Raw genomic sequence first — 143028 nt, forward strand, 5'->3', positions numbered from 1 at the left:
ACACTCAGTGCATTAGAGATTCCTGATCTCAACTCGTTTTGTGTAGAACTTATGATCTGAAACACACTGCCAAGGCTGCAATGGAGTAGCTAAAGAACCAGTACATGGAGTGGCCCAGCCAATCTCCAGACCTAAGTCCTATAGAAATTCTGTGAAGGGAGCTGAAGCTTGGAGTTGCTAAGCAGCAGCTAAGTAACCTAAAGAATTTAGAGAGTTTCTGTAAAGAGGAGCGGACCAAAATCCCTCATGAGATGTGTGCAAACCTGGTAACCAACTACAAGAAAGTGTTGTGCACACCAACAAGAGTTTCTCCCCCGATTACTAAGTGATGTTTTGCTTGGACATCAAATACTTATTTCACTCAATAACATCCAAATAAATGTATAACTTTTATGCAAAGTGTTTTTTAGATTTTTATTTATTTGGGCAAACTTACAAATTCAGCGGGGGGGGGGGGGGGGGGGGGGGGAGAGATCAAAATTATTTCCCTAACTGGATTACAGAAAATAAGCCAGTCAAAAATCACTCATGTTATGAATGTGTATTTATTCCTTCACCTCACCCCAAAAGTTTGAAGAAGACTTTCTCTCTGAGGGAAAGAATAATTTCAAATGCAAAACCGTTGCAACGGCATGAATATTGCCGTAACTTACGAGTGAAACGTAATACAGACTGGAGTTACAACACGAAACGGAAACACTGACATGATAAATAAACTGATTATCCTACTCCAGAGAAGAGAAAATACACAACTGACATTCAAAGTCTTTTAAAAATGTCATTAATTCAAAAAAAGGATACAAAAAAATTAAAACTGGAAAATTTAGTCAGCAAAATACATTTTATACAGCATGTTATGCAATACAGAAAATAAGTAACATAAAAAGCAACATTTAAAACAAATCACATCATATATCCACATTGTACAAACATGTTCAGCAAAGTGTGCTCTGTATATGTAGGGGTGTGTTTATGTTTACTTTGTATTCTGATACATGGCAGTGTATAAGCATATCCTGTTGTGATAAATGATGCTATGGTTGATGATGGGGCTGGGCTCAAGGCTCGTTGATCTGGCCCATGAAGAGGACGGTACCTGGAGACAGACGCAAGGAGAACTCGTCACGGTGCAGTGCTTTACAATCAAACATTTTTCAGCATTTTAAGGTGGAAATGGAAGAAAATCTGTACCTGTCGGGTTATGTCTGATGAGGAACGCAAAAGGTCTGTCAACTGTAACCCAGGGTGGGGAGGAACGGGCCAACAAAATAGCAGCTAAACAAAAGCAAAAAACAAAAAAACAAAAAACCCACAAAACAGAACATTGTTAAAACATGGGAGAAACTTTAAGTTAAAGATGAGGCTTACTGAACAAATGCTCACTAGTGGCTGCTGCTGCTTTTGTTCCATCTTCATTCACGATTATTTTGGCTTTCTGGAGTGCCTTGGATACATACACAGGCTCCGAACCTGAGGAAACGACAATACGCAATCATCTTTGCTTTCTCTGTATGAACCAGACCTTCCACATGCAACATAGATTGCATAAATATAAAAGTATGTTATAGTCCTTTGTAAGCTACACCACATGATGGCAATAGAGCATCCCCATCTGCTGGAAAGCTGATGGGGTACTTTCCTAGGGAAAATCCTACAAACTCTTGGCCAATTACACCACAGGGTGGCACTAGAGCTCTTCATCCCCATCTCTTCTCATTCCAAACTTTCAAGAAGATGATGAATGGCAAGACAAGAGGAGCAGTGATTCAGCATTTCACAGTCAACTACGATTCAAGCTCCTTACTGGCCATCAGTGACTCTCTGTAAACAGCCAACAATCCATTCATACTTCCAGGCTCTGCTCATATCTAAATAGACTGGATAAATACTGTGGTGGTGCAAGAGAACATGCGTCAGCGTCTGGTTTGCAGTGACTCTGCTTTCACTCACTGAGATGTCTGAAGTCAGCTTTGCCCTCACTGAAAATGTTCGTGATTCCCAGAGCTGAAAGTGGATCCTTCAAATCCACCTCTGCATCAGCCGTAAACCTGAGAACACAACGTAACAGACAATGTCACCATGTATCAAATTTGAAGGGACATTATATTTATGTGCGTTTGTGCCTTACTTTGGGATGAGCAGGCGGACTTTCCTCATGTGCATCAGTTTGGTCCAGCTCTGCACTGTGGCTGTGCTGATGTGGGGAATGACACGAGACAGAGGGGTGTCCTCTTCAGACGGGAGAACGATTAGCATGCTGATGGTGTTGCCATGATAAGGAAGCTCAATTACCTTGTATTTGAGCCCCTGGGGTGTGGAGGCTAGGCCTAGCAGAATACAAAAATCTGAAGTTAGAATGCTGCAAAACAGACTTCCATCCCCTCCACATTATCTTTCTACCAACCCTGCACCAGCCATCACCATTTTCGTAATAATGAAGTTTACCATGTACACAATGGTCAAATACAAATAAAATCTAAAAGACAAGTAAACACTAAAAGTACCGAACGCCACACACACATCTGTAATTGCCCTTTTAGCACAGCACACCATGATGACCCTCAAAACTTTCTCCTGGATCAATGAGTTTTAAGTTAAACTATCTGTAAGACAGTCACCATTAATTATTATTATTAACAGAAACATGAATTCTGCTCTCCCACAGAAAATTATAAATGCCAGTCGAAGCTCACCGTTTTATACTGAATGGTCCAGAAGGAAGAAAGTTAAGGTTTTCAAAATATTTTATGGGGGAATTAAGGAAATTAAGATCAACAAAAACATCAACCTATTATTTTACTTAATTACTGTTGCATGTATAACTTTGTATTACCTCACATTATGAGGCCTTCAGTATGGTGCTATAGTACTTGATGTTTATAGTTAAGTACTACAGCATATGTTTGTATGTACTTTGAGCTGCTGCTGTAATTTCCATTGTGGGCTCAATCCAGTACCCATCCATCAGCTTAAGGTTCATTCGAGGCAAAGACATTAATAAAACAGAACACATTCTGAAGTGTTTGATGTGTGACAAAAAAAAAAGAAAAGAAAAAAGAAAAGAAAGAAGGAAAGAAAAAAGAATGACAAAACAGGTTTCATCCCATGGGGATTTTTCTCCAGTTCTTTCTTACTTTATTTTAACAAGCAAATTTGCCAAACTCCAGATTTTGCCAGGACTTTCCACTGAACAACTCTGAATTTGTGTGGGTAAATGTTTTTGTTTAACCACAATGGTAATCAGTGATGGTTATCACTTTCTATTTTGTCTGGAAGCAGAAAATCCCTGGCTTCCTGAGGACAAACATACTCTCCCAGAAAAGACCCATGAAGAACACCAACTGTAAGAATACTGTGTTAAATTAGCTAATAAGGGGGTATAGCATAAGACATATGCATGGTACAGTTTTTGCAGCTTTCAGCATTTCACTCAATTCAAATATGTCATTAACATTGCTTAAAGTTTGAGACAGCACTTTATAGCTTTTAAGTATCACCTTTTTGTGCAAGTAGATACTCTTGAATGATGTACAAGAACAGCAAATGTGGAGCTGAATCAAAGCACATAACATAAGAGCAGTACTACACCAGAGGTATCAAGACTCCCTCCCATTTTCAGGCTGTATATGCTTATTACACCAACCTACCTATTACAAAGTCAGATTGCCAAGTAAGTGTAAATGCCATCATAGCCATAAAACATTACTGTACCAGAACCACTACATTCTAGTGTTCTCTTTAGGACCCACCTGCTAGCTTGAAGACAATAATCCAAGCAACAGACTATCAACACTAAACTCAAAACACTTTAGGACACTGAAGAAAGTTAGATATCTGTAACTTGCAGCTTAACACGGCCTTAGTTCAAGAGCGTCTGTCCACAGCACTCGCGGGCCACCACAACTCTGACAAGTCACCTAAATATAGACCTCTGACTGGTGTATCATTTCATTTCACACAGGACTAAATAATATCCTACAGAAGTGGCATGTCCAAGTCCTTAAAATACAAAACAAAAAAACCCAACTCAACACAAACTCGCATATGAACCATAAACTGGCAGTGACTGCAGCTGCATTATAATAAACCCGAAGTGCAATAATTTGGCAGTAGATGATGGCAGATGAGGTCTATTATCAATGAAGGCTGTACAAGGTAAAGTTCAGAGAAGCATCAGGTACTGAAAGAAAAGTGAACCAACCCAATGTTATGATGAAGTTATGCTTTTCATTATTTTCTGTGACAAATAACTGACTCTGATGCAGTGGTTTTCCTATTAAACAAGGTCAACAAGGTGTAATATAAGTAGGACATAGTATATAAAAATTGGAAAGGCAAACGCTCATGCTGCTCTAAATATGCCATTTCCCAGCTTTTTTTTCCTATTCTTGACTGCATGATGCAAATGCGCCAGATTGGTCACTTAAAATACACCGTGCCGGCTGTGAGCACAGAAGCCCCACTCACCAGTGGGTGAGCTTTCTTCTTCCAATCACAAGAAGGCTTGCTAAAAAGGGCAGTGAGAAGAGGGACACCAGCTCGTTTCCAACAATGGATGAGCTGAGCAGCTGCACCAAGGTCCAGTATATGATAAATAGGAATTATTCTGAACTCTCAAATCATAAAACTACATTAGTAACATAGAACAAATATATGGTGCTGACAAAACTGAACTTCTGTAAACCCCACACCACAGTAATGTAACGGTTGATAAGCCAAGAGAGACTTTGTAGCACAAGCATTCATAGTAGCCAGTTCATTTTTACTAGTCTGTAGCCAATGTTGCAGAAGAGCTTTCTAATTATTGCGAAAATGTATCTAAAGGTTGCTTTGCAGTGGAAAGCAATATAGGCTGATAGTAATGTAGAATAATATGGCCTTTTTTTTAGTATCATGATTTATCTAAAACACTGACTGCTCTTTTAGACGCATTTAAATGCTTAGTCTCACATCACCACTCACCTATGTTAAAGATTGATAGCTGCGACATCATTGGAACTTTAATATCGATTCCATCGCCCCGGGTGAAGGTCCTTATCTTGGTGTTCTCAGGCTGGAAGCGAGACTTCCACAAGCCTTTGAAGTAGATGGAGTTGACAACGACCAGACGGGTCAGAGCAGGATCCAGCATGTCTGCTTTGATCAAGCTGGGGATGTGACCTGGATAAACATAGGAGCATTATTCCATCAGCAAGGTTTGATTTAAAAACCAACACGTCATGTCTTTTGTATTTATTTTGAGACAGAGAAGGTAAAACTGTATCACCATGTAGGGGCAACCAATCAATACAGCAGAAAATTTAGTGCATTAACAAGTCAGACGTTTTAGAACAGTCCTGCAGTATTTTCAATGTGTTCATACAGAAAAGGAAAACGATCTTGTAGGTGACAATAAGCCTTGTAGCCAAGTATACAAAAAGTCCAAAACATGGATGCAGAGGTCTCCCCTTCCTTAGGTAAAACCAGTCCTTCTGCACCCACTTTAGGGAAGGAATGCCTACACTCTGAGACTCAACTGCATTCAAAGATGGAACTTTAGTTTCTGTATACAGCTATAATTGACAGCCACTGTTACCTTTGGTTTTATTGTTGACCCACTCATTAATTTCATCGGCTGCTGCATCGGGGCTGCTGAAGTCCAGGCTCCTGCTCTGACACTGGAAGTTCTCTTTGTTGGAAGTCACAAAAGCCTCCTGCATGGGGAAATCCTTCTGGCTGAACATAGCATTTGCGATCAGCACGATGTCCTGGTTGGCTTTGCCCGTCAAGTTCTTATGCAGCTTCTTCAACATCTTGTAAGGACCTGTGCAAACCAGGTAAACTTGTAACTGTTCCTCAACACCACCCAAGGTTTTTATACGTTAGGCTAAAAACTGTAGGACTCAGAAGACATCTATAGCCTGAAATAGTCCTTACCATTTTTCTTGTAACGGAGAGCATTAAGGATTTGCTTCCTCGTGTCCCCGTGGGCTCCAGATAACAGCATGCCAAGGATTGAAGCCACCCCATGAGGCGAGAGCACCACATTTTCCAGGGGCTTGGCATGAACTACTTGCTGAAACACCTGGATGCCGAGATCAGAGCCCCTTTCACCATAAGATGGTGCTTGGGACAGCACCCCCTTATGGCTGCACAAGGCCACCAATGCACAGAGGCACAATAAGGACATGTGCTTCATTTTGATACTTGCAACACCTACATAAACATTAGGAGAGGCAATTAGGATGACATTTATTTTACTTGAAGAAGTCACCTACCACTGCATGCATTTTTTAAACCACTTCCATAATAGATGGTTGTGACTCATGAATAAACACATATACCTTTACTCCCTCTTAAAGCAGCAAAATCATTCATCCAGTGTTGCAAGGTCTGACTAACTCTTACTCACTGTGTCTAAACATCACAAGCTATCCCTAGCCAGAACACTTGAACTGCACCCTTCGTTCCTTTTAATTTGAGCTCAAAATAAGATTTAGGACCATTTTGGGGAAAATGCTTCAGCCTAAAACTGGCCACAAGAGCCAGACTCAATTCTCGGTGAGGACTTACTGAAGAGGTGCAGTATTTGCAGTGTGAACATAAATTAGGGCAAGTTGTATAGCTGCCACGTTTATTCACCAACTGGGGCGTGCTGTTAATAATAATAATAATATTGCTGAGAAAACACGGAAATGGATTTAACATGCAGTTTTCAAATGATCAACCAGAGTGCTTTTATAAAACATCGTGTTCAGAAGTTTGACGCAGTCAGCCACAATATTCCGCAACTGTATCTGGTGAGGAAATCGCAGGAAGCGTGAACATTAACTTATTAATTTGTGCAATAGAGGTGACCCCCACCCGTCAAACATTTAAACAACTACCAGTCCAGTTTTAAAGTGCTTTAAGAAAAACAACAAAAACAATACAAAACAGGTCACGTGAACACAACTACAATTATGCAGAACGACAATTAACTTCCATTTGGTTCTTTGAAAAAACAAAAACGACAAAATATTTTCCCGCTAGGATGCGGGCATGTTTTCTTATTTTATTTCTTTGAATTAGATGCAATGCTTGAAGTCAATTAAAATAGCTACGTGTGTTGACGCTTAAAAATAAAATTCCGTTAAAAAAACAAAAAACCCCCCCCCACACACACACACACACACACACACACACACACACACACACACACACACACACAAAAAACGCTATTCCTTACCTAACCCGAGGGGCTTCGATTAGACTTGTCCCGCAGGTGAAATTGCAGCTGGTATTAGTCCGCTTTTTCGCTGCCGTTCAAACGACAACTCAAGTAGTTAACCCCCAAAGTCCACGAAGAGAGCTCTTACTCTGTAGAAAGTTACACCTACTAGTGACTCCACCGCAGTTCCAAACAAGAATTTATCCTACTGTGAACCCCGCCTTCCAACCGAGCAGCCGACCATAAAACAGACATCCGTGTCTGTGTCAAACACGGATGTGCGTCCGCTACACCTTCAAAGTAAAGGTCAGAAAAAACCCTAAAGATTGTCGTTTTTAAACTCTCATAATTTAAAATGAGATGTATCCTCATAATTTAGCAAAGTTGTAGCTCACATTTCTCCGATAAGCAAAAGGAGATTAGATAATGATTACCTTCATCAAGCTACTTCCGGTGATGGCTTGGCCATCCAACTTGACACATCAGGAAGTGTGGTAATGTTTAAAAGCAGTATGAAACGTGCAAAAATAGTGATGTTTTGTCATATGAAATGGAGAATTATGGAGAGCCTACACTTTATCCTGATGAATATCAACATCATCAAAAACCGTCAATTACTACATAGACCCTTTCAAAGTGTCCCTAAATATTTCTAAGACTAACTATTGCTTAGTCTTTTCCAGTTATATTTATCCAAACTACATTTCACAGAGAATTTGGAAAATATATGCCCATACGAGAATTTTTTTTTCTTTCTTTCTGATGGGTGTATGCAGCTGGAAAGTGTCTCACACACACTTAAACACACCTGAGAAGAGGCTGAGTTTCAATTACATCCCTGCTACTGCCAAAGTGAGGATTAGGAGTAGGTTACTGAAGGTTTGAATTACAGGGGATTAAGGGGGAGTGTGTGAGTAATTACTGCTAAAGACATCATAAATGTTTACCTCGACACACTGGACAGTGATCTGTCACATAACCTTATAATTCACTTGTATATTTTTTAGGTTGAACCTTGGGTTTAATAAGTTCCTTTCCCAGCCTCGAGTAAATAACTAGATCAAGGCTGTAAAAATACAACATGGGACACCCACAGTGGGGCTGCGTTCTGAGCTACAGCTTTTGCTGAGTGTGTGTTTGGAATGGGGAGGGTCCTCCATGTCCAGATGCAGAGATGGGACTGTTATCATTGTTAGGCAAAGTGGGTCAGTTTGTCTGAGTTGGGAGAAGTCAGTGAACCCACAGCTGTGCACTACAATTGTGTCTTCCTACGTCTCTCCTCTTACTCATTTTTAAGCCAAACCCATCTACTTCAAAGGCAAAAAAAAACAACAAAAAAAAAAAACAACATACCGTAAGAACACTGCCACCCAACCCCATTGTGCAACTTGAAGCCTGAGATGTTTCCAGTGCACCTCTCTCTGGGCCAAACTAGAGATGATAATCACGCTTCTCCTGCTGGGTTTTAAACACACTCTTATCAAACACAACTAAACTTTTGTTGAACAAAACCAGATGTGTGCATGTTTGTGGAACACAAAGACATGAAGTGGAGCCATTTCTCATCAAATTCCCAGTTAAAAAGGTTTTGCAGGTTCATTGCTGCACGTTTAAACAGGACTCTCATTCTTCTGTTGAAGTGAAAGGTCGATAACCTTGGTTTTGAAAGCTTGATTAATGTTTTAAAGGCTTCTGGGGAAGCTGAAGTTTCTCAGTGCCAAAAGCATTTTGTTCAGATTTAGCAAGTGCTGTCTCCAAAAGCAAACAGCTTTTCCACACGAAAATTGATTAACTACAGCAATTATCCAGGCTACCGATGACTAAACCTAATAAATCAATTATATGCCTAACAGAGTTAAACCTGACATTATAAACTCACTAAGAAAAACTGTTCTAATTCTGCAAGATTACATTTTTGAAACAAAGTACCCACAAATACAAGAAATAATTTTTTAAAAAAAAAGAAAAGAAAAAAGAAAACTTTATTTATGAGCTCAAAACCTGAACTTGGACCTAAAGATTCTTGTGCAAAATAGAATTTCAGATCAACCAGAAATTTGGCAGGAAGCTAAGCACTCTTCTCCCACTCTCAGTGACCTGAAAGTATTACGCTTCAGTTGCAAAGCCACTGCTGGCTTATTTAGCTCTCAGTCATTGCTTCAGCCACTGCTGCAGAAGTAAGGAGATGTGGTCACGGGCCAGGGTCAGCTGTGGGGGATCGTCACTCCTGGCTGGGTACATGTTGGCGCAGTGAGAGGTTCCTGGATCGGGGAAAGAAAAAAACAGTGGATAAGGCATGCAAGAGAGACAAAAAAGAAAAAAAATATAGATGGAAACAAGACTTCCAAGCACAATTAACCAGCAAATAAAATTGGAGTTGAACAAGTAAAGCATTGTTCTACTCTGATTTAGCCGTTTGGCTTATGTAATGTACAGCAACCACAAACATAGTTCAGTCTCAGTGTGGACTTGTGTTTAAAAAAAAAAAAAAATATCAGTGCAATCTGATGTACAGTTTGTAAGGTGTTTACTTAAAGGGGAGCTCACTACCAGCTTCACTGTTATATTGTTAAACTCTGTTTCCATGATTCACAGTTTAAAGAAATCTTTATCTTATGTGGGGCCTCCACTTCTACAAGCCTGCTGTTCCTTTGAGCCAAACTCTGACTGGCTGTCCCTCACAAACAGAAGATCTAAACAGCAGGTGGTTGTGGCTTCTGTGTTCACAGCCAGAGATGTATACCTGAGATGACCATATCCAGGACCACCGCTCTCACAGACATCATTTAAACAAAAAAACCCAAAAAAAAACAAAACAAAAAAAAAGGACAATAGGGATGTTTAGAGCAGTGTGCAGCCCGACCTTTTGGTTAACAGGGATTATTTGGACATATGCTGATCTCATGATTTGAAACAGACATTCTCCCCACAAATGTGTATCCAGAGTGTAAAACAAACTTAACATAAAAATTCATTATGCATCATTTTTGTTCACCTTTGATGAAAATCGCAGGTAGGTCAGCTGAGATGTCCTGAGTGACCCCCAAGGCATGCCAGGGGTCAATGGAGCCATTGGGGAACACAATTCTGCTTGAGCGGATGTCATAAGCACCGTAATACTCATTGGTCTGTGTGACAGCCTCCGCCACCTGCTCAGCACTGATGTTGTAAAAGTTTGTACACTGTTTCAGAAAATATCTGGATGGGAAGAAAAAGAAAAAAAAACCCCAATAAGAATGACAACTGAATATGCAATTAAATGTGTGAGCTTTACTGGCCATGTTTGGTGTACTCACACAAGAGGGAAGCCAGCGAACGGCTGGTTGGGTGAATCAGTGCTCTGGTAGAATCCAAATTCAGCACAGGTCTGGTAGACCCACTGTCTCCCTGTCAAGAAATACACAAAAATCTACCCATGAATAGCATGTTCATTTCCTTGTTAGCATTATACACATTATGTTATTAGAGCCAGCATTTCTAATAATTATCTTAAAATCACCTTGATAAAAAAAAAAAAAAGTATTCATTTTCAGTTATTCAGCTATAATAAATACCGAAAACAACTTGACTGGAGCCCCAAGACAAAGAGGTGGGCAGGGAAGTTTATGCAAGCGCATCCCAAAGACTTTTCAAAGAGACCACATCCTGTTCCTGTGACCCTCCACCCCACCCCTCCCACTGATGAAGTCTGAGCTGACAACAGAAACATGCGACCCTGGACAAAAATGCTATTTTTACTACAAAGTTATACATACATATATACACACATACACATATACACATACACACACATATACACACATACATACACACATACATATCCAACATCATGTGTGCATTTCTTCTTCCATATTATGTGCAGTATAAACCACAGGTGTTAAAGGGGATGCAGTGGTGCCAGATTCACTTCCCTGTTTTTAAACACATCTCCAGTGTGTCTTTAGACCGACAAATGGAATAGATTAACTCAATATTTCTTTTCTCTGCACACAGTCTCTGAACGAGCTATTGTGGTTTGCAGCCAGTTGTGATTCAGCACAGGTAAAAGCACCACCTCCAAGTAGAAAAGAACTGAGCTCCTGAATTCAGACCTAGCAGCTCACTTGTGTTCCGTTTGCTTTGGCATATAAACCTACAAAAACAGAAAGCGTGACGGCATACATAGCCACGGCAAAAGGAATGACTCGTATGACACTTTTGGCTGGAACTGGAAAGATATTCTGGGGCACATGTCGGGCTTAATTTAACTTTTTAAAAAGTGGATACAATATAGGAACTTTAAACCCTCGTGAAAACTTCGTTTAGAAAAAGCAGCCTTATTTTGGGATGTTATGCCAGGATTTATTTAGTAGTAAAGTTAAGCAATACTCCTGAATTAGCTTTTTTCCTTTTATTTTGGTTGTTCAAATCCTTCCATCAGCATAGTAACCACATGCCAGAACAAGCCTGTGACTGTTCTATTCCATTTCCTAAGGCTACTGCAGTGCTCCTGAATTATTGTTGGATGACAGTGGAAAGTCACGATGAGACATGACAGTTTCCCTTAAGTGCAACAACAAAAATAAACTACTCTACTAACAAAACAACAAAAGACAGCCTAAAATTGCAAGGTACAGAAATATCTGTTTCATAAGGACCACAAGCTAAAGCTAAATAAAAATGAGCAAACCAAATACCACTTCCAAGGAAGACGCGTCCACACCCACCTGCTATTGGAGCTGGTCCATCCCAGGATGTGTTAGTCATGTCGCTGACGTATTTGCTGAAGCTAGTGTCCAGGCATTTCATAGAGGTGGTCTCCATCATGAGACGGGCCACAGCTGCGTATCTGGCGTAAGGGTCTCCCAGTGAGCTGTCAGTCATCACACTACACAGCACCTTGATGGTGATGTTGGTACCAGTAACACCCTTTAATGACATATCATAGCACACCACAAGGAAAAGAAGATGGTTAGGATGACATAGAAACACTGTTTTCTCAACATTGATGGCAAGATGTGCAGTTATATTATTTAAATTTTTCAGAGCGGCTACTTTGGATTATTATACCCTTGACCAAAGTTTCAAATAAATCAGTGTTTGCACAAATACAGGGAGGGACGGTGGCGCTGTTGTTAGGACTATCACCATACCGCACCACTCAAGGCCACACACCTGACCAGGGTGTACCCCACCGCCTGCTGTGTGACAGCTAAAATAGGCTCCAACCCCTGGATTATTTAAGTGGAAGAAAATAGATATGGCTCAGAGATTATTTCCACAACTTTAGGCTTTAGTTTGTCATATAAAGCCAAGAGTGAGGGTGAAAAAAAACAAAAAACAGAGTCACAGAGAGAGAATACCCTAATATGGTCACAACTAGCTGCAAGACCAGATTTAAGCTCCTACAATACAATACAGAGTGTATAAGTGGATGTGAATAGGAAATCCTTAACCCCCATCCTAAAAGGTGGTCCCAACAGAAAGTGGCAGTTTTTCCAGTGGTTAAGTAGATGAAGTTTGGTCAGCATTTGTCAAACACTAAAACGCATGCTGGTATGGCACAACACTTGAGCGAGAAGTTGTGTTTGGAAAAGCAAACACATTTAACCCCCCTCCCATCCCACACACCCCCAAAAACAAAACACATGATCAAGGTTGAATTAGAAATTATTTTGACTTTGACATTACCAGAAGGTCCAAAACAGCTCTTGAAAGGACCTTGCGGTGTGATGGCCTTTTAAATATTTTGTACAACCTCAAAAAACATAACATGAATATTTATTCATTTCATATGTGGACAAGGGCAGGGTATTTTAGAGTTCCCAGATGGTGACACTGAGATGAGGCCAACTGGCAAGAAATCCATCCTGTGAATCAGTTCCTGTAATACACACTAATCAACAAAGGCTCTTGTTGCTAATGCGCTCCACCTTTAAAAAGGACAAATATTATCTTCACCCAATTGTTGTGATATTGCAATCTTAGACAAAGTAGTGGACCAAAAAAAAATAAAAAAAATTTAATTGTGAGGTGATAGTACAAAGAATACCTAGGCACACAGGCCAGCAGCATGAAGTGAGAAAGAGTTCGCCCCCAGGCATCTTCTAACAACATGCAAGAATGTCTTCACAGAGCACTCTGGGATTTAAGGCGGTGAGAGACTCACTAGCAGCTTGACAAAAGAAGAAAGCTGAAAGTTAACTAAACCTTTCATCTTATGCAAATGAGAGTTAACTCTTGGCAGTTGTGTAGTGTTTCGCATATAAAAATTAAGCCGCAGAATAAGCCAGTAAGTTTATGTTTTACAGTCTGGATACACATCTGTGGAGGAAAATATCTGTGTTGCATTTTCAGTGGCCTGTTCTCTTTGGACAAACACGCATAATATATTCATGTCTTTGTCCTCACAAGTCTAGCCGTGTACAATTAGTGGACATCGTTGATGCAGTTTCTGTCACGTGTGGCGACCTGCTCCATGTATGCCCATTATGATCAGCACAAACACTGTGGCTTTTGAGTGGTTGCTGTCCAGCACTCTGGGTCCACATATACACCCGTCTAAAATTACACTGGCAATTTTGAGTGCCTGAGGGTATTAACATTATCAAGTAAAGCTACATCAAAAGCTCTACCAGAACCTGGATGGTGTCTTTATAGCAGTCAAAAGTCAAATTTGGAATACCCTACAGTTTTTGAACTCAGCAGCTACCATCTTAGCTAAAAAGGAAAAAGGAAGGGCTCAAATGATATTGAGCCAAACGAGGAGAACACATCTTCAGCACTCATGGTAAAGCAAGTATCAGGAGGCAGTCCTGTTCCCCACAGACATGTGCTGATGAGTGTTTAATTCGAGACAGCACTACTCTGGTAAATGGCACATTCAGTGTGTCTCAATGCTTCCATTAGAGCGCTTTTTGACAGAGTGAGGCTGCAGGAGCAAACAGGTGGCAGTGATCAGAGTGGTGCTTACGTGAAAAAATGAACACCTAAGTGACCTGTGATTACCATCCCCTATTCTATGTAAGAAAAAAGAAAAAACAGAAAAGGAAAACAAACTATTTGTACTTGCGCTACAAGCTGTACCGTTACATAAGGTCCTTCTGCATTTTATACAGCACCCTATTGACAACCTTAAGCATAAAACCACTGCTGTGACTCTACTGCTTGAGTTACACCTCACCCCGAGTTCTTACCCAAATTCCTCAGCGGTACCCAAAACCTGCTAGTTTTCTCTGCCCTTTGTGTCAGAGAAGGCAGCTGTGGGCTGTGCCTGTCTGCTAGCACTGTGGACTATGTGGCCCGATGCTCCCTTCAGTTCTTTTATAAGCGTCTCTTTAGCTTGGGGCGACAGGAAACCAGAGAGACCAAAGGCTCTTTTGTTACTTTTTCACATCAGCTTATTGGTAACCGGACTCACGTCTCCTCCAGGCACCAGGGGGACAGAGAGGGGATGGGGAGTCACTTTTTTTTTTTTTTTTTTTTTTTTTTTTTAAAGAAAAGTGAGGAAAAGGTGAAAAGTACAGTAACCAAAGTAACTGACAAAAATCATGCACAATGGGACTTATACTAAAAGGCTGTACATGTTTACTGCTGTACCACAACAGAATGCTGATCACACACACTTGCATGGATTTGTATCCTGTTCCTGAAATCTTACAGAAAAGACAAGAAGTTGCTGAGGAAAGTTCAGACCGTGCTGAAGAATAAAAGTGCCAAAAAGCACCAAATATTGACTTTGAAGCTGATTAGCACTGGGAAAACTGTGTTTTATATACTGTATTTTTGCACATTGGACCCATTTCCCTAGCAAAATATAAAGATACAGGGGTGGCTTAAGATTCTTGCGCATTACTGTGCATTTATCGTGACCATGGGCTTCATCTTATGCTAGAAATATTTCCACTAAAAAACAAGCAAATCTCAGATAAAAAGCACCAGCACCAAACACCACCGTACTGGCTTCTTTCATTTAAAAACAAGTCAAACCCTCCCACCATCCACTGTTATCTACTCTGTTGGCCTCCACTTTGCAGAGCAACAAGCCAGGCCCCACTTCTTATATAAACACACAGACACAGTAAGCAAGCAACAGGTCCCCGACGCAACCTTGGAAAAATTCTTCCGAGGCAACATCTCTGGGCCTCTCGCTGTTAGACAATGCAGGGTTTATCATGTTTCAGCACACTGCCCGGTTCCCTGTTACACCCCTGACTCATAGTGGTCTTGCATTCAACTCAGGCCCTGATAGCTATAAAGCCTGTTCAGTGCTTAGTCAGTACACATAAATCATGTCTTAATTAAAAAATTCTTTCCATATCAGATGTCTTTTCACATCAAACGGTATCAAAAATACGTGGTTGGGCACATTTTGTAGAGCAGCTACACCCAAACACTACGCAAGCCGTTTGTACTTACTGAACAACAGCTACAGATATGCATCTGTGCCTGTCCTGCAGAGTCAACTGCAGGTATGTTGGTGTAAATCTTTATGCATGTGTTCTGTCGATCATTTACCGACCTCATCCTTAAAGGGAGAGCCTCCTCTTAACTGGACCTATGTGGATCTATGACAATGAGAAAGCTCAGAGAAAATGGGCAGTAGGGGATAAATGCTGTGCCCTCTGCAAAATAATATCAAATTTTCCTGTAAACAAGTGTTTTCGTTCTGTACAACTTCTAACATATTAGATGGTTATCATTTTTGGACTGAGGATATCAAGAAGCACTCCAGAAGCCACATGTCTGGCTCTTTCCCCCAATACAGTTTGGCTTTCCCCTCACCTCAAACCCCCTGTTGTCTTCATTGTACTGGACCACATTCATGAAGTTGCCAGCCAGCGTTTCCAGGAAATAGGCAGAGTCCATGTCTGTCTGGATCTGTAGTTTGGAGCACAAACTGGAGGAGAAGAAACATGGGAATAGGGAAGGATATGAAGAAATTAGAAAAACCAGAGGAAAAAAAGAAATAAAGGGAGGACAATAGTAAAGTGCTAGCCAACAGCATGTGTTTGGGTGTTACTTTCTATAATATGCAGCTAGAAGTAAATCCAAAGAACTGACTTCCCTTTTAATCAAGTATTCATGTATTCAAAGTCAATCCATGCAAATGATTAGGGCCGTCTGTCAAGCTGACAGTAATCACGGCAGTGATTGTACCTTACTGAGGTGCGTTTGTGGATGTACGTAGTTAAGTGTTCACTTTTCATTTTATTGGACTCAACTCCCTTGTGTGTGCAGTGAACCAAAACTTCCTCCATGCTCAAGCTGTGACGCAAGCGCTGCTTTGCCTGATATTTTGCGGTTTTAAAGCTGGAAGCCTCCAAACCACCCCTGTGACCTCTGCCTGCAATGAGGACATGTCTGCATGAAGCAGAAATAAAAAGATGGGCAGGTTCGCAAGTCCCCATGACAGCACAAGTTCTGCAAAACTGCCCACGCCATTGAAGACGCCATTCAACACTGCTTATTTATCATGCTGACAGTCACTATAAAAACCTCAAATACAGGCTATAAAATAACATCAGAGGCTGCACACATGGCACGGGTAAGAATGACTTCATGTTTGTAACTGAGAATAATGGAAGTGAATGAAAAGAAAATAATGTAATAAGAGGGCTGAGAAAATAACCCAATAAAAGTAAATGCCGAGGCGTTTTTGTTTACTTACTCTTTTTAAGTAATGTTAAGCCTTGAAATCTTAGACAGCCACAGTAATAACAATAAACCCAATGATAAAGTGATGTAAGGAAATACAGTGAGACATTTCTGTGCGTAACCACACAGAAACCCTCCAGCGGCCCAGCTTCATCCAGAAAACTGAGGCAATACTTCTGGAGCTGTTGACTCTGACCCAAGATGACCCTTGTTGCGCACGCACGCACGCACGCACGCACGCACGCACGCACGCACACACTTTGGAAGAATCATCTGGTTCTCAATGTGAATAAGATCAGACTAGAGAAGTAAGGGGATGTCAGCTTTGCTGTGGTCTGCCAGACTGATCAGGAAGGCTTACTCTGTAATTGGCTGCAAACTGGACACTCCGTTTATATAACATGCCTCAAGTTAAGGGCTCCTCTGGTCACGGCAAATAACAAAACAGAAGGATGGTAAATGGTAAATGGCCTGTATTTATATAGCGCCTTACTAGTCCCCAAGGACCCCAAAGCGCTTTACATATCCAGTCATCCACCCATTCACACACACATTCACACACTGGTGATGGCAAGCTACATTGTAGCCACAGCCACCCTGGGGCGCACTGACAGAGGCGAGGCTGCCGGACACTGGCGCCACCGGGCCCTCTGACCACCACCAGTAGGCAACGGGTGAAGTGTCTTGCCCAAGGACACAACGACCGAGACTGTCCAAGCCAGGGCTCGAACCGGCAACCTTCCGATTACAAGACGAACTCCCAACTCTTGAGCCACGATCACTTCCAGAGAGCAAATGTAACCTACTTGAAGTCTTTGGTGATGTTTTCATAGGTTCTGGGGTCTTTCAGGCGTTCGACGAGGTCATCCGAAGCCTTTTTCACTAGCAATGGGCACTCTGTGTTCTCTGAGGCCAGCGAACGCCAAACAACCTCCAAGTATTCTGGGGAAAAAAAATAAAAATAAAAAATAAAAAGAGAGAAAAAGAAAAAAAGGCAGAGGGTGCATGGACACTTAAACCTGGGCTGCTATAAAAAGACCACAATAATACACACACACAAAAAAGAAAAAAAGCTCTTGGTTAAACACACAGGACCATTTTAGAGGCACCAATTTATCTTCAAAACAGCGTGTGAACCCAGTTCCATTTAAATGTTTGAGAGTGTTTATTTGGGTTTCAGTGAGGTTGAAAGTGAAATGATGAGTGAATTTCACAGCTTATGAAAAGTCTAAAAGCTCAGAGGAGAAACTCCACATTACACAATCCAGGAATTTTCTCCCCCCCTTTTTAAGTGAAAGCCAACCTCTTACTGGTAGTTTCTAACTTACTGCTGTGCTGTGCTGGAAATGATAACCACGAACTTACTGCAGGACAAAAGAGATGGCTGATGCAAGTACACCATTGGTCCCAGGTGTTTTGTCTCTCACATGTCCCTAAATCCAAAAGGAATGTCTAATGAATGTGTGCGATAGTATCTTAAAGACAGCACATGTGTGGGTGGAAGAGCCTAAATCCATGTTCAAAAGCTCCTCTGACCTCGATTCCAGCCTGCAGCCTTGCGGAGAAAAACAAAGGAGACGGCCAAATACAACACAGACACAGATAGAGAATGAGCTCTCATCTCTGATGTGTCTGAGCCTTTTAGTTCCGAGACACTGACCGAAGCTAGAAAATTTGTCGAGTGGTTCGATTTGATGCTTCGTGTGTTTGGTGAGGGTGTTGATACTGCAGTGTGTTTTTAGTGTGTCATACATTATATGAAACTGAATGTAATACTGAGAAGCACAACAAACAACACTTTAGCGTATCCTTAATGTGGTAATCCCACTTTGTTTCCTGAATGCATATACATGTTCAAATCCTAGATTGTTTTAAATGGAGTTCGGCACATTCTAAAATCAGGACTAGACAACATTATTTAGGGCTTTGTTACACTGTTTGGGCTTTTTACATCATGTCTCTTCTTACCTGGAAAATTGACTGTGGCATAAACAGGTGCACTGGTGGCCACAGAGGCATGGACCAGGTGGGGGTATTTGAGCCTGAACCAAGCAGCCAGAGAGCCTGGGTAGGACCCACCGAACGCCACCCACTTCCTGTCAGTCAGCCCTCGGGCCTCGGCAATCATGGTGCGAAAGTGTGCTAGGTCAGCCAGCGCCTGACGACTGCTGAGGAAACGCAGGTTGTCTGTGCTGAGGTCCCTAAAAGAAAAGAGTAAGCATTCAGTATCAAACCACATTGTTCTATCTAGCGACTGGGCTACGGGCACACTGCAGTGCTGCCATCTAGTGGTGCTGATAAAACCAGCTGAGAAAATTCAGCTGGTGGTTTCAATGTAAATTTGTTCTGATCCTACAGTGTGCACAACCAGAGTTGGGGAAAACCTGCAAAGAGCTGTGCAAAGTGATTTAGCCATACTTAAGAGCACCTTGCTCTGGCAGAAACTTCCTGTGTAAAGATTCAAACTGAAGTTAACCACTTGAAAGGCACACAGCTCACTGGTGCATAAACAAAGGAAGCCTGACATTTTTAATACCAGTTTTTGCACCCACAACATTATTTTTTTATTTTGGTATAACATATTTGGTGTGCAGTACTGCTTCACTTCTGCATTTGATCATTTTTGTTCATGCTGAGCTGAAATTTAAGGAAGTCAGTTATTTTACTCAGCTACAGTTCACACATGTCCCTTAACCTTATCACATGCGGGTAATCGTGGAGTTCCTGTTCTAAAAATAGGCCGGCTTTAACTCACACTAAACATGGGATTTGAGAGCCACTCATTTCTACTACATGATTGAGTTGTTAGAGTCATTTGTCACAGGAAAACTAAAAAAAGATGATATAGTGAAAATGATCAAAATATTCTGTGTGTACGGCCATCTTTGTGAATTTTGAACCACGAGTCACAGCCCTTCTGTCTGAGGGTTAAGACTTGGTTTTAGCGTTCAAGTTAGAATTAGGTTTCGGTTATGGTAAGGGTTTGCAGACGGTTAAACTTGAGAGCAAGAATATCAGGAATGCATTCATGGCAATAAATGTTTTCATAGCTTTGTTAAACCTGCTGAACCTGAAGCAGTGCAAACGTGTGTGTTACCCTCTGCACAGGGTGAAGCTGAGGGTTGGATACTGAGTTGTCAAGACAGATGACCACACAGACATAGAGATTTCTCTCATAAACAGGACATAAAGAGAGGGATAAACATACACTGTAGGGTGACTCTTTCCATAGAAGCGATGCTCCAGCATCAAGCAAAGTGCTCCCAGTTTCTCAGCGTAGGTGAGCCAAGTGCCATCCTTCATCCATGCTGGATTTGCTGGGCCCTCTCCCCCTATCATCAGAAACACCGGCCCACCAGGCCTGTAGAAGGCTTCATTTATAAAGTACCTCTGAGAGGGAACAACAAAGTGAGAGACATTCAGAAAGTAAAAAAAATAAACACATCAGTGGGGTTGCAGTAAAATGAGCCAAAAAGGCTTTATCTTTCGTGACAGATGCATGCATTATGACACATTTGTCCAACTGCACAAGATTAGACCACACAGTTAAATCAAACAAACGTCCATATAAACCAACATGTAGACCTGCCTGCTTCCACACTCTTGTGTCAGCGCCGTTGAAGTGATCCAATTTCTGTGGGAACCATTGCTCCTCAAACGGAGATCCCTGCTTGGTGTCCTGTGCTTCTTTAAACCTCCTGAAAATGGAGTAGCGACCCTCTCCAACAACACAGAGAGACAGAAACACGGCTACCTGACAAAGGAGCACCACGAACGTGGGAAAAGCCATAGTGCTAATAAAGAAGGAAATAGTGAAGGGCATGTGATATAGTGCAGAGAAGTCATATGACAAGTTGTGCTACTTTAGAAAACTCCCAGAAAATAGGAAATACCAGCATTCATCTTAAAATCGCACACAGCGCCTGTGTATTTACAAACTTCGCATATAATTGAAAACCTTATTTATTTAAGCCTTAAATATATTTTTAAATTGTTTGGGTTTTGTTTTCATATGTTTTGCTACCTATAATGCACAGAACGGTGTGTAAAGGACACAAACTCTGTCAAATTTTTGGTCACTGTAACACTGTGAAATTGACGTCAATAATTATGCGTCTACAGTGTGGCGCATGCTTATAGCTATCAATAAATAGTGAAATAGCGCAGTTTCTCGTGTCTTTGACCATGAAATTTCGCGTATCTGTTTCCTGTTTTACGGGACCTGAAGTAGTCACAAACGACCACGACAGCCCGCCGCCAGTAGAGGCGGTAACGTGAAACCAGGACAGATTTTCTGTAGCGAAGAAGGTGCTCTCCTGCTTTCTGAACATTTCCGTTTGCTAACCAACAGTTCACAGAGCCACCACCATGGAGGAGGCAAAAAACAAAGAGAATAAGCAGCTCGAAAAGACTGATGAGAAGGACAAGGACAAGGAGAAGGCCCAGCAACCCTCGGGGAAGGATAAAGAGAAGAAAGAGGAGCAAGAATTGGTACATTTTGGCCTTTTGCTCATTCATTGAAATGTAATCGAGCCAGACGTGTTAATTTGCCTTAGTCACTGTCGCTTTGACAACATGGTCGAGCAGGCCAAAAGTTAGTGGGATTTAAGATAGTCTACCGAGCTTCAATTTACTGGACTGCAATTAATAAGCATATGAAATGTCACCAGTCTGACTTATTAGTACGTTGTGGGCCTTTAAAATGCTGCTAATAACCTCCGTTAGGTAATTTTAGCCTAGCCTACATCAGCCGGTATGCTAGCGTTAGCTTGCTACTTGTTATGTCCGCTGTCTTTGCTGGCATTAATGTAGCTCTGCTAGCATGTTCGGCTAGTACTGGAAGACGTACTGTATGACACAGCAGCTAACGTGAAGTCACAGAAACTCACGCAGCAAAATCCCATCTATTCTGCAATATCATATCTGAGAACTAATTAGATTGACTTTACATTTTACAGTTAGTGGAAAGCTAAGTGAAATCCAGTGCAAACGTGGACAGGCGAATTCTTATTCCGAATATTCAGCATCTTTATTTAGATAAGTTTGTGCAAACAAACAGAATTTGACTCTACTTAAATTTGCTTTCTTCATAGTTATAATGTACATACTACATGCTATTGGGTTTAACAAAAGTGTACAAATTAAAAATGCTGAAAAAATATATATAACTCGCAATTAAAGTATAGTATTATTAGTAAACCATATGTTACAGTAGCTTTAAAAGGCATACATTCATTGTTAGACAAATTCAGTAGACACATAATCATTATTATAAAGTAGAAAACCACATTCCTGTTCATATTTAAGCAATGCCTGGTGGTATGTAAATAGTAATACATACCTGCGCCACTGATGGGCTTGAATATTTATAAGATTTTATTAAGATTTAACAGAAAGAAATGTCATCTTGAGTTCTGCTTGGAAATCTGAATACAGGACTTTGAATTCAAGTATCTTGAATTCAGTGGAAGAAATCCCAACATTTTGGGATTTCCGAACTGAATGATTGAGCTTGCACCAAAACAAGCGGTTTATATAATACTCACTGACTGGCAACAGTTGACACTTATTAAGCAAATGTATTGTGTTGATATGCAACATCGGCAGTATTGAGAGGTCTTAAGGAGTCATGTTTTTTATTTTTACGGATTTGATTTATGACATTCTTATGTTGTCCTCATATTATTTCAGTCAGAAGAAGACAAGCAATTACAAGAGGATTTGGAGATGATGGTGGAGAGACTGAGTGTGAGTATTCACATTTCTCCAACTTCTTTGTGTGTTGAGGTATGAAACAAATTCCTACAAAGTAAAAATATTTTTGGGTTGTTGTTTTTTTTTCACATTTGCAGGAGGAAAACACAGCACTGTATCGTCCTGCATTAGAAGAACTGCGCAGACAGATTCGTTCCTCAACCACCTCCATGACCTCAGTACCTAAACCCCTGAAATTCCTGCGCCCACACTATGGCAAGCTCAAAGAAATCTATGAGGGCATGGCCCCTGGAGAGAACAAGGTGAGACTCTTGGCCAGAAAATGGACTGAATTTAGTATGAATAGATTCCCAAGAGAGTGTGTGTGTGTGTATGTATTTATACTTTTTTATATATATATATATATATATATATATATATATATATATATGTATATATGTATATATGTGTGATGTGAGAGGAAGAAGGTTGACGCATTGCACGAGACCATTAAGAATTTTTAATGATATGTATGACAGTCCCCAAGGGGCAATTAAGATGCCTCCAATTTTGCAGTTGGTCTAATGTCCGTCACTAGTCACCAGGTCTCTCAATTCCCGTTGCAGTGCCACCTCCAAGATCTTATCCATATTGCATTCAGTAAATACAGTCTGAGTACTCACAGCCCTGCCGATCATGTCCGCCAGCCTTATGGGATTTTGAACAGCTGTAGCCGGTTCTTGTTCTTTGATAAGCCAGGTCCAAGCCAGCTCCAATCACACAGAACTTCCGAATTGGTAGATGTCGTTCAATGTCCTCCATCGAGAGTGTCACCAGACACACGACGCAACGTCCATCGAGTATCCGGCAGTAAATGTCTCCGCAGGACAATCGGGCTCTCCCAAGCCCCGGCTTCTCGGCAAGACTATACAAAAGACATGAGAAGCCAAGCAGGAAAGACAAGGGAGAGAGAGTGAGAAGGAGAAAAAGCAACGGCCTCCGTCAAGAGCCAAGAAAGAAAGGTGGTGGAGTGGTTAGCATGAGGGTTACAAGTTCAGCCTCCGCTGGGGCTTTTTGGATGACCTTTACTTGTTCTCACTGTACCTGTGTGGGTTTCCTCCGTGTTGTCCAGCTTCCTCCCACAGTTCAAAGACATGCATGACGGGTTATTTGGCCATGAATGTGAGGTAGACAAAGTACTTGGAAGTGTATAGAAATTAGGGCTGAACGATTATGGAAAATAATCTAATTGCGATTTTTTGCCCCAATATTGCGATTGCGATGCGATATGCGATTATTTTTTAAGGTCTTTGTCTTCTGTATTATTAAACAAAGACAAGCAATACATCATATAGTATGGCCAATACTATATTACATTAATTTTAAACTGTTCTTTCCTGGAAGACAGACCTCTGTTATGATGACATGAGGTGATGCATGAATTGATGACTGACATTTTTATTTAACTTCTTCAATCACAACAGTATATTTGAACATACACAATAGTTTATTTTTAGCTTACAAACATCTGAGCATAAAGTGCTGACAAGGAACCCTGGTGTAAACATTAAAATGAAAGTCAGTACAATGTGCAGATTGCAGAAATATACATAAAAAAAATCAGTGGCTTTACCACACTCAGTTTTTCGACATCTGTGAACTACTAGACAGTCATTAAATTAAAAAATAATATTAAATAAATAAAACTAATAAATAAAAAATACACACATCTTACTGATCTCTGCAGTCAGTAACATTACACATAAAGTGCAAACATAATAGCAATTGTATAAACACACACACAAACACGCCTTTAAAGTTTAAAGGCGTGAAATTGGACGGTCTAGTTCTGATTAGCGTCACCGCTGTCTCGGTGGAGTTTAATAAACTCGGCCGTCTGCTTCTTGCTATCTAAAATATAACCAGACACTGGTGTAAATTCTCGACTGTCTCATACTTCTGTTTAATAAGTTTTCTGTTTGACGTTTAGTCAGCTGTGTGAAAACCAAGGAGGAACCCACCCGGGGGATTAATAAAGTTTTATTTTGTCTAATCTAATAACTTTAATCTCAGCCAAACCGATTTACTCACGAACAAACAAAACACTGAAAAAAGCCCAACAATAACATTTTTAGGTTGTCTAAGTGACTTATATATTACGTTTAACCCGAGCAGCGAAACTCCGCGGTGATCTGAAAATGATGTGCCGGGAGTTGTGCCGTTCTCGGCCGCATCAGTAACCCTCGAGCTCCCGGCTAGCTGTCGAGCTGGTGGGTAGCAGACGCCTCTGAAAACGTCGAAGCACTTTTGCAAATATGGGATATCTTGATAAACCGAGCAGATATTTGATGTTTACACAACTACTTTCTCGCCTGAAAATATGTTAAAAGTTTATTTTGTGACCCAGAAAGATTAGTATGAGTAATTTTAAAACTTAGTAGCGGCCGCCATTGCTGGAAACTGGAGTTTGGCTGGGCCGCGCTATGAATTCTGGGATATGGTAGTAATTTGGACAGCCTTCGGCGCGTCGCTGTGACGTAATCGGTCTACAAATGCGGCCTCAGGAGGATGCAGCCCATGAATTTGGACATGTCCAGAGTATAATCGCAGCCTTTGCGGTTAGAAAATTGCACTTGATCATGTCGCGATATTATCGCAAATGCGATATATCGTTCAGCCCTAATAGAAATGCTGTATGAATGTGTGATTAAAATGGAACTGTTAGTTAAAAGTGCTCAATTACATTGTGGGTCATTTGAAAAATATCCAACATTAGTATTGGGTTTAAACAGTGTGTGTTCATGTTTGTTGTTGCAGCGCTTCTGTGCTGATGTTGTATCAGTGCTCGCTATGACCATGAGCGGTGAGAGGGAGTGTTTGAAGTACCGCCTAGTGGGCTCCCAGGAAGAGCTGGCTTCCTGGGGACATGAATACGTCAGGTAAGACATGTTACAGTGGAGTGCTGCGAATGCCACAAGTTTTCTGCTGAGTAAAGGGCCCCGCTTTGGAATGATCTAACTGAGGAGTTCAGGTTTACATGTTTAGACATGTTGAAGTTTTCATAAAGGACTCTTAATTGGCTCTCTGTTCACTAAGGTTTTTTGGTTTGCTTACAGTGAGAGGAACAGCTGCTGTCAGCTCTAGAAATATACTTTCAGTTCACCCTGGTGTTCTTCAGCATAGTACTGCCTCTTTGCTGTCCACTATGTGTCAGTCAGAGATGAGCAGCCACAGCTCCACATATCTTTCACAATAATGTGCTTTTACTGTTCAACATTGACATTTTTTAACAGTAGAATTTGCAGCAGCTCTGTAGCTCCACTTTTTCACTGTCTCACTTTCTAGTAATTGAGAATGTTCCATGTAACCATCTGATTGCTAATGAAACTGAAACTTGTCACTTATTTGGAACTTTTTGAAAAGTGCAAAAGTCAGTACTAACCACTTCCCAAATTATTAGTTACTGATTTCTTTGGATTAGTGGTTGAGGTCTAATTAGTTGCATTTTAAGTTTGGTGTCTGCACCAAAAGTCTGATTTGATACTGAAAGGAATTCATACAAAAGCTTGACAGATATTGTGTTTTTCCTTCTGATGAATAAGTGGAAAACATTTTTATTTTCCTTTGCCTCATTTTTTGGTGAGTCTGTTTGGAGTCACTATTCTGTCTGTCTTTCAGACACCTTGCGGGTGAGGTGGCTAAAGAGTGGCAGGAGGTAGAGGAGAATGATAAGACCCAGCAGGAAACGCTTTTGAAACTAGTGAAGGAGATTGTGCCCTACAACATGGCCCACAATGCTGAGCACGAGGCATGTGACCTGCTGATGGAGATTGAGAGGCTGGACATGCTGGAGGACTATATTGATGAAAACGCATACGGCAAAGTCTGCCTCTACCTCACCAGGTGTGTTTGAGCTATTCTACACAAACCTTGTTTAGTTTAGCATGTTGTATAGTATAAATATGAATTAGTGATTTTTCACTGGAATATGAGCATCTCTTAACTTTGTGCTTCACTTCTTCAGCTGTGTGAGTTACGTTCCTGAGCCAGAGAACTCGGCACTGCTGAGATGTGCCTTGAACATCTTCAGGAAGTTCAACTGTTATCCAGAAGCCCTGCGCCTGGCCCTGATGCTCAATGATGTGGAGCTTGTCGAAAACATCTTCACATCCTGCAAAGACATGTAAGAACTTTAAAGTTCTGCCTTTAACTTTAAAGACCCAACATGATCATGTTGGTTCTCACAGGTGCAAAACTTACTGACACAATTTCTGAGTGTGCATATATATTTAACTCTATAAAGGTATATCAAAGTAATTTAGTCAGATATTAGTGGATAACGTGCATTAAACACAAACTCCTTGTAATTTTATTGTTTTATCCAGAGTCATCCAGAAACAGATGGCATTCATGTTGGGTCGTCATGGCATGTTCCTGGAGCTTAATGAGGATGTAGAGGACTATGAAGACCTGACTGAGATCATGTCAAATGTGCAGCTCAACAGCAACTTCTTGGCCCTGGCTAGAGAGGTAGGACAGGAGGTTATAAAGAAATGTATTTTAAGGTTTAAGAAATATATTGAGAATTGTTCAATAAGGGGTGGCATGGTGGTTAGCACTGTTGCCTCACAGGAAGAAGAGCCTGAGTTCAATTCCACCATCAGGCCAGGGTCTTTCTGTGTGGAGTTTGAATGCTCTCCCCGTGTTTGCGTACTCCCTGGGTACTCCAGCTTTACTTATAGTGGGGTTAACTCTGAATTGCCCTAGGTGTGAATGTGAGTGCGAATGGTTGTCTGTCTTTATGTGTTAGTCCTAAAACAGCTGGGATACACTCTGGCTCATAAGGTTGCATATACAGCTGTGGTCAGATGTTTGGAAACTGTGGGGAAAATAATTTTTTGATCACCTGGTGAATTTGTAAGCTTGCTCAGGTAGAAAGAAATGAACAATCTAGTATAGTTATGGTACTTTCATTTTAAAGGAGAGCGACAGCAAAAATGCCATTAAGTGAAATAAGTATTTGATCCCCAAGCAAGACATGACCTGTTGGCATTTACAGTGGCAATTTCTTGTAGTTGGTCTCCAGGTTTGCACATATCTCAGGAGGGAATTTGGCCCACTCCTCTTCAAGTTTCTTGTTTTCTTGACGAGCTTGTTAGTGAGCTTGTGTAGTTTTGGGCTGATCCACCACCTTTCTTCTGGTAAAACTCACCCATGAGGCAAGATCTTACGTGGAGCTCCAGACTGATGGTGATTGACAGTCTTTTTTTTTTTCCATACCTGAATAATCGCTCAAACAGTTGTCACCTTCTTACCAAACTTGTTGCTGATGGTCTAGTAGTCCATTCCAGCCTGTTGCATGTCTACAATCTTGTTCCTGACATCCTTTGACAGCTTTTTGTTCTTGCCAATGGTGGTGGAGAGGCTGGAATGAAAGAAATAGATTCTGTGCTCAAGTGTGCTTTGTAGCAATAAAAGATAGATTGACTGTAATCTGTGTACCACATAGAAACACAGCTGATCTGTGAGACCCAGAATTCTGGTTGGATGGAGAGGATGAAATGCCTATATCACTCAGACATGCAGATCAATTTATAACTTCAATGTAATGTGTTTTTGCTGGATTTTTTTTTTGTTCATATTCAGTCTCTCTCCATTAGAATGAAACTGTCATAAAAATTCGATGAATGAATGAATTTAAAAAAAAATCACCCCAAAAAATAAATTCACCTTGTGAAGCCAGTAATTTTTCTTTAAATCAATAAACATGCATGCTGTCATTCCACCCTGGAGAAACAGTTTGACGCAAAGTTCAAAATTATGAGTGACGTTCATCCTTATTATGAGTGACGGTAACTTCTGATCAAACTGTACAAATAAAACTTAAATGGCAACAAAAAGCTGCAATTTACAAGTCAAACATTGAGTGTTTTGATTGCCCAGTTTTCACATCATGACAGCTTATTTAGATCCATCCTATCATGTAACAACTTGTCGCCTGCGTTGCACAACACTTCAGTTATTAATAACAACTTTGAGGAAATGTTTTTCAAAGGTTTAGAAACAACGGTATGTAATGTGATGATATGGTCAGCAACATCTAAACTTCCAGTATCCAAACCTTTTTGTGCCCAGTTTTTGATATCAAAATTCAGGTACCCAGAAAGGCCCCAATGTACCACCCTCCACATTAAAACTGTTTGTCTATACTATGTGGAATCAGTTATACAAACAGGAAACACAAGGTTTTTTGTAGAAAGGTTGTTGCTGAAGATTTAATTGAGATGAACTGTAGATAAATGTAATGCCAAAATTGTAAAAAGAGGATAAGAGGCAGAATAAATTTCCTCTGGAGTAGGTGACAAATAGATGGTGAAAGCACTGAATGAAAAGCCTAAAATGACTCTCATCACTGGCACTTTATGAATAATGGTCTATGATTCATAAAGGGAGATGGAGGATTATACCCTAAGCACAGCTTCACTCTCTAATGACTCAGTCCTTTTTACTTTTATTAATAACAAACTTGTCTTGTCTTCCCCAGTTGGATATCATGGAGCCCAAAGTACCAGATGACATCTACAAAACACACCTGGAAAACAACAGTGAGTACATGTGAAAAGGTTTACTGTTTCTATTCTGTTAGGTGGCATATCAATTTGAAGACTGATATACTCATTTTCATTCTTTAAAAAGAATGAAAAATAAGAAGGTAACAAATAGGGCTGGGCCATATCATACCGTTCATGGTAATACCGGTATAATGTTGGGCAACAATAAGAAAATGAAATATCGCGATAGAATATGGGTAAAACGCGCATGCGCAGTGCCTTTGTTTTCATACGCACATGGCGGAAAAAGCATGGCGGCGACAGAGAATGAGAAGGACGAAAGCGGATTGTTGAATGAAACGCATGAACCAGAATTGGTTTGTAAAAATGCTGCAACTTCAGTGATGTGGAACTGGTTTAGCTTTCGTCTATCAGATGCACATCAAAGCACTATTTTTGGTAGAGCATGCTAGCGGGCCGCCGTTATTACCTTGTTTTTTGGAAAATACGGCACACTTAAAATCAATCCTTTGATTTTTCTGAAAGCTGACAGTGCCCCTTATAATCCCGTGTGCCTTATGTATGAATTCTGGTTGTGTTTACTGACCTTGAAATGATTTTATGTCGTACACGGCGCTGGAAAATCTGTCAAATGCTTTAGTACGACTTTGCTAAGCTACGAACCCGCACCGCTTGATGGATTGTCAGAGCATTACGGCTATCGTAGGGAGGAGCCTCGCGGAGTGATACGTACTGTGCTTCAACATAATATTACCGTATTGTGTGTGTGTGTATAACCTCTTTTTAAGTTTTGTGGATATTATACATGGTTATGCTGAGGATATGTCGGCCAATTTCCACTGGAAATGCCTTTTGGTTAAACTGTCAGCGAGGAATTTGCATTTGCACTCTTGAATTTTTATATAACTTTATTGTACATAAAAAATAGCTGCTTGTTTAAGTGAAAATACATAAATGTTTGTTTGGTTTTTTTGCACTAATAAAGTTGTGGAGTTGTAAAGTATTTTGTCTAGTGTCAATTATATCGTCAGTTATATCGTTATCGCAAATTTTCAAATGTATATCGTGATAAATATTTTTGGTCATATCGCCCTGCTCTAGTAACAAATCTTCTGACATAAAAACTATATGACCCTTCAGTGATGAACTTCAGAATTTAAGTGGAAGGATCTATACTTGCAGAGTGATGACAGTACAGTAACAGGACCAGCCCATGGCTTTTTGGCGTACAAGACAAGATTAAATTTTAAACCCCTTTTCCCCTAATACTGAGTTGGCAACTCAACTCAGCTTGACTTGACTTAATTCGACTCAGTTTTTAGGGTTTTCCACTGGGTGGTGGTATCTAGTACCAGGTACCTTTTTTTTTTTTTTTTTTTTTTTTAGTAGCTCTTCACCTTGGGTTCCAAGCTGAGTTGAGCCGAAAAAACTCCAATCATGGGAGTGACGTCACTGGATGACTCACAAGAGTGACTACTTCACAAAAATCTCCATCAGAGCTGAAGTGGACCAGACAGAAAGCTGGATCCTCTTCTTTTTGAATGCAAAAGTGCTTCTCTCTCTCTCTCTGTTGCTCTCTTTGTATCTCTATATCTCTCTCTATCTGTCACTCTTGGCTCACTTTAAGAGGCCGGTGTTTGGTTCTTTAAATCCATTCACATCATTAAAGACAAAATGAGGTAGTTTGATACGATCTGTGTTTTGTGATTTACTGTTAAGTTGAGCCACGCTCCATCACCTTTGTGCTGTATGTGGCAGGGTTTGGAGGCAGTGGCTCCCAAGTGGACTCGGCCCGGATGAACTTGGCTTCTTCTTTTGTGAACGGCTTTGTGAATGCAGCCTTTGGACAAGATAAACTCCTCACAGATGATGGCAACAAGTGGCTGTACAAGAACAAGGACCACGGTATGAGAAAACACACGTAGCACACACAGCATATAAAGGTGGAGGGCTTCTGTGGCTATACTGGGTATTTTTCAATCTCACAATCATATATCTGTGAGCATTTCTGGCAGTCTTCAGCACATTTTATTTGCCGCTGTCTTCAGGCATGTTGAGCGCTGCAGCTTCCTTGGGTATGATCCTGCTGTGGGATGTAGATGGTGGTCTGACGCAGATTGACAAATACCTCTACTCTTCTGAAGACTACATCAAGGTATAGTTTGGATATATTTGAGAGGACACGTCAAACTTTTCCTTATATACAGATCAGTGTCCTGTTTTGACATTTGTAATGCATCTGTAGCACTGTTTTTATAGCAAGGCAGTTATATAAAGAACTCACTCTTCACTGACTTGGTTTTAACAATTAACTCTGTGAACAACATAAGTGATCCTCAGGCTTATTGTGAATTGGGAGAGGTATAAAGTGAAACTTTTTGGGGGGTTTTTGTTTGTTTTTTTCCTCATGCATCATCCTTGTCTGTGCAGTCTGGTGCCCTTCTGGCCTGTGGCATTGTAAACTCAGGTGTAAGGAATGAGTGTGATCCAGCTCTTGCCCTGCTGTCTGACTACGTCCTCCACAATAGTAACATCATGAGGATAGGAGCCATCTTTGGGTGAGGAGAATGCTTGTAGAAACCATCCATAGAGATATCTTGTCTTATATTCTTTGAATGTTAAGTAATCACATTATGTCCTGCTCCTTTTCTTCTTTTTTTCAGACTGGGTCTTGCTTATGCTGGCTCCAACAGAGAAGATGTCCTGTCTCTCCTTCTCCCTGTCATGGGAGACTCTAAATCCAGCATGGAGGTATGTCTTCAAATTTTCTATATAGCTCCCTATTCTTAAGGAGGATCAGATTAGTATCATTTCTGTGTGTCTTAAATCCTCAGGTGGTTGGTGTGACGGCGCTGGCATGTGGTATGATCGCAGTAGGAACTTGTAATGGTGATGTGACCTCCACCATTGTCCAGACCATCATGGAGAAGAACGAACAGGAGTTGAAGGACACATATGCTCGCTGGCTGCCTTTGGGCTTGGGACTCAACCACCTGGGTATGCATTTGCGGAGAACACAGGAAAATAAAATGCACAATTTCTCAAAGTTTGGCAACTTTTTCTGAATCATTTTGTGCTGAATAAAATCTTCTTATTGTAGTGGATAATTTCTTTCCTCCTGGTCAGCTGCTCTAACTGCTGTCATTTCATTGGCTTTAGGGAAAGGAGAGGCAATTGAGACGACTCTGGCAGCTCTGCAGGTTGTCCCTGAACCTTTCCGCAGTTTTGCCAATACGCTAGTGGATATTTGTGCATATGCAGGTTAGTCTTTTAGGCTTACCACACACCTACTGCAGACCTATGTACTGTGTTAGTTATATTTCACTGCTATAATTTCCTCCTCTTCTGTCCAGGATCTGGTAATGTGCTAAAGGTGCAACAGCTTCTCCACATCTGCAGTGAGCATTATGAAGCCAAGGAGAAGGAAAAAGAGGAGGACAAAGATAAGAAGGACAAGAAGGACAAAGACAAGAAGGAGACTGCTGCTGACATGGGCTCCCACCAAGTAAGGACAGACTTGTAGTCCTTATAATCATACATCAGTTCTTTTTATTTATCTGTTTTCCTAGATGGGTGGAAGGGGAATAAAACCTTGAATACTTTGTTTACTCCGTCAGGGTGTGGCTGTTCTTGGTATTGCCCTTATTGCCATGGGAGAGGAGATTGGCTCAGAGATGGCACTACGAACATTTGGACACCTGGTCAGTTACACTACTTTACTGGCAGTGAATCTTTTCAGTTTCATTGCTGAATGCTTTGTTACCTTATCTCACCATCTCTGTGAGAAAAATTCATGTTTTCTCAAAAATGAAGTCTGCACTGACTTCTGTTCTGCATTTGATTCTTCTCACTCACATCACTCCTCCTTTTATCCTGATTCTTGTTCTTATTCTTAAAGAGTTCCTTTCTGTCATTTGTATACAAGGGTGCAACAGCCTAAGTAGGCAATTCATATATTTAGAAACACAGTTTTTGTTCCTGTATATTCCTGATTTATGCTGTCATGAACTTTCATTTTCTTTCTTTGCATTTTATCAGCTGCGTTACGGTGAGCCCACCCTGAGGCGAGCGGTGCCCCTGGCCCTTGCGCTCATTTCTGTGTCTAACCCGCGTCTGAACATCTTGGACACCCTCAGCAAGTTTTCCCATGATGCTGACCCCGAGGTCTCCCACAACTCCATCTTTGCCATGGGCATGGTGGGCAGTGGTAAGTTTAGGAACAATATGAAATCATGAAAACTAACAATGGTTGCCATTATACAGTACTGTGCTAAACTATTGAGCCGCCCCTCATTTCTTGATATTTCGCTTCCAAAGAAACTTGTAATATTTTTAAATGATCTTGAGCAATAGTTCTCCAGCTTTCTGAAGAGTTTTCTTTGGCCATTGGCTGCTTTTTCACTCATTTTCTGTTCAGGCCTTGTACCTGACCATTTTCAGAGGAATGTTATTTTAATAACACCAATCCTAAATCTGATCCTAAATATTATCATCCTTAAATAATTTCTGGAAACTGGACAAGTGAAAGATAGTTTAAAAGCCTGCTATTTTTTGTTCTATCTACGGCAAATGAATAGTATCTGAAAATCATGTCCTTAACAAATAAGGGGAAAAAATCAGCAAAGAATTGATAGAGGAGCTGAGAGATACATCTGGCACCTCCACTTACTACGTCATCTGTGTCATTAGAAATGATCTCAGTGGAAGAGTAGCTATCAAAAAGCCTTTCTTAAGGGAAGAGAACAAGGAGAAAAGGCTGAGATATGCCAAATAACACAAGACCTGGACTTAAAAGTGGCAACAGGTCTGATCGAGGGATGAATCTAAATTTGAAGGTTTTGGTTCAAATTGTTAATGTGTACAGAAGAGGGCAGGAGAGAGGTACAGCTGTGAATATCCACAACCACCTATGAAACACAGTGGAGGCTCTGTCATGGTTGCTTCATTTCAGCCAGTGCTGATGGAGATATTGTCAAAATTGATGTAATTATGAACACTGAAAAGTACTGTCAGGTTTTTATCCACCATGCAATACCGACTACAAAGCATTTGATTGGAAACAGCATACATTTTCAGCATGACAATGATGCAAATCACACTGCTGATGCAGTAGCGGCATATCTGGATAGAAAAACACACTGTTAGTCATGGACTGGCCTCCCCAGAGCCTTAAAGAAGCCTGGAGAACATTTCCTGAGGACTACTTAAAGAAATTACAGAAAACTGCCTTGCCCTCAGCCTGCTTTGTTGTGCATTTTATTTTCATTTTACAATGAGACTCCTTTTACAAAATAAGCATCTTTTTGCATTAAGTAAGACTTGAAATTACTGACTGTCAAATTAGTCACCAAAAACCCAGTTTTGAAATGTTTACTGAGATCATAGATCAATTTAGAACTAGGATCTCTTCCTGTGCTGGCTATTTGTAAACAATGCTGCTGTGTCCAAGGGATTTTCCTAGTAGCTAATTTCCTAGTCAATTCAGTTATAAGTAGAATAATAAACTGGTCCAAAATGAACAAAAATACAGAAAGCAGTTAAAATTGAGTGCAGTTGAATTCATGCATTCAATTCATGGGATATCAAATATTTTCTTTTCAAGCCTTTCACCATATTATTCATAACAAACTTGTATTGTAAATCCAGCTAAAACGTGTGGCTCAATCTTTAACTACACTGCTACATCATCATGTAGCAGTTAAAGATGTCCCAGCTTGCATAGAATGGTTCATTATCTTGCTCAGTACTGCAGAACCATGCTAATTGGTTAAGACGCTAATGTGCCAGCTATCCGAAAAACTAACTGGACTAAAGTTTCTCACTAAAATTTTCACAGAATGCTTGAAGGTATATGTTACTTAGTTGGCATTTTCAATGCCTCCTCGACTGAGAGTGCCACCGGTGTCAATGCCCTTTACAAGTTTAACAGCTCTTAATTTTTTCCATTTCCTCAGGCACAAATAATGCCCGACTGGCAGCCATGCTGCGGCAGCTGGCCCAATATCACGCCAAAGATCCCAATAATCTCTTCATGGTCCGACTGGCTCAGGTGTGTGGCAAAACAAAAGGAACCCTGTACAAGACTCAAATTAACTTTTGGAAAAGTGTGTGAGTGCGTGTGTGTTTGTGTGTACGTGCACGCCTTGCGTGTGTGTGTGTTAGAGTAATTATTGACTTTTTGCTGTGTTTGCCTCTGCAGGGTCTGACTCACCTGGGCAAAGGCACACTCACACTCTGTCCCTACCATAGCGACAGGCAGCTGATGAGTCAGGTTGCCGTGGCGGGACTGCTCACTGTGCTCGTCTCCTTCCTCGACGTCAAGAACAGTGAGTTAATTTTCTCCCACTCAGCTGCACACATCCATTATTAGTCAGTAATTTGAAAGTTTTTTTGAACCGAGAGTCTCCTGTGCTAACATCCCCTCGTGTCTTGTGTGCATTACAGTAATCCTGGGAAAATCTCACTACATTCTCTATGGCCTGGTAGCAGCCATGCAGCCACGTATGTTGGTCACATTCGATGAGGAACTCCGACCGCTGCCTGTGTCTGTTAGAGTTGGACAGGTAAAGCCTGGGATAACTTATTTGAGACAATTAAAGTCTGCAGAGCTTATTGACTCTGTCTTTTCTCCCTAACACAAAGCACCACAGATAAAGTTTCAAACTGTGTTCAGAGAAAGATGAGATTACCTATCCTACTAACCCATGTAATTAATTCCCTCCTGAACAGGTTCTGCTGTCTTTTTTTTTCTCTGAGAGTTGCTGAAAGCAAGAAGAACTTTAACAGCTCTTTTCTTCAGAGAAAATTTTTTTTTTTAAGAATAGAAGCGTGGTGGAGAATGGTATGTAATTTAATAGCCAAAAAATGGACATGGTTGTTTAACACAATTTTCTCTGACCTGTCTACAGGCTGTGGATGTTGTGGGCCAGGCAGGTAAGCCTAAGGCCATCACAGGTTTCCAGACTCACACCACGCCAGTGTTGCTGGCTCATGGAGAAAGGGCAGAGCTGGCCACAGAGGAGTACCTACCCGTCACGCCCATACTGGAGGGCTTTGTCATCCTCCGCAAGAACCCTAACTATGAAACCTAGACTGCACCCATCCTCACTGGCCTTTTCTCGTGTTTCTAAGGGTAGCCCTCCATGGCTCTTGGCAGTTGTTATAATTAGTTGTTCATTGCATGGCTGGAAAAGGGCTAGACAGGCCTGGCTTTCTTCATCTGTCGTCTGCAGCCCAGCTCTAGCAATCATTAAAAATGGATGGATAGGGTCTGGTTAATTGGACTGGTATGACACAGGGAGGGCATACTGGGACCTCATCCTCTCTACATAAAGATGGTTTCCTCATTGCTCCAATTTTGATCCATCTCTCCCACATGTACTGAACCAGCTGTTTGACTGACCTGAGGCCAGTTTATAAAGTGGGACCTGTTCAACATCAGCAAATGAATGACTAAAATCCTGCAAAATCCTCATCACATGTGTTTCCCCCGCCAACTGTTAAATTCATTTTAATAAAAGCATTTAAAAGTGTGTATTCAGCATCACGATTTTCTTTTTGGTTTTTGTTACAGTACTGTACAAGGTTGAATCAGTAATAAAAACGTCGACCAGTTTGTGGAAATGCTGTGACTGTGTTTTTTTTCTTTTTCTTTCATTAAGAAGCAAAATGTTTTATTTCTCTTGCTAAACCTATTCAATAATAATAATAATAATAATGGATTGCATTTATATAGCGCTTTTCGAGAACCTCAAAGCGCTGTACAATTCCACTATTCATTCACTCTCACACACTGGTGGAGGCAAGCTACAGTTGTAGCCACAGCTGCCCTGGGGCAGACTGACAGAAGCGAGGCTGCCATATCGCGCCATCGGCCCCTCTGGCCAACACCAGTTCAAGCAGATTATTATTTATAGTATTTATTCCATTTAAATGCCTTTCTTATTGCTATGTGATAATAAAAGAGTAGCCATGATAATAGTTTGAACCAAGTCAGAACGTCAGCCTACTATAGTCACTGAAAAAGCCAATGGATGCCTGTTACTCACAAGAAGAGTAGAGAAAACACTGGTGACTAAAGATTTTGCATTATTGTTCAGAACATGATCACTGGGAAACTTTCACGTGATGGGATTTTGCCGGAATTACTAGGTACCGGCTTCCGGGAAGACTTTCCGTCCGTCCGGCTCCGCGGACTCAAGGAGAGAAAGGTAACGCCACGATCCTCAGCTAAATTCTTTATTGAAACGTTTAATATCTGAGATAAATGTTACGTCTCTGTTCTATGGAGACTCTGGTGGGACGTTCAGACCTACCTTTCACATTTTAGTGGGGTGATTTGGCTGTGTCTTGTGACTTTGTTGAGTGCTTTCTGCTGGATGGTGTTCCTGCTGTGTTTTTAGGGATTAGCTAGCTAGCTGGTCGCTAGCATTCCATGCTAACGCGACGTGGGTGTTCTTTCTTCATTTTAGCTTGTCCGGCTAGCAAGCTAGCATTTCGATAGACAGCCAAGTTGCTTACATGTCCGTTTGATTCGGGGACACACATTATGTTATGTGTACTATATCATATAAGAAAAGTGATAGACAGACTGTCGTGTCACAGTGCTGTTGTTTCGCCGGTAAACGTAAATTCTCCTGCTAGCTATTGAACCGTTTGTAGGTTAGCTACAAAGTAGCCTACATAAGATACGTGAGCAGCGAAACCACTTTTGGCTGGTGAAGGCGTGTTTTGCCGAAGTGCCAAGCTCCCGACTGAAAGTATTAGAACTCCTTTACACCTTTTTGACTGCCCGGCTTTACATAAAGAGATCACTGGAATCATTTAATGTATGTATTATAACATGCATACTGAGAGCTTGATACCTGAAACCATGTGATGGTGATTGGTGCCGGGTTGGGCAAGCATGTAAAGCTGATTTAAAGATCTGGATGTATACATGGAGCAAGAGTCTTTTTCTTCATGAACAAAACAAATGCTACAACTCCAATTCCAGGAATGGAGAGAAATTGGACAGTGTGTTTTGGAGCCTGAGTGGTTGAGTAGATGGATCACTGTGCTTTTAACTTGTCAACTGCAGTGGGAAATAAGCCACACGAGAATCTGGGATTTCCTCTCGGCATCCCCTGTACTGCACCGGTGTAAGCGTAGGTAGGTTGTCAGAACTGAGCGAGATGTTTGGCTGCAAAGTGAAACTGAGGTGTCTGACTCATTCGGGTTAGTTACAGTATCCATCACTGTCACGACACCACTGGCATCACTGCCGCGCAGTTTATCCTCATATAGCTAAAGCTATAGCAGCTATTGAACCAGGAGCCACCTGCTCAGCTCGACCGGGTTAGTATTTCTCCTCCTTAGATCCGACCTGTGTCACGCTTGTCTTCATTGCTGCCTCCTCTGCACGTTGTTGGACGTCTATGCTTTGTGCCGTACGTGAAATAGATGGTTGTCATATGTGCTGTCGGCTGAGGTGTGGCTGGCGTGAAGCCGGCAGCTGGGCTGTGCGTCGCGCCAGTAGCAGGAGAAACCACGTGGTAGATCGAGGTTGGGCCTAGGAAAGTTAGCAGCATGGCTAACTGCATAACATGCAGCAGCGGGTTTGTATTTGCAGATGTTTAGGGCAGCTTCTATTGTGCGTGAATATGCGTTTACTGTAAATAACACGGGAATAGATGAATTTGCCGTGTGTTTGGCGCACGCGTAAACACTTGACACGCCCCTGTGTCAAAGCAAAAGTGTCTCACAGTTTGGACAGACCGTTGTCTTCACAAGCTTGGTGTAAATGTCTCTGCAGTATCTGTGTCATTCATATGTATACATACACACACACACACACATATATATATATGGTGGGGGGCAGTCAAACGCTGGTATTGGTGGTATGTTCACATTTAAACCTTTTGATGATCACTTCGTCTACTGCAGCAAACACGAGGCTGATGTTAAGGACTGCAACCATGTGACCTTATCTGGGAGTGTGGGTCCAAAATGGATGCTGTTTCTTATAGATGGCATACAGTCTATATAGCTAATACAGGCAGGTGTTTATTGTCTGTCTTGTCTCTATCAGTGAACATTCATATTTGATATGCAGTGGTTTCAGACAAGCTTTATTTGGAGGAAATGAATAAAACTCACAGCAGACAAACACATGGAGCCAGCTACTCACAGTTTGCCGAACATAAGGATACTGCCGAGCATCCTGTTGTGAAATTTGAAAGCCTGGAGACTGGGCATGTGTGGGTTTTGGCAGAATGTTACCAGAGGAACATGGGGACAGGACCGAGAAGGGGAGGGAGGAGACAGGCTGTGCTGGCGTGATGCTGTGTCACTGCAGCTACGTTCTAATTGTATGTTCATCATTGTCAGAGTGGGATGCCTGCTTGTCACAGACTGTTGATGCTCAAATGGGATGATTATTGGTCAGTGTCAACAGCGGAGTACAGACTGTAAAGTATTGTTTTGTTTGTTTCATCCATACTGTTTAATTCACTCCACTTCAGAAAAAAAAATGTCAGAGGAATTATTAACCAGGCTGAGAAAACAGTGACTTGAATGGAAATTTATAATGTCTAATAAGATAAACTTGAAAAGTATGAGCAGGGTTAGGGCTTCAACAAAAAAAAGGAAGTGTAATAGTAAAAAGAGTGACGAGTAAGATTGAGGTGGTTTGGACATGTGTGCAGGAGGGATAGTGGATATACTGCACAAAGGATGTAGAATACAGAGCTGCCTGGCAGGAGGAAAAGAGGAAGATCTCAAAGGAGGATGGATGTAGTGGAAGAGGACCTGTTGCTGGTCAGTGTGACGCATAGGGTAAGATGGAGGCAGATGATCTGCTGTGGCGACCCTTGAAAGGAGAAGCAGAAACAAGATGATGGTAAAAAGCTGTGAGCTTTCAATGGGGATTGTATAAATCAAGTTGTATTGAGCAGATTTGTGGAAAATGTGGTAATGCAGCTTTTCCTGTGGCTCCTAATCAAAAACGGTATTTAAAAAAAAAAAACCGGATGCAACTTCCTGGTCTGAAATGAAGCCAGTATGGAAGTGGTCTAAATCCACTTCCATACTTTGTGTGGCCTTTCTAATGGCCAACACAGTGTGACTCCCATGTTTACGAAAGGGTCCATTTGTAGAGAATTGTTTGTGAAAACAGCCCTTTGCTTCCTTGCTCTATGACCTCTTTAAAGGCTTTCCTGTCAGTCACCATTTTATCAAATACAGAATTATGTTAATTTTATAAATTATGATTCTCATTAGAAAAACAGCAGTAGCTTGTAATAAAGCATTAGGCAATGAGTGTGCAGTGTCCTTTGGTTTCCCGGTCAGGGGACCAGCATGGTTGTGGTTTGGTCGTTTGCTGTGGCTGCATCTATCTCAACTCAGTCCTGAGGCTTTTCTAAATATATAAGCCTCTGCTTTGAGTGTTTCTCTTGTAAATGCCCCAACTTTATGTAAGTGCTATTTTAAATCTGTGGACTATCTCTGGGAGAAGCAGCACAGTACAGGAGGAAATCTGACAGAGTTTATTTCCTGTTACCTTTCTGCTTAGGTCAGTGAACTTGAATATTGACCTAATTTCTTCTAAGTGTGTTGGTCCTGTCTATAAATGACAGAACAAAAACACAACTTTGCAAAATAAGCATGTTGTTGTCTTTGCATACTGAATTAAAACTATAGTCGTCGAGCATTAAAGTGATCCAGCGAAGCCTACCACTGCTGGAGCTTTCTGAACTGCGTTATCACAACAGACTACACAGTCACTCACTGTGACAGGTACAAACGTCAGGCCAATAAAATGTGTACAAAAGTTAAGTTACTAAGGTCATGTGCATTTGCAAATAGGCTTTGTGCAAAAGCCTGAGAGACGAGTGGTTTAGTTTATAGTATTTGCAGGCATGAAAAAGTGACTTGCATTCTTGTATCTTTGATTGTTTTTTCCACCGCTGTCTCCCCCAGGCAGGAAAGTTTGTCTAGTTCTAAGTGCAGATGTGGGTTTTTTTCGGGGGGGTGGGGGGGTTGGTTTTTTTTTTTATAGGTTCAGTAAACAGTTGATTTACAGTAATGTCTCTCTGGGTAAATGGAGTCTAAATCATGTGTGTTCAAACACAGACAGTGGTTACGCCCTTTATAGGAGACATGACAGCCAACTTCACTAGCAGCAAACTTTGGTTACCGACAGCAGAAGCTTACGTAACCGTTGAAGGAGCATGTTTCCCTGTCAGTCGTGCTGGCTAAATTTCCACAGTGCTGCATGTCAGAGAAGCTCAAATGACTGGCCTGTGTGTTATAAGGGGATGGGGTGGGGTTCAGTGGCGGTGTGGATGACTTTCCTCTGCCCCCCACCCCCACCCAAAAACAAAAAACCCACATTCCTGCAAGAAAGGTCGACCACTGGGATCTTTGCTTGTACAGTAGGCTATTCCCGGGTTTATTTTTGGTGCTTCAGATTTTAATATGTGAACACTAATTTCAGCAATTCATTACTGGATTATATACAATTTTAAGACATGCTGCTGAGCTCACTTGACTGATGTCAGTGGACAGAAAGTGAGTCTGTTATAAACAGTGCAGTTTGTGTTTGCTGCTTGATTGGATCTTCTAAGTATCTACATATCCTTCCCTCTATCACATAACCCTTATCTGAAAGAAAACAAAGATATGAAGTTAAACTGCCGGTGGTAATTCAACATAATTAAAGAATTACATGTGCTGGTAGCAGCTGCTATGCTGTTAAAATCTGAATTTTATCATGCTACTGTTGCATACCCAGTGTATGAGACTTTCATGTGTTGTAACAGTTTTGAAGCCACGATTCAAACTGCAATATAGACCATATTTCCCCCATGGAGATCTTATTGCCTACTTAAAATAGGATAGTCTGGTAAAAGCTATAATGTTATATTGTTAAGGAAATGGAGGACCAGAAATGCATCCAAATAATGGAATTTATTTTCTTCATGGTCATCTGATAAAGCTTGTTATTCGTTTTTCATGCAAAACGCAGAGGTATGAAGCGAGCTGTAGATTTGGAGAATGGCTATTTTCCTAGTCGTGTAATCTGTGTCTTTGTGCTTGTTGGTATAGACAGATAATGTCTGAACTGCTGTGAAAAATGTTCCTTGGAGTCTTGGAGTTGGATAATGTGGTTTACGACATTATCTGCAGATGCTCTTTCTGACATGGTGCATGCAGTGATAGTATTAGACATGATGTTGGCAGAGTGTGTCAGGAAACGGGGCCGCTTGCTCACTATGATCTTACCAGACTTTTACCTGGACATTCCTCACAACATCACAGTCTGAAATCAAATAGATCTTATACTGGAGAGATTTTGCCCTCTCACTCACACCTTTGTCTGGGGATGTGCTGAAAAGTTGAGGGCTGCTGCACATGTGTGAAAACGGCTTCAGTGTGATGCAAAATGACTGGAGTAGGTAGCTTTTTAGTCTTAGGCTCTCTTTTAGCCCTGAGATTGTTTACTTAGCATTTGGTTCAAGCCAGCCCAGCTAAGCCTAACAGTCTTTCTATGGATGAGCCTGTGAACTGCCACCTATCTCCCTCCTGCATTCTTTCCTCACTTATATTGCTGCCTTCCTTAAAGCTCTGTAGCTCCACTATGGTGTGAATAGTTCAATCAATGTCAGGGATTTCACCTGCCTGTATAGAAATCCTCTTTGTTGAAATTGATTAGATTTTTGTCCCCTTGCATTTATGTATTGTTATAGTCATAGAAACAGTGGTGATAAATAAAATTTGAATTTGAATTTGGATAACAACTATTTCTGTAGCATGATTTCCTCTTTGAAAAAACAAACAAACATCCGGAATCATCATGACTCAGGCTTTTTATTCTGCTGCCTCAGAGTGTGAGTACTTCTGTATGTGTATCAGTAAAAAGAGCGTGTGTGTGTGTCAGCGACAGTGATAGCGATAATGTAGTGTTTGGGCTATGAATACCAGATGCGTTTATTATTAGTAAAGACTATAAGCTAGGGAGAAATCTTACTATGTATCTTACTATGTATGACATACGGAGATGACCATTTAGTCAGCAGGGTGACTGTTTTGTTTGAGTGTATCATCATGTGGTGATCAGACTAAATGGAGAGCACATTTCAGAGACTGAGCAGTTGGAACAATAGACAATGGCAATCTGTTGTTGTACACAGAATTGTTCTGGTAGGTGTGAGCTGATTCATGCTCCCTGAATTTTAAAACAGTTCAACTTTGGTTAGCAGTATTGATCTAATACAGTAGATAGGTGTCAGTGCTGATAGTGATAGTGGCGTCACTAAATGACCACTGTACAAATCTGCAAAAGTGTTTCTTTGTCATTAATATAAACTTATTCATTTGAAGAGTTTCTCCACTTATTTAGGATGCACCCAATCAATAATCCCCCCCCCCCTTTGTTTTTCCTTCACAAATATTCTGCTGCTTTATCAGTATTGGGGATTCAGACAACTCACAAATACGTTTTGGGTTTTGTTTTTTGTTTTTTTTGGCCCACAAAACAAACCTCACAGCTGGAAGCCCAATAGGGCTGTTGGGAGTCCATAGCGACAGGTTAGACGACTGCCGCTGGGGGGCGGGGGTGGGAAATTAGCATATTTTAACAGGGAACAGCACACGCCATTGGTTGAATTCTTCATGCTTACTACGTAAAGACTGCTGTTGTTGATAGCAGACAGTCTGGCAGTTTATTTCTCACTCCTAGCATGTTATCTTAAACATATGTCTAAGGTACTTACTACACGGATGTCCGCGGAACTGTTCAAGGTAAAACTGTAGTGGGTCATTGCATTTACCTGTGTTTTTAATTGTTGTAACTGTCAAGCTTATCATTATATGCGTATTTAATGCTAATACTAAAGAGGAGCTAGCTAAAACGATATATTAGCGTACTTAGCGGTTGTTCAGTGGGGTTAATTTATCTTGCAACACAATGAGGTATAACACTTCAGGTTTAATGTAAACGAGTGCTCAAATTCAATTTATTGGCTATTGTTTTTCAATTATTATTTTTAATTTTACAGTCAAGTTTTACATAGCACTATGATTGAAATGTAACATGTTTCAAGTCAGAAAGCTATTGAACTATTTTCACATTCAGAAAACGTGTGCTATTAAACAGAAAGTGCATGGAGGACAATGTTAGCTGGCTAGCTTTTAAAGTTAAAAACGGCTTCAGTGCTTTGTTAGCTTTATGTTTCTTTGTCTTTATCTTTGAGTATATCAGCCTTTGTACTTAAACCAAAACAAGAGATGTTTCATTGCAAATGTGCTGGTGGTGATAAATACTTTATAATTCAGTGTGGAATTGGATATTGTAGACTTTATATATTTTTCCAGCCTGTTTGTAATGCAGCTGTTTAAAAAGTAGTGGCTGTAAAGTTTAAAATGTGATTCAAGCTGATCATTGTAAACAAGGTTTTTCTTTCTCTTTGACTTTTAGGGGAAAAAAATACCCAGCGTAACGACACTTGGACCTTAAAGGATTTATAAATGTAAGTCTAGTGAAGGCTCTCACTTTTTTATGTAAGACTTCAGGTAAACTGCAACTGCTATCCACTTTAATACACTATGTAATCCACAGTGTTACCATTGTGACCTTTGAAATGGCAGGTAATATAATTACCAAAGACCAGTTTGACCCTTTGGTCATTTCTTTTTTCAGACTTGTACACAGGTCCACATCTGCCTCCCCATGCAGAGCTCCATGAAATGAATAAAGCACCACAGCCTATAACGGGACCCCCATCCACTCCCCACCCTGCCCCTTCCCCCGGCCTTTCACAGGTAAGATGCCACGCTACTTAACTCTGCATATTGGCTCTACAAGGGTGTGGTTTTCTTTCTCACTGTGTATTCTCAAAGAGACAGGGCAGTCGTTCAAGTGCTTTGTGAAGATAATGAAAAGTAGATCACTCAACAATAGAGGTTCTCTGATAGAGGACAGCTGCAGCAGACGCAAGTCTTGTGTTTTTTGACAATACTGTGGAAAGTCCCACAGCAGTTGATGTCCTCCATAGTAATTAACTGGAACGATGTCTATGACTGTCTTTTTCAGATCATGCTAACCTCTAACATGGCTTAAACTTGAATATTATAAATGGGCTCCAGTTGGAGTCGAGCCACAGATTCATAAACACACTATGAGCTTATTATTATTATCTTGCCATCATATTGTCAGGGGCCAGAATAGCCTGCGGCATCTTTGTAACTATCCAGCTAAACACTGTTATTTTTAATTGTGATTTTATTTATTTTGGTGTTTGTGTGTTTTTTACTTTGTCTCAAAAATAGCTGTAAAGTACTTACTTGCCAGTTGTCTACACCCCATAAACATAAATCGGAAAAGATGTCTGTAATATAAACAGTAAAGCCTTTACACGGTTGTGGGACTCTACGGCCTCACCTTTTTGGCTCTCTTAAAGCTCTTTTGCTGTTGTTCTCACTTCCTGTCTTCTGCAGCCCTCATTCCCCCCTGGGCAGCCCCCGTCTGTAGTGTTTGCCACCCAACCTCCACAAATGAACCCAACACCACAACCCCGACAGGTAGGCCTGCTCACTCCTCAGAAACGACTGTTCTATCAAGGAACATATTATCTAGTCAGAAGCATGACAATTTACAAATTGGATTCATTGCTTTCCACACAAGTTCATTTTTGTGGTGCAATGCAAATATTTTTGTTTATTTCTAACTTGCATCTGATCAGTCCAGACAAACCACGCAGGGTAAAAATGCTATTGTGCAGTTTTGCAAAACTTCTATTCTCTGGCACTATCCTAAACGTATAGGGTTCTTAGAATTAGGGCTGAACGATTATGGAAAATAATCTAATTGCGATTTTTTTGCCCCAATATTGCGATTGCGATGCGATATGCGATTATTTTTTAAGGTCTTTGTCTTCTGTATTATTAAACAAAGACAAGCAATACATCATATAGTATGGCCAATACTATATTACATTAATTTTAAACTGTTCTTTCCTGGAAGACAGACCTCTGTTATGATGACATGAGGTGATGCATGAATTGATGACTGACATTTTTATTTAACTTCTTCAATCACAACAGTATATTTGAACATACACAATAGTTTATTTTTAGCTTACAAACATCTGAGCATAAAGTGCTGACAAGGAACCCTGGTGTAAACATTAAAATGAAAGTCAGTACAATGTGCAGATTGCAGAAATATACATAAAAAAATCAGTGGCTTTACCACACTCAGTTTTTCGACATCTGTGAACTACTAGACAGTCATTCAATTAAAAAAATAATATTAAATAAATAAAACTAATAAATAAAAAATACACACATCTTACTGATCTCTGCAGTCAGTAACATTATACATAAAGTGCAAACATAATAGCAATTGTATAAACACACACACAAACACGCCTTTAAAATTTAAAGGCGTGAAATTGGACGGTCTAGCCTTCTGAATCAGAAGGCTAGTTCTGATTAGCGTCACCGCTGTCTCGGTGGAGTTTAATAAACTCGGCCGTCTGCTTCTTGCTATCTAAAATATAACCAGACACTGGCGTAAATTCTCAACTGTCTCATACTTCTGTTTAATAAGTTTTCTGTTTGACGTTTAGTCAGCTGTGTGAAAACCAAGGAGGAACCCACCGGGGGATTAATAAAGTTTTATTTTATCTAATCTAATAACTTTAATCTCAGCCAAACCGATTTACTCACGAACAAACAAAACACTGAAAAAAGCCCAACAATAACATTTTTAGGTTGTCTAAGTGACTTATATATTACGTTTAACCCAAGCAGCGAAACTCCGCGGTGATCTGAAAATGATGTGCCGGGAGTTGTGCCGTTCTCAGCCGCATCAGTAACCCTCGAGCTCCCGGCTAGCTGTCGAGCTGGTGGGTAGCAGACGCCTCTGAAAACGTCGAAGCACTTTTGCAAATATGGGATATCTTGATAAACCGAGCAGATATTTGATGTTTACACAACTACTTTCTCGCCTGAAAATATGTTAAAAGTTTATTTTGTGACCCAGAAAGATTAGTATGAGTAATTTTAAAACTTAGTAGCGGCCGCCATTGTTGGAAACTGGAGTTTGGCTGGGCCGCGCTATGAATTCTGGGATATGGTAGTAATTTGGACAGCCTTCGGCGCGTCGCTGTGACGTAATCGGTCTACAAATGCGGCCTCAGGAGGATGCAGCCCATGAATTTGGACATGTCCAGAGTATAATCGCAGCCTTTGCGGTTAGAAAATTGCACTTGATAATGTCGCGATATTATCGCAAATGCGATATATCGTTCAGCCCTACTTAGAATGCCTGCATGTCTGTTTGCAAACTTTCCTCCAGCTCTGTGAAATGTAAACAGTCACTGTGGTCTTCATTACATGTCTTATGAAGTATTGGAGCTTAATCTACATGATCTAAATTCTTTTGTTTCTTACTGCCCCTGATTGATTTGAGTAAATGCAATCAGCTTAAAGGCAGCTTGATTTATACATTAATATCAGATCTATAATATTTTGTATGTAGCCTTGTAAAAAAAATTAAATAATTAAAAAAATATATAGGGCAAGCTAAGAAAAGCACATGCTATGACAGCCATTTTCATATGATGAGCGCCAGTTGGAAACGTACAGAACTGAAATAACCTGTTAGTGGGGAGTGAAGCATGGAGTTTGAGCTTTTGTCTATAATCTCTGTCCTGTCTGCCTCTCCTCCTCTAGTTTGCCCCCGGGCCCCGGCCTATACATCAACAGGTACTAACAGCACAGCTGACTAACTTGAGGGTGGGAGGGGAATTTCACCCATTTTAATGCATGTGAGAAGGCCAAGATTTCAGGAATAAAATGACCACAAACTGGTGGTTCCTGATTCAGAGACTACATGATAATATTTTTAACATTTTATGTTTATTTTACGTTTATGTAATTAACATTGCCCAATAATGCAAAATTAACTTGATGATAACTGAAGTTAATGTTTTAAGTAAATATTGAATTTACTGTGACAAAAGTTAAATTGCATTTGGGTTATGCTTTATAATAAAATGCATAAATGTTGCACCAACATTTCAGAAATGCAGCTAGGCCTGATTCACTGGGATTCACTGTTGTGCCTTTTATCTGCATGCTGCTTGTTAATTCACTGCTTAGCTAAGATCGGGTGGTTTCTGGGCGCTTTCCTCTAACTGATTTTCGTGCCTTCTTTTTCTCACTCTTTCTCTTGCCACCTTCTTCTTGCTTCTATTGAATGTGTGTCTATGTGTGATCTGTGCTTGTGCTGCTGAAGGGAAGCTTCAGATCGCTACAGGTAACTCAGGTTTTCTCTTTCCTCACAGTTTTTCCCTCCACTTTTCCCTTCTTTCACCCTCTGGAGGAGTGCATATGTGTGAGCCTAATATTTGGCAGTGTTGTGCTTTGTTGGCTTGGTGTCATTTTTCTGGCTACAGCAGTTAGCTCCCAGGCCATCAGCAGAATGTCAATGAGGAGGCTCTGAATGAACCAGCATTAGCTGCTTTATCTCTGCTGGCAGACAGGGCCAATATGTTTCCAGTTGGAGTCGAGCCACAGATTCATAAACACACTGTGAGCTTATTATTAGGCTGAACAAGCTAGTTTCCCTGGGTCCAAGAGATAAAATAATGCAAAGGGCATTTATTCATGTCAGAGGTTTCAGAGAGGTAGCAAATGGTCCTGTTTTGTTTTTCTTTCTTCTCTGTGGTCCATCACACCATATTTCTTCTTGTCTTTTTCACTACCCACACTTGCTTCACCTTTGCTTTTCTACTATCTTCTTAGCCCTACTACCCCAACAGGCCCAACCTGCCTCCCAGCAGTGGGCCAAGAGGTGTCCCACCCAGCAGTGCTCCTCGGTCTGTGACCCCCACCCATGTCTACCAGGCAGGCCCTGGCTCCCAAATGATGATGATCCCCCAGCAACAGTTGCCCTTTCCCAGTTCGCCACAGGGACCTGCCTACATCATACAGTCACAGGTAGGGGGCACAACTTGTGTGTGTGTGTGTGTGTGTGTGTGTGTGTGTGTGTGTGTGTGTGTGTGTGTGTGTGTGTGTGTGTGTGTGTGTGTGTGTGTGTGTGTGTGTGTGTGTGTGTGTGTGTGTGTGTGTATTATTTTTTTGTTTGTGTTTCTGCTAGAGGTTTTCTTTGTATTGTATTGTAGGGTCTATATCTTACAATATAAAGCTCATTGAGGCAACTGTTGTGATTTGGTGGTGCTATAAAAATAAGATTGAATTAAATTGAAAATATAGGTTTGTTAGCTCTATTAAAAATGCATTAATTTTTTTATTAGATACATTTTGTAAACCCTGCATCCACAAAATCAGGCTTAGTGACTCAAACTGCTCAAAGTGGTTAATGGTGCAGAGGCATTTGTAATTTTGTTGCAGAAATGACCAGGATTTCTACTTTGATTACTCAGAAAATGTGGTCTGGTCTTCTTATCCAAATGTGTGAAAATGTGCTGGTGTCTGGAGATACCCATTTGCAGCTACTTGGGTTGTAGAGGTGCTTCTCATTTATAAATAAAGACAGTTTGGTTTCTGTCTGTTTGCACATCTTAAGGACAAAAAAATGTCATTATTCAATTATATTCAGACACAAGAACACTTCTGAGGCGAACTGTCTCCTGCCGTACTACATTTCAAAGATGGCAGCCTTGAATAATGCACTAACCTCTTTTGAGTACCAATATGTCAAAGTCCTGAGAAAAGCACCTGAGTGTATTGATTTCACCTTATTTCATAGCCAGTATGTATGTAGTATTTTCTCCTCAACATACCACCAGAGTTTTGAAGCTGTGTGTCACATAGTTTAATCCAGCCACATAGTAACACACATACTTCCAAAATGCGAACGGTGTCCCATTTCACAAAAATAGAAAGCAAGTGCACAAATGCAAAAAATAGAAAGAAAAAGGAACAGGAAAATGTAGCAACATTACAGCGGTAATGGATTGCTTATTTGGAGAAGTAACAAAAAAGCAGATTACTTTTTTCATTACATTAGTTTTGCAATTCAGATCCCTCCCAACTGTAAAGCATCATGGAGGGATCCTTATGGTTTGAGGCTGCTTGTAGTCACTGAGGGAACAACAAACCAAAGACTGAAGGCAGAATTCTTTATAGTTTTTATAATATTCAAGTTTTAGCCCATGTTAGAGGTTGGCACGAAATCCTTGTAATTCCAAAGTGTTCACATTTTTTTTGCTTCTACAACTTTAATGATCTATATCTGTATCTAATGATGTTTTGTTTTGTTTTTCTCCATTTATCTTCTCTTCTATCTTCCACCCGCTCTCTGGTTTGCCCCCTCAGTACCGGTCACCAACCTACGTTCCCACACCTCAGCAGTTTCCAGTCCCAACGGGCACCCCAGGCTATTACCCAGGCACAAGCCCTGCAGAATATGGTACTTACGGTAAGAGGTTTTACCTGGAGTCTCATCTGTGCCACTCACCTAGTAACAAGCACCATTCTTACACTTGGCAAACTAAATCAGTTGGAGAGAAAAACAATTATGAAGATCGATGGTACACTTTGTAATGAAACGCAAGGACAAGTTGCAACAAAATTTAAATAGGAAGGGTGAGAGGAGAGGAAAATGTTAAGTGAAAAAAACACCACCCAAAATAATAAATTTCATTTATACGTGCCTTTCAACATACTCAAGGAGCCCTTAGAAGCAATTAAACAAAAGTATATCTTAAGTATAGATAAAATAACGGTAGGAAAACACCATATAGTAAAAAGTCAATACGTCTTAAACTAAAATCAAACGGAATAGAGAAGCTTCAAAAGATGTGTTTAAAGACTGACTTTAAAGATGGTAAGACTGTCAGAGTAGTGACTGTGCCGTGGGCAAGACTTCGAAAGACGCGGGGCTACTTGGCTGAAACAAACAGCTGTTATAGTAAGAGCAGCATAGGAGGAGCATCTCAGTATGGGAAGGAGTGGCAATGTGAAGAAGTTGGAGAGAGATGGGAGTGCAAGATTATCAAGAGACTTGAAAGTAAGAAGCAGAATCTTAAAAATTAATGCAACATTTTACAGGAAGCCAGTGAGCTGTGTAACATGTCATTAAATCCTCAGTAGTTGCTCACATCTTGCACAGTGATCAGCCTTTAGCTGAAGTCTTCTTTGTTTTGTTTTTTTGTTTTTTTTTTGAGGAATCCTGACTTGTTACTCTTTCAGTGTTTGTCTTCATGTAAGTGTTTACAAGAAAATAACCGTCTTCCCTTAATAAACTACACGCTTCTGAGATTTCTAATAATTACATTCATCTTGTCCCCTGCCACCCACTCATTATTTATGCATCTCTTTGTGCGAGACACTTCTGGCTAACATGAAATGAGAATGAACAGGAGTGGAGTATAAGGTGTTATAAAAAGCAGTGACAATTTTACAGACCGTGGGAGAGAGAATAATCAGGAAAGATGACCTTCTCTCAGCCAGCATGGACCATATGACCTTAATGAATAGCAGTTACAACTCGCACTGTGTTCCTATTGATGGGTGTGGCTGCATTCCCCAAAAAGTTTAAAGTTGCTGACTATTCGTGTCAAAGTGGTTATGTACAAATGGGCCCACAACAGCATCCTTAGAAATCTGCACTTAGCAATAGAGGTAAAATTTATGTATATCACAGTATAAAAGCCTTCAATGATTATATTTAATACACACAAAAGTGTCTTCATTTTACATTTACTCATAGTCCTTTTGTTCCACATCAACTGAGTATAGCTGCAACGGACACATTTATTGCTGATCATACGTGCTGTGCCTCCATCTAGTGGTAACTGTGTGTCATTGGACCATAAAACCTAGTGATGCCCTGAAACAAACTTGCTGACCTCCTCCTACCAGGCATTTGAACTATGTGTTGTCTTTGTTGAACTGAATGCAGAGGCCTCAATGCAGACCTGTAAAAACACAATCCTTCCTATGAGACTGCTCATAGGAAGGATTCCACTATTTGCTCTTGAATGTGGAGTATGTGTATGTTGGGTTGTGCATAGGACAGTTAAACTGTATAGGGCTGAAGGTCTGGTGGACTTGTGCATTAATTTATGGGAAATTCACATGTTTGGCATATATAAATTTATATTTTCAGATATTTTGCAGTTCCTTTCTGAACAGCAGTCTGTGTGCGTTTGACTGAAGGCATATTTATACCCACCACTGTAACCCTCACAAAACAAACAAACACACTCTGAAAATGGTGTTACAAATGCTATTGCGAGCTGCTCTTTGGTGTCATTTTGGCCAGTCGTGGACCTGTTCACTTTTGTAGCCTGGCACACTGTGTTGGAATGTATAATCATATTGTTTTTTCCCACTGATATCATAACAAGGGCTCAGATCATTCCAAATTACACAGAAGAAGATGTTGTAAAGGCATGAAAAGCAGAGACTTTCTGGAGAAACTTTTGGTAACACACACTCTGCAAGTGTGGCGCACCCTTGGCATTAGGGATGGGTATCGAAACCCGGTTCTTGTTGAGAACCTGTTCCCACTGTTTCAATTCCTTGGAATTGTTTGGCATTTTTGCAAACGATTCCCTTATCGATTCCAGTCGCCCCGAATGACGTCACCACGTTGCGGAGCGTCATTTACCTGGCAGGAAACACGGCGCCTAAGCGGCTCAAACGCTCAAAAGTTTGGTCATACTTTACGAGAACAGATGACAACAGGGCAACTTGCAATACTTGCAAAGTAGATATTTCATTTAAGGGAGGAAACACTACGAATATGCAAAAGCATTTGCTCACAAAACACGTGATAACCTTAAATGAATGTCGTGTTTTTTAATTCCGCTCCGGACTCGTGAATCTCAACCCAGCAGCAGCGGTAACGTTTGCACGTCCTCTCCCGTTAATATGGCAGGTAAATAATCAACTAACAGTGCATATTATGGTAGCGCGATCTGCCTTATTACAAAACCTGCCATTACTGTGCATTTAGGTGACCATGATGAGAGAGACAGACAGAGTCTGGCTGGCTCAGATGCTGGCAGTTCTCACTGCAGTCTACCGGTAGCGTCTCCTTTCAGGCCAGGATAGACGAATGTCACCGAGCAGTGACTAAGTTTGTGGTAAAAGGCTTGCACCCATTTGCCACAGCAGATGCCCCCGATTTTCAGTAAGTGAATGTGTTTAATTGTAGGCAGGGACATTACTGGATATTCTTGTGTAATTGCTACAGAATAATTTATGTTACACTTTGTTATTGCTACAGAAGAATATTTATTTTATAAGATCTCACTGTTGGGTTTGTAAGGCCATGATACTCTAAATTTGTATCTTGTTCAAAGAGAAGATATAAAACAAAGTTCTAAGCTAATCGATCTTAGTGTTCTTTTTTTTTTTTTAAATAAGAATCGATAAAGAATCGAATCGTTAAACAGAATCGAAAATGGAATCAGAATCGTGAAAATCTTATCAATACCCATCCCTACTTGGCATCACTATAAATTATGGCGGGACAGTGGTCTTGTCACATTTGGTGTGTGATACAACCAGTACGGTGACCATAAACAGGCCATTACATTCATGTCTTTGCTTATAAGAGAAGTCAGTGTGGAAAATGTGCCAGTGTTATTTATTCTGTGTGAGTTTTGCTACTGTTAACATGCATTTTCAGGATAAGATCTTTTTAGTATGAGTGGCCTTAAATGGTTAGATTTGTTTTATGGACAGTTTGTACACATTGGCCTAACAAGCAAACAATCCCTTGATCGGTTCTGGTAGTAGGCACACATACCTTTGGGGTATTGTCCCTCTTTTGATTAAAGGAGCAATCCAAAGTAACTTTACTGGTCATGAGAAAAATTTAATCAGGAGAATACACTAATCTCAAACTTCAGATTACAGACAAGAGAATGAATTCTAGTGTCCGTTCAGGATTTGACATGTCGATGTAGTCTTGAATGATATCAGCAAGTTCAAACATATTCTTATAGTTTAACTGTATTCCTACACCTCCCTGTGTCAGTGGTAGCACAGGGTGGTGTAGCAGGTTTTTGTATTGCCTGACAACAAGAAAACGGAGTCAAAACCTCCTGGCCGACCAGAGGCTTTCTGTGTGAGGCTTCCATGTTCTCCAAGATTTCAAGATTCTTTATTTGTCGCGTGCATGGTTATACAGGTATAACATGCAGTGAAATGTGACCTGATACGCTCCTCAACTGTGCAAAAAAAAAAGACAGACAGACCTTTATATACAGTGAATGAGTATATACAAGGTTTACACATGGGTTTTCTTCAGGTTCTCTGGCTTCCTCTTGGCTATTTAGGAATTCTGAAGATACTATAGGTAGGGATGTTAACATGTTAGCATAATTGTGTTTTGTGTTTGCCCTGTGGACTTGTAACCTCTTCAGAACCTCCCTAATCACACACATCAAAGGCCTATACCAGCGGTCCCCAACCCCCGGTACCAAATGACCGGTCCGTGAGTCATTTGGTACCAGGCCGCGAGAGTTGAGGCTCAGGTGTGAAATGTATGGTTTTCAGGGTTTTTATCGGTTTTCAGCGTTATTTTGTTATCGTTTTTATCGTTAACTCTGTTTTCCTGGGTCTTTTCACGTGTGTTATGAATAAATCTTCTTTTTTTCGGTACCGGTACTAGTTTTATTTTGTTGTATTTATCCGCGACACCTTAAAGGCCGGTCCGTGAAAATATTGTTGGGCACAAACCGGTCCGTGGTGCAAAAAAGGTTGGAGACCGCTGGCATATACAGCTTCTATAGCAGCTCTTCTATAGGAGTTTGAACAGGATCATTTTCGTCTGCCCAAACAGTCTGACAATGCTTTACTAGATTGTAAACTTCTGTGGAGTTTTAGTGATGAGTGAATCTTTACAATACTTAAATGTGTGGTCTGAATACTGAACCCTCCCACATCTTGTACAAACCCAGATAGTTTGACCCTAACAGAAACACTTCCCATTCTGTACTGTTGACTGAGATGGCACATAAAAGTGCATTTAAGTGTCAGTCTGCACCACAGCAGGGCTACAGCTCATAGGAATGAGCTGTGTGGCTGTTGAGCCTGCTGATTTCATGTTTATTATGAATTCAGCAGGCATAATTATTTATTATGAATAAATAATCTCCTGCGTGTCTGTTGCATCAGTCATTCTGACAGTCCCTTGGCATGTCGTGAAATCAGATGGCACATGACATAAAATAACTGTCTAGTGACTATAAGACATGGCTCTTTAAACCTGGTTGCTGAGGACCTTGACTTCACTGCTGCTTGCTTCATGAAGATGTCTTGAGCCAAGAAATGGATTCATGTGTGGAAGTAATGCTTTTTTTTTTTTTTTTTTTTTTTTTTATAATTTTTGCCCTCTTAAGCTCTATGCTCATCATAGTTATAATCCCAGAATATCATTTTGCCTCCTTGCAGCCATCTATGTGGTGGAGTGTTTCTTAAAACACACATACATAGAAACAGCCCTACACACACACACACACACACACACACACACACACACACACACCAAATCCGTTTGACTCTTATGTGTTAACCAAAGATCAGCTAACATGCCTGTGGTGGAGAGATAGAGGAGTCTTCAGGGAAGTCAGAGCCACTTGGAATGGCACAGTTTAGTTTGTCTGCCACTATACTCAAGAGGAGGGAGGGAGGTGGGGAGGAATCAGCAAGGTCAGAGGGAGGAGCAAAATGGAGACACGCTGGAAGAGGGAGGGCTGAGGACTAAAAGAAGTCATTCTGAGAGGGCACCTGTAGAGAGGACAGGGAAGAAAGTTAGAGAGGGGGTTTAAAGAGAAAACCCCCTCTAAATTGTATTTCTGTACAGTCTTTACATTCTGCAGCAGTTCAACATGGGCAACCTTGGTTCTCGAGAGCAGGAGGACTCTGAGGGTAGGTGTTGTCTAGACGGTGTCTCTTTGCAGCCCCCCATCCCCCTCTTATGGCAAACTTTTGTGCTTTGAGTCATATCTCAGGTTTCTTATTTACAGTATTGGGATACTGTCCAAGTCTCATTCCGCCTTCTGGCTTTCTGCTTTTATGAACCTTCTCCCTCTCTCTGTCCTTCTCTCGCTCACTTTCTTCCCTCCCTTTCCATGTCGCACGCAGTCTTCCCCCAGCCGGTGTGGGTTTTTGACTATATTTAGGCTGTGCTGCTTCTGGGCAACAATGCAGACTCAGTAATGTGAGTTAGACTGTAATGCATGCAGCAGGGGAGAGAAGCAGAGCAGGAGCTAGCTACTCCCAACCTGAATAAGAGGCCTCTTCAGTTTAGAGTTGGGGGGGGGGTTTCTTCTTGTTTTTTTTAGTCTAAGTCTTGTAAAAGTGGGCTACACCTGATTTTGAACTGTAGCTGAGGCCAGTTACACGGCCAGGTAATGTCACTGAGTGGTTTTGTCTTGTTGACATTATTGACCAGGTATGCGAAAAGCGTTTGCTTGCTCTTTAGGAGGGTGTCACACTGGCAGCAGCTTTCTTGGCAAGTTTGTGAATGTGATAAGTATTTAATTCCTTATGAGATCACCAATGCAGAGCTGACACAGCAGACTGCTGTGTCATGGTCTGAAAATCTACTTGGCGTTCTTCTTGGTACCATGTTTGCTTAACTGTTGCATTTGGTGAAATGCTGATTTTAGGCAGTTGTTTCTATTCCAGCAAATTTCTACTGAAAGAACTTAATTGAATTATTTATTCCCAGGAAAATAAGTAATTAAAATCACCTGATACTTGACGATAATAAAGTCATAAAATAAGGAGCTGCAAGAGTTTAAGACATCTGCCCTTTTTTAAGTGCTGAAATATAATATTTCACCCTAATATTACATTACATGAATAAGTCATTTATCATGTTTTTGAGTTGTTAGAATTTTTAATTTTCCTTAATTCGTTTTATACAAAATCATTTTTCTGCTATTGGGGAAAATGGATTTGTTGAAAATTAGTTGAAAACTGTAATTGTTGTTATGGCATCCTTGCAAAAAATAGGTGTAATTTTGGTCATTTTCCATTACGATCGACTACCACCTAATGTGCATGGCGTTGCTATACCAGTGTAGCTTGTGACATCATTTGTATGCTACACGGATACCACACCAATGGAGACACCGAGGCGATGGTGTTCCTGCTGCTTGGTGTATGTCTTTTTTTGACAGACTCTCAGACCACAGTGGTTTTTTTGTGTAGCCGTTTCCATCATTGCTGGGTTTGAAAAATGATGGTTTTGATTTTTGTGAAGGAGACGTTCTCATCACACATCGTGTGACACCACTAACTAGCTAATCAGTGGCATGCAGTCTGACATCACATTTTTTAGATCACGTCAGATCACTTAGAACCCCGGCCGAGTAGGTACTAAAAAAAGTACCTGGTACCAGGTACTACCACCTAATTGGTGTTTCAGAAATCCCCAAAAAAATCAAGGCAAGGCGACCAAGGAGGTACTAGGGGAAAAGGGCTACAAGTTCAGTTAAATTGGTCAACACAATCAGCCTGAGGAAGCTTTAAAACATTCATGTTTAAACATTCATAGTTAAACTGAAGTGAGCAAACTCACTCTTGACACTAATTGAAATGAATCTGAAATGAAAGCAGAAATTAAAACTCTCTTAAAATATACAAAAAAGTATCTGGTAACCAGAAGCAAGGTATTTATTTAAGTGGTATGTGTTTTAAGTTGATGTGTTTATGTTAAGTCAATATGACTTGGTTTACATTCTTCTGTCTGTGATTCACAGCAGGGGCCTACTACCCTGCACAGCCACAGTTCACCCCCTCGGTCCAGGCAGGACCTGTGATTATGAATCCTGCACCTCAACAACCACAGCCACCCCCTCAGCCTGCCCAGCACATCCCTACCAAACGGGAACGCAAACAGGTACAGTCAGCATTCCTAATTCAAAAATGTGCCACACTTCAAACTCTCTGTGCTGCTTTGAGATGCATGTGATACAGGATATGTGTTTTACCTGCTTATGACTTGTGTGTATCCTCAATTACATTTGCTTTTATGCAAAATCACCACGTCTCTCTAGACAGACTTAACATAATCTTAAATAACCATATGTTATTAGCAAAAAACAATCCTTGGAAGTTATCAAAGAGGAGACACTATATAAAAAAGTGAACACAGCACTCAAACAATCCTAACAAGAAAATTATGAATGATTTCTGAAATGCTGAAGAGGGAGGTGGTCACACCCTGACGATCTTGTTGCAGCTGGTAACATGTTCACAGTATAGACATTCATGACAGTCTGATTTATGTTATCATCATACTAAAAACTACATATTACTTTAAAAAAAAAACAGCCACAACTTTATAGCTGTGCAGTATAATGATTTAGGTTTTGCATATGACATCCAACAAATTTTTTTGGGTATCACATATAAAAATAGATATTAACTGTAGATATTATGCTCAGTTACGGACACGGACGAGTGTCTGCGCAGTCAAAAAAACAAGCAGGTACTTAGACGTCTACTCAGACCCTCACACATGCGATGATATCATTTAAATCACTGGGAACCGAACAGACCTATGTATAATCCCTGCTTTAAAGACATGGGAACTTAACCATGTGCTAAAGTTATTGAAAGCTTCATATTCATCATTACCAATGAAGGTCCTTGATAATGAAGGTGGTGTCTTGCAACTGGATTTGAGATGAGTAAAAAATGTTGTTGCCCTTTTGATTTCATGATATTATATTATTATATTAGAAGTATTGGTCAGCTAAAGTGTATTATTGCAGCTTTTGTACGATTTATAGATGGATAATTTATGGTCACTGGAGACATATTGTAGCATTATGAGCAAGTATGTGTGTCATTGTAATCCAGTTTCAACGCAATGCAATGGGATACAGAAACATCCTTGTTGTTTCTTATGATTAAGGCTTGAATTGGGACACTGAATTCAATTTACTGATTGAAAAAGATATTAATAAACTTGTCTTCAACTTCTTATTTTGCATAGCTGAGATGCTGTACAATGTATTCCCTGATTTAACAGAATGTCTAGTGTTCCCCCTGTGCTCTAATATGGCCCTCGCCTGGTATGTGGTAGGTCTCTGTGAACTCAAGCCCCTCTTGTGTCACCATCCTTTTACATCTGAGACATCTGCAGTAATGCTTACATATGACTGAACAGTGTAACCTGCTGCTTTTCTCAGTCTGAAAAGTGAGTGATCCACTGTACATGATCTATGAGACACACAAAATGTGAAGCTCTGGTTGCAAGATGATAAATGTCATTGGTGATATCACACAAAATATCTGCTTGTAATTACATTACATTGTGCTTTGGCTGTTAATATAAAGAGGTGGGGTTTGTGTGTGTGCGCATGTGCACACTACAAGACTTGCATTCCTTGAGTTTCGGGAGTGATGTGCTTTAAAGGAGCACCAAGAGATTTGGTGTCTTGTACAGGGCACATTGACAGAAATTAGGTTCTACTGTGAATGGATAAAGGCAGCTTCACACAGAGGTAGTGGTGTGTGTGTATGTGTCTGGGTTTGTAGCTTTTTAAAGTGTTTGTTGCTAGTGGTGTCTCCATCCAAAAATCGGATACCAGCTGACTTGCAAGAACTAAATGCCTTTTTTTTTTTCTCTACTCCCCTGTTTGTGTGCTCTCACTATCACCCCACGTCAAAGAGTGTTCAGCGGGGTGGGGGGTGGAGGACATGTCAGCACATAGCTCAGCTCCACGTGGCCACCAGTCTCCTCCCCCGTTTGAGCCGGAAGGGCTAAACAGTCAGCCTTCCTCTGCTGCTGTGGCACCCCACCCCCCCTTCCTGCTCCAATTCTACATTTTCTTTTCTGCTCTCAAAAGTCAGAAAAAAGTCCAACTTGAACAGAGTGTGCAGGATGACTGAACAGCGAGAGAGAGGGATTGAGGAAACGGGGAGTTTCTTATGGTAACCCTTGTTCATTTGACAACTTTTTGTTCCTGGAAACCCTCCCATTCTCCCTGCCATTGCCCCTCCTTCACACTCTGGCCCCTTTAACTGTTTGTTAGTTTCTGTGGGCGGGGGTTTGCACATTCCAAAGCGTTACAAGGCCAGTTGCTTTATCCTTTTTTTCCCTCTTCTGTTTAGCATATGAGAAACGGTCAAGTCGTGAGCCAGCGTACTGAGAGTCAGGCCCAGCCCTGCTCTGTCTTCCGTATAGCTCTTCTGTCTCGTGCTGGATTTCTATTGTGGGAGCTAAGTTGAGAAGGAGCTACTTGTTATCCACCCACTGTCCTGGTTTTTTTTTTTTTTTGGTGGGGGTTTAAAGTCCAGCCCTAAGCTACTCCAGCCCTCGGATGATAGAGGCCCACTGGGGTTTGTAGCACTCTGGGAGAGGAGTTGCAAGCAGGCTGAATCAGGTAAAGGTCAGCATGGTTGAGCTAATACTATCAAAAGTAGGTCAGAGTGCAAAAGTGTTACAAACGGTTTAATCCTTTTCTAGGAATGGCCTGTGTCACTGAAGTTAGCAGCATTTGGACTCCTGAATTCATTGTTACTTTGTGTGACTGAGAAAACACGTGTTTGTAACATATAAGAAGAGTGCAGTGTGTACACAGGAATGCATTCTGTTGTCACATCTGATTGTGTTTTGCCTTCATGTGAGCAGGCTTTTTCAACAACAACGGCTTAAAGCAGCAGTGGAATTTTGTTTCGCTGTTTAGCTTCAAGTTGGCTTAATTTAATTCACGCTCAGTCAGACAGCTTTTCTGGTGACTCAGAGGCTGAAGCACATTCAGTTGGGCAGCAGAGGAATTTGCATGGTGGTTAGAGTTTGGATTTTGTGTGCCTCAGTGAAGAAATGTAGCTTTCATTCAATGAGGCAAGCTAGTGAATAAGAGCTAAAGGGAGGACTGTGAAAAAAGACGAATGTAGGCACTACACCATGGGAAGCAGGTTTTTTTCCCCCTGCCTTTATTCTTCATTTGAAGTTAGTTTCAACTAAAGTGTTGTCTGTGTTATTTACCTGCTGTCCCTTACCCTCATCTTTTGTTCTTTTTACTTACACCAGTAGCTCATCTACTTTCTTTCCCCCACAGATCAGAATAAGAGACCCAAACCAAGGAGGTCGAGACATCACAGAAGAGATTATGTCAGGGGGCCGTAGTGGCTCCACCCCAACCCCACCTCAGGTGAGCCACAGAGCCACATTCTTAACTAACAGTACTCAGGAGAGCGGCCATACAAGCACACTGTTCGCTTTTTATAAAACTCATACACTTGAAAGTGACATTACCTGACAACTACTGCTTTCTGGGGTCCATATTAAAATATAGAAAAAATACTTTCTGCTTTATTTAACTTAAGATTAAATAAAACAGAAAGGACTAGAATTGACTCACATGCTCTGTCCATATGTTACTGCTTGGAAAGAATGCTGATTGCCATTTCCAATGTGATACACTACAATCTGTCAAAATTAAACTGACTGGCACTTTGACACGTGGCTTTTAAAACCAGCTGGGATTTTAGCCTGTTTTTTCTTTTCCTTTTTACCCCCCATAGTCAAATGGGAAAAAAATGTGTTAACCTCAATTGTAAGCTCACCTTTCAGTTTGTGTGTATGTCTCCCACCAGACATCTGGATCAGAAAGTACGTCATTGACCCAGGCCAACGGTGAGAGTGTCCCAGCTGCTACTACACCAGCACTGGTTAGACCAGGTGAGTGGCACATGCAGTCTTGAACACAGTCGATACATATTTTACTTACTACAAATTTTATAACTGTTATTTGTATGCATCCTGCTTAGCCGTTTGTACTTTCATAACCATTCTTTACTTTGAATAGGTCTTAAATTCACCTATAAAATGAAATGATTCCAGTTAATGTTTTCATCTTGTGATTACTTAATTGTTAAGATTGACTTCTACCAGTAAACAGCAATAACTGTTTAAAGAAGCTAGGAGAAAGGAAAGATAGAGCCTGTGCTATGTATGACATAATGTTTCTTTACTTTGACAAGATATCCAAAGTAACTGGGGACCAAACTTGATTCATGAAACAAGCCATCTATGTGGGTATAAGGCATGTTAAATCACAGCCTGTGGGCATAAGCAGTTCTTAGTTGAAACGCATTTCATTTTCACTGTTCAGTTGTTTGTACATATTTTAGTCTGTGTGTGCAGCTACATCGAGGAGCCCTGTGGTGAACAACAAGTATCTTGGTGAATCTTGAGCAGTCAGCATCGCATGTGCTGTTTTTGTTTTTTTTGTCTTTTCTTTAAAACAGAACTTTTTTTTTTTGTAATTTTCCCACCTAAGGTTAAGTAGGGTTATCTGTATGGAAGTGCACACAACTGCTATCAAGCACCACTTTCAAAATAAGAGTGATGAGAATTTTCCTAGTAAATCCATGCTTCTTGGTGCCATTCTCTCTGCTGGATTTAAACATAGTTAAAATAAGTTGTTAACATCCCTGAGTGGCTCGCCCAAGTGTAGGAAAACAGGGAAGCTGGTTTATTTTGGGAAGGGGGTTGAATGAGGTGTAGATATATAACATAAAAACCTTTATTATCCTCACAAAGGTGACCCGTGGCTGTGGATGAATATCGGTTTATAGGTTTTCAGAAACGATGTATTCAGTGTTGATTGTAAAACCATGAATGTGGACTGTATAACTGTGTCATTTTTTTTTCTGACTTTTGACCCTCCAGATGACAGAAGGAAACCTACACCTCCACCTGTGGCAAAGACCCCTGAACTTCACAAAGGCGACTCCATCCCTACAGAGGCTAAAACCTCTGATACGAACACTAAGACCCCGTTACCTGCTCCTCTGTCAGAAGCTGAGAACACGCCTATTAACACTATTTCTGCACTTGCACCGAGCCCTCCTGTTCCAGATGTGATGGATGCGCCTCCATCTCACAAGGAACCTACACCCCCTCCCCAGTCAGCACCTGAGATACCTGCCTATCCTGCACCCCTTCCTGATCCTGTCCCCACCTCTGCTGCACTGAACAAAGTTGACAATAAAGCACCAGAGGCGAAAGAGGAGGTGGCAAAGGAAGAGGAGACTAAAGCAGAAGAGAATGTGACGTCAGTAGACACACCCCAAACTCCTCCTTCCTCCACTAATGGTGTGGCCGAGTTGGAACCTGAAAGGCTGTCGGTCACGTTACCACCAAGTCACCTAGAGGACCCTCTGGAGTCTCCAATTGCACAGCCTGAGGAGCTCCGACTACCCAACGGGCTGCCGCTCCCAGCCCCTCAAGACCCCGAAGCGCCTGCCGTCAACACAGCTGAACGTGACGACAGCCCCATAGCTGAACCAGATGTCAGTCAGCAGCCGATAATACAGACATCTGCAAACGTCGCTCAGGCAGGACTATATCTAGAAGCCATACCTCCACCTGTTAAACATTCAACCCCTGCACCCTGTGCTCAAGAAGCGGAACCACCTCAGGCTGCACCTGCCCAGCCTGAGGTTCCAGAAACTGTTCCTGCAGCCACTCTGGATGTTAAGGAAGACACTCCAGTGCCCCAGTCTAGCACCAAGGAAGAGACTTCTTCTCCTACAGAGACCGTTTCAATAGCTGACAACACCCCAGAAAAGGTGCCCACTCCTCCCCCTCCTACAGCAGAGGAGAGGGAAGACACTCCTCCTCCTCCCCCACAGACGGTCACCTCTGCTCCTGTAGAAACTACTATGCAAGGTTAGTCACTTCCCCAAGTTTGATTTATTTTAGTCATTTGTTTCTGCTTTCTACAAACTGAGAATTGAGTCATCCTTAGATTTTCTGTCAGATGCAGTATTTTTGAGCTCATCTGAGGCTGCCTGTCTTTCTTTCTCTAGCTGCTGTGTCTGTGCCAAAGAAAAAAAGAAAAATGAAGGATCTAAACAAAAAGGAGGCTGTGGGAGACCTCCTGGATGCCTTTAAGGAGGTATCTGATCGATGATGTATTTGTTCATTCATTCTCATACTTTTCTTGCCTGTTGTAACTAATCTGAAATTACTCCATACCCACTGAAGCTGAAAAAGAAACTAGTCATCAACCCTTTCCAGGGACATAAGACGAACTGCAGTTGCTGATTTCTACTGTAATGTCTTAATGAAGCTCATATTTATGAGCTTCCTAAATTCCAAACTGATTTTTCTGACTAAGCAGCAAAAGGTGGTTGCACCAGAGCCTGAGCCAGTCCCAGCACCAGAGCCCCAGCCCCCTGCCACTGCTCCTCCTGCCCAAGAGGAGGCAGACTTAACCTGGGAGGACAAGGAGGACAAGCTGGATGCTGAGAATATTCAGCCGGATCCTCTCAAGCCGACTGCCACTGACAAGAAGTATCAGTACAAAGAGGGTGGGTGTCTGAAACTTGACAGAATTTATTCATTGAGTGGTCTACCTTCCTCCTCTCATATGTTGTGAAATGTCTTTTAACAAGAAGACATCTTCTGTTTTCTGTTTGTTTCAGAACAATGGATGCCAATAAACACAGAAGAGAAGAAGAAATATGACCGTGAGTTTCTTCTGGGATTCCAGTTCATCTCAGCCAGTATGAACAAACCTGAGGGCCTACCAGCCATCAGTGATGTTGTCCTGGACAAGGTGCAAAGACTTACCCTAAAGTCTAGTCTAAGTGAAATAAGACTAAAAAAACATGTCTAGATCACATAGTAGTGGAAATTGTAATTAAGTTCCCATCCTGCTTTCTGTCTTTTCAGGCTAATAAAACACCTCTGCGACAACTCGACCCCAGTCGCCTTCCAGGAATGAACTGCGGCCCTGACTTCACGCCCTCCTTTGCCAACCTTGGCAGGCCCAGCATGGGAGGAGGAAGCAGAGGACCAGTGAGTTCAATTTTTCTTTGTGTAACCGAGCACTTTCCAATTGAATTATTACTTCAATTAAATCATGTTTTGATGTTTCCCTTACAGTCTCCGGGTATGGGCATGGGGATTGGCGGACCACGTCGCTCTCAACAAATGCCGAGGAAAGAACTGAGGAAAATCATCAGCAGCATGCCACTCAGTGATGAGGTGCAGCTGAACAAAGCAGAGAAGGCGTGGAAGTCTTCAGTGAAGAAAAGCCCTCGCAGCCGTGGGGCAGAGGAGGTAGACGAGAGTGAACCAGAGCAGATCAAGACCCAGGAGCTGTTTAAACGGGTGCGCAGCATCCTCAATAAACTGACCCCCCAAAAGTTTCAGCAGCTCATGAAACAAGTAACAGAACTGACCATTGACACAGAAGAGCGGTTGAAAGGAGTCATAGACCTCACCTTTGAAAAGGCCATCTCTGAACCAGACTTCTCTGTGGCCTATGCCAACATGTGCCGCTGCCTTATGGGGGTAAGTGATGACTCACCCAATATAGATGCTTGAATATTTACAATGGAAGTGTTGTTGTTTAGATGTTTAACTTATGCAGCAGAGTAGGGGTGGGCGGTATAAGCGGTATACGGTAGAAACTCTACCGCGAGATTTGTCGATATGTCAAGTCTGACTTTTCTCCTCTAATATCAGCACTTATGTGCCAGTATTGTCTGGGTGATGACACCTAACATTCAAGAGAATACTGCAGCAGTGGCTTCCTGTGCCTTATTGAAATAAATAAAAGTGACTGTGAGACAATGTTTAAGCAGTGAGCGAAGCGACCATTGCTGTGGGTCTTGGGGGTATTGTAGGGCACCATTTTTTTTTTTTTTTTTTTTTTTTTTTAAATTGAACTTCTGAAGTGAGATAACTCTACTGTATATTTGTGTGTGTGTGTGTGTGTGTGTGTGTGTGTGTGTGTGTGTGTGTGTGTGTGTGCGCGCGCGCGCATGTATATATGTTTTTTGTTGTTTTAAATAACATTGTTCGATCTGAAATGTAGTTGTTGGCAATGCAGGAAGCCCGAACTCCACCACAAAAGTGACATCATGGTTTGTAATAGATTGACACTGGGGTTGGCAGATGCAACAATGCTTTTGCAGTGGTGTCAATCCTCGTACTGCTAGTTTACAAATGTCTTTGAGTCTCCAGTGATGAACTCAAATTAGTGATGGGATTGAGGGACTGAGGAGCCACTGCAACACTGAGCTTGCACCCTGTCTTCTTTTGCCATTTACTTAACTTGTGTTTTCTTTCTCTGCTTTTTTCAGCTTAGAGTCGAAATTCCAGATAAACCAGGAGCCACTGTAAATTTTCGTAAGCTGCTGCTAAATCGATGCCAGAAGGAGTTTGAGAAGGATAAGGATGATGATGAGATTTTCGAGAAGAAGCAGAAAGAGCTGGAAGCTGCATCCGTGGTATGTATGCTGCATTATGAAGTATTATTTGCACAAAGGAAGTCATGTGTCAAGTCAATAGTTAAACATCTGAAAGGTTTCAGAGATCCATCTAACTGTACTTGTTTTGAATGCCTTTTTTTGTGTTTGTTTCCCAGGAGGAGGAGAAGCAGCGGCTCCTTGAGGAGTTAGAAGAGTTTAAGGACAAGGCCAGGAGGAGGTCTCTAGGTAATATCAAGTTCATTGGTGAGCTGTTCAAGCTGAAAATGCTCACAGAGGTCATCATGCACGACTGCATTGTCAAGCTGCTCAAAAACCATGACGAGGAGTCTCTGGAGTGCCTGTGCAGACTATTGTCCACCATTGGCAAGGACCTTGACTTTGAGAAGGCCAAGGTACAAAACACACACATGTTGGAGAAAGATGACCGAGATGCATACAAACCAAGATTCTATAATTTTGACTGATAAACACAAAATGCACTTAACCTAACTATTGTGTCCCACTTCAGCCTCGTATGGACCAATACTTCAATCAGATGGAGAAAATAATAAAGGAGAGGAAGACCACCTCCAGGATCCGTTTCATGTTGCAGGATGTGCTGGACCTTCGACGGGTAAATAACAAAGTCGCATATGGACTCAATGAGCTGTTTGCATATATAATTTGGAGCTTAAGCCTTTTCCCCAACTAAATCTCTCTGGTTGTAGAGTCGTTGTTTTAAAAAAATGCTTATTTATAACATTTTATGATTTGAGTAGACCAAAAATAAGATCTAGCTTTTTAAAGCCTGACCCACTATGCAACACTTGAGATTTTACAGGCACTTTTATTAAATCAGATAAAATGATAGAAAATGCGATTTCATATATCATATTTAAATCTGTTGGGTTCCCAATTAGGAGCTGCTGCATGTTTCAGGAAACTAACAGTTCAAAATAAACATTTTTTCCACTCAGTTGTGGGAAATCTGTAGCATGTGGTTGTGATCAGAAAGAAAACTAAAGTCATTCAAATCAGTATTGGTTTGTTTGCACTCTTATACAGAACATTTCAGTAGCTTTACATGCTGTCAGACTGTCTTTGTGATGGGGAAATGAAGATTTTACACTCCACCAGACACTGACAAAAGCAGTAACTTTATCTGGGAAAACCCAGGAGGTGTTTACTTAGTGCTGCCTTCATTGCCTGCTTACTTTGTAATTGTGTGTTGTTGTTTTGTTTGGTTCTTGTTAGCATAAATTCATTAAAATGCAAAATTCACACAAATTTGGCAGCAATTTCTCTTCAGCTTTAAAGAAACCACTTTTAACATTCTGGGGGCTCACTCAATGATCACTTGTGCTGTCACACAAGGACTTTAGACATTAACTTAGTAGTGTGTGTGTGTGTGTGTGTGTGTGTGTGTGTGTGTGTGTGTGTGTGTGTGTGTGTGTGTGTGTGTGTGTGTGTGTGTGTGTGTTGAGGACTATGTTTTCACTAAGGTGATTATATTTCTGTGAATTGTGCAATCGTGTTAATGCGATGAATTTTACGCATAACTCATCCATTATTGTTGCATATGGTCTGTGACCCTGCATGGTGCTGTCCACAGCCCAGAGACACCCACACTGGTCCTTCAGCTCTGGCCAGTGTGAGGCTCATACATGGGCTAAGAAAACAAGTCTTCTTCAGCTCATTAATGCAGGGCAGCTCCTAAACACAGAGCTACTCTGTGCCATTGGCTGAGACAACAAACAGCAGCATGTTCATTCATCCATTCATCTTCTCTCAATTGAAGTAACAGGATTTGAGTGATCCTATGTTATGTCATCATGTGTGCCTCATAATTTTCCTGTCACCCCTTCCCCCCCAATTTATCTCAATTACGTGCAACTTTCTGAAGCCAGTTAAGTCTGGTGGTATTGAAGCTTCTTTCTTTTGAAGGAATGTTGCAGTCCTTTAGTTAGGCTTCCAGTCCCTCCCACAACGTCCTACAAAACCTGCTGTTTTCAGTGTTTTTCAAGCTGGAATCTGCTGCTCTGTGTCAGTGTAGTGGCCCAGTTTAATTGAAGCACATACTGCATGTTTTATTTCCTTTCAAGACAAAAACAGAAACGCGACTGGAATGATTATCTCACTCTCTCTCGCTGTCTTGTTCTGTGAACACTGTAGTTATAAAGAGGACTGATTTAGAGACACTCATCAAAATGACAAGGGTACATAAGCTCTGCTTTGTGTTCATTCATACAATGGTGACATGGACAGAAAAAGAATACATTTTCAAAGTCATCCTCGTTTTTTTGTGTGTGTGTGTGTGTGTGTGTGTGTGTGTGTGTGTGTGTGTGTGTGTGTGTTTGTTGTTGTTTCCCCCGATCATTCTCACAATTCTGTCTTGTACTTGTTCCAGAATAACTGGGTGCCCCGGCGAGGCGATCAGGGTCCCAAGACCATCGACCAGATCCACAAAGATGCTGAGCTGGAGGAACACAGGGAGCAGATGAAGGTGCAGCAAGCCCTCATCTCTAAGAAGGAATCCAGTGGAGGCTCAGGAGGCAGGATGGGTGGAGGCCGTCGGGGCCCTCACTCTCCAGGTCGTCGAGGCCCTCATTCTCCAGGCCGTAGGGGAACCCACTCCCCAGGGCGTGGTGCCTCTCCCCAGGATGACGGCTGGAACACAGTGCCCATCTCTAAAAACAGACCTATTGACACCTCTCGCCTTAGCAAAATCACTAAGGTAAGAGAGGGAGGGGGTTTCTTCTCACACACAATGTGAGCACATTTTGACAATCAATTGAAAATATCAGACTTCTAATGACAGCCTTTTCTTCTCAGACTCCTGTTCTTGACTTCAACAATCAGCTGCTTGCCCCAGGAGGTAAAGGCACATGGGGCAGCTGGGGTAAGGGCAGTAGCGGTGGCACAAGTGCCAAGCCTGCAGATTCTGGTAGGTTTTTTCCACAAATGTGTTTATATATCAAAGAATTATCTATTTGTGGTAATCAGAACTGAAGTTTAATTTGTATCGTGTGCCTGTTTTAATCCCCAGGCTCAGAGACGGGTAGCCGACCAGCCACCAGCACGCTCAACAGGTTCTCAGCCCTGCAGCAGCCTTTGTCCTCAGGCTCTTCAGTAGACACAGATAAGAGAATTCCTCAGAGGTGAGCAAAGGGACACAATTCTCATTACCAGCTCAAACCTTTCAGTATTCATAGTGTGAGTGTGTAGAGATGTATTTTACAATTGTACGACTTCTTTTCTGAACTCTACAGAAACAGCTTGAGTCGAGAACGAAGTGATCGCTTCGACCGCTCAGATCGTGGCAGCGACCGCTTCGAGCGACGAGACGACCGTGATCGAAACCAGCTCCAGGTCACTAAACGCAGTTTCAGTCGGGAGAAGGAGGAGCGGAGTCGGGACAGAGAGCAGCGTGGCCCTGCTGATCCAGTCCGCCGTGTGGCGAGCATGACGGATGACCGAGACAGCAGAGAACGGGCCAGAAGCAGAGAGAATGGTAGCCTGCCTGAGATAACTTAAGCATTATAATATTAAATATTTAAAACTTAAATTAAAAAATATTTCACAATACTAAATAAAGAAATCAGACAGCAGGAGACCAGACTTGAAAAAAATAGTCCTTTTCAGATACCTGGGCTCATCATCACACCATTTTAAACTTCTTTCTGCAAAAGTTAGGGGTCCATGCCCCTAGATTAACTTTTTTTTTTTTATGAATGAAAAAATGACATCCATGATGTAGTTAGTGTTTCTAGAGATGTTGTTTGCAGGACATGTACAGAGTACTCATAGCTCTGGGTATGAGCACAGTGGCCTTCATTTACTAATATGTGCGTGTAAACGTTCTTATTTATGACATGGGCCAATTTTGCTCTTACCGCCAGTGAAGCAGACTCGCTCTAAATTAACCAGAAAAGCATTGTTGCTTCTGCCAACCAAAAACAGTAATCACTTGCACCACTGAGGCAAAAAAGAAGGAGATAGTCAGACTGGAGAAACTTTAAAAAAGCGGTTGGGTCCAAGGAGGGAGCCAGCAAGTGTTTCCATGGGAGTGATAACAGTTTAAAAATAAAGTCTGAAATAATGACGTTTTTCAATATTGTTTCTTCTGAGAAACTCGCTATGGGTCAAGTTTTTAAAAAGTTTGTAATCAAAGTTTATTTCTTTATTTGAGACCACAAGGAAAAGAACAGGTGGAAGATGACGAACAGCACATCTGTCAGCCCAAATGAAAAAAATTGCTGCAAGGGCAGGGGGGAAAAAATCCAGATTTCCCAGCATCTGTGGGACAGTGCCAGTAAATTAAACTGCAATTAATGGTATCCAGCTTGCTTGATGTCTTTTATTATGAAATATGAGATCAGTTAAAAAAGGTCTGTTTCAGAGGACGAGATAGATGATGATGATTTTTTTTTTTTTTTTTTTTTTTGAAATCATACAGAGCTACTGCACTCTAAGAATAACAATCTGCATTTTAAAAGTCGCATAATGACTTCTGCAGCTCTTTTTGTCATCAGTGCACGATTCTCTGAAAGCTTCAAATAATCAGATTTTTTTGTTGTTGTTGTTAGGGGGGGAAAAATCAACTCCACCCCAAACATAAAAATGTTGGCCGGACTGCTGTGCTCCTCATTATTCAGTTGACTTCAGTTTGAAGATTTACAAGAAGATAACTGTGGAAACAATGTTTCTGTTTGTTTTTTTCCCTTCATGTAGCTTAAAATCTGATTTGCTGTTCTTTCTTTTTGTTGTTCTGTGAACAGCGAAGAGGGAGAAAGCTGCCACCCCTCCACCTCCCCAGACCCCCACCAAGCCTGCCTTGACCGAGGAGGAGTTGGAAAAGAAGTCCACAGCCATCATTGAGGAGTACCTCCATATCAACGACATGAAGGTACATACTGATGCTGCTTTTTAAACACACACACACACAGCAAGGACATCTAAAATTAAATACAAAAAACAACAACTACCTTTTACCTTTGCTTATGTGAAATGTATTCACAAAGTGCTTTTGTGGACCAATTAAAGCACTTTATAATTAATGCTGCTCTAATAGTCTTCTTATTCACAGTGAGGGTTTCAGTGTATTTCCATCATCTAAAGTCTGCATTGTTGACACCTGAACATCTATTTATTACACTTAAAGCCATGAGAGGATAAAAGAGGAGCTTATGATTCACTGCTGTCTTTCTGTCCTTGTCTGTCCCCACAGGAGGCTCTGCAGTGCGTGCAGGAGATAAATAGCACTCAGCTGCTGTTTGTGTTTGTACGAAACGGGCTGGAGTCAACACTGGAGCGCAGCACGATCGCCAGGGAGCATATGGGCCTGCTGCTGCACCAGCTCATTAAGACCGGCATCCTACCAAAGGAGCAGTACTACAAAGGGTGAGTACAGAACCCCCAGGGAGGTGCTGGGTTAACCGGTAAAGTTTGGACCAGCAGGACTCCACATTACCAGCGGCCCGCAGGGAAACGTCAGGCTTGTGAATATTTTTCAGCATTTCATGATCTTAAAACCCCCTGCCTGGCCAAAAAGCAGTGAGTTTCCATATGTTGCTACCAGCATGGTGTGATGCTGCTTAATAATTCCATCTACTGAGTCAAGTTGGGCTTGTTCTTGTATTTCTTAACCCTTGAATAATCTTTGATGTCCGTGTACTGTGCTTCTTTTTTCAGGCTTAAGGAAATCCTGGAGGTGGCAGAAGACATGGCGATAGACATCCCCCATATCTGGCTCTACCTGGCTGAGCTAATCACTCCCATGCTTCAAGAGGGAGGCATCCCCATGGGAGAACTTCTCAGGTTTGTTATAGTACTTGCTAAGTCTCTCAACACTTCAGATGAGGAATAAATGGGATATTTCTATTTGTTGATGGTTAATTCATTGGTTGCCTGATGTATCTTCAGGGATGTCTCAAAGCCTTTGATCCCTCTGGGCAAAGCTGGAGTCCTGCTGGTTCACATCCTCACTTTACTCTGCAAAGGAATGGTAAGAGCTGATCATTATTATGTCATATTGTGTTTTTGAAAAGCTAGCATATATACATAAACTTTTGTCCCAGAAAAAAACAAGATTAAGATCTATTCATGTGTACAAACATCTCTTTCCTCCCATCAGAGCCATAAAAAGGCAGGTACAATGTGGAGGGAGGCAGGCCTGCAGTGGAAGGACTTCCTCCCTGAGGATGTAGACGTCAACAAGTTTGTGACAGAAAAGGTGAGGGTTCACTCACTGCCTTCATCATTAACAGCCTTCTGTCTGTGGTTATCCTCGATGTAATTCAACACTGCGAAGGAAAAAAGCAAGAATCTAAAGCTCAGGTCTTAACTGAGGAGTCTGATTACTAAACATCTGGACGTGACTTTGTGTTCACAGTTAAAGAAAACCTCCACAGGGTTATCATGCTTCAATTCTTTTAATCTATCTTGAACTAGTGTTACATAATTCTGTTTTTTTGAGCGTATTAAGGATGTCAGCATTGTCCATCATACAGATCCAAGTGAGAAAAAAAGTATCTTACCACTGTAATGACAGATGCTGAAGAAATGCAGAAATGTTAGGTATCATCATTGTTTATGTGATCTTAAAATACCACACATGGATCTTAAATGAGTTCCATTAATAATAGTAGTATAATAGTCTAATCCTCCAGTCCAATATGCAGTGTTACAATCCTCTCATCACATTTAATGTAATGCAGGATAAAAGGAAGAAATATTCTCATAGCATGTGATGTGACAAACGTCGTGAAAAATGACCATGATGCCCCTCTCTCTCTCTCTCTGTAGAATGTGGAGTTTACACTGGGCGATGAGTCGGAGAAGGACAAGAAGAAGGAGCTCAGCGCTGCAGATCTGACCAGACAGCTGGACAGACTGATCCAGGACAGGGCTGACAACCAGAGGATCTTTGACTGGATTGAGGTTTGTTTCAGATCCACTCATGTGGGTTCTGACTTTTAGAACCTGAAAATGTGTCATCGTTAGTTTCTCAACAAAGCAACTTTCGTAACCGCAGCACTGACAGAGCTGATTCAGACAGGTCGTCGTATTTTGGATGGTGTTTTGCAGTTTTGTGCACACGTAAATAAACGTGATCTTTTTTTTCTTTTTTTTTTTTTTTTTGTAGGCCAACCTGGATGAGCAGCAGACCTCCTCCAACATGTTTGTCAGAGCGCTGATGACCTGCATTTGCCAGTCAGCAATTTGTGAGTCATTCTGCACTCTTCACATTAAACACTATTAACACTAGCCTAAGTAGACTAGTAGACTTCCTGGTCCACTTCAATTCTGATGGGCTTTAAGTCCTCTTACCATATTACTGAACTTTGGGACCTTTTACTGCTGCTACTCAGTGTGTGAAAATATCCCAGGCTAGAGGGTGTAGTCCGAGTGAAATGTGAACATTCTTGAAACTTTTCCTCCACAGGTGAGAATCCCTACAAGGTTGACAGCGAGCAGATCAAACGGAGGGCGAAGCTCCTGCAGAAATACCTGAAGGACGAACAGAAGGAACTACAGGCTCTGTATGCTCTGCAGGCCCTCATGTTGCAGATGGAGCAGCCTGCCAGTAAGTAGCTCATTCAGGCTCAGGTTGTCCTTTGTCACTGCTTTGAAATTCAGATTTCTGCTTCTCTTCATGCTACAACTTAAAAGATTAAGAAAGTGATCAGCATCATTTCCTCATTTCTCACCATTTTCCTCATTTCCTTTCTCTCCTCACTCATCAGATCTGCTGCGAATGTTCTTCGACACACTCTACGATGAAGACGTGATCAAAGAGGAGGCCTTCTACAAGTGGGAGTCCAGCAAAGACCCCGCCGAACAGCAGGGGAAGGGCGTGGCCTTGAAGTCCGTCACTGCCTTCTTCACGTGGCTCCGCGAAGCCGAGGATGAATCCGATAACAGCTAGGGGCTGCTGGGAGAATCGATGAGAGTTCTGGGCAAACCCATGGGGAGAGCGAATGTTCTGTTGATGATTCACAAGAGGCTGAATCAGCAAAATCCTTCTGCATAAACAGAAAAAAAAATAAAGAAAAAAAACTTCTTCAACTGGGAGAGATTGTATTATGGATCGAACATTCGATCCTTTTTTTTTTTCTTGTTTGTTTTCAGTTTCTTGTTTTTCTTCTGTGCAACCGAATGTCTTTTTTGAAACACAAACAGGATTAACTAAAGAGATGAATAGATTTGAGAGAAAGAGAGAGAGAATGCTGAGAAGAGTTGAAAGCTGTAGGAATGCTCTGATGCTGTTTCCTTCAGTATTTTTATTTTTTGGGTTGTTTTCAGAAAGCTTTTTGTGGCCACGGCAAAACTGCTCAAGACATTTTGCTTAAAGACAGAAAATATAACAGAAGACTTTAAAAGGCTGTTCACATCTATATTTTTGATGAATTCACCCTTTATCATGTGGACATGACAGATGTCATGCTACATGTCCGCCGTTTGGATCTACATGACGTGCTTATGTAGAGCTTTTTGTTTCCCTTTTCAAAGTGTTGGATGATTAAGGGTGGTTTGTTTCATTTTTTTTGTTTTTTTTGTTTGTTTTTTTGGTTTGTTTTTTGTAAGAAAAATTGAAAACTACAAAGAAAAGAGCCATCTAAGAGACATTTCAGTCATGAGTGAATGCAACGGTTGTGGACTTTCTGAGGACGTTGTCACTGAGGAGAGGGGCAATGAACATTGACCATTTTGCTGCTTGCAGGGGTGGCAGCGATGCTACCCTTTAAAACCCCAGCCCAACTCAATCCCACCACCCCAACCTCTAATGTGTCTGTTTCACTTGTTTCCTGCGCTTCAAAAACGAACTGTGGACCGAGAGAGGGAGAGCAAGAGCGAGGGATCATGGTTTCACCCTCGTTCAAAGCCGGTTGGTGTTTTTGTTTTTTGGTTGTTTTTTTTTTTTAAACTTTAAAAAGTATACAGACAAAAATCCACTTTAATGACAAAGGACTTTTAAGAAAAGTTTAACAGTACGAATCCTAAGGCCTTTCTTTGCTTCCATGAGTGGAAATGCATTTCAGGAGAGTTCTGTAAATATACGATGAATAGTTTTCTTTTAAAGAAAGTATGCTAATGTAACCCCTATTTCCCCTGCTCCTCTGAAACAATGTGGCAGTCTTTCCCCCCGTATTTATATTTTTCTCTCCTCAGCTGGCAGAAGGTGCTTGTGATATCCAACCCCAGTCATTGATTACAGTTTAATTGAATAATTGTAAATACTTTTCTGCTTTACTTTATTAAAAAAGATATTTAATTAAAGAAAATAATTGCCTCTTTTCACATCCAGAACTGGAAGAGATAATAAAGATGGTTGCAAATAAAAAGGAAAATGCAAATGCTTGTGGTTTTGTGACCGGAGGCGGCAGCAAGGCCGGTGCTGTTTTGCCACTTTGATGAAATGAAATGTAGTGGTTGATGTTTGATTTTTTTTTTTTTTTTTAAATAAGTATCTTTCAGGTTAAAAAATAAATCGGAGGGCTTTATTATAGACACTTATCTCCTGAGTTTGAGCTTCATTATGAGACACGAGTCATGAATCAGAAACATGAGAAAACTAAAAACTTTGGAATGAATAGGTTTTTAGCCGGGGGAGGTGGTGGCATGGCCAGGGCTGCTTTCCCGCTTTGATCCTGTGATTGGAACATTCCTCGGTGACTGCAGATTTGTTGACTGTGAGTGTGAATCACCCCAAAGGTGACTGGTGGCCTTTTGGGTGCACTGAACTTGTTATCATTGTTCAAGAAGTCAGTTTGAGGTTTGTGACATGTCATATTATCCTGCTAGAGGCAGCCATCGTTCTGCTCTTCTGCATACCTTTGTTGCATCCATCCGTCCATTTTCTTCCGCCTATTTGATTCTGGACTGCTGGAGCCTATCTCAGCTGTTATAGGGCGAGAGGCAGGGTACACCCTAGACAAGTCGGCAGTCTGCCAAAGAGCTAACACATAATAGCCCTTCACACATAACCAGTTAACCTAATTCAAGTTAAACCTGATTTTTATTTTCCTATACACAAAAAACCTGAAGATTACAGGACAAATCTCACAGAGCAAACGATAACATCTGCTTGAAGTTGGCAGTGGTGGACACAGGCCTTTCTAAAAATAAAAAATTCACAGCAGAAATATCTCTTCATTAATGTCTCCCACAGCAAATCGCATTGACTACTTCAGTTCAGACAGGTGAGCTGTTACCTGTTTTCTCGAGTGTAATGAGAGTTGATCCACTGACTGACCTTCAGTGTATGACTCCATTTCAATAATGGTTTTCAGGATGTGGCATCTCTAGTAATTAAAGTATCAAAATGAGGCAGTCATGTTACGATACATCAAAGCCATGAGAAACTCATTTCTGAGTGGCCCGTGTCTGACAGGCGGTCTCACTTTAGCAGACCGCCATGTAATCCATGTCTGAGAAGAGCTTTACTTTGATAGTACAGTGAAACGGCACATCAAACAAGTCATTTTTTTCTTTTTTTGTCAAGTAATGAAATTCATTGCTTTATCGTTTTTTTTCCCTCCCTATGTTTTACATTGTTTAATTATTAAGCAGCAGCTGCAGATGTGGCCTGACCCACTAACTGATGGAGCTCATATAAACCTGAAATATGACCTAGAGGTAATCATTTAACAGCTAGCCTCTAAACTCCAGGGATACCTGCTGACATGTATCAGGGGACAGATGTAACGTTACACATTGGTAACTCAGAGACAGAGTGTCACATGCAGTCTGCAGCTCAGAGAAATGCTGCTGTGGTCAGCAGGAGAAGTTATGTAACTAGAGGCCAGGACACAGGTTACAGAAACACCAAGGAGACATCTGTTCTGTCATTCCAGTGGGGGGAGGGGGTTCACACTAAACTGAAAAGAGCTGGACTTCTTGGGGATCTCCGGAAAGTAGGGCTGGCCTGGATTAATTCACCAAGAAACACTAACACATTAAGTATAGAAGCATTAGAGCGGTTTTGAATTAGAATTTGAAATAATCAGCAGGAAACTCCAGGTCTAACAAATCAAGACAAAAAGCAGGTCCTGTGGTGGCCAATAGAGGCTGAAATAAGCAGAAATAAGCATGTTTCCAACCTGGTGCAAAAACATTATTGTTGTTATTGTTTTAAAATTAGGGCCATGGTTGCTGATCAACATGGTTAACTGCTACCTGCTAATCACTGCTAATTAGAATAAAACTGAACCTCTGGACTGTTGGTGCCTTTTGGAGCATTATTGGAAATATTTGAAAAAGAATGCTGCTTTCTACTGCCTAGTCCTTTACTTCGGTGTTTATTTGTATAGCAAAAAACATTACACATTACAAAGTGCTTCACAATTTCAGTTAAAGCCACACATAAAGATATGTATACATGTTACACCTTATTCCTACATGCGCACAAATAGGTGTAAACTATGGCCCCAAATAATGGGGGACAGATTAAAGGAAAGCTAAACCATGAAAAGAGTTTTCAGAAGTTGGTTGAAACAAATGACAGATTCAGACGACCTGACAGGCTGAGGAAGGATGTTTCAAAGTTCAGGCGCTACCACCTCTAAGGTGCGATCACCTCTGGTTTTAAAATCAGAGCATGGAACAATTAAAAGATCTTGATCAGATGATCTGAGCAGTGGCTCTGCAATATAGGCAATATGTTAGTAATAGGATTTTAAAGTGGACTCTGAATTTCAATGAGATCTGGTGAAAGGAAGCAGGAACAGTTGTTGTTTGTGAGCGTCAGCCTTTCTGCTGTGTTCTGCACCAATCAGAGACAGGCTATAGAGGACTGAGAGAGGACTGTGAAAAGTGAGCTACAATAAGTATGTGTCTCTGTGTTGCATTGACTTGCTTACCATGCATGTATGTAATAACATTAGTACTTTATGCTCTCATGCAAATATGTTTACTTTTAGCTCCACAAAACCAACACGGGAGTGGCCAAAATGCACAGGCCAGAAACCACTGTGTGGTGTCATGGTGGCTGTTTCCATCTTTTATATACAGTCTATGTTATTATCTCAAACTGCAGTTGCACTTAGAATAGAGGTGGGCGTACCAAAGATCTGCAGGTAGAAATATTCACATTTGTTCAAATCATATTTCTGTGAGCTAAACATCATCACTAGCTAGACATTTCTTACAGAAGCTGACCCAACATCACATGATGTGGTGTCGAGATAAGCCAAACCTATTTTATTCACTTGTCTGATGGGCATCATTAATAATAATAATAAAATTTAAAAAAAAAATCTTTTTATCACTGATTGCAGTTGCAGTGAAAGCACACACTGTTTGACGATTTGTGACACAAAGTCTGTAGGAGCACTTTTTATTTTTCCCTTTACTTTTACTTTTACACATAACTGTATCAGGGTTGTGTCAAAAACTGTTAGGTACTCTAAACACCCCCCCGCACTTACAGCAAGGGGAAGTTATTATTCAATATCTCACATTCAGAGAACATGTTCACTTTGGATCTGTGATTCAGGTCCAAATACACACAGATCAGATTAGTTCTTCCGGTAAAGAGGAGGAAAAACAACCCCTGTTTTGTTTGCAAGAATCTGCTCTCTGCCTTTTTCATCATGTAATCCACAAGCTGTGACTGTTCCTGTGCTATATCCTGTGGGGTGGTTTTTTTTTTTTTTGTTTGTTTTTGGGGGGGGGGGGGGGGGGGGGTTGTATATCATACTGTGAGAAAGCTGCCAGTTCAGTCTGTAACACTAATATGAGCTGCAGAGTGGAGTGAAGCCTTCTTTCCCCACCTCCCACCATCAGCCTGAAATAGAACGGTATGGTTGTGCTGGACCGCTCCTAAATGCAACTCGGGCCAACAGAGTGTGTAAGCTCAGCAAACTCTGCCTGTACAAATAAAGAAGCAGTGCTGTTCCCACATTCTTCCTCCTTTTTTATATTCATTTATATTCATTTAAGTCAGTGTGGTCTCTGTTCAGCAGCGCTTCTCACAATCGACCTACAGCAGCACCTTTTGTAGGCTGTAAGTCGATCTGTGTGTAACCACAGTGAGGCCTTCATTTTAAACCTGTATCATCTTATAACACGTGTTAGGAGAGCCGCCGTCTCCCTGCTGACACCACACCGCCTCACGTAGGGAGGAGGGGGTCGTACCGCCTTATCTCCAGCCTCAGCTGCGCGATCGCGCTCAGCTGGAACCGGTTTTCACATGACATTTCCACCACTGTTACACCATCATTCCTCACCATGTAATCCTTCCAAAGCATGTTTGTTCTGGGTACTGTGACTAGATAAAGTTGGACCAGAGGGAAAACCCTTAGACAGCATTACAAGGTATTTTTTCCACAGTGGGTCAGCACGTTTGAGGGTGCTGCTGACTGGATGGGACACACAGGCTTGAGTCAGTCATGTGAACCAGAGCTGTCTGCAGTTAAGACTTCCAAACACACGTCAAAGTCAGGGGAAACGTGGGCGGTGACGCTTTGTATGGAGACGAGATCTTAGTCTGACATTCACTTGAGATTTTACATCTGAGTGATGCTGTATCTTAAATCCATCTGCTGTATATTTTCCTGTTTATCTGCAAATGGATTATAAATGAAGGTTTATAGGACACACTTGTATGCACATCTGTTGAATGTTTGAAATCTTACTAAGATTTTATCTTTCTTTTTGATGGAGGCAGGTAAACCCTGAAAAATATGGTTTTGGGGATATGAAGATATGTGGAATCAAGAGTCTAATAAGCAGATCTAAAGTGCTGATTTTCAAATAAACACCTGCAAAAAAGTGACATTAAAGATGATGTTTTTTATGTAAAGGGATTTTGTTACTTTTTTCTGTCTGCCCTTTTAATATCTACACTGAAACACAGCATTCGAATGCACAGGGAACACATTTGGATTTTTCCATGGCCTCATCCTGCTTTGACGTTTCATTTCAGATACTTTGCCATATATAGAAATCATGAGGATGTATTTAAATTGTCTTTTGAATGTTTGGACAAGTAAATATTAAGATAAATATGCAAAAATACAAAATCACTTGGAAAAGTACATTTAAGCCATGATAATTAGAATCAGAGGTTCCAGGGACTGCTAGTTAGAACCTTGCTATTCAAATATCCACCACAGTAAAGTGTGTGGTGTCATCATACAAAGATCTAAAGAGCTCCCTTGGGCCTTTTGTTTGGTGGGGGTGGTAGGGGGTCTGGCAAGGATTTTAAATTTAAAAAAATTACTAATTGCAGTGGAATATATCACTTGATTGCACACCACCATCATCATGGAGGGCAGATTTCCAGCAGCTTTGTTCAGCACAGCCTGCCCTGACAAATTCAGCCCAAGAGCAGAAGTCTCTGTGACCCCGAAACCCAGGCCCAGATGACTCTTGCTGCTGTTGCTGTCAGAGCAGACACATCAACAATCACAACACGGTTCCACAAATTTAAAATACGTGCCAGGAAAGTTCTGCAAAACTTAAACATATGGGGAAAACCAGCCCTTTACAGATAATGCCCTTTAATCAAAGGATTAAGATCTGTGTGGCTCAGACACAAGATGGCATTTCAGGAGAGGAACCATGGGTCACAGCACTGGATACTAAAAATGGCTTGAAAACTGAGGTTGAACCTGAAGTGGACCTTGTAAAAGGATAATGATCCTAAACGCTTTCACCAGAGAACAAATCCACCAGTGATTGGCTCAAAAACAAAAAGTAGAGCACCAAAACCAGATTTGGAATGTCATTGGAATTTATGGAAATTTGAAGTCAGAAATATCACAGCTGAAGGAATTTTGCTGTGAAAAGTGAACATCAGAGAGGCTTAATAACAACACCAAATGCCTTTCATAAATCTTGCTAAAGGGGGCCATACTAGATCCTCATGCTTTTTGTACAATATACAATATTATATCTCATACTCTTCTTGAATAAATGCAAAAATTATTTTTCTTTCACTTGTCAAAATATGTAATAAATAAATTAATTTAAATTGAACTAAATTAAAATCTCTGATTTTAAATTGCCTTAAATTAAATTGCCCTGAAGTCTGGCAGTGAAATGAATTAAAATCTCTGATTTTAATTTAAAGTCTGAAGAGCGAGTTGCATTAAACTTCAGTAATAGTCACTATTGCATACACTAGAGGGCGCCATTACACCGTGTATATTCCCCACATTCACTATATTGAGTGACCATGCCAGCTTTTGCAAATCTCTCAAACACTAAAACTGTCTCCAAGCAGCAGATAACAAACAAACACACGTTTTAAAAATATAATAGAGAGCCAAAATCACTGTTGGATCGGTGCCATCTATACATTACAAATGCATTCATTTTGTTCCACTTATTTTGTTCCTAAATATTTTTTGAGTCTAGCTTTATCCTACAAATTGCTGCCATGACCCGTTTTCCCCCCACAGGTATCATTGGAGTTTAACTCAAACACATACACAACAGTAAACTAATGAGCTGACATCATATCGTCATGAATCATAGCTCCACAGCAGATGGTGGGTGTGTGCAACAGCCTGCTGTCCTGCTCACCGCAGAGACCCACAGCAGTGAGGACACAGTGTGGTCGCATCTCTCCACCACCGTCAGTGACAACATGTCAGCGTCTTGGACTCGCTGCACAGCGCACCGCATCAACCTATTCAGCTGTGACAGTTTGCTTTTCTCACAGAGGTGCTGTCAGTTTTTGCTGTCTCGATGAAGCAGAGGTTGGCCAAGGTCACAAAACAATGTTTTAATAATGTTTTACAAAAGTTACAAATATGAATTTCAGGAGTGTAAGTGGATGATATATATATATATATATATATATATATATATATATATATATATATATATATATATATATATATATATATATATATATATATATATATATATAAAACTGATTCAAGAAGAACAAAATGTGGAACACAAGCATTAAATTGCCCTGAAGTCTGGCAGTGAAATGAATTAAGCTACAATTAATCCAAACATACCAAATAAATGAGCACCTTGAAGCCCCTTATACCTGCATTCTTTTTAATGGCCAGCACCAGGTTTTATTTAAATATTGAATAGCTGAAAATTACCCTTGGCTTGATGGCTCTGTGACACCAGTAAACACCTTCCTGCTGACTAATTTGCTAAATTATGGTCATTTTTAGAATCTGGGAGGCCAAACAGCCAAAGTCTCAATCGCTGTGAGTACACTGACCTCTCAAAGTTCAGGTATTATTCAACTGTTTTACATGCATAGTAAACTACATAGCAGTGTGTGGGTTTAGCTAAAAGGGAAACAGTGAAGATGAGAGAGAAACTTTTTTTATGTAGCATTTAAAATGATTTAAGTTTGAATCCTAATATCATCACTGTTAATGTATTAGACTGATATTAGCATTATTTAGATTTACAGCTTTATGACCATTTAATAAAGCTTTCCTACCACAGCTTCATTTATTTTTGACCAATTAGGCCATAACTGCACAGGCTGGTAAATGTAGCGTTTTTAAAAAATGCATTTTGGCCTTTTGTCCAAACATAAATGGCATTTTAGCTCACTGAAAACAGAGCTTTTTAGAAAACGTCCTCCAGCATCAAGATGTTCAGTTTCTGCGTTTACATGTCAAAGTCACGTGTGGTCAAAGGAGAGCCACTGTATTATTGTTTGTAGGTTTCTGATGGGCTTACATTCCTACAAGGTGTAAAGTTCAGGGTAGTTATGCCTATTGTTCTGGCATGCACTGACATTGTTTCTTTAAAACATTTTTTTTTGTGTGTTTTTTCATGTGGACTGGGATATTTTTCAAAATGACAGTATAAAATCCCCATTAAAAACATCACAGTTTATTCTCCACATTTTCAGATCACTCAATTTAGCATGAACTATGATTTGCATTGACTATTTATTATGTTTAACAACACACGGAAATGAGTAAGAGTAAGCAGAATTACTGTTTATGTGATTCAATTCATAATTCAATAATAGAGAGAAAACAAAGAAAACCTCAACAATCAGATGACCCAGTATGAACAAGCTGTTTGGCAACAGTAGGAAGGAAAAACTCCCTTTTGACAGGAAGAAACCTCCACCATCTCTGTGGTGTTGGAGATGAGGGGAGGAAGACAGGATAGAAGACATCCCGTGGAAGAGAAGTGGAGATTAATAATAACCAACCATTAAATATTTGTAAATGTAAAAAACATTAAATATGTGTTATGTAGAGGCCAATATTAAATAAAAAAATAAACATTAAATATTAAATTGGAATTATTGCATACTGTGCATCGTCAAATAATTTTAGTTATAGAAAAACTAAAAAGTTTTTCCTGATAACCGGATTTGAGGCTTTACGTGCTCATGCTGTTGGTCTCGTGTGTCTTCACTATCATTTCTCATTCTTTTTCTGGCTTCTGACCAGAATCCATCAGTAATGATATTTTAATTAAATATGAAGCCTCACAGACTTTGTTTGCTTTGATGGTGTACCATCTTTTCCTACTTTGATACCTGACTCATACTTTTGGTGCTGAGCTCCCAGTATTTCTGGGACTCACTTTTCAAAACTTTTTCAAATGTTATTTAAAAAAAAAAATCACATTAGTTTTTTCTTTCTTATCGGTCAAGGTCACACAAACTGTATGCCACGCCCCTTTCCACATTTTTTCCTCCATTTGCTCTCATTTACTGAAAAAATGTAAAAAGGAAAGAAGAAAAACTTTATTTCCATTCCTATTAAGGAGATTAAAATTGGTTTGCGTTCTTGGCTTAATGCCTCATTCACACCGGTGAGACTAATCAGTGAACTTGCAGGGAACATTATGTGATTAAATTACCTGTGTGATGCATGGCACCTGTTGAATAAGATGCAAAACACGCTTTCTGCATCGGTTGCCATGTTACCTCTTGTTCTCTCAGAAGGGTGATGTGGAAATTTTGGACAAGCAATCAAATAAAACATGATTGTCGATACTTATATCCCTTCTTGCTAATGTATTCATTGGAAAATAGATGGCTGAGTGCTTCTGACTTTCAGCTCAGTCCCGGCGGACTCTGTCTTTCTCACTTACATAACTGTATTGCTCTGTTGCATTATCTCTCAGATACAGTCCATTTATGGTTAGAAATTACACACACACACACACACACACACACACACACACACACACACACACACACACACACACACACACACACACACACACACACACACACACAAACTTTCAATTGCTGATTGGTATGTTCGCATGCATTTCCTTGATCTTTGTCACAGGGTCATAAATAATGCCCGTGTATACGCTCAATTCAATGGTGTCATTAAAACTACTCTTAATGAGTCCTCTAGTCAAGGACCACAAATATTCATAGGTTCATTATTACAGTAGTTTAAGCTGCAGGTATATTTTTGTTATGTTTTTTTTTGTGTCTTATTTCTCCTCCATGCCAACCACAACACATTTCTTTTCACTCAAAGGGTCATATAAGGCTGCCACAGGTTGATTGGTGTTTATGTATTTATGACATGCTGTTAAATATGACTGACAGCAGGTTAGATTGGAAACGGGTATTATTAGAGTGGAAGAGTTGATTCAAGACTTAGAGGAGCAGACTGCCATCTCGATCGTGGCCATGGCGTCCACAAGAAGGTCGTTCCTGGCTCTCTTTCTGTTGGTGGTGCTTGGATCATCCATTGCCACAGGTAAGGAAAGAAGGAAAACGCACTCTTGTTTTAGTTTTGTTTTGGGTTTTCTTCTGCTTTGATGTTTTCTAAATCAGATATTGAGTCTGTACATGTGACATTGTGTTTGACATGAAACTCCTCTGCAGGTTAGTCCAGGACAAACAGGTTAGTTTGCTGTGTTGTGATGGATTTAAAGTAAAGAACAGTGTGTGATTGGTGATTTGATGGCCAGAGTTGGGTTACATCCAATGTAGCAAAGATAAATTTGAAGTTAGGATGATGATACTGTTTAGCATAAAGACAGCATAAACAGTGTACTGTCAGTGTAGATAATGGAAATCAGCCAGGAGAACTCATGCTCACATGCATCTGCTCACATCCGTTTGTATATTCACAAAGAGCAGCAGTGTCCCAGATCAGCTGATCACAGCCTGTACACAAAGATAAATACTGGAGCACTTAATAGAAATTACTTATGTTATTTTATTATTACATTAATATAGCACAATGTTTAGCTTTGGATAAAAATAGCTGAAGTATCTGTACTTCTACTTAAGTACTGAATGTGTGTACTTTTGCCACATCTGGCTCAAACCTTATCCTATGTCACTTTATTTACCAGTTTCTTACACTTTGCTGACCATTCAGCTCATAAGTCTTTTTGTGTCACAGGGTAGTTTGACTGATTTTCAGCTTTTACATTTAAGCAACTGCTTGCTGTATTGCAACCAGTGTGGGAACACTTCAGCTAGTGAGTATATCGGTTAATCAATATTTGCTTCAGGACTTCCTGTTCTACCCACTGGCCATTGTCTATGCATAGAGACACATTTTAAAAAGTGAATAAAAACCTCAACTCTTGACAGATAACAGCCTCTGCATGTTCTTCATCTAATGCTTCCATTGTTTTACATTTACCGAACCTCAGGGCTCACACATCAAGCCAAACACACACAGTCTTTAAATGTCATTTCAATCGTGTTCGGCATTTACACTACAAATGGCTGTTCAACTGCGTTCACCATGTACAAAATCAACAATAAGCACTATAACCTTCAACTGAAAACCTTTCAGTGCTTCAGTGATATTTCCTGAATTAACTGCTCCACTGCGTTCAGACTTTACACATCAGCTGACATGCCCACTTCATCTGCTTTCATTTAAATGTTTCAGCTGAAGTTCATTTTAATTGTAAGTGAATCAATACCTGCGTTTAATCAAAAACCAGTTCCACTGTTTCCATCTTAAGCTTGCATTTCATTTACGTTTCAAATGTACATTCATTCTGCTGCCTTCAAATGCTGATGAACCAAACAGTACACAGTGTTTTGACCTTTAACACTGTTCAAACCCTTTCAGATTTCAGCTCTTTACCTTTAAACAAAAACCTTGAAAAACCTAACCCAGAACTTCTATTGGTAGCACACAACAAGTAGACCACTTGTCCTTGTATTAGTTTTCCCATTGTCCTTTCTTTCAGTATTGATATTTGAGTGCCACTTCGACCAGAACTTCATTTTTTTTCTTCCAGTGTTACAGCTGCAGAAATTCACCCACAAGCAAAAATGCACCTCTTCATAACACAGGCTTTCCCCCCCCCCCCATTCCTTCACTCTGCAGCTTTTACACAAACTATTAGATTTGCAGGTCTTTTTACGATAACATCAGAGTGACCTGAAAATGTTGAGTTTGATGTATGATTCTCCGTTTTTAACCTAAGAATCAAACTTCTTCTCTATTTAAAAGCTTTAAAACTCCATCATCCACCAATTCTGAGTCCCTTTCTCTTCTCCCTTTGGGCTCTGTCTTTACCCTCTTTTCACTTTCCCTTTTTTCTTCTTAATGATGTCTCACCTTCCACCCTTCCTTTCATGGTCCCCGGTTGTTTTTTGACAGGAGCTTCCAAACTTTGCAAGTCAGCACTTTGAGTGCAGATGGAGTTCCGCAAAACTCCCCGTTATCAGCAATCACTGTGAATTAATGGACTACTGTATCAGAATAACTGTTTAACAGCATACAGAGATGTACTGCAGTAGATAAGAGAGCATTAAAGTGAGGTGTGACAGCTGTTGCTGCGAACAAACACTGCAGTAAACACACATTCAAGTCTCGAAAGAGTTTCTTTCTAACACTGCTCACAGTGATCTCTGCAGGATGCGCCGAACAAGGCTTTGATTGTGATCTGTGGAATTTTAGGCGGAAGTTTTCTCCAAGTTTAAAGTTACACCTGAAGTGAGATACTGATTTCCAGCAGGAACATGTTGCGCTATAAACACTCACAGTAGGAAAGCATCTTAGATAAAACTGTAATTATGCTACAGTTCAAAGGTTTAGAACGTTGCTAGATGGAAAACATATTTCAAGGTCAAACTAAATTAACTTGATCAGAAATTTGTAAATAACTAAGATTGTGGATCTATAATCATTATGTGTTTATTATGTTTTTTTAACTGCATCTGTACTTTGGAGCCCGTTTTTAGAGAGCCTCACTCCTGTTCTAAAGACACATTGTAATACTCAATTAAAAGGCTGATTAAACATTTTAAAAATCCATTCTGTAATTATGATAGTACATATTAAAATTATTCTGCTACTTTTATCTAGCTGAGTACCTGGAGCATTAGCATCAGTAGATTACAAGCCCAGAATGGTCTAAATTCATCAAAGTATTCTTGTTTGATGAAAAGAAGGCCATTTGAAAACCTCAACATTATGTATTAATCACTCCACGGAAGAGCACAAACTGAGTCAAACCAGGAGAAAGTTTCAGCTTGAACCTGATTGTGCTGCTTTGTTAACTGCATCACACACTGTTGTATGAAACATCAGTGTTTTGGCAGTTTCCTACAGTCAATAGGCTTTATTGCTTAATAGCCGGATGAGTCAGAGAATAAAACTCTTATTAAGAAAGGTTTTTAGACTACAGGGTGGGCCATTTATATGGATACACCATAATAACATGGGAATGGTTGGTGATATTAAAGTCCTGTTTGTGGCACATTAGTATATGTGAGGGGGCAAACTCCTCAAGATGGGTGGTGACCATGGTGGCCATTTAGAAGTCGGCCATCTTGGATACAACTTTTGTTTTTTCAATAGGAAGAGGGCCATGTGACACATCAAACTTATTGGTAATGTCACAAGAAAAACAATGGCGTGCTTGGTTTCAACGTAACTTTATTCTTTCATGAGTTATTTACAAGTTTCTGACTACTTATAAAATGTGTTCAATGCGCTACCCATTGTGTTGGATTGTCAATGCAACCCTCTTCTCCCACTCTTCACACACTGATAGCAACACCGCAGGGGAAATGCCAGCACAAGCATCCAGTATCCGTAGTTTCAGGTGCTGCACATCTCGTATCTTCACACCGTAGACAATTGCCTTCAGATGACCCCAAAGATAAAAGTCTAAGGGGGTCAGATCGGGAGAGCTTGGGGGCCATTCAACTGGCCCACGACGACCAATCCACTTTCCAGGAAACCGTTCATCTAGGAATGCTCGGACCTGGCACCCATAATGTGGTGGTGCACCATCTTGCTGGAAAAACTCAGGGAACGTGCCAGCTTCAGTGCATAAAGAGGGAAACACATCATCATGTAGCAATTTCAAATGTCCAGTGGCCTTGAGGTTTCCATTGATGAAGAATGGACCCACTATTGTTGTCCCCATATACCACACCAAACCATCACTTTTGTTGTTCCAACAGTCTTGGAGGGATCCATCCAATGTGGGTTAGTGTCAGACCAATAGCGGTGCTTTTGTTTGTTAACTTCACTATTCACATAAAAGTTTGCCTCATCACTGGACAAACTCTTCTGCGTGAACTGAGGGTCCTGTTCCGATTTTTGTTTTGCCCATTTTGCAAATTCTGTGCGCCGATCTGGGTCATCCTCGTTGAGATGCTGCAGTAGCTGAAGTTTGTAAGGGTGCCATTTGTGAGTAGCTAATATCCGCCGAGGGGATGTTCGACTAATTCCACTCTCCAATGACATGCACTACGCTGTGAGCTCTTGCTGAATGAAGCTAGGACAGCCACTGATGTTTCTTCATTAGTGACAGTTTTCTTGCATCCAGTTTCACGAAACTTAGCAAGCAGTTTGCTAACTGTAGCATGGGAGATGGGTGGTCTCGTAGGGTGTCTTGCATTGAAATCTGCTGCAATGACCCGGTTACTGCGTTCACCAGATATCAACACAATTTCGATCCGCTCCTCACGTGTTAACCTCTTCAACATGTCAATGGCTGTGAACAAAGAGAAACTTGTAAATAACTCATGAAAGAATAAAGTTACGTTGAAACCAAGCACACCATTGTTTTTCTTGTGACATTACCAATAAGTTTGATGTGTCACATGGCCCTCTTCCTATTGAAAAAACAAAAGTTGTATCCAAGATGGCCGACTTCTAAATGGCCACCATGGTCACCACCCATCTTGAGGAGTTTGCCCCCTCACATATACTAATGTGCCACAAACAGGACTTTAATATCACCAACCATTCCCATGTTATTATGGTGTATCCATATAAATGGCCCATCCTGTATAATGAAACAAATATAGGCTCCAAACATTTACTCTCCAGACATAAACTGTCTTTAAGCAGCAGCTTCATCTATAGTTATCAGTTACCCTTTTAATATAATGAATGTGCACTGCTTAAAAGGCCCCTCTATGTGCCCATATATCTCCAATTTAAAGGTAATGAGCGATTACTGAGTAATTATTATGGTATGTACAATTTAGCTTTTTTCTGTTTCCTGCTGTCTGCTCCATCTCTGGTTTATTTTAGTGTACTTACTTCAGTTGTGAGAACACTTTGAATTTCCAGCTACAGTAGGAAATGCTAAGTGTTATATCATAGTTTTGTCTGAAAGCAACCAGCATCAAGATCAGATGAACTCCAATATGTAAGAGAAGCTTCAATAAAAGGTAAGCTGGTGCTTGTGTTGAGTGCATATTTTTGTTTGAACTGATGTTTTAAACACCACTCTGACTCCTGTGTTTGCCTTAAGTTGAGGAAGAGAACTCAGAGTTCTGGAGGTCACAGGCGAGGAAGACACTGCAGGCAGCACTAGACAGGAAGCTGAACACCAACGTTGCCAAGAACATCCTGTTTTTCCTTGGAGATGGTAGGTTACACAACACTGTCAATCCTTTGCACGAATATCATTAGACAGCCTCACTCGGCTGAACAGTTAAAACAAGCAGAATAAGTAAAGAGTGCTTGAATTACTTTTTTATATACATAGATCCATTGTCTGCTCTGTTTGCTCAGCCACCAATTTACAGCATAGAAAACAAATATTTTAAAGGAATACAAGAAGATGCAGGAGGGAGTTATTTGTGTTTATCAAAGCTACAGTGTGTGAACTTGTGTCTGTGGGCCTCAGGTATGGGACTCACAACCCTCACAGCAGCTCGTATTCTCAAGGGACAGCTGGAGAACCAGCCAGGGGAGGAGACAGTGATGACCATGGATACCTTCCCCAATGTGGGGCTGGCCAAGGTACACACACACACACACACACACACACACACACACACACACACACACACACACACACACACACACACACACACACACACACACACACACACACACACACATCGATACATAATTATGATATAAAAAGAGGAACCCATGGTACCATATAGCTGCTGCGTCAGCCACAGTACAACTATGGGTGCTCCCAAAACAAGTGTGACATGTGATGAAGTCATTTAAGTATATGCATCATCCTCTATCTTTAGATCAGTGGTTTCAAACATAAGGCCCGGGGGCCAGAATCAGCCTGACACAGACTCTGGCCCAGCTGCACAGCTTTAGAAAAATAAAGAAAGGAATTTGGGACTTTTGAGTGTATTTTCATTAGTTTTAACGCTTTATCTTTACTGACCTCGCCCATGGGCCATTTATGCCCCAAAGTAATTAGGTAGCAGATTAAGAAAAAGAAGAAAATTAAGAAAAGACAGAACAGAAAAGTTCCTATTTTTTCACTTCTTTCTGTGAGATATCAAAAAAAGAGTTTCTGATTTATAATTACAGAAGATTAAATGAGCTGCCAGAAGTTTTTCTGTAATTTTACTCATTGATTTCTTACAGTTTAAGCCAAAAGAGTTGGGGTGACAGATTTCTTTCATTTACTGCAGCAGCAATGTTTTATTATGTAGAAAAACTGAAATGTCCTGTTGAAATTGCACTTCTTTTTCTTATATTAAGATATCTCAATGATTAATTCTATAATTAAACTTTTTTTTACACTGACAGAAAGAGGAATTTCACTGGTCACAATGGAAATGAGTCTGGCATCCCTATTTTAGATTTTCAGTACTGAATATGAATGCAATCAGCCCTGTAGGCATACAGTTTCTGTGTGAGGGGCCTTATGTCAGACTGGTCTCATAGTAACTAATATATATTATTAAACTAATGTATTTCAGTTGGAACTTGTGTCTACAGCACGTGTTTTGGAAAGCCTTTAGCAGGTGGCTGTAACTCTTCTAACCAGAAATACAAGCCTGTAACTTGTTAGACTTAATGCCTTACCCTAAATAATAACATCAACTAATACAATATTTTATATTAAAAACATATTAAAAATAAAACAACTTAAGCAGAAAACGCTGTCACATGTATTGCTCAAACTGTGGACTTTCACGTGAGTGACAAAAGGGACTTTTCTGCCTCTTAAAAATGGAGGATATTAATTTCAGGGAGATGGATCAAAAATCAGTGACAGGAAAGGTAAGGATAGGAAAATAGTGTGTAGGGACATTAAAAACAAAAAATAGCCTTTGTTGTCAGACAAACATCTATTGTGCCATAGAAAATTAGTGCACCGTAAACTTCTTTAAAAGAAACTAGAGTAGACAATTGTATATTCTTCTGTAATTTTATATACACATACAATGGCAATAAAGGGCTATTCTATAGCAAAACAAGCCACAGTGTATGAATTTTAACTGTTAATTGTAAAGCTAGCTATGAACCATGGCTAGTCTTAGCTACAGCTAAGCCAGCTGTTTTCTGTCTGTAACTGGAAAAATATCCTTGTTAAAGGACCATTTGTTTCTAATTTAAGATGATCACTGTTCACTAAAGCCTCATCAGAAATGCTCTCAGTGGAAGGGTGGAAGAAACCATTCTTGGGGAAGGGAAATGGGAAAAAATAGTTAAGCTATGCCAAATTATACAGGGAGTGCAGAATTATTAGGCAAGTTGTATTTTTGAGGAATAATTTTATTATTGAACAACAACCATGTTCTCAATGAACCCAAAAAACTCATTAATATCAAAGCTGAATGTTTTTGGAAGTAGTTTTTAGTTTTAGCTATTTTAGGGGGATATCTGTGTGTGCAGGTGACTATTACTGTGCATAATTATTAGGCAACTTAACAAAAAACAAATATATACCCATTTCAATTATTTATTTTTACCAGTGAAACCAATATAACATCTCCACATTCACAAATATACATTTCTGACATTCAAAAACAAAACAAAAACAAATCAGCGACCAATATAGCCACCTTTCTTTGCAAGGACACTCAAAAGCCTGCCATCCATGGATTCTGTCAGTGTTTTGATCTGTTCACCATCAACATTGCGTGCAGCAGCAACCACAGCCTCCCAGACACTGTTCAGAGAGGTGTACTGTTTTCCCTCCTTGTAAATCTCACATTTGATGATGGACCACAGGTTCTCAATGGGGTTCAGATCAGGTGAACAAGGTGGCCATGTCATTAGTTTTTCTTCTTTTATACCCTTTCTTGCCAGCCACGCTGTGGAGTACTTGGACGCGTGTGATGGAGCATTGTCCTGCATGAAAATCATGTTTTTCTTGAAGGATGCAGACTTCTTCCTGTACCACTGCTTGAAGAAGGTGTCTTCCAGAAACTGGCAGTAGGACTGGGAGTTGAGCTTGACTCCATCCTCAACCCGAAAAGGCCCCACAAGCTCATCTTTGATGATACCAGCCCAAACCAGTACTCCACCTCCACCTTACTGGCGTCTGAGTCGGACTGGAGCTCTCTGCCCTTTACTAATCCAGCTACGGGCCCATCCATCTGGCCCATCAAGACTCACTCTCATTTCATCAGTCCTTAAAACCTTAGAAAAACCAGTCTTGAGATATTTCTTGGCCCAGTCTTGATGTTTCAGCTTGTGTGTCTTGTTCAGTGGTGGTCGTCTTTCAGCCTTTCTTACCTTGGCCATGTCTCTGAGTATTGCACACCTTGTGCTTTTGGGCACTCCAGTGATGTTGCAGCTCTGAAATATGGCCAAACTGGTGGCAAGTGGCATCTTGGCAGCTGCACGCTTGACTTTTCTCAGTTCATGGGCAGTTATTTTGCGCCTTGGTTTTTCCACACGCTTCTTGCGACCCTGTTGACTATTTTGAATGAAACGCTTGATTGTTCGATGAGCACTCTTCAGAAGCTTTGCAATTTTGAGACTGCTGCATCCCTCTGCAAGATATCTCACTATTTTTGACTTTTCTGAGCCTGTCAAGTCCTTCTTTTGACCCATTTTGCCAAAGGAAAGGACGTTGCCTAATAATTATGCACACCTGATATAGGGTGTTGATGTCATTAGACCACACCCCTTCTCATTACAGAGATGCACATCACCTAATATGCTTAATTGGTAGTAGGCTTTCGAGCCTATACAGCTTGGAGTAAGACAACATGCATGAAGAGGATGATGTGGACAAAATACTCATTTGCCTAATAATTCTGCACTCCCTGTACAAGACCTGGACTGAAAATCAGTGGTAACAGATATGGAGTCCAAATTTGAAACTTTTAATTTAAATTATCTTCAGTATCTACGGTGGTGTATTTTAACAAGGTTAGGAGAGGGTATAACAGCAACTACAGCCATGTGTAAAACACAATGGAGGTTCTTTTATGTTACGGGGCTGGATTTCAACCAGTGGTGTTGGGAGTGTTGTCAAAATTTATCGAATTATTTGCACAAAAGAGTACCATCAGATTGTGATTTACCATAGAATACCATACAATAAAGATTGATTGGTAATGGCTTTACTTTTGAGCATGATAACAATCCCAAACGCATTATCAATGCAGTAAAAACATACCTGGATAGACAAACACACCATGACACAGAGCCCAGAACTCAACATTACAGAAGCAGAGTGGGACAATTGGTAGAAAAAGGAACATAAGCTTGCCCGAGACAGTTCAGGCTGTGTGGAAGAATAAAGGTGGTCATATTAAAAATTGAATTTCAATTTCATCAGTTTTTTTAAAACCATCCATCCATCCATTCGCTTCCGCTTATCCTTTTCAGGGTCGCAGGGGGCACTGGAGCCTATCCCAGCTGTCATAGGGCGAGAGGCGGGGTACACCCTGGACAGGTCGCCAGTCTGTCGCAGGGCCAACACACAGGGACAGACAACCATTCGCACTCACATTCACACAATGGCAATTTGGATTTTCCAATTAACCTATCCCCTCAAGCTGCATGTCTTTGGACGGTGGGGGGAAGCCGGAGTACCCGGAGGGAACCCACGCAAACACGGGGAGAGCATGCAAACTCCACACAGAAAGACCCCGGCCTGATGTTGGAATTGAACTCAGGACCTTCTTGCTGTGCGGCAACAGTGCTAACCACCGTGCCACCGTGCTGCCCGTGCTGCTGCTTGCCTTATTTTAAATGTTTGCACATGTTTTAATAAATATAAAGATGTGAAAAATGGCTCAAGCACAGTAGCACTGAAAACTGAATTTCAAATACTTCAGTGGGGTGCAATGAAACCATGGCTCACAAAAGGAAGAGTTCTACGTGCCTACAGAAGAGGGAAAATTACTTTGAAGCCTTTCATTTTTTAAATATCTCCAGATGCCCAATTACTCTGGCACCACCACACAACCCTAGGAGTAAAGGGAGCTTGATGAGACAATACTGAAAATATTTAAATGGTAAATGTGTCTTTGTGTATGTGTGTGTACTGTGCAGACCTACAGTGTGGACTTCCAGGTTGCAGACAGCGCAGCCACAGCCACAGCCTATCTGTGTGGGGTGAAAACCAACCTGAACATCGTTGGAGTGAATGCGGCGGGTCGCAACGGAGTATGCAGAACTCAGAAGGGCAACGAGGTGACGTCCATCTTGAAGTGGGCCAAAGATGCTGGTGAGCCACTGAAGACAAGAAATGTCATTAACTGAATCTTTAAAAATAATTTTTTCATCTGTAGACTAAAACTCCAAGCAGTAGTAGTGGAGTATTAGTACATCCTTTAATGCCCAAATGTATAAAGATTGTAGCACAAAACCTGAGGGAAAAATGGGCAAATTTAAAATTCACCTATTTATTCTGACCATGTCAACAAACGTGCTAATATTTTGGACTTCTTGCCTTCATCAGAGCATGCGGAACAATAGTCACGTGTATGCAGCAGTTTGGATGCTAACTGGGTCAAAGAGTCAAAAGACGACAGAACTATACTACTTTGTTTTTAATCATTATCATACCAAAAAGCTTACTTTACTGCAGTTAGTTGAATGTGTCAAATGAAAAAAAAGAAACATAAGATGGCGAGCTATTCTGAATGTTTGAAACATAATTGGGGGGGAAAAAAGTTTTATGCTGTGCTTATTTGAATTGGAAAAACTGTTGAGCCAGTCAGAGCTTTGTAGGTGAAATTAAAAAAAGGTTACGCCATATTTTTTATGCCAGAGGCGGAAAAATGGAAACAGAAACATTTGCATAAAAATGACAAAATGTGGGTGATGAGAACCGCAAAGCAGAGCATAAAAACATTTAAATTAGCATTTTTATTCAATTGACATGCTTCAGAAAACACTGCTGCAGCTTTTTTGTTGACGGGAAATTCAGCGGCGGAGACGACATTTAGTGGCAGATGATTGTAAATGTAAGAAAATACCTTTAAATGAGAATTTAACTGATGTTTAAAAACAAGATGCCACAAGATTAAAGCGAAAAAGCCCATAAAATTTCACCATAATGCTTACGTGATGTATAATAATGAGCAAATGATTTATAAAACAGACTAATGGTAATGGTGATATTCAGCAGATGGCAATAGGCTCATGTGAACAAGTGCAACTCATTGCTGCACAGATGACACTCAGAGGATAAGAATTTAAAAGATGCCGTGATTGAAGCAACAAATGGGATTGTGTGACTCTTGTACAAAGAGCAGGCAGATACCTGACATGGCCCTGCGTGTCACATTTAGGTTCTAGCTTCTGTCAAAAGAAAATCCCCCAGGTCTTACACGGCCTCAACAAAACCTGATTTTACAGCTGAGCGCTCTGCTGTGAGCTGCAGTGCCCTGTCAGAGTGGTATTACAGGGGCCACCGGGGAGCAGGGAGCAACAGCAGCTCGCAGCCTCAGGTTCCACCACAGCATAATCTACTACATGGGAAAGCACCTTGACTGTTATCGTGTTCCAGTGTTATCAGCATCCATAAATATCTCATGACACGCACACAGGCAGAGTGTCATGGCCATGACCCCAGCGCTATGCCAAAGACCGATGCTCAGGTGCGAATGTTGCAGAGAACCAGTTTTTTGAAGACGCTTCTATTTAATGTTGTAAAAAACATTTTGGAAACGGTCGTGTCCTTCCACACAGTTTCTAGCAGCAAGGTTCACCTGGAGCCCGGCACCTCTTGAGATACTGTAACTCTGAGGCATCACAGGAGGCTTTTTCTTCACTGATATCTTTGCTTTTTTCTCTTAAGTAATAACCCTGCACAATTAAAATTACATATTAGCTGGAGTTTTATTTTATTCATTCATCAAGTCTAGAAAACTATGTCAAAATTCCCCTCTAAACCCCATGGTGAAGTGTCAAAGTGAGGCTCAGTGCTCACATTTGACAGCCTGCAAGCATATTTCTTTCATTTTTGAAAAATTGCTCTAACAATTAGCTGTCCTAATTGTTTGGATTAATTGCCTGTGGATTGGCTAATTGTTTAATCAACCATTTGCTGCCGCCTACAGTGCGCATTACAGACTGTTATGTCTTTAATGACTTTTGAGTTTCAGGACACTTTTTCCAAGTGAGCATAAAGAACTTTGATCCCTCTGATACATGACAGAGATTTGTAATCTCACATCACCACTTCATGAAGCCATGAGTATCTGTGTCTGATAATTTGCCGTCACATCACTCATCTTGCAGCTATCACACTGAGACTGAGATCTTAAACTTTGAATGTCTGTCAGATGAAGGATAATTAAGTACTAAAAGGACAATAAGTACTGTATCTACTAGACTTCACACCAAGATAACTTTTGCATTCAGAGTTGAGAAAGTTTTTGACTAACGACTAATGACTTTTCTTCCTGCTCATAGAGCATGGAGCAGAGTGCTTTTTGTTAACCTGTGTTAAGCAGGAAGCTACTGTGTTTACGTTGCAGGCAAGTCTGTGGGCATCGTAACAACCACGAGGGTGCAACACGCCACCCCAGCAGGCAGCTACGCCCACAGTGCCAGCAGGACGTGGTACAGTGATGCCGATATGCCTGATTCTGCTAAGACGGACGGCTGCACGGATATCTCATTCCAGCTCATCAACAACACAGACATTGATGTACGCTTCTGTTTTTAACAGTATATATTGAACTTTTCAACGGCTGAATTTGATTTAAATGTTCGCGTGTGTGTGCGTGTGTGTGTGTGTGTGTGTGTGTGTGTGTGTGTGTGTGTGTGTGTGTGTGTGTGTGTGTGCATGTGTTTTCAGGTGATCATTGGCGGCGGTAGAAAGTACATGACCCCTACTGGTACCAAGGACCCTGAATACCCCACAGACTACTTTTCAAACGGTGAAAGAAAGGATGGGCGTGACCTGATCAAAGAGTGGCAGAACTTAAAAACTGGGAAGGTAAAACACCTCTGCTCATAATAACAGGCAGAAGTAAGAAGTATGATGTGGTGTGAAATCAGAAGACCTAAAAACCTGTACATATACAGTCATATTAAAAAGATAGGACACCCTCTTTCAATTTACAGTTTTATGTGTCAGGACATAATATAAATCTTAAAAGCAGATAAATACAACATCTGTTAATCAATAACACATGACATATTATACTGTGTGATTATTGATTGCATAACAACTGAACCCAAGTGCAGAATACTTTGGTATACAGAGGATTTCACTATTAACTCCATGACTGCAAGGTACCCAGGTCTCACTGCTACACAAATCCAAATCATGACCCCTCTACCACCATGCTTGACAGTTGGTGTGAGGTGATGATATGCTGCTTTTGGTTTTATCCAAATGCGGTGCTGCGAAAAATCTCCACTTTGGTCCCATCTGACCAACAGACATTGTTCCAGAAGTCTTGTTTGTACAGATGCAGCTTTACAAACCTGAGCTGGGCTGCTATGTTGTTTTTAGAAAGAAGAGGTTTTCTCCTGGCAAACTTGTTTTGTCATGAACTTTACTATTTTTGGCGAGGGTGTGCTTAGTTTGTCACACACTGTTTTTGGCCTTTTGACTTAAATTTCTGTTGCATAAATAATGAAACGGTACAATATGTCAAGCTTTCATTAAAATTTGTATTTATTATAAGACCTGCTGAGGACTGGATGATTTTTATTTTGACCTGATATGTTTAAAGAGGGTCCAGTTGTGTGACTGATCTTATCAGTGTCTGCATCTGACTGTAATGGAGACCGTTAACATTATAAGGTATCAGGGAGTTTTTGTTTAAACTTTATTCGCCAAAAGATACCAGAGGTGAATGTATTACAAAATGAATATTCTGCTATTTTCCCATAAGAAACGTGATTACTTGCATCATATAAGAACAGAAACCTGGTGCAGGTTTCATAGTTAGAACAGTTAAGTGTCCTTTACTTTGCACACGAAGCGGCTTCCTTCTGTTTGCCGGTGAGTCATGCAGTGACTAATAACAAGTACAACCACTTTTGGTATTCTGCTTCCACTCTCCATGGTTATATGTATTCCTGTGTGTTACAGGTTGCCCACTATGTGTGGAATAAAGCAGATTTTGACGCTGTGGACCCTGAAACCACTGACTACCTCATGGGTATGTTTTTTTCTCTTTTTCCCCTTCCTTTGCTCCCTCGCGCATTCCCCTGTTGCTTCACATGTAACTAGAAACGTGGTTTCTATTAAATGGAGCGGTGGTGGAGTCAGGCATCAACATGGTTGTGTGTCACTGTTAGATTTGTATTGTTGATTGTTATTTATGCTTAGAAATATTTACTTATATATGCTTAGAGTTTTGTAATTAGTTGTAGATTGGTAGAGGTTTTGATCCTTGATAGTCTGCAAACTTTGTGTGTATTACACAGCACTTTGGGAGCATGAGAGGTCGTACCGTGTCTTATTGTTTTATGGTAGGATTAACGTAGTTGCGTCTGTTTTAGTCTAAGTGCTCTTTGTTTAGATGAACTGCTGGACTTCCTCACCGTGTTATCTATCTAGGGTGAGGGGGAGGCTACCCTCTTCCTGACCAAGGATGTTTGACCCTTTGATCAGCAGTCCACACACACACACACACACACACACACACACACACACACACACACACACACACACACACACACACACACAGGCAAGTGTGTGTAGACGTCATATGTTAATGAACTTATGCATATTCATGTAACCTCAATAGGGTCAGACGAGAGAGCGGTGTCTGTCCGGTTTTCTCCCGTGCACGAGTAACATGAAGAACTTTGCCTACTTGTGTCTTGCTTTGCAGTGTAATTATATTGCCTTCAACGTTCCAGCGGATGGGTTCAAGCTACAAACCTATCAGTCACTTATTTTTTGAGTTTGGACGTTTGTTTTTATTTGCGGTTTATGTATCCAAATTATTTGTTTAGGGTCTTTAAAAGGTCTATAATAAAGTAATACCTTAACCTTAGGAGCTTTTCTTTCTGTGTTCCGACTTCATAATTTAGTGACTCAGTTAACTAAGTGTACATAATATTAACCCTCTGGAGTCAACAGTCGCCAGTGCGTCCAAATCACATGATGGATTTAAGAAAACTGACTGACTGTTTCAACTTGGGCCAACTGTGCTCTGCTTTTCTCTCTTGGATTTCCTACTCTTTTCTCAATCAACACTGTTTTTGTTTTGTTTTTTTCATTTTGTTCCATTTGAAAAAAGGATTTTAAAAAATGATTCTCAAATCCAAATATTACTTTACCAAAAAGTCCAGCAAGAACATCCAGGCGACACTGAAAAAACAGCTCAACACTGGGACAACTTTCATTTTTTAACTATTTTTCAGCAAATATTAGACAGTGAGAAAAAATGGTAGACTCTGATTCAGCTGAAATGTTTGCAGGGTTTTAGCTCTGTTTCAGAAAATGCTCCAATATATTTTTTCAGTACCAGGTGCTGTCAATAAACCTTTGGTATTTGAGGGTGTGTAGGAAGTGTAGGGATCCAGTCATTGTGCTTTTTGTGGACTGAGGGCTTGCTTGCTGCTATATTTTGTGTTTTCTCCTGCTGTGTGGTTAATCAGTTCCTGTGTGCTGAAAATAGTGGTAATAGTAGTAGGAGGAAAATAGGACTTTCCTTGCCACTACACCCCCACTGATCACTGATAAATATAGCGCAGTTTTCCTTTCTCCTCCCCAGCTCTGTTCGAACCTGGTGATCTCCGCTACGAGGAGGAGAGGGACCCGAGCACGGATCCGTCCATCATCGAGACCACAGAAAAGGCCATCCGCATCCTACAGAAAAACCCTAAAGGCTTCTTCCTGTTAGTGGAGGGTGAGGACAGCAGCTTCATCTGTTTTCTACACATTCGCATCACTCGATCCAACAAACACTGGATAAAAAATTCCTGTGAGAGGACTAAAAATAGAAGGATCAGTTAAATTGCATAATAATCATACCCAACCAGCCCAAGTGACAGTTATATATAAATAACTAAGTAATTGTTGTTTGCTGAAATATTAATATGCGTACAACATAGGAGCTTGGTTGGGATAAATTGATCTTTGTGCCATAGTGACAACATTGGCTCAGAGCACGGTGTGTACCTGCTGTTGACACTGATTCTGCATACAGCTCAATGAGTTTGCCGCAGTGTGTGCTGATGGTGTGTTTCCGTTCCACGCGGCTGCCTCTCTGGCCTCCTTGTCTATCTCTCTTTTAATCTGAGGCAGCTGCCTGGGGACTCCACGGTGCCACTGAGTGTCTTCACAATGACTTTAAAAATAAGAGGCAAATATATAAATAGAAGTGGACATATGGTGCGCCCAATCACTGACAGCTCGCTGAGATCACAACTTATTAGCCGGGTCTACTTTACTTTCCAATATAGCCGGTGGAGAGGACAGGAGCGGGAGATGTGCTAATGCAGAAAAAAAATCACCCACTCTCTCTTTAGAAAAGGTTCAACTCTGAAATGTACCTGCTGCCAGGGGGAAAATATACAGACTGTATAACTCATTCAAATAATAGTTAACTGTTTCCTTGCAAGGTGTTTGGATGTTTATTAGGACTAAATATAACCTTTCAAAGTTTATTTTAAGTCTTCTGGGCAAGTGCAGCTCAAGTCGTTTGATGCTGATGAGACTTTAATCCAGTGATTTGTGGATTTTGCAAACTGTTCTTGGGAATCAGTGAAACTGTAATCTCCTAATGTCCAGGGTTTCTGCCTTTGCACAACGCACATGTAAAATTTGTGTGAATATTGAGAGCTTAAAAAATAATTTTCAGATTCACCTGTTCATAATGCAGCTATTCACACTGACCGCTGGACAAATTTAGGCATTAGTTTTTTCTGATATTTTGGATCGGAATAAACAGATCTGACCAATCAGATTGGTCAGATCATCAATCTTTTGGCACACACATAGATCATCATTGCTTTATTTTGACTTTGTTTGTTTCCCAGTGCATTTTTGGAAAATACATTTTTTGAAAAAAATGCTTTCGTTGTGTGTATACATCACATATACATTAAATAAAAGTACTACATGAACTGTTTAGGAATTATGGCCACTTTATGTAGGAGATATTTTTAAAATTATGCTGGTTTTTCCAATTATTTTTCTGCTCCTAAAACCAAGACCAGAAGGCAGTACATCACTCTCCGTTATGTTTAACCCCTTCCTTCCTTGTGTTTACAGGTGGGCGTATTGACCAGGCTCACCATGCTGGGCGGGCCTCCATGGCCCTGCATGAGGCGGTTGCTTTTGACCGTGCTATCGCTAAGGGCCTCGAACTCACCGAAGAGCATGAAACTCTCACTGTAGTGATGGCTGACCACTCTCAGCCTCTTACCTTCAATGGCTTCCCCTTTCGTGGGAACAGCATTCTGGGTAATTATTAACAGAACTGCAATTCATTCATCTAAAAAAAAAAAAATCCTGCTGAAAAAAATGCTTAAAAAGAATTTAGGATTTTCTTTAATTGTCAGTGTATCAGTAAGTTAAGCTTTCTCCACAATTCTTTCTGTTTTCCCCCTCAAACCTTTACTCTGTGCCTCCATTCCCCCCTCCAGGTGTGTTTAACCACTCTGACAATAGACACCTGCGGCAGCATTTGTGCCTGTTGTGTGTGTGTGTGTGTGCGCGATGCCTCTTAGTGCCTGTATCCTCACAGCTTCAGTGTGCTTCTGCCACCAGCAGCTTGACATTTCATCTGCTGTCTCTCCCTGCAATTACAGCCAGGGTAAACACACATTACTGGCAGCCTTTCTCCTGCTTGCCTTTCTATTTCAGTCCCCTGCTTTCTCCCTCTTCTGTCTTCCATTTACCATCTACAACACTGATGACACCGTCTCTTCTACCTTTTTTCCTTCTAAGTTCTCAATCACATTCACCAGTTAAGCTCCCTTTAAAGGGCTTTCCTATTGATCTTATGTGCTCCTTACCTCTTCAACTCTCTCTCCTCTTGCTCACTTTTCTGTTTTATTTAAGGTTTTAGACCTGAAAGATGTCCTTTTTTTCATAAAATACAGTTTGACTTACCACAGAATAATTTTTTTTTACAGATGTATATAATAAAGATGAAGAGTAGCTGAGTCCCTTTTAGGTGCATCACTCAAGTGGTAACTATTAAACTGTGTATCTACTCAGTAGATATTTTTTCCAAAAATGTATCAGCTCCAGAAACAAAACATGTGGAAATCATAACCCCTCCACCTGCTGTGTTTGGTTTTCTCCAAATGTGGTGCTGTGCATGTTAGTCAGACATCTCCACTTTGATCTCACCTGTCCAAAGGAGATTGTTCCAGATCTTTAGTTTGTTCTTTAGTTTGTTCAGACACAACTTTACAAAGCTCAGCTGCTGCCATTTTCTTTTTATTAAAAAGAGGTTTTCTGCTGGTAATTCTTCCAATCAGACATACTTATGAAGTCTTTTTCTGGTTGTACTGTCATCAACTTTGAATACTAAGGTCTGAAGAGGTGAGATGTAGTTCTTGAGCTTTCTTCTTATTTTATTTTATTTATTTTTTTATTTCTGTGAGGATTGCTGTCTGAACTCAGGATGAATTTCCTGGGAAAATGGACAACTATCTTGAATGTTTTCCACTTGTGAATAATCTTTCTCACTGTAGAAGATGGACTTCTGTCATGGTGTGCTGTGTGCAGGCAGGAGAACAGGACCCAAACGCTGGACTCACAGTGAACTAAAAGAGGCAGCTTTATTCCACTGTGGCAGAAACTCCAAATATAAACTCACAAAAACAGACCTAAACTGAAAACACAAAGCTAATAACAAACACTAGGAAAACCTAAAGACAAGAGACTGGGAGCACAAAAGAAAAACACACAGCAAGTTGAGGACGCGACGCGACGCTGAACACTGGAGGACACACATACTATAAATACACATGAGGGAACGAGGAACAGGTGGGAACACAGCCGGGAGAAATTAGAGCTAACGAGACAGAGGAAACGAAACTAGAACACTGACATAAGACATAAACCTTCAAAATAAAACAGGAAATCCACAGACTCAACTCAAAGACAACTCAGACAAAGAACGGAGGGAACACAGAGTACAGGGACCAGAGTGACATGAGAAGCAGAGGAATACACAAGCTAAGAAACACAGAACAGAAACACCAGGACTCATAAACCATGAACCAAAAATCAAAACAGACTAATAAACAACAATACAAAATCAAGACACTGGGCCACTGACCCAGGACCGCAACGACTTCAAATAGTTTAGAAATGATTTTGTAACCCAGATTGATGAGCAGAAATGATCTCTCAAAGATCATTGCTGATGTCTATCCTCCATGACGTTGTGGTAACGCACACCTGAATGCTTCAGACCAGCAAATTTCCCAAACTGCTTTCATTTAGGTCGACTGAGGAATGAAATATGCAGCCTGTTGTACTGAAATTGCACACAAAGATTGTGATAAATTTGAGGTCTAGAATCATCCCAACATTGGTGTTGTGTCTACTGTAACTAGTATGCAAGCTGGAGCAAAACCAAGCTGGAGCAAAACTTCTTGGACGGTCTCACATAAGTCAATATGTAGTAAGATGATCCCAAAAGGTACTGATGGCAACACAACACTGAGGAATGGAGTTCAGTGACTCCTCTTTATGAAAGTGAAGTCCAGCAGACAGTGATAAGTTAGGGCAGCCTGTGCCAGACGTCTGTCAGTCAAAACAGCTACGCCTCTGACTGCAGTATTCAGATGGATGAGCTCTGCAAAAACCCACTCTCACTACAATCTGTAATTGGGAAAGGGAAAACCTATCCAGAGGAAAACTGTCCAGAGAGTTGCCAAGAGTAGACAAAGAGTTTCACTGTTCTAACAAAAAAAATGTTTCATCTTCAAGGAGCTGCCGCTGTTTGGAACTTTGTTTCTCAGGCTTGGAGGCTGCTCCTCCTTCTCTCCAGTTGTTACCAGTCATATTAGAATCAGAATCAGAATCAGAATCAGAAACTTTATTGTCATTGTCATGAGAACAACGAAATTAAGAATGGTCCCCGATCATTGCATCATCCCTAGCAATATCAAAATATAAATAAAACAATAAAATTCAATAAATAAAATAGATAGAATACTTAAAATACTAATAAGATATAACAGTAAAACATTCACATACATTCCCACACACATGCTTCAGACCGTGCATAGATTAACACAAGAGTGGCGTGATGGACATTTTTTTGTAGTATTCAGATGTGTTATTGCAGTTGGATAACAGCTGTGTTTGAGTCTATTAGTCCTTGCTCTGATTGCCCTGTACCGTCTGCCTGAGGGCAACAGTTCGAACAGGGAGTGGCCAGGATGTGAGGTGTCTTTTATGATGTTTTGGGCCTTTTTAAAACAGTGGGCATTGTGTAGAACTTCCAGTGTGGGGAGAGGGCAGCCAGTGATCTTTTGGGCGGTGTTAATGATCCCTTGGAGTGCTTTCCTCTGAGCCCCTGTGCAGCTAGTGTACCAGATGCATATGCAGTAAGTTAGAACACTCTCAATGGTGGCTCTGTAGAAGGACACCAGCAGTTTCTGTGTGATGTTATTCCTCCTGAGAATTCTCAGGAAGTACAGTCTCTGTTGGGCCTTTTTCAGCAGCTCGGAGGTGTTCACACTCCAGGAAAGGTTCTCCTCTATATTGACTCCCAGGAAGCGGAAGCTTGCCACCCTTTCTACACAGTCCCCATTTATGAATAGTGGTTGGATCTCTGCCTTTTTCCTTCTGAAGTCTATTATGAGTTCTTTGGTTTTTGAAGTGTTGAGGAGGAGGTTATTGGCCTTACACCATGACGTCAGCTGCTCCACCTCGTCTCTGTACGTAGACTCGTCTCCCTTGGAAATGAGCCCCACCACTGTGGTGTCATCTGCAAATTTCACAAAGATGTTGCTGTGGTGGCGAGGAGTGCAGTCGTGTGTGTAGAGAGAGTAGAGCAGTGGACTGAGCACACAGCCCTGGGGTGAGCCAGTGCTGAGACTCAGGGCTGAGGATGTGTGATGGCCAACTCTGACTCTCTGTCTACGGCCCGAGAGGAAGCTGTTGATCCACATGCAGGTGCTGTATGGAAGCCCCAGGTCTTGTAGCTTGGCCACCAGTTTGTGTGGAAGGATGGTGTTAAAAGCTGAGCAGTAATCCACGAAGAGCATCCGCACATAGCTACCATGCTCTTCCAGGTGAGTTAATGCAGCATGGAGTGCTGTGGCTACAGCGTCTTCCGTGGACCGGTTTGCTCTGTAGGCAAACTGGTGTGGATCCAGGCTGCGGGGCAGGGCTGCTGTGATGTGTCTGCGGACCAGCTTCTCAAAGCATTTCATTACCACTGGGGTGAGTGCCACCGGTCTGTAGTCATTCAGGCCGGTGATGTGGGGCTTCTTAGGCAAGGGGACTATGGTGGAGGACTTCAGGCAGAGTGGGACAGTCGCCTGTGCGAGGGATTTGTTGAAAATCCTGGTGAAGATCCCAGCCAGCTGTCCTGCACAATCCCTCAATATTTGACCTGGCACACCATCAGGACCCGCCGCCTTCCTCGGGTTAACAGCCTGCAGCATGCGCCTCACCTCGTGCTCTTCCAGGGTGAGGGTGGTGCTGCTATGGGTGGCGTGTTGCTGCTGTGGCTCCAATACCTCCGGTACCCTGGTCTCAAAGCGGGCAAAGAAGATATTCAGCTCCTCTGCCAGCTCCAGGTCACCGTCCGCAGCTCCGAGATTGATCTTATAGTTGGTTAGGTGCTGGATGCCTTGCCACACCTGCCGGCTGGTATTACTCTTCAAATGGTCCTCGATCCTCCTCCTATAGTCCCCCTTTGCCTCTCTGATGCCTCTCTTCAGGTTGGATCGGGCTGTGGTGTAGTAATCCCTGTTGCCAGACCTGAACGCAATGTTCCTCTCCTTCAGCAGCTGCCTGACCTCCCGGGTCATCCAGGGCTTTTGGTTGGGATAAGCCCGGATCCGTTTGACTGCTGTAACAGTGTCTATGCAGTGTTTTATATAGCAGAGGACACCGTCTGTGAACATTTCCAAGTCCTGATGTTCAAAGATATCCCAGTTAGTCCTGTCAAAACAGTATATTATCACTGTACTGTATCACTATCAGTCTTCAGAGTCTGTATTGATTGATCTGTGGTCGTGTCATGCTTTTCACACCTTTGCGCTCCCTCTTTCCTTTTCCTTTTCTACCCTCTTCCTCCTCCTCCCAGCGGTGCAGCAGTGCAGCAGTGATTAATGTGACTCTGAAACTCTGAGCTCTTCATCAGCGGGGAGACTCGCCAGGCTAATGGCTCATCTGGAGAGAAACGCTGAGATCGTCAACAAGCTCTAGACCTCCCGCAGCACCCTTGGGATCAAGCAATCCCTCCTCGCACTTGTGTTTGTGTGCGCATGATGTGTGTTTTTGTTTGTTTAGCACTCCGAGGCAGAAAGAAACAGCAGAAAGAAATAGAAAGATAAATCAAAAATAATGTTTGTGTCTTCCAGGTAAATCTCCACTGTGGGCAAGTGACATGTTGCCTTATACCACGCTCATGTACGGCAATGGACCTGGACACAAAATCGTTAATGGCGCACGCCCTGACATCCGCAATGTTGACACCAGTAAGACCCAGTCATTACTTCGTTGTTTCACAGAATTCACTATGTTAGATCTACTACCATGCACCAGTCAGGTGCTGATATCATTCATCAAACCAGTTTTAAGTGTAAATGGGGTCTAATGTTCTTTGAAAGGACTAATCATTTGTACTCTATCCTTATCTTCTCCAGAATCTAAAGACTACATCCAGCAGGCAGCTGTCCCCGTAGATACAACAACCCACAGTGGAGAGGATGTGGCAGTGCTGGCCCGTGGACCCATGGCCCACCTCTTCCAGGGTGTCAACGAGCAGAACTATATTGCCCATGCCATGGGCTACGCTGCCTGCGTGGGTGCTGACCTAAGGCACTGTGAGGGGCAAACTACACCACCTTTGGTTCACATAACCCTTGAATATAACAAGAACGGGGCCAGAGCAGTTAGTGCCTCAGCAGCTTTGCTCGGTAACTTCCTGAGCGTGCTGTTGGCCATCACAGTCCTCATGTAAGATCATTTTCTTTGCTGATCTGATCTGCAGTCAGAGGTCAGCATCATAAAACAGTGCGAATGGGTTCAGTGATTTGCTCAAGGACACTTCAACACGGATGTGCACTAGTGTGGTTTCTTGCACCAGGGTTATCTTGCAGCCTGCAAAGGGTTGTGATCGGACAGAGTGAATCAAGTCACAGAAATCATTAACTGACATGAGGACTGTCACTCCCGCAGTGACTGTAAAGAATTATTATGAAATGTAAGCTCATCAAGCGTCTGCACTGGCAGTCTGTTGAATCCCTGGGCTATACCAATAAAGCAGTCCTTTCCTAGACAGTTGGCTGAGAGTTTATTGATATAAATTATTTAAACATACCAATGATCTCATTTGTTGACATTTTTGGCTTTATCAGAATGACAAATCTTCATTATCTGACCTTGTTTCCACAGTAAAACAAAGAAAAACAATCCCTCTGCCACATTTACATACACACGAGTGAAAGCTTTAAGAACAAAGTGAACAAAGCTGATATTTTTTGCATTATATTTCACATTTTTAAACGTGCTACGGATCATAACAGGCAGCATAATTAAAGAAACAAGTCTACATTTTGGCAAAATGTGCTAAATGGCATCCTTGATAAAGGAGTCAGATGAATTTGTGTAGAGGCTAAAACAAAACAAACAAACAACAAAAACAAACACATTACTGAAACTAGCCTTGCTATCAGCCTTAGTGCTAAGCTAATGAAATCTTCTGCTGACTTTAGCTTCTCTCATCTAATTCTTGGCTGAAAGAGGAAACACGTATATCTATTAAAAATATGAAACTGTTCCTTTCACCTAAGTTCATATTTGTGACAAATGATCCATAGGTGTATTTACTGAAACCTCGAAATAAAATGGTTATTTTGCACTTTGCAAGCACTTTCTGTGAAATAAAAAATGGACCGTGATGTTACTCATTGTTGAGTGAGCTTCTGTCTAACTAACATGAATTTGGGTTTGATGAGCGACAGTGGAGTGGACAGGTGGAGCTATCTAAGAAATCTAGGAACGCTGCATGCTCATATAGTAGCAATTTGCCAGTAGTGATTCTCTTTTTAGCTCTTTCGGCTCCGAACCGGCTCTTCAGGTTGTTTTGTTGCTTTAATGAATTTATTATTAACAATAATATAAAATTATGCACAAAATGAATTACTAATGTAAAAGAAAGTGGTTTTATTTATCTATGTTTATATATAAATATATACAGTGGCCCCTAGAGACAAAACACATACAAACTCCAAAAAGCATGTACAAACTCCAAAGCACATTTCTAGCGTTAACTGAACTTCCAAAACAGAGCTACTTAAATTACACACCAAATCTGGTCATTGGTACTTCCTGGCTTGTGTAGCCACTAGGTAACAAAAGCTCAACACTGCGCCTAGCATCCTGGAGCACTTCTGTTGTGTTTTGTACATGCTTCTGAGTTCATACGTGTTTTGGAGTTTGTAGGTGCTTTGTCTCTAGGGACCACCGTAAATATACTTTTATTTATTCACTCCACATAAAATGTAAAAAATAAATCATATAATACAAAAAGCAACTATTTACATTTCAACTATTAACTATTTAAATTTTCAGCTTTTTCATTTTAAACAAATTTAAAGTGAAACAACACAAAACACTGCAAACCACAACACAATTAAATATAAATTAAAATATGAAAACTAAAAGAAGATGCATATTCTCTGTCATATGGTCCTGCATGAATAAACTTTCTGAATCCTTTATCATCTGCAACTGAAAATAGTTGTGGATGATTATACCTTTCTAATGTGTGTCTCCCCTCTTCCCAATGCAAAGCACAAGGCTCGCGTGCGGAGTGAAGCGGGAAAAAAGTGCGAGAGAGAGGGTGAGAGAAAGAAAAATAAACCCCACGGCTCTCGTCGTTCACTTCAAAGATTCGGCTCTAAGAGCCGTTTTGTGACCGACACATTTGCCAGTAACAAAGTAGGTCTGCCCTTGAACACACTGTGCTTTATCCTCATTTTTGACTCAAACTGGGGCCATAAAATTGCATCATACTGTGTTTAACAAGACTTGAAAATAGAAATTGAGATCATAATCCACCTCTTAAGTATTTACTTACCTCATAGAAAAAAAAAGTAAGGGTATTTTGTCAGATTACTAGAATCCAACTCCTGCTTTTAGCAGGAGTTGGACCTGTTGGTTGTTAAATAGAATGCAGGTTTAAGGTACTTTCACATTGGCTTCACTTTTCAGATCAGGAAGCTACATCAATCTTGGAACTGGTGGAACTGGTGAGGAAAATGTGTCCATTTGTTGAACCTCATATTTAAGAGGAACATTGCGTTTTCCTGAACATGGAAGAGTGATCCAGCTCTTTTTCCTGATGAATGTATTTGAGGGTGCGTGGGATTGTGCGCAACCAGTTTATATGTGTTTTGAGTTGGACAAAGCATTCGACAGTCTATCACGGTATCCCGTGAGGAGTTTGTGATTATGGGGTATTCTCCCTGTTATTATGGGCTATCTGGTCACTGTACGTTAGTGCGAGCTGTTATGAATAGGAAGGCTCCTGAATGCCTTGGGTGTTTCAGACATGTCCAGTTAGAAGGAGCAGACCTAGGAGATAATGTTTCTGGTCTGTTCCTGTTTCTGGCTTTGAACAGCTCAGTATCCCCAATGAATAGCTTTTATTTGCTAACTTCATACAAGTCCTGTTTACTGCACTTTTGAAAACACATTGTTTGATGAAAACACATCAAACTATTTTCATAATGCTTCTCAAGCATCTTGGAGAACTGCATCAGTGTCATCTGTCTTTTCATCTAGTCCCACACCGGCTCTGTGATATTGTGATCCGGTGTTCTGAGAAACCATCCTACTCTGACAAAACGTCCTACCCGTATTATAATTTGACGGTGACTTGCGATTAAACCTAACCCTACACCTAACCATAACCATAACCTTAAGAAGTATTCCGGATGGGTGAGAGAAAAAGTAGTTAATTTGGCCTTGGTGTTGTGCGCATGTGCAGAAACATTGGGTAGGATGTTTTTCCAGGTAGGATGGATTCCCAGAACACCGGGCTTTGTTGTTAAGTGTTTTAAGGTTTCTTGTCCTTCCTGTGGGTGGAGATAGTTTTTTGTATTGCTTGGCTGCTGTAGAGTCACAAAATTATTTGAAGACCACAAAGATGTCTATCTTGGTGGTACTGGATATGAATTTAAACATAAGATAATTACTTAGCGCTGTATATTCTTATATGTCTTCATATTTACCCATTAAGTCACCAAAGAATCCTGTTACTGTATAGGCCTATTATTCCAGTTCATAACTAATTTTATAACCAGTTAGGAGACAAGTCTGAAAATGCCTCCTTCTTCCTTTGATCCTCTCTAACATCCGCAGTGCTAATTGAGGTTTGAGGTGGGTTGGTTTGATGACATTACTACAGCGGTCCATTAATATTGCAAAATATGTAAAGATCACCTATTTTTATCCTTGGGAGACAGATTGCAGTAATTATTTTGGACATCTGTTGGGGTTAGGAGTTTGTGAAACCTGATTTTGACTCTCCCTGTACTCATTTAGACTGGCCTGAGGCCATCATCATTGTTTTAGATGACGGGCCTGCTCTCATCTTTTCCACACGTTCATTAAAGTCATTTGCAGATCATATGGTGGAGAGAAGCTCAACAGCTTGAGAGGCGATGCAAGACGAAGCGTTTTGTCTTTTGTCTGGAAGTGAGGTTTATTAATGAGTAGAAAGGACATGGCAAACAGGGACAATATCTCCTTTTGCAACATACATTCTCTGATATCATATGTAATGATTAATGTGTGCCAATACTCTATATAAACATTAGATGTGATGAAAATTTAGACTTATTTAATGGTTTGGCTCTGATTTGTACCCATTATTCCTTCTGCACACATACACTCACCATTGATTTTGTTAGGTACACCTAACAAATACATTTAGGGGGGTTTGTGGGTTAATTGGTGATTCTAAATTGCCCATAGATGTGAATGTTGTCTCTATGTTTTAGCCCTGTGACAGGCTGGCAGCTTGTCCAGGGTGTACCCTGGCTCTCATCTATGGTAGCAGGGATAGGCTCCAGCAAAAAATTGATTTAAGTGACTCTGAACGTGCTGTGGTTGACCTAAAAACACGAAAGCATGGATCCATTGTGCCTTATAACAAAGGTTCATGCTGTTTCTGATATTTTTGGCTGCAAAGCAGCATGAAGCTACACAGCATCAAACCTAAAATTATAGTTTGGTACCTAATTTAAACTGGTTCTGGTGACCTGTCCAAGATGTACCCTGCTGGTCATCCTGTGACCGCTGGAACAGGCTCCAGCACCAGCACTTTCTGCTGTTCTTTATCCCACTTTCATAGCAGGAAAACCAAGAAAACTTCATCCAGCATTGATATTCAACTGACATATGAGTGTGTCCCTATCTTCAGCATGTACTCACATTGAGATTTGCAGTTTATATCTTAAGAATAAACCCATGTACACAAACATACACAACACAAAACAAACATATAAAGTCTAAGGACAAGGGGCAGACAGAATTTCTTTATGGACAGAATTTCTAGGCGTGACAGATGGATTGGTGTTGCGGGTGCAGTTATGTGGACGCTGCACCGGTCTGCTGTGGTGAAGAGAGAGCTGAGTGCAAAAAAAAAGCTCTCGATTTACCGGTCAGTCTACATCCCTACCCTCACCCATGGTCACGAGCTGACACGGTTCCCTCCTGGGCACCTCCTGGGTGAGATGTTCCGGGTATGTCCCACCAGGAGGAGGCCCCAGGGCAGACCCAGGACAAGTTGGAGAGATAATATCTCTCGGCTGGCCTGGGAAAGCCTTGGTGTTCCCCCAGACAAGCTGGAGGAGGTGGCTGGGGGTCTGGGCTTATCTGCTTAGGCTGCTGCCCCCATGACCTGGATAAGCAAAAGAAGATGGATGGATGGATGGATGGATGGATGGATGGATGGACAGGCAGAGAAACATATAATGCACAAACAATCATTATGATATATTTTCAGAATTAGAAGCTGTGCAAGTGTGATTGCAGAAACATTCAGATAACACTTTATGTAATCAGATTACATAAAGGGATTATGTAATCAGAAGATGGGACTTCATAAGTTTTTGGCTTGTTCAACTGGTAAGCAACACAGAATGTGAAAACCTGTGTTTTTCTAAGACCTATGTTACAGTAAGCTGTGGTCTGACGCTGCACTGTATTTAAATGTAAGCAGAGAACAGAGATAACCTGGCTGTTTGTGGTGGTGACAGCAAAAAGAAAAAGTTGTTATACTGCTGCTCCCTGCTCTTTGTTAAGGAGGACCACTCCACCTTTTCACATTAAGGGACATCACGTGTGATGAAACTGTGCACTGGAATATACAACAAGACGCTTTAAGGTGGTGGCAGAAGAATGCATATGAACAATATCACCATAATCAATAGAACACAACATAATCAAAGATCCTCTGTTTCTCCAGAGCTTAGTGGTTCTCATATAAAGCCCCCAGTAGGGGATGGGACAGCTTGAGACAGCAGCAACAAGAACCTGGGACATAAGAACTGTCTCTTGGTCATTTCTCTGCTTTTCATTTAATCAGCAAGGCAGCTCTACAAAGCTCTACAATGCCGTCTCGTCCTCATTTTACTGCATGAGACTAAATCTGCTGAGCTTTTTTATCAAGATCTCCTTCTTATCTGCAGCCCCAAGAGCCTGAAGCTGGCAGAAAGCTTCTGTTTCATCACTCGCCTTGTGTTCTGCGTGCTGTCGTGGGCTCTCTGAAGAAAAGGACGGCTACATTTTTCTTCAGCTGAGGGGACTGCTCTCTCTAAACAGGCATTCTCTGTCTGATCACAGCACAAACGATCACTTCTTTTAACAGAATGGATATCCTGTTCACGCCCTAGTTTTTTCCCCCTTTTTTAAAGGTGGAATGCGCTTGATCATCCAGATCATTTTGATCAAAGAGGGAAACGTGACGATTGCAATAGCCTACAAAAACACTGTAAAATCTCCAACTTCTTAGTGACATTTTGCCGCTTCTATCACAGATGTCTAAACAACAGGTATTAAAACAACAATAAATGTGATTGGAATGCCTGTTTTTCTTTACTCTGAATCTTCATTTTTATATCTAAAATGTGTCAAGTTGTGTTTTCACATGCTTCAATGAAAAGAGCAGCCTTGTCTGTACAACACTTTGTCCATTTTAATCAGTTTAAACATCTCTAACACATGCTTGCATGTTTCCTAACTGTTTAACTTTTCTGATACTAGTTCTCATACGAAAAGGAGACACGCAAGCTGTTCAGGACTGCTCTGCAGTCACACATACTGTACTGCGCAACAGGCTCTCACCGCACTCCTACAGCTCCCACAGCTGCCTGTGTACCAGCCGTCCTTTCGGTGGCGCTAGAGCACTAGCTACAGTAGGCACAGGGCCCATCACACTGTATGGATTTGCCGCAACTTTTTCGGTGTGTGTTATGAGATGAGGGCTGCACTGCGGGGAGAGTGGGTGCAGAAGATTGCAGTCTTCTGCGGTTCAAACTGTAAAAAATAACACAACACGAGAAGACTGTGCACGTGCAGAAAGAAAGGCAAAAAAGAAAAAGGAAAAAAAGGCCCGTGTGACTAATGGCGGTCCTCCCACGGTTTGACTCTGTGATGAGTAAAGTGACACATGCCGCACATGTTAAGGCATCATGCTTTGATGTTTCTCATTCACTTTCTTTGTGTTTACTGTATAACAAGTTGGTCATTTTTAGCCATGATGTTCTCATGATGACACCGAGCCATTCACTCATGTGTCCGTCGCGCCTTTTTAGGCACACAGCTCATATTGGACATGCTCCCGTGGGATCTGTGTGAAGCATACAGTCAGGCTGTATTCCTGCACAGCTCCAACTGAGTGACAAAGTAAATGTCTCAGCGACTTTTCCTAAAGCTGTCGGAGTTCCACATGTTCCAGACACAGAGAACTAACATTTCCTTCATGCCTGCATATGAGGGGCAGGGTTGCAGGTAAAGCCGGAGCTCGAGGTGTCCAGTGGCTGATCCATAATATGTATCATGTATCCATCATAGATATTTTACTTACATTTTTTTTTGGCAGAATGAGGAGTATTTACACTTGAAATCAGTCTGCATTTTGCTCCATAGTTTAATTGTGTGGTCTGTGACCACCTTATGCTTCCTAATCCATGCTCATGGAGAGATGAGATCCAGCCACCATTGAAATAACCAATAATTAAAATAACTACTTTTATTTTCAACCAGGTCCAAGTTTCTTTGTTTATGTATTTAGTTTTTATTTAGGCATTTATTCCTGATTCAATTTCCTGATTTCCCATGTGCCCCTATTTGACAAAATAACTGGAAAGGAGTGCTGATTTACAGGATACATTTATGTAGTTTATAGATAATAGCCTTTAAGTTACCTTCATGTAAAAAATAAATAAATAAAGGATCCAGTGGATAATATCTCTACATGACGTTCTTCGTGGCGTTTTTTCGGGGGGGATGGATAGAAAACGAATTTCAAAGAGCTCCATGATGGAGCTGTTCCTCCATATGAGGTAACAGGCGCAGCGTGGAGGTAGAGCGGCCTCGTGGGTCAGCAGCTCTGGGTCTATGTTTAGAGTCCTGGTGGGCGTTAAGAGAAAATTGGAAGGGAAGATGCTTGAGCGCCAACCTGCTCGCTTGGAGACAGGTTTGGGTCGCTTACAAATAGGTCACAACATGCCTTTCTCCTGCTCTAGTCACTCTCTCTGCCCATGCACGATTCTATAACGGGTAACTGGGATTGAGGATGCACGAGCACAAATGTCAGGCTTTTTTCTTTCTTTGACATCTTGCCTATATTTGGATGCGTGAAGCTGGAGGTCACAGAGAGCCTGCAGCTGGACCACTGCGCGCTGTGCGTATAGGAAAGTGGGTCTGATGTTCGGAAACGTGCCAGACTGTGCGGGAAAGTTGTCCATTTGCTTGCATGCTTTTTTTTTTTTTTAAATAGCTACTGTTATTGGACGTTTGCATTGCTACACCAACATGCAGTCTGTGGTCATACAGACCCAACGCGACCTTTCCAACCCCACGACTGTCGGTGGAAAAGTGGGTTTTTGTCGCTCTCGTAACATCACAACCTGCGCCAGGCTTCACACTGTGCGCGTTCCCTATTTAGACCTGATGACATATGCAACACGTTCCAGATTTGCCATCGTGCTTCTTCCACAGACGACGAGACATGAAATCCTCATCTGACACCTTCCTCCTCCTGTGTGCGCGCTGCTAACTCCTCCCTCTCTTCCTCCCTCATGTTGGCTGGCATGTAAGGTGACACCAGCCAATCACGTCTCATTCCGCTTCTACTTCGAAGGCGGAAACTCAGATTTGGCCGTATATAAGCGGCCGAGCGTGGGATTTTTCTATCAATGTGTGTGCCTCCCAAGGTTCGTTCTGTGACGCGCGGGAATCTGTTTTGACAGCGTGGCGTGGCAGTGACCGAGCCGAGAGAACTCGACCCTCACAGCTGCCGGGCTGGGACTGAAACGCATGCCGCTGCCCCCAGACAGAGCGCTGTCCGCCCTCTGTGGTGCTGAACCTCAGGACCCGACCCTGCGACAGGTGACGTAGAGCTCGTCTAAGAGACTCAAGTGATAAAGAAGAAGAAGAAGAAGGAAAAGAAGAAAGCAACAGCAAAGCTGCACAAAGACTTTATGTGTGTGGATTTGAAGCAGGTTAAAAACAGAAGAAAGTGAAAGCAGGGAGAGGAAGTGATGGCCGGACTCCCCCCCGCCCTCGGCGTCGCTGCAGCGGTGTGAGCACAGCAGTGCGCTGCCGCCTCGTACCGGAACCCAGCGGAGCCTCCGAAGGAGGAGAGTCAGAGATAAGTGAGGTACGCTCCGCGACTGTTAGGGGGGAACACATGTAATAGCTTGCGGTTCTACATGAAGCTGCAAATATGGGCTGTATCAGCTCCAAAGCGCCAGTTGGTAAGAAAGATTTTGAATTTGCTTTCATTCAAAAAACAAAGAAAGAGAAAAAGAAAGCACGCTGAATGAAGCCTGCTTATTATTTTTATTTGTTTTTTCTTACGCTTATGTTTTTGCTGCAGCCTCTCGCAGGTACAGAGCGAATTTCCGACCGGTGCGGTGCTTGTATACGCACAGCATGCTGTGCCCGAGTCGCGGAGGCATATAATATTGCTGCTGAGTCATATGCACGCCAGTAAAGGAGCTTCAGTGTGGACACAGAGCGCTTTACATGGCTGGAATTTCAACTCTATCAGAGGTTAATGGCGCGTGTGAGCGCAGGACTGCGTTTCTGTGTGTGTGTGTGTGTGTGTGTGTGTGTGTGTGTGTGTGTGTGTGTGTGTGTGTGTGTGTGTGTGCGTGTTTTGGATGGGGGGTGGGGGGCTAGAATCTGCAGCCTAAACATCGCGATGCTACGAGAGTTGCAAGAAGCTTTTGGGTGAGCACGCCAGTCAGAGATAGAGAAGACAAGCAGAGGTGCTCTTGACACCATCGAGGAAGAAACGGCGTTTCTTTTTAATTTAACTTTAATTTCCTCTGATCCAAAGTCTCATCTGGACAAGATGGTTCTGACCGCGCTGAGCCAGTTCAGTTGTAAGGTAGGATGGCTTTTCTTTTCTCTTGAATACATGCGATCGCACACGCCACCTTGAAGAAAAATTCTTGATTTAAAAGGCAGCTTGTTTACTGGAATCAGGGTGATTTTCTTCTTGGTATTAAAGTCAAAATTTCTCCCTAAAGAAAGAAAGGAACTCAGGATCAGTCCATCTTGGGGCACATATGCAGCGGCGGGTCATTTGCTTGTTGCCAAGAAACAAGCTCCCTGTTTCCTCCACATCTATTCTGCTCTCACGCTTGTTTACACCTTTGCCGCTAGTGTCTCCCATCCGCTCGCCTGGCGGCTAAATGCTGCCCAGGGCCCCCCGGTTCTCTGTGCCCCCGACCTCTGATGCCCTCCAGCCCGCCACCACCTTTGTGTATTTATCCAACTGGGTTTCCCACTCTGTAGCCATTAATTTAAATCCGAACCCACCACCTATCCAACCATCGATTCTTGATCGATCTCGATTCTCCACACGTAAACAGACGCGGTGGTTGTTTTTCCTCCTCGTGATTCAGATGTTACAAAAAGCCGTTTAAACCCCGCTTTCTTTCATCTGCTGCACTCAGATGATTAGCAGTGGAAATGGTCACCCCCCCGTCATTTGATGTCCCCTTGTCTACTTGTCGCGGAGTGCGTACTGACATGACATGCCCCCCCCCCGACCCCTCTCCGGTCCCATTACCCCTCACACAGGTCTGCCGCCTACGTGCACACGGTGTTCCCGCACATCCAGCAAAGAGTGCAGCTAAGGCAGCAGCCACCTGTTTGCCTCTCACATCTCACATTCACTCTGTGGATAAACGTGTGTGACATCACACCGGTCTTGACCTAATTGTGTTGATGGGCTCATAAGTCTGTCAGAGAGCCCGAAGACACCAGAGAAGCGAAGAGAAAGAGAGGGAAAGATGCACGGTCGAGGTCTCTCTTTCTACAGTTTCCACGACAACGGAAAGTACGGTGGAAGAGAGGGAGAGAGAGAAGGAGAAGGAAGGAGACCGAGTGCGAGCAGAGACCTAGGAGCACAATTAACAGATAAATACAAATAAAAGCCGAGACTGCAGCGCTCGTTTGCTGTGACGGGGGAGAGGAGACACTGCTTGAGGCTGCCTTTTAGATAGATCACAGTCAAGGGAAGAAGATTAATTAAGATTAAAAAAGAGCAAATTAGGCCCACGCGGAGGAGAACGGTGAGCCCCCCTCATAAGAAATGCGCCACATGTTTTTAGTCTTATTCTTCACCCTAACCTACACCACCTGTGCTCTTTCCTTTCATTCAGACCCCAGTCCCATCCACCTTACCCGCAGTCATGGCCGTGCTCCAAACGTGAGCTTCTAAAGGCCGAAATGCTCTTAATCTTCCAGTGCCCACTTCACGGAAGCACTGAGAGGACTAGTGCTTCCAGTGGTGGAATGTAACGTGGTACAGTCACGTACAGTGTTAATGTGAGTTACATGTATTTATATGTTAGTCTGTTTACATCATTAATTTAAAGCTTTAGTTACTTTATTATCTGTGGTATTTTAAAACTCTAATAGAAATCTACTGATACCTGAGGCTGTATTGTTAGAGAAAAGGCTGTCTCGCAGTATAAATGTAAGGTAAGAAGTGCGCATGGGCTTTAAGTGGTCCAAAAACTTTAGACCGTAAACGTCCTTATCACCAGTGTCTGTGGATCTGTTTTTTCTTCCATGCATTTCTGATCCACAGCCACGACTTAAACCGCAGCCTTGATCTGACACGCGCGACGTGCCCAATGCAAGCTTGAAAGCAAAACGCATTTGTGAGTGTCTGTGCAATGTCGCTCAAACCAACCGTGCGGGTTTAAAGGCCAGCAAAGCTGATCAACAAACATCTCAGCGTGCGGGGCTCGGTTTCAGGCGCCGAGCGGCTTTCCGGTGATTCGTTGCTGTCATGTGTATGTCAAATGCAAAAGAGTGAGGGTGCACAGCTTTCCACGCAGGCTCAAATGACCGTCTGGAACTCAATTGAAAACTACACAGAACACACGCACGTGCGCATCTTCCACTCCTCTGAACAATACTCGCATCGACTAAAGATGGCCTAGATTCAGCGATACAATACACCCCCACCCTCCTCCCCCCGATCGGGCATCCGATCTCATCACACCCAATTAAACAGCGCATATTGAATTCAGCAGGTGGGCAACATGAGCTCGGGGCGCTAAACTGCTGAAGTCCGGTGACTGATATCGGATTCAATATTTGAGATGGGCGCTGGCGACTAATCGAGCGAGTTGTTCTTTTTACGGGCAGTAACTAGAAACGCCTCCCCTGCAGCGAAGGGTCGGAAAGATGAGCTGGGCACTGACATTTAAAGGCCCGCCTCCTAATCGCGTTTGTGCAGAACTGATTTGGAGAGATTGGAGTGGGCTGGGGGCGTGCACGTGGACGCAGACGCTGAGCGATGCAAAGTTGGGGGGAGCTGTCCTGGTGCTGAAATGTTCCGCAGCGCCGCGTGCACACGAGCACCTTTGGTCCTACATGCCCCCCCCCCCCCCCCCCCCCCCCCCATACACACACTCTCTGTCTGTGAGGTCACGGAGAGGGGAAGATGATGGAAAGGTTAAACGCGCCCAATCAAGCGGACAGTCACGTGTCTGCGGGCGGTTCCGTGACGTTTGCAACCAGAAGGTTGCTTGGTGACATTTGCCCTTCACGTAGTCGGAGCCTTGCCTCTGTTTGTTCGTGACGTAGCCGGCTGACGTAAAAAAATATGTTTTAAAAGCGAAACAAAACAAACGAGAAGACACGCTCCTTGGTTCCTGCTTTTTTAGTTTTTAATTTGATCAATTTCATTTTTTATGTTCTCTGCTTCAGTTCATCCGAAAAAGTAGACCCGACTTTATGAAACATCTAACAGGCCCGAGCTGCCGCCAGAACCGTACGTGTGCATGGCATAGCATGGCTTTAAGTGCATGGAAATGTATGCACCGCCCGCCTCTTGTTATCTTACTATAGCCTCAGGATGCGCTGCAATAAAGAAGCCCAACACTTGTATACATTACATAAGGAGGAAAGCACTTACAGTAAATACGCCTTTAAGGCCTCAATTTAAATTTGTACTATTTAACATTCGGGTTTATTGTTATTACTTTTTAAAACTGGTCGTTATTTCAATTTTATTTTATTGTATTTACTGCAGCGTGTTTAGGAATTTGGTAGTTAAAGGGAAATTCGGTGTTTAAATTTTTTTCCGATAAAACAAACAAAAGCAAAGTTAGTGAGACGCGAACACCACATTACCTTATACGGTCATCACCCCTGAGCGCCCGACCTGTGGTCCCTCTGGAGGCATGACGTTGGCATGGTGACTGAAACTTTGAAACACACAAGGTTAGCTTAAGCCTTAAAACTCCAGTGTACTAAGAAGACAAAAAAAGCACGTTACGAATCATTAATTACACTTTATTGCCACGTTACTGTGGCCTTTGTCATAGTGTCACATTTTTGCTTATTATTTATGTCGCTATTCAACGCTTTACGGAGCAAGAATGCGGCGTGGAGTTGTTTTCTGACATGTTCATTTGATATAATCCTCACGTGGCTCTCTTCCTCCTGACAGTGGCGGTTGACGGTTCGTTGCGCGTGGACTGGAGCGCGGCAAGCTCCCTGTCTGACCTAGCGCTCCTGGGGAGCACGCGGACCTCCTTGGCGCGCAGGCTGATACTGACAGCACCTTTGGGCGCACTGGACTTCAGCGAGGTGCCCTTAATTCTCTCTTTATCATAGAAAAAAAAAGTTTTTTGTGACATAACGACCCCGTGCAGTGTCTTCTGTTGGATAGCTCGGCTAGAGTTCACGTTAGACATTTAAACACAGTTCTGAGTGCTTTCTAATGGGCACTAATGGCGATTCAAATGAAGACAATGTCACATTAAATGTAGTAGCAGCAGGGTGCAGCGCCGTTTAAAGAGACCAGGCCTACTCTACAAAATGGACATGTAGCCTATGTGTTTAATTAGATTCAAAAGCTTTTATCGGCACCTTAATTTCTTTTGGAAAGTGGTTCTGCATTGACAATAATAAGATTATTATAGACCATTTTCACAGGTGTAAGAAACAATGGCTCAAGTCTGCCAGTGAATCATAACAGTGAACTAGTGTGCACAGAAGCAGGATCTCACCCTAATTTGTCCAAATATCCACAGTATTGATACCAGTACTGGCATTGGTATCAGACTGATACTAACAAAGTAGGACTGAAATGGAAAAATATACCTCAGACGTGCACTGTATCTTTTTGTGTTTACTGTCATTTCGCCTATATTACATTTAAACAACCCCAAAGGGCTGTAGAGATGGCACATTACTCTCCAGGTCTCCAAAAATCCAGTTTCAAAATACACTGAAAGCTGAAAGTTGTCTTGTTAATTTATTATTATGGAAAGTAATCACAATCACAGTGATTTAGCGGTCGTTAAAATGTGTTCGGAATTTGCAAATTAATGATGATTCATCTCATAAATAATGTCACACTGTTCCCCCTATATATGCTGCTTTCATAAACTAAAGCTATCAGTATCAGTGTTGCTATCAGCAGTACTGGTCCTGTATTTACTTTGGATGTAGTCATGCAAGATGTAGCGGTGGTATATTTGACATTAAGTATTTCAGTAATCTCCTCTCTTCTCGCGCTGATTTGTTATTTCTGTTCTAACAGGCAGTCATGTTATCTGATGCAGATTGTTAACAGGGTGAAAGGGCAGGCTGCTGCAAAAGTTCACGTGTTATTCTTTTATCTTCTGCCTTAAAAGGCTCACCTCTGGCAGCACAATTGTGGCTGAACACGTATGGTCTGGGCCACGTTTTAAGTAAACTGGTGGATTATAACCTGCAGAAGCAACTATCAGATATGGCTGCATCTCCCCACATGAAGCGGAAAATGATTTCCTCAACCTTTCCTGCTCTGATAATTACCTTATTAATCAAGCCACCCAAGTCTGTAATGTGCATTTCAACCTGGGCTTCTTTTCTCCTTTTTAGCTGTTGCTGATACTAACCAGCTGGTTTTCAACTGATTTTACAAGCCATTCAGGGTAATTAGTGGCTACTTCTTTCAAATGAGGAATTTTAAATGAAATCTCAGTGACGTGCAAGGTCCCTCACTCTGCACACGAGAGCTAGTACACTGAGAGCGCTGTTGCTCCGCATATGCCCAACTGGAGCATCTGCCTGGATGTTCATTCGAATTCCCAAGCCAAGATGAACACATTTGCACATTTTAATCTGTATTTCTGATCTGACAATTGAAAATACAGGTGGACTCACGGCTTGACATGCTCTCTCGCAGAACTAAAAAGCCTTGGGGGATGCCCTTGTGTGGCAGGCATATATTTTAAAAAAAGGAGGTAAGTGGAATTTGGGTGAGTCCAGCGGCTCTCTCTGAGAAGTTTTGCAAATATCATCTTGAATGTGAATCTACTAATCTATGTGACCCCGATGCTTTGACCTATTTAAAAGATTCCTATAAGGAACGAAGAAGGGGTTCAGCTACAGCAAGCTACTTAATGCAACAGCAGTGAGAGTTAGCAGGCTCATAATTGGCTGAGAGATGACAAGAGTGATGATGAATCCACCTTGCCCAGTTTTGTCAGTGGATACCATCTGGGTGTGAATAAGATGTGTCGCATAGAGCCAGCCAGGCACTGATTAGCGGCATCTAAGTGATCCATTACGAAATGGAGCCTCTCGCTCTTCATGGGCAGGCCTGATATTGAACATTGGAGACTGTGAGAGACAGCTTGGCTGGACTGCTGAGCTCAACACATCTATATTACAGAGGAAGTGCTCTAATGCTTCACATTTAACAGACCCTGCTTCAGCATCCTACATTTCTATTTAATGCTACAGCGTCTACTGTAAAAAGAAAGCAGGACGCCAAGTGTGAGAGTCTCTAATCTGGCTGTCGGTTGGTGTTCTGAGTGTGACATCATTGGTGAATCACGCACGCAGACACGCCGGGAGGAATTGTTCCACGGTGACTGGTTGCCATAGAAATGTTCCCATTGTGGAAAAGTTAACAGACAGAGAGAGGGTGAGAAAAGAGGAAGACGGTAGAAACGTGGCGTGTCAAAATATTCAGGTTCTTTTCCACAAGTGGAAGCAGAAGCCACAGCGCTCTGTTCCACTAACAGCTCTGAGGGCTTGAATTCTCAACTTTTTTTTGTCATGTATGGGTGGCAGAAGAAGGGGTTGACATTTGGTAAACAAGAACAGGGTAATTGACTCAGTTGGCCAGTACAATGGTACAAGTTAGATTTCTGCTGTGACGTGACCTCAATTAGCCCATAAAACAGAAGCTATGGCTGTAAAATGCTTCTCTGCCAGGCTTATTGGAAAACCTGGGGCATTGTTTTATGTTATTCTGTGGCTGTGTCACTGCAGACCAGTGAAACAGGTAAGCCTAATAATCCACTTTAGGTTCTTAATCACAGGTACAATAGCAAATGCAGCACATTCCAGTGTTTCCCCACAGATTTAGATTCTATTTGTGGTGAATAAACAATACCATTTGTAAGGCTCTCCTCTGCAAAAAATTGAATTCCCAAGTATTTTGTGACAGATAATGGGTTCAATTCCACCATCTTGTACTGCAGCTGTCAGCGGTAGCCCTAGTTCTGCCCTGTGAACCACTTTTAGACCTGCTGCAGGTTCTGGTAAGAGTGGTCCTCCAGCTCTCAGCACAGGCAAAGAAGAACTCCTTTCACAAACTGCAGTCCAAGATGGTGGAGTTGGAATCCCAGATCCTGACGGAGGAGCTGAAAGATATCCAGGGCCACCGCAATAACAAGCCCAGCAGGACAAGAAGAGCTGGTTTAACAGCAACAGAACTTTCAAAATAAGAGCACAGGATTCTCCACTGGTAAATCAGACAATCACAGATGGCACCATTATTTCAAATAGATTGAAAAAAATTGTGTTAGCAAATGTACTTTGGTGGCAGTTATTCGATATATGTATGGCAACGGCTACTTTTTTTTTTAATGGAGTGACAATCTTTGTAAAAAATTTAATAAGAAAAAACTAAATAAAAACAAAGGAATCAAACCTCACAGTATGCTTTTATCTCAGTGTGCAGGCTTTCAGGTGATGCAGTTAAAGAGGCACTGATAATGCAAGTTGCTCTGATGAGTCCGCTGCATTTTTCTCTGTGCTGTCTCCAGGCCACGGCTCACACAGACAGCACTTAACCAATGATTTAAAAGCCAAAGGTGAACCTGAGCAGCCTCTTTGCTGCTGGCAATCAGTAGACCATGAGGTTTTATGGATTCTGATGTGATGTGTGTACGTGCGTATTTGCACTGTTGTTCTTACAGTAGCCAGTACACTGACCTGCAGACATGAAACTTTAAAATGAAGGATTTTGACATTAAAACTCAGTCAGTTGTATTTAAAATATCTGAGGTATATAAATGTGTGCTACGTTGCACTGAATAAAGATTCTGCACAGCAGTCTAGAGCACCCTGTCTGCTCTGAGTACGGTTCATGTCTTCGTGTTCACTCTGCTGTTCAGTGGGGCAGTGGGAGAGCAGGGAGGGAGAGAGTCGGTGGAGGAGCAGAGTCGGCAGTCAGCATGATCATGCTCAAGCAGAGAGCTTGTACCCATGTTTTTCAAAAGCATGTGTTCTTTATCAGAATAAGAAAAAGCGCATCGTGTTGGGGTAGTGATATCCCCCTGAAATCATCATGGAATATTCCACTGAAAAAAAACAAGCTGTGAAATGAAGTTTAGATTCATGAGGCAGGGTTAGACATGAGTTCTTGAGATGGATTTTCTCCAATGATTTATAAAATCCTCCCATGTTAGACTTTCTCAGAGCAGCTGTTTGAAAGCAAATAAGATATTTAGCTGTGGGTCGTTTCTGATTTCCAATTTAAGCCCAACATCATATGTTATTCTAGAGCTCCTTGACGCCATGTATCACGTCTCCTCCGGATTATCCTCCCTCCGATCTGTGAGCAGCTCTGCAACACAGGAGGATTAGCACGTCTTGAGTGTGGGATCCCCTCTGCCGTGACAGCGCCCCTCTGACAGATAGTTTTGTTGTTCATTTATTCAGACTGCTGTTTTGTTGCGGTTAAGTGGACTTGACACGACAAGGTCAGGGTGAAGCTCCTGTGTTGAGCTAACTTCATCACCAGTGTTCGTTGCACATCAGATGCACCCTGCATAGACTGGTGACTCACTGCAACAAGGAAGGGAAATATGGCTTTCATAGTAGGTCAAGTAGTCCAGTGCTGTTCCTTTAGATGATTGAAACTAGAGCATCAGACAGCTCCATTGTGAGTCACAGTGGGATTGGAGACAACCTGTACCTGTTGAGATCCTCTTCAGCCTTTTACAAAAGAAATCATCAAATTGCTCAGTCAGCCAAGTGTGTTGACCCATATCAAGTAACAACGTGGGAGCATTAGCTCAGCATGCAGCCCTTGCTGCTGACGTGCTCCCACGTGAGTACAGGTCGTGCTGTAAAAAGTTAGCAGACAAAGGAACTTGTCAACACCCGATACTCCCTCTGTGGTTTGAGTTTACAGAGCAGACAGATTTGACTGAGGACGGGGTGGAGGGAGGAAGGGGACCATCCTTTTGTCTTCAGTCTGGTTCTCTTAATTCTCTATGGGGAAATTACCTGTCTACACACACACACACACACACACACACACACACACACACACACACACACACACACACACACACACACACACACACATTTAAACAGACAGAATTTTAACTATGTCAAAAAAAATAAAAATCTACCTGACAGAGTTGATGCCACTGGAGGGCTTCACTTGGGTAACAGCTGTTTGGAGATAATCTGTAAATAAATATGAGTGAAACACATAGAAATGCTCCATTTCCTCAACAGTCTCCGTTCTTGCAGCCGCATAGCTAAATCCTCCATTGTAGAAGCATCTTCTCAGTTACCTGAACTATTAGTTTGCTAATTAGCCAGCAGGCAAAACCACTAAAGCTAACGTGAGTGCGACCAAGCATCAAGTATTTTTCTGCAACTTCTGTTTCATCCCTTCAACAAACACTATGCTCATCCAGAGTGCTTAAATAGGACATTTAACTTGCTATTGCGTGCTACATAAGTCGGTTAAACATAAGCACAGTCCAGCTTTGGAGTAACTGCTGTACATTATTGATGGTGTGCAGCGTGCAACTCATTAAAACACAGATTAAAGTGTGTAAAGAGAAAATTCTTCAGTTCACAAAGGCTTGTAGTAGTACTCTGTACTCTGAATCCAGGAGTTCCTTCTCTATCAAAAGGCAGCACTGTGTTTTCTCCTGTGACTCATAGCAGGATGTATTCAGAGCTGGCTCACATTCACGCTGAGCTACTGTATGAGTTTTCACTCACTCTTATTTTTTTTCTTTTCTTTTCTTTTCTGCCGTTTCAGGTGAATGTTGACGACACCATTGAAATGTTACCAAAATCAAGAAGAGCTCTCACTATTCAAGAGATTGCTGCGTTAGCACGATCCTCCCTGCATGGTGAGTGCTGCATGATATCGTACATGGTGAAAACACCTGATCGTTGCGAGGTCATGTTGCAGTCTAATCCTTGATATTTGGCATATAGGTATTTCCCAGGTGGTCAAGGACCATGTGACGAAGCCTACAGCCATGGCACAGGGCAGAGTAGCCCATCTAATAGAGTGGAAAGGGTGGTGCAAGCCTATAGACACTACAGCGGCCCTGGAATCAGACTTCAACTCCTATTCTGACCTCACTGAAGGAGAGCAGGAGGCACGCTTTGCTGCTGGTAAGATTTTGTGTTTCTTATAATGTATTATAAAAAGTTATAGAGAGTGTTTTTTACATAGGCACTGGTAACAAACTGAAACAATGACTTAAGGCAAGAGGGCATATGAAAACGTCATGATGAAGCATTAGTTACACAAGAAACCATAATAAGAGTAAATGTAGGCTAATTTAACAGCAAACTCATGATGACTATATTTACGGCATATCAGTTTTGCATGCTCATGAACTTCAATAAATCACTGCAGGTACAATTTAGCATTAAACAAGACCTGTTCACAGAAACATCAACCCCAATCAGCTGATGGCTGGTTAGTACTCAGATGTCACAGCTATTTAAGCTGCTTCAGCCTACATCCTGTGCAAGCGCTTTTGCAACCCACCTCCACCCCAGCACTTCCATCTAATGCTGTGTCAAACACAACATCGTCACTGTTAGTGTGATCAGGTAAACACGGGGAAAGGCAGGGATAGCTCAGTAGGTAAAGTGGTCGCCCCATGATCGGAAGGTCGGCGGTTCGAATCCACTTAACGGCTACCCTGAGGTACCCCTGAGCAAGGTACCGTCCCTACACACTGCTCCCCGGGCGCCTGCTTAGTGGGCTGCCCACTGCTTCACTGAGTGAATGGGTCAAATGCAGAGAAAAACAAGTAATTTCCCCATGGGGATCAATAAAGTATCCATTATTATTATTATTATTAATCTCTTGCCTGAGTTACGTACGTTAATAATATCATTGCGGCACCAATTGCTGATTGCAACACGTGAAGGAAGAGTGGTTTGTGGCTGGATCTCAAACAGGATTAAATCAGCCACACTGTACAGTGGATGTGAGCGGATTGATCTGAAAAACAATAGTATTGATACCAACACAGGTATTGGTGTCAGATCACGACTAGCACGTTAGTATTAATACTTTGCTTCTGTCCTCCAAGTGCAATTTGTAGTTCACTGAAATTGCGTTAAACTGTCACATCTATTTTATTTTATAGCCTATTGCACATTTAAACAACAGACGTTGACCCAATGTAAACATTCAAGGTCTCCAAAAAAACTAATTTTCAAAATGCGTGATAAAATGACAGGTGTACTTTGTTGTGTACTAATCACAGTAATTGCAGTAAATCACAGTGATTTAGTGGTCATTAAAATGTGTTTAAAATGTGCAAATTAGTGAAGCTTGAGCTCATAAATACTGACACATTGCTCTCCGCTATATAAGCTGCCTTTATAGGTTAAAAGTATCTGTATCTGTATTGGTATTGTCAATGCTGCTCCCATATTTACTTGGTATCAGATGAACAACAAAGAGCTGCAGTACTGCACAGCACTGCTGTATAATGAGACGGGCAATGTGGCGATAAATTCCCTGACTTCCAAAAGTTGAATCAAAACACAAGAGCTTACAGTTTTGTGCACTTTAGCTGTTTGTAATGCAGAGTGAGTTTAGCCCGAGCTGAGATAACTCTAATGACATAACCGCGGTTAAGATGTTATTTTCCTTATGTCGAGTAGGTAAGTAGAGCTTTCCTGGAACAGCCTGATTGTTTTTCCACAGCCAGTCACACCTGCCTTCCTAATTTGAATATTGAGATGTAATCACAAAGCAGGCAAAACTGAGACAACAAGAACACTCATTAATACCAGGTGTAAATACAAGGAGGCTCAAATGTCATTGGTCAGGTAAGATATCCAGACACTGATCACATGTTAGCATTTGTTGTCTTTAACTCTCCTCCTCCTCTCATGTTCCTCTGAGAGAGAGCGCACTCACCACAGCTCATCTGTCTCCTCTTTCTTTCCCTGACTCACTTCATCTTTGCCTACTCTTTCACTCACTCTTGTCCCCTGTATTTATTCTCTTATCCTATTTGCTGTCCGTTCTTTAAATGTTTCTCCCCCTGACCTCTGTTTCTCTTACCTCTTTTCCATCTTTTTCACCCTGCCCCTCCTGCCCACTCTCCCTCTATTCTTTTGCTCGCTCCCTGCAATGCAGACTCTCAAGGTTAATTTGCACAGTAAGGTTTTGCTCCCGGCTAGTGGCACCGTAACAGAGCGGTTTTCTTCTGTGCCTCCTCTGTTCTGCCTTCTTTTTTTCTGTCCTCTTTAACTGTTTACTCATCCGTCTTGTCTTTGTGATCTCATGGTCTTGTGTACGTGTATTGATGAGGTACCTAAAAGCATTATATCCATACATAAGATCAACACACTATCAGGACTAAACCTGTACTCTTTGTATATTGTACTATTTATATAGTTCAAACAGTACTATATTTGTATAGTATTAGTTGATCCTGGCCAGCTAACTGTAATACATACCAGAGAGTGTTTTTTTTGCTTTGTTTTAAACGGTAGATAACAGCATGTAAACATAAAAGCTTCAAATCATTTCATTCATTTCTTTGTTTCTGTATTACAGTTGGAAGCAGTGGGGGTAGTTGTTGGAGAGATATTACTACACATTGTACTCCTCTTCATCTCAGGGAGCCGCCACTTGTGCTGACTCTCTTTATTTGTTTATCAAGTTTCACCTTGTAGTCTGTTATGGTGCTACTGTGGGTGACTGGAGACACTGTGTGAATGTCAGCAAGTGTGTTAATGCATTAAGCAGGCATGTGCGAATGTGTTAAGTGAGCATTTGGTGGGCTTAGTGCGTATTTGAACTAGTTACTCTAGAACACACTGGTGTTTGTGAATATACTTCTGTGTATGTGTGTAGGAGGCGTGCTGAGAATTGAAAGAGCTGCTGGGGTTGTCCTTTCGATAGACTGACTTCTGCCAGCATGCTCAGACACACACACACACACACACACACACACACACACACACACACACACACACACACACACAGTCATGAATTCTTTGCAGGTAATCCTGCAGAGTATCTCCATACTCACACGTGCCTAGAATATGGTAAATGGTAAATGGCCTGTATTTATATAGCGCTTTACTAGTCCCTAAGGACCCCAAAGCGCTTTACATATCCAGTCATCCACCCATTCACACACACATTCACACACTGGTGATGGCAAGCTACATTGTAGCCACAGCCACCCTGGGGCGCACTGACAGAGGCGAGGCTGCCGGACACTGGCGCCACCGGGCCCTCTGACCACCATCAGTAGGCAACGGGTGAAGTGTCTTGCCCAAGGACACAACGACCGAGACTATCCAAGCCGGGGCTCGAACCGGCAACCTTCCGATTACAAGGTGAACTCCCAACTCTTGAGCCACAATCGCCCCATATAATATCATTGAAGAATGTGGCAAACTATGTATGTGTTCATTACAGTGAGTCCAGACCAGTTTCTGTTGCCAGCACTGTAGCTGCATGGCCAGATTTATATTACGCCAACGAGGTGAAGTTACATTATGAAAGGTTATGCTATGTCAGGTTACGCTATACTATACTATGTACGCTATGCTCTATGCTATTATTCTTTGTTATGCTATTTTCCGTTATGTTATGCTTTATCACGCTACACATTGCACGTTATGCTATGCTATGCTACGCTATACTATGTTATTTTACACTATGCTATTGTTCCTTGTTACGTTATGTTACTCTGTGCTACGTTACCCAGTGCTATGCTACGTTGTAAAGTGCTTCACCTATTGTAATGCTACCCTGTGGTACCCTCCATTACACTATTTTGCTACAAATGAATGTAAATTGTAGTTTTTAAACTACATTTAATAATTAATAATTTGTTTTACTTTCCTGTTGTCAATTTACTTTAGCATCTTGAATTATATTCAGATTTTCAAAAGACAAATTATAATTAATTAGATAATTAATAATAAATGTAATTATAACATTTAATAATTCTCATTATGAATAAATAATGAATAATATTTTATATAATTTTGTACTCATTTTCTTTAACTTATTTATAGTTTGTTTTCTTATAGTTCATTTTACTTTATATTTTTGTTTTTAGTTAAACACATATAAGGTATTTTTTACCTTATAGATATTTTGTGAAATACTATTTTTATTGATCTGAACTAAATGTTTACTTTTCTTATTAAAGTTCTTTTATTATTGTAGCTTGTATTTAATGCTTGCTTAAAGGAATTATAAAAAGACTTTGAAAGGACAAGTAAAGAGCAGCCCACACTATTTCTATTGCTGGTACATGTGCCAGTGTTTGTGAGGACGCTCAGGGCCAAGTTACAGTGAAAGATGAATGAGATCATCGATCTTTCTCTGTGGGAGACAACGCACGAATACTGAGCATTGAGCAGGGAGAAAGAGAGTCAGAGAGACATGAGGTGATGGAGACGAAGGAGACAGAAATTCTAATAAGAAGAGAGGGGCAGGTATGCACTATGAAAGACAATTGAACAGTAGTCATGAGCAGGCGAGTGGATAGAGTGTTTTATCAAGAAAGACATTTGTAAGAAAGGTATGATGAGAGTGGGCAGAGACATGATGAGGAAAACAGAGAAAGGGCTTTCTGATTGGTCAGCTTCTGATGATGATAACTGGTGACTGGTCACTTGGTTCTTATAGCTTACTGGTTCTGGCACTTGCTGAGTCACATCAACAACAAACTCAAACACACACACACACACACACACACACATGTACAGCCGTCTGCCATCATGAGTATGCATTAAATGCATCATGACATGCGTGTCATATTTTCTAATTTTATAAAGAAATGATATCATTGTCATTTCAATAAAAATGTCAGTGCTGATCAATAATGGATCTTTCCTGCTATTATGAGAGGCAAACACATTTAGCCAGTGCTAGACTCTCATCTTTGTGCTTCTTCCAACTCACTGTCTCCTCGGCACTGGAAGGAATGCAACCTGCATAACAACACTGTCACACACTCTGTGACATCTGTTTGAAGTACACGAGCTAAATGGCTGCCGAACAGCATTTACTGCAAAAGGAGAACAGTCTGTGTCCCTTCTTATTCTGCGCCGTGTGCTTTGTTGCTCGGTCAGACCTGCCAATTAAAATCAGCTACATGACGTGGAGGCTCACTGCCTTGCTGCTCCTTCTTGTTACTATGCCAATCATGTCATAGCTTGTGTGCATGTGTAGCTCATGCGTGTCCGTGTGTGTTTGCAGGTGTGGCGGAGCAGTTTGCCATTGCAGAGGCTAAGCTGAGGGCCTGGTCCTCCGTGGATGGCGACGAGTCCAATGATGACTCATATGATGAAGACTACCTGCCTGCGAATGAGCCCACCACACAGAGCACAGGTAAGCACCCACACAGACACTAAATCACTAAATCACATTTACTTCCTTCATATTGTGCCCTTCCTCCCTAATACCCTGTTACACACCCTCTTCCTCACTCCCCCCCTTCATTGTCTCTGTGTCTTTCATTGTCCCAGTGCCCTAGTTTTCATCCTCTCCAGACATTTTTTTTGGTTCCTTGGTGCAATTTGATATCCCTCCTGCATGTTTAATATCATTTCCTTTGCAGCAGAGACAGTGTCTGTGTGAGGATGGTGTGTGAGCAGGTTATAAATACACAGAGTGCATCTGACCAAGGCAGTGTGTACGTGCATGCTCGTGTTCACCACAGCTTTCATCTTGATTACACGGAACCACCAATAACCCGTACTGCAGCTAATAAGGTTCACCTCATTCTTGCATCTATGTCTTCATATGATCATCAATGTTTTCTTACCCCGGGGCAAAGACCATTCAGTGAAGACAGCTCCACATGTGCAAACCTGTTTGTGATATTAATCAGCTCTACATGAAATGTGATCTGAGTTTGTGACACTGTGAAACCGACTTCTTCATTTTACTGTTGCATAGATCCCGACCTCCGCTGCTTCCACAGTGATTCCACTCAAATCACATTTTGTCATCCTTATAATGCCATGTTAGTATTTCTACTAAAAATATTTGCAGGACATTGCATGGCTTTATTTAAAGAGTAACTTTTTAACATTTTTAAACTCTGTGCATTGAGTAGCTTCTAACATGAGAATGCTGGTGTTTTAACTTCCTGTGTCTTTTTAGCAGTAAACTCTGAAACATGAGTTTGTTTAAAAGGCACTCTATGGAGATAAATACATGTTCAGTAAAATGCATGTGTGTTTCGTAACACTTTATAAAAAAAACAATAATTAATAGAGAGTAAATTCATAGTTAATTAAACTTCATTTCATTATTTTTCTACTCTGAGATTATAGTAAAGCTTACTGTGATTGTCATTGAAAAGTTGCAGTGCTTAAATGTATCAAATTATAAACTGTTTTTTGGTTGTCTAATACAAAACTGTAACTTGTGTTTTTGAAAGTACTTAAGTTGGCAGGGAGCGTGGCATTTAGAATAAATGACAAGAAAATAAACCTCGGGGCAGCAGTTTATATCCCATTATACCCAGTGCTTAGTTTTAACATTTTAATTTTATTTATGCATTTATTTGTTACTTTTGTTGCAGTTTATTTAGTTGAAGTGGGCGGATTGAGCCAAATATTGATAGTATCGTTACTAAAGCTGCTACTGGTATTGGATCGATATTAGCACAAACAGATCAATACTTTACTTCTATCCTCTAGTTTCAGTATATAATATAATATAATATAATATAATATAATCATATTATTTATTACATACCCTGAGGACGTAACACCACCGTTATTGCCATTTTAGTGTGTACTCTCAATCTAGAGTTAATGGTATGTCATCATGATATTTTAAAACAAAGAAACACAAAAAATTAAGACACAAATAAAAATTAATGACAAAATGACAAAACTACAATAGCTCCAGAGTGCCTCTAGTGGTAAACGTCTCCATAGGGTTCCTTTAAATGAGGAAAAAAATTGATTTGATTCTGCAGTCAGTCACAAAAACCAACTGAAAATGTTATCTTATCGCTGTTCTTCTTCCTTCAGGACTTCATGCTTACAGTCTGTGTCATTCCCTCTAGATGTGCCATCTTATCCTCCCTACTTGAAGGACCTGATCCACAGTCAGCTTTGCCAACACCTCGGCTTCCGAAGCCCCTGTTGCGAGAGTCGAGGTGGAGGTGTAGAGGGAGGTGGCAGTGGAGAGCCCTCCCCTACGGCAGGCTCTCCTGACACCCTGTGCTCCAGCCTCTGCAGCCTGGATGAGCAGCACCCGCTGCTGCGCGACCTGGGAGGCCACCGCGGCACCCACTCCCACAGCAACGCCGCAGAGCTTGCTGCAAAGATCCTGTCAGCGCTGCATGGACGGGAGGAGCTGCTCCTTGCCCGACTTCAGAGGGTGGGGCAGAGCGGGCCTGGCGGGGGAGACTGTGGCTTCCAAAGCCTGGGAGTGGTAGGGCGGGGCATCAGGCCCTGTGGGGGTCAGGACTCGCCTTGCTACTCAGTGTCTTATTCTGACACGTACCTGTCACCAGGTGAGGATGATGACACCCCCTGCAAGGACTATGACAGCACCGTGTGCCAGGTGGAGGCGGAGCGCAACAGGGTGGAATACCCGCCCGACTACGACCCTCGCAGGAGGGTGTCCGACGTGGCCTCCTCTGGTGTCGTTTCTCTGGATGAGGAGGACGAAGAGGAGGAGGAGGAAGAAGAGAGGGCAGGAGAGCCAAACAACCAGTGACTCCTCTCTTCTCGCCTCAGTGTTGAATCCCTCCACACCCTCCGAAAGACTCCCTCGCCCCCTTCATGGCATCTGAAAAATGTCACCCTCTGAGCATGTTGGGTTTTTTTCTGTCCTTGGACCGATTAAATCATCCGTCTTTGCCTTACTTGCAGCATTTCCTCATAACTGCTTTGTCCTCATCCCACGTCTCCCGTCAGTTTTCCTTTGAAGGCGTCCAAACAATCCTTTTTCTTATCAATGTGAAAGCGGCGAGTGTGCTGGACTTGCTGAAGCAGCCCAGCGACCGACTCGTGGGTATGACGCTCACAGTTTTCGGCTCTGTTCTGTACCTGTGAAGCAAACAGACGCCGCTCCGAGGCACACAGAATGACTGAGAGTCCAAAACTCTGACTTACTATTTGCATGTTTTTTGCAAGTGCTGAAATCATTGGGCTGACCCGGTCTTGAGCACGATTTGTAATCTCAGCTGTTCTGTATAACCCCCCTCCCTCCCTGCCCATCTCCCCCCTCCCACCTCAGCGTCTCCCACAGGAGGGCAGGTTGACATTGCATCCTGGGACCTGCCCTTCCTCCCTCCCCCCAAACCCCCCTCCTTTGCAAGAGACTAAATAGCATCCTTTTTGGGCATGGCTTGCTGAGTATGCCAAACTATTTATCCCTGTCACTACCAATTATGAGCAAATGCTGGGAATGTCTTCAAAGTGACAGGACATAGTATGTATTTTAAAATAACAAAGTTAAAAAAAACTAACAAACAAACAAACAAATTTGTCACAGATGATATGACAGAAATGATATGTTTTTATTGTACTAGTTTTCTATCACCCAGACAGTCGTTGTTCATATTATTCCAAACGTCATTATGATGGGCATCCGCCATAATGATCAGCTTTGGCTTCTGGATATTTTGAGTGATTCTGTGGATTCCTGCAGGGAAAACACAAGAATTTTGGCAGTCCTGAAGTGGCTGTGGGTGTTCAGCAGGAAGCCACGCAGTCTTAAACAGACAGATATGTTTTTTTGTTTTTTCCTCTGTGAAGCGATAAGTTGCATTGGAGATTTTTCTATATTTTTGTATGCGTTGTCTTGCTTTGATCTCTTCGCCTATGCGGCGTGCCAGTGTATGTGGTTTTTGCACGAAGCTAACGTGGCTGTAGATTTCTCCTTTTCTTTGTTATCACTGTGTGATATAGTCTACTGGGAAACAAACAAACAAAAAAAACATTCAAATGTGAACAAAAAAAAATTATTTCAAAAGAGGATACTGTGATACAGTTTGTTATCGCCATTTGTCATGATCCTCGTGAAGAGCTTGTTTTTTTTCCCTCCCTTCCTCCTTTTTTTCTTTCCAAAAACGCTCTTCGCTCTCTTCTCTCATGCTGACTCTCGGAAAGCTTTGCCTTTTATTCTCGACTTTCTCTTCTTTTTCTACGATGCTTGGCAAAAGGGCATGTTTATGTGACACGTTGCAGAATCTCCTGTCTCCATTGTGACGTCAGGAGTCCTGTTGAGGTTCTCCCAGAGGGACTGTCATTCATACAACTCAGGAAATCCCATCGGACCAGAGCATCGATGCATCCCGCCCCCGCTCGCATCACACCGCTCAGCTCTCATCCTCCGCCTGCTCGTGTGTGTGTGTGCTTTGTATGTGAGAAAAAGCCCGGTGCGCATACTCATTTTCTACAAATAATTAAAGCACAGAATCAGTCCCCACATCCCTTAATTTATTTTGTTCGACTGTTTAGAAAAGCCTCACTGTGCTACTCTGTAAGTTTTTGCACAGGTGTGTGGGTGTGTTATTGTGTGTATGTGTGTCTGTATTGTAAGATGTCAGCAAGCACTTTAAGCTTGCACCGTATATTCATTCCAAAATCCCTTCAATGCAGCAATTCCCTTTAAAACAGTGTCTGGTGTAGCTGGGAGCTGGACAGAGGTTTGACTTCTACCAGTGTGGGAGATTAAAAAAAACAAAAGGTGCATAAAATGAAAAAAAAATTAAGCAAAAAGTGGCGATAAAGCTAAATCGTCTGAATTCTGATCAAAACTATGTGAATATGAGGAGGAGCATTTGAAAAGATTGTGACAACTCAGGGGGAACCATTGAAGCTGTGCCTTTCATTTGACCTCCCATGTTTCATCATCATCGCCATAATCAAATCTACGATGTCACTCAGGCCGTAGCTTGGCCTCCTTCCCCCCTTTGCTAAAAAAACAAACAAACAATAGGAGTGAGAGCAGAGTAAAAATCCTGAGTTGGAGTCGGACGGCGAGAGCAAAGATCCTGTTGCGTCTCCTCTGTGTCCGCCTGCTGTAGCTGGAGGTTACAGCCGGCCCATTTGCGTCATTGTCCTTTTGGTTGACATTAAAAGCTGGGCGATGCTGGCAAAGCGAGGTTGTGCTTTTGTCTGGGTGTCGTGACGCGAGTGTGCCATTGTCCACGCCCCACCCTGAAACCCCCTCCTTTTTTCCTCTATTTATCTTCTCACTTTGTCCACCACTGTGTTTGTGTGTCTCTGAGCGTCCTCACCTTCCATCTGTGTGTGGCTGTGTGTGTGTGAGACTGAAGGTGATGCATTTTTCATTCACCCAGCTGTCTTATTCTGTCTCACACAGATCCACACAAGTGTGTTTTATTATTAGAGACTTCAGCCATTAACCTTTTCCTGTGTAGAAGTGGCATTTTTCTGGATTTCTTCATCTTTTCTGTCCTCCTGGGAGTGTTTTGTCCATATAAAAAGTAAAAAATAGCAGATTTCCCACTGACACGCACACAGACAGCCTGATGAATGTGTCCCGTTTCCATCCTGCTGTAGCCATCCTGTCATTTCCTGTCTCCTCTTCTCCCACCTTTCTTTTGTCCCTTCCCCCCCCTCCCCATTCTCTCTCTCGCCCTCCATCCATCCCCACAGGGGTCTCATTACGTAACTAAGAGGACATCTGAGTGCCACCTTTGCCGACAGGCAATTAGCTAGCGATTATAAAACCGCCTGGTGATCGGGAGATGCGTGTCTCTCCTGTCTATCGTTTTCCCCTTCACTCTGTCGTTACCCTCCCCCCACTGCCTCTCCTCACCACCACCACCACCCGTTTTCTAAGTGACATCTTTCGAGGTTGGCTGTCCCAGAAAACTCCTCACAGTTTTTTTACTTCCACGGTCTCTGTTTTGAAGTGAACAATATTTTGTGGGCTACTAACAAAAGACCACCCTGCTGTCTCTGAGTCTGACAGATGTCTTTGCAATGAAACATATTCCTTTGTGTGTGTGTGTGTGTGTCTCTGGGCAGTGTGTTTTCGTTTGTTGCTTCAGGCAAGCACTGACATTGGATACTTATTAGAGAGAGGTGTTCCAGATTCTGTGTGTACGTGTGTGATAGTGACGGGAGAACCCAGCGCTATAAAAAGACATCAAAACATCTGTTGGACAGTATCAACGCAGGGGAGGGGGGTGGGGGGGTGTATGAATATTCAGTTGGCGTTGGTGCCCCTGTCCCCTTATAACCTACTTACCATTTTAGAGCAAAGCTGAAGGGCCTGGGGACGGATCTCTTTCTCTCCGCGCCACAGCCCCACCCGCCTGTGGATATCAGGACGAGAGCTGCAAACACAAGACAGACAGAGAGCGTGAAAAGTGCTGCAGGAACACGGAGAGTGGAATCTTCCCAGGCAGAGATGCTCTATGTTTAACCCACATTAGCCACTGCTGTTTTAATTAAAATGTTCCACAAATCCTCGGGGGTGGGCGTTTGGGTGCACATGGCGATGCGTGCACTCTGAAATGAGAGGAGGCTTGTGTGAGTTCAGAGAGCAAAGCCATATAACAGAGAGAGGCATCGCAGCACTATGGGCTAACAGGGTACGAGGAAATGACTGTAAATGAATGTATTGTCCCATCCACATCCTACCTGGGATGCATGTACCACCACCCACATCCACCCACATCTAACACTCAAACCCAACCTCTCCTCCTGAACTGAAATCATCTCTTTCTTTCTTTTTTCCTCCCTCTTCTTTTTAATACTTTCTTCCTGTTTTGGCTGAATGTAATTATTTGAATATTACCACATTGGATTTGAAAAAAAACAACAACTTTGTTTGCTGCATCTGATATTATTTCAACTTAATAAAAATATTGTTATTGCTATTTACAAAAAAAAGTGTGTTCTTTTTTAATCGCATGGTGATGCAATGTTCTCCAAGGATTTCATACAGTGTTTAAAGGTTATTATTAGATAATGAACTATTACTTTACATCCTCTGTCAGCATCATTTAGTCCTGGATGCTCACTTTGGACACACAACATAAACCCTGTTGCAATTAGCTCCCTGACGTGATGACATAATAATTATGAAGTCATTAGCAGGGCAGAGGACGCTCGTTGGAGACAAACTGCACAGAATCGAGCTGGTTCCAGTGGTCCTGCAGTAGTATGCATTTCATTTTTCCATGACATCACAGGCCCCCAGGGAGCCAGCTAATGCATTTGGTGGTTCAGGAAAGAGTGGAGAGGATGGAGTTCACACTCAGTGTTACGTCCCCACATGAAAACTAGGCAAAGAGGGTGGGGGACAGTAATAGTTGGATCCAGGTTGAAATGAAAAGAACGCCAGGCAGAGGTATTTAACACAAAATATATCTTTATTATAATCAGTTAACTCAATATTCATATAAACAGCACCAACAAAAAGAGACAGCAACGCTGCTTTAATGATAAATCAGACAGGCCAACCCAAAGAGACGGCGACCACGTCAACAAAGAAAACTATAAGGCTTCAACAGAAAAAGACAGCAACGCTGCTATTAGCAATAACTAGGCAGGCCAAACAAAATAATGGAGGCCACCGACACTTAAGGAAGACTACTGCTCAGTTAAGAGCTACTCACAAAGAGCCACACACGGTGGGGCTGGTCACACACAGCAGGCCTTTTCCACACCTAGACCAGTCTCACACACTGCCCAGCACAGAGGAAAACCACCAGAAGCCTCTCCCACACCCACACTGCTCTCCTCCAGCTTATAGATATCACCTCTGAGGGTAATTGGTGGTAAACGAGGGCAGATGAGCAGCAGGTGTGTCCTAAGGGAGAAGGCAGGGGCAGGGAGAGGAGGAGGCGGAGAAAAAAACCACACCCACACAAGGGCAGTTTCAGGAGGCCCAGCTAGGGCCGTAACACTCAGACAAATGTAAATCACCATTAAGTTATGGGTCGCTGAACCCCAGTGATAATGAACTTAAAGACAAAAAAAGAATCATTTTAAATTTCACAGACTTCATTCACAGCATAAAGTATGCAGATTGGCAAGCAGTGGAAATTATAACCTGACTTTAGGATAAAGTGAGCAGGATCGGGGCTGTGACGGATGGTTAACAAACTTAACTGACCATCTGACCACGTATATTTCAGCAACAGGGAAATGGTCTGTTGTCATTGTTTATGCACGATGACACCCTACACTTCATTTTTGGCTACATGTTATCTGACCATTTCTCCAACACTTCTCACAGAAGTCAGACTGCCTCCAGCATGAATATTCTGCAACATTAAATACTGTTTGACATCAACTGTATATAATAACATTGTGGCCAGCATATAAATATAAACAAAGATAATAAAAAGATAAACAGCCAGGCAAAATAAACTTTACACGTCAGGTTGAGACTTCTTCCCTGTCTCTGTCAGTCCCTGCATCCTTAAATGTCTCCAGTTGTCCCAAGTTCTCTCTGACTGTCTCCTTGGTGCATTTAAACCCCTGTTCCTCCCTGTCCTCGTCGTCTGTTGTCTTCGTCTCTGTTATCAGTCATTATAATTTTACCATCTCTGTGCAAGACTGCAAATTTCTTTATTAAATCATAAGATTCTTAAATTCATCAAGTCTCTCTGTGCCTGGATCCTCGTCACAAAACATAACATCACTGTTTTTGTCACTGTACATTTTAACACAATTTAATCCCCAAATTTTGAAAAGTCTGTAACAAAACCATCAAATCTGATAAAGTTTATTTAAATGCTGCAAAACAAGAATGGATTAGAATAAAAGAAATACATATCCTAACCTTAGTTACTGCGGGAGAATAATGAATGATGCTCATGGTGAGTAAAAAGTAAACTGAGTGCATTTTTTGGACAGAGATTCAATTTTAATGTATAATATAATACAGTTACATAAAAAATACTCCCAAAACAGAATAACTTATTACAAATAAATTATTACAAAATATTAATAAAAAAATATAAAAATGGAGGCAACTTTGCCTGTGGTAGAATGTATACAATGTATGAAAAAATCTTTACTGCAGACACTAATTTGACTAATTTAATAACACTAATTTTGTGTTGTAAGATTTATGAGTTTCATGTTTGGTACTTGGGAGAGCTTGACATTTTCTCAGGTGGTACACACTGTAAAAAGTTTGAGAAACACTGATAAGGTAAGTGTATGTGTGATTTTGGAAAACATTTACCGGTAAAGCTGCAGTACAGAATCTTTGAAACGAGCTAGCTTAAAACATTTTTAGAATATAAACAGAGCATCTGCTTCTCTTTACAGCTCCTCACTCCACCAGGGCTGTTTGGCACTTTCTGATGCGGCAGTCATACAGACAACTGGACGGTCCAAAAGTTGGCCTACCCATTACTGGCTGAGGTTTTAGTAAAGTTGTGGCTGAACCACATAAAAATATATCATGAATTTTAATCTCCCCAATCAATGATAATGTTATGTTGGAATGTTGTTAGAGGGTCAAAATGTTTCAAACCAGTTTGTTTTGCAGATTCTGTATAGCAGCTTTAATATAGGGAGAACACAACTTCCTGATTGTGTGAGTAAAATCAGGTTTTTTCTCTTCGTCAGTTTAACAGTTTCTGTTTTGCCTGTCACTGTTCCCTGTCTGTTTTCATACCTGGTTCTTCCTGACCTCGTACTTTCTCCTCTTTCCTCTCTCCCTCTTTGGACTGACAATCATACACAACTAGATTGTATTCAATTAGATGAAAATTTACATTAATATGAAAAAAATACTATTAAGATCACTAATGAAAAGTCCTCTCTCAGTGTACTTTCAACCAAAAGGCAAATAACCAAACCACATGAACATCTAATAAAAGATAAATATTGAAACACTGATCCAACATTATTCTTGATTGACAGATCATTTGATCTTACACTTTACACATTTGATCTTACACGTGGCTCCTTTTTTTGAAAAAAAAAACTTCCTTACATCCATTATGTGCGCGTGTTGTATTATGTTCTGGTGTGGATGTATGGACTGTAATTGTGTGTAAAAGGGAGACCAAGTGTGTGCATCCATACAGACAGATGTTAAACTGTCCAATGAGATTTTGCAGGGGTGTGATTTAGTTAGAAAAGTTTGGTGTGTGTATGTGTGCGTGCGTGTTATGCCTATCCTATATGTGACTTACAGGAAATGCTGCATATTTGGTAACCCTATACATGCCCAGCACACCTACACATGAGGTGGACGTCACGCTGAGAGCAATGATGCTGAAAGACTTTTGATAAAGGACAGCAGTAGGACAGAATCACACACACACACACACACACACACACACACACACACACACACACACACACACACACACACACAACAGGAGTTATAAGGTTAATGGGCATCCAGTCAGTAGTCAGTTAGCTAGTTAGTATCCATTTCAAACAGGACAGTGGTAACAACAGCAGGCTACGGACAATTTAAAGTTTTAGATTTTAAATAGGCTATATACATTTCAAAGGGAGCAACAGGACGGTCAAATGTCGCTGATTTTACTACAGAGCAGGACGGATTGTAGGGTAGCAAACATTGTTGGAAAACACGTTTTTAACACAGCAGGTTACCTGGTGTAATGTTGAAGCACCCCCAAAAATGGGCTAAAATTGCCCCTGAGGCACTTCCACATCAGCTTTTCACACTCGAAAGAGAGGTCCATCTTTTATATACAGTTTATGGTCTTAATGCCACTCTGTGATTAGCTGTTTGTGGTTCTGCCATTAACAATG

General features: G+C 41.5%; 6 protein-coding genes across 20 annotated transcripts; 4 read left to right on the top strand and 2 right to left on the bottom strand.

Moving 5' to 3' along the window:
* Positions 1 to 526: 526 nt before the first annotated feature.
* On the bottom strand, positions 527 to 7467 carry serpine2 (serpin peptidase inhibitor, clade E (nexin, plasminogen activator inhibitor type 1), member 2). The gene is made up of 9 exons (XM_026192772.2): positions 7208 to 7467; positions 5917 to 6195; positions 5576 to 5803; positions 4963 to 5160; positions 2129 to 2327; positions 1951 to 2048; positions 1384 to 1470; positions 1192 to 1275; positions 527 to 1096 (listed from the first exon to the last, which is right to left on the bottom strand). The coding sequence occupies exons 2-9, from the start codon at positions 6176 to 6178 to the stop codon at positions 1059 to 1061; spliced, it is 1194 nt and encodes a 397-aa protein (XP_026048557.1). The 5' UTR covers positions 6179 to 6195; positions 7208 to 7467; the 3' UTR covers positions 527 to 1058.
* A 1292-nt stretch (positions 7468 to 8759) lies between these two features.
* Positions 8760 to 20703, bottom strand: prss59 (serine protease 59, putative). Its single transcript, XM_026192771.2, has 9 exons — positions 20415 to 20703; positions 20034 to 20215; positions 18794 to 19026; positions 17632 to 17767; positions 15953 to 16067; positions 11896 to 12097; positions 10486 to 10576; positions 10185 to 10387; positions 8760 to 9450 (listed from the first exon to the last, which is right to left on the bottom strand). The coding sequence occupies exons 1-9, from the start codon at positions 20646 to 20648 to the stop codon at positions 9341 to 9343; spliced, it is 1506 nt and encodes a 501-aa protein (XP_026048556.1). The 5' UTR covers positions 20649 to 20703; the 3' UTR covers positions 8760 to 9340.
* A 405-nt stretch (positions 20704 to 21108) lies between these two features.
* psmd2 (proteasome 26S subunit ubiquitin receptor, non-ATPase 2) lies at positions 21109 to 36714 on the top strand. Its single transcript, XM_026192769.2, has 21 exons — positions 21109 to 21316; positions 22517 to 22573; positions 22678 to 22842; positions 25337 to 25458; positions 26198 to 26422; positions 26544 to 26702; positions 26905 to 27049; positions 29064 to 29124; positions 30850 to 30996; positions 31140 to 31246; positions 31522 to 31649; positions 31755 to 31842; positions 31926 to 32088; positions 32251 to 32352; positions 32445 to 32596; positions 32709 to 32792; positions 33130 to 33298; positions 35046 to 35140; positions 35291 to 35417; positions 35536 to 35654; positions 36000 to 36714. Exons 1-21 carry the CDS (start codon positions 21194 to 21196, stop codon positions 36180 to 36182), a joined length of 2721 nt encoding a protein of 906 aa, XP_026048554.1. The 5' UTR covers positions 21109 to 21193; the 3' UTR covers positions 36183 to 36714.
* A 490-nt stretch (positions 36715 to 37204) lies between these two features.
* LOC113036418 (eukaryotic translation initiation factor 4 gamma 1) lies at positions 37205 to 75644 on the top strand. Of its 11 annotated transcripts, none has more exons than XM_026192765.2 (33): positions 37205 to 37301; positions 44549 to 44600; positions 44771 to 44892; positions 45568 to 45651; positions 47809 to 47841; positions 48374 to 48394; positions 48883 to 49077; positions 50419 to 50521; positions 57831 to 57970; positions 61143 to 61235; positions 61681 to 61765; positions 62759 to 63760; positions 63901 to 63989; positions 64212 to 64404; positions 64519 to 64652; positions 64769 to 64894; positions 64982 to 65392; positions 66187 to 66333; positions 66471 to 66707; positions 66824 to 66928; positions 68702 to 69028; positions 69127 to 69238; positions 69341 to 69452; positions 69564 to 69805; positions 71073 to 71200; positions 71522 to 71694; positions 71986 to 72111; positions 72217 to 72298; positions 72428 to 72526; positions 73099 to 73233; positions 73439 to 73517; positions 73739 to 73879; positions 74040 to 75644. In XM_026192765.2, exons 3-33 carry the CDS (start codon positions 44818 to 44820, stop codon positions 74219 to 74221), a joined length of 5211 nt encoding a protein of 1736 aa, XP_026048550.2. In that variant the 5' UTR covers positions 37205 to 37301; positions 44549 to 44600; positions 44771 to 44817; the 3' UTR covers positions 74222 to 75644. The 11 variants fall into 11 exon arrangements, with proteins under 11 accessions (XP_026048550.2, XP_026048551.2, XP_026048544.2 ...); XM_026192766.2 differs by having other exon boundaries at positions 64215 to 64404; XM_026192759.2 differs by having other exon boundaries at positions 64769 to 65392.
* An 8940-nt stretch (positions 75645 to 84584) lies between these two features.
* On the top strand, positions 84585 to 108289 carry alp3 (alkaline phosphatase 3). Its single transcript, XM_026192330.2, has 11 exons — positions 84585 to 84971; positions 89968 to 90084; positions 90346 to 90461; positions 94935 to 95109; positions 97370 to 97542; positions 97693 to 97833; positions 98941 to 99010; positions 100577 to 100711; positions 102079 to 102270; positions 107370 to 107486; positions 107655 to 108289. The coding sequence occupies exons 1-11, from the start codon at positions 84902 to 84904 to the stop codon at positions 107969 to 107971; spliced, it is 1623 nt and encodes a 540-aa protein (XP_026048115.1). The 5' UTR covers positions 84585 to 84901; the 3' UTR covers positions 107972 to 108289.
* Positions 108290 to 116437: 8148 nt separating this feature from the next.
* Positions 116438 to 135233, top strand: fam131ab (family with sequence similarity 131 member Ab). Of its 5 annotated transcripts, none has more exons than XM_080288594.1 (6): positions 116438 to 116905; positions 121229 to 121368; positions 127073 to 127166; positions 127255 to 127437; positions 132527 to 132658; positions 134352 to 135233. In XM_080288594.1, the coding sequence occupies exons 3-6, from the start codon at positions 127097 to 127099 to the stop codon at positions 135008 to 135010; spliced, it is 1044 nt and encodes a 347-aa protein (XP_080144720.1). In that variant the 5' UTR covers positions 116438 to 116905; positions 121229 to 121368; positions 127073 to 127096; the 3' UTR covers positions 135011 to 135233. The 5 variants fall into 5 exon arrangements, with proteins under 5 accessions (XP_080144720.1, XP_026048505.1, XP_026048502.1 ...); XM_026192717.2 differs by having other exon boundaries at positions 116864 to 117002; positions 134352 to 135155; XM_080288595.1 differs by lacking the exon at positions 116438 to 116905 and adding an exon at positions 117492 to 117640 and having other exon boundaries at positions 134352 to 135155.
* The last annotated feature ends 7795 nt before the right edge of the window (positions 135234 to 143028 follow it).

The sequence above is a fragment of the Astatotilapia calliptera genome, chromosome 14 (assembly GCF_964374335.1).
Source record: "Astatotilapia calliptera chromosome 14, fAstCal68.1, whole genome shotgun sequence".
Classification (NCBI taxonomy): domain Eukaryota; kingdom Metazoa; phylum Chordata; class Actinopteri; order Cichliformes; family Cichlidae; genus Astatotilapia; species Astatotilapia calliptera.

Bases quoted from the DNA above. Each gene is read 5' to 3' on its own strand.
- serpine2 (XM_026192772.2), bottom strand. From the start codon at position 6,178: ATGAAGCACATGTCCTTATTGTGCCTCTGTGCATTGGTGGCCTTGTGC. The intron at 5,161-5,575 runs GTAACAGTGGCT...ATGTTTATCCAG, and splicing joins GGTCAACAATAAAACCAAAG to GTCACATCCCCAGCTTGATC. The intron at 1,276-1,383 runs GTGAGCATTTGT...GCTTTTGTTTAG, and splicing joins AAAAGCAGCAGCAGCCACTA to CTGCTATTTTGTTGGCCCGT.
- prss59 (XM_026192771.2), bottom strand. From the start codon at position 20,648: ATGCCCTTCACTATTTCCTTCTTTATTAGCACTATGGCTTTTCCCACG. The intron at 12,098-15,952 runs GTGAGGGGAAAG...ATGTCATTAAAG, and splicing joins AAGACAACAGGGGGTTTGAG to GGTGTTACTGGTACCAACAT. The intron at 9,451-10,184 runs GTGAACAAAAAT...TCCCCGATCCAG, and splicing joins ACCTGCGATTTTCATCAAAG to GAACCTCTCACTGCGCCAAC.
- psmd2 (XM_026192769.2), top strand. From the start codon at position 21,194: ATGGAGGAGGCAAAAAACAAAGAGAATAAGCAGCTCGAAAAGACTGAT. The intron at 22,574-22,677 runs GTGAGTATTCAC...TCACATTTGCAG, and splicing joins TGATGGTGGAGAGACTGAGT to GAGGAAAACACAGCACTGTA. The intron at 32,353-32,444 runs GTTAGTCTTTTA...TCTTCTGTCCAG, and splicing joins GGATATTTGTGCATATGCAG to GATCTGGTAATGTGCTAAAG.
- LOC113036418 (XM_026192759.2), top strand. From the start codon at position 44,818: ATGAATAAAGCACCACAGCCTATAACGGGACCCCCATCCACTCCCCAC. The intron at 66,929-68,701 runs GTAAATAACAAA...TACTTGTTCCAG, and splicing joins ATGTGCTGGACCTTCGACGG to AATAACTGGGTGCCCCGGCG. The intron at 73,518-73,738 runs GTGAGTCATTCT...TTTCCTCCACAG, and splicing joins CATTTGCCAGTCAGCAATTT to GTGAGAATCCCTACAAGGTT.
- alp3 (XM_026192330.2), top strand. From the start codon at position 84,902: ATGGCGTCCACAAGAAGGTCGTTCCTGGCTCTCTTTCTGTTGGTGGTG. The intron at 99,011-100,576 runs GTATGTTTTTTT...TCTCCTCCCCAG, and splicing joins AACCACTGACTACCTCATGG to CTCTGTTCGAACCTGGTGAT. The intron at 102,271-107,369 runs GTAATTATTAAC...TGTGTCTTCCAG, and splicing joins TCGTGGGAACAGCATTCTGG to GTAAATCTCCACTGTGGGCA.
- fam131ab (XM_026192717.2), top strand. From the start codon at position 116,972: ATGGGCTGTATCAGCTCCAAAGCGCCAGTTG. The intron at 117,003-121,228 runs GTAAGAAAGATT...TCCTCCTGACAG, and splicing joins CAGCTCCAAAGCGCCAGTTG to TGGCGGTTGACGGTTCGTTG. The intron at 121,369-127,072 runs GTGCCCTTAATT...CTGCCGTTTCAG, and splicing joins GCGCACTGGACTTCAGCGAG to GTGAATGTTGACGACACCAT.